Raw genomic sequence first — 141211 nt, 5'->3', positions numbered from 1 at the left:
AACCTCACTCTTAGAAAACCTTTGAAAGCACTGATAACCTGAAAATGGCTTTCATTGATGTTCATGGAGAATGAGAAAATCAGGTACAGTTCTTTTTCATAACGCCCAAACATTCCTGAGTCTTTTCCTCTAGGAGCAACGAAATTGGTTTAGCTTATTCACATCAGCAGAAAGTTTCATTAGGGAAGTTTAATAATTTTTAATAATGTCATGGCATAATATTATTAAACTGTATCTCACATATTAGAGTCTTTCAGTCAAAATACAATACAGTAAACTATTTCTTTTGTAAGTCTAATGACTAGTAACAAGGTTACTGATTACCTTTCCTACACAAAGGGAGACTTGTCTCTGTGAAGAACTGATTGTCTTCAGATGCTTGTTGGCAGCAGGCAACGTAGGGTGTTCAGGTATTCAGCAAGTATTCTTGTCCAAAAAAACCTCATGGCCTTGCTATGTTCTGGCCTCAGAATGAATCTGTACCTGTTCTGCAAAGTGGAAGGCTGGACTGGAGTTCTCAAACAACTTTACACGTGCAATTTGTCAAGGACAAAAGCCACCAATCCCTAAGAAGCTGATAAAGGAGTGGGAAGTTCATTCTATGGCTTTGTTTCTGTCTTATTTGCACCTGTTCTGTTTCTATCCAAAACTGTGCTGAGTCTTACAGATATTGCTGTCTTATACAGGGTATGAGGACTCTGGGGAGCCAGATTTGCTATGTTATGATCCCACAGATGGAAAAAATTCTGCCAATTTATTTAAATAAGAGGCATAATTCATTACATCTTTATTCTAGGAAACCAAACTTTGTGTGATAGTAAGTTTTCAAAAGCACTGAAATTATATTTCAGCTATTTTTTTATGTCACCAGTTGTGTAGACTTCCTATTTATTGTTTCTTTTGATACTATTGGGAAGGAACCAGTCTTTATCTCTTGGTTGTCCTGAATTTTGAGCTGCAGGGAGCCAGGGTGGTACCTTCTTAATTTGTATATACACATTCCAGTCCATGGGTCCATGTAACAGTCAGAACAATTACTAAAGGGAACAGAAGTGATTTCTGTCACATAGAATACAGTCTGACATTGCTGACTTAGTGTCTTTCAGAAGTGTTGTCTACAGAGTCTTTCCTGACCAGTGACTAGGATCCCTGCCTCTTTTGTAATGTTATCCTTGCTTCTCATATGCCAATACTGTGGGGATTTGGAGATGCAGAAATGTTATTTAGTCATGCACCACCAGACTAAACTCAAGTCACCATAAAGTGACCCAGCCCAGATCCATACAGCGGTGTCTAAATTTGTCATTTAACAGCAGGTGTTTGGACGTGGTAGGAGTAATAAGGGTATCTGACAATCTGGGCAGTTTTGGTAGGGTTTCCTTCTCCAGAGAGACTTCTCCTATCTTGTTGTATCTTCTGTGGGAATGAGCTCTGCATAAGCCTCAATGGAGTTAGTCTGGTTCCAAAGGGGAAATAGGAAAATGTTGCCTTTTATACATAGTCTAGCTCTTAATACACGTAAGAATACAGGAAGAATTTCTAAGTATTTCAAGAATCCATGAAGGAAAAGGAAGCAATCCAAGTTTATTTGCTGTCAGAATATCACCCAATAACAGAAAGTCTCTGTGCCTACATTTTCCTACCTCTGAGTCTCTAACCTGTAGAGAAGAGTAGTGATACAGCTTGAAACATCACCTTAGGAACAAGGTCTAACTGGAGATTAAACTGAGGATGTTATCAAGATGAAACTGAGCAGTAGATGGAGCCCTGCACAGCCTGAGCTGGGGGAGGGGCAGCCCTGCCCACGGCAGGGGTTGGGGCTGGGTGGCCTCTGAGGTCTCCTGCAACCCAAACCATTCAGTGATTCTGTAATTCCAGCTCCCAGTTTCCATCATCTCTGCTATTCAGGGATTTCCAGTAGTGGAAGTGTAACAGCAGAACTTCCTCTTTCTGTTTTGTGACTATAAGCTCTTGTCACATGTGCTCAGGGTTTCCAGGCTCCCTCTCCTGCAACCGTGGGACTGGGAGACTGGATTTGGCAGGGCATGCAGCAAAATTCCTGTCTGTATGCCAGCATCGATGGGAACAAGGGATATAGCTGTTATAGCTGCATAAGATAAAACTAACAAGCAAAAAAACAGCAACAAAGCTATTTCTGTGCCAGATGAATGTCACATTTATTTTGTACTTTAGATGTTCATTGTGCATTCTTATTAATAAGACTTTCTTGCCTCTGAGCCCTTGCAAATCCAAAGTTGGTCAGTAGGAGATAAAAGGAAATATCAGAAAGGGATATTCTTAGGCAAGTTCTACGAGATTATAGGAATTTTTCTCACTAGGAAAACAGACCATACATTTGGCAAATTACTAGTTTTTTTTTCCCTATGTTCAAAAGTTTTTATGAAAAATAATCAAAATAAGCCTGAAGACAAACAGCAAGAAGAGTACTCTTCTTTTCCAGTGGAGATAGTTCAGCTTTTGATTTTCAAATACTGTTAGCCATGAGAAAGCTATGGAAAAAACAGAGTCTGATGACTGTGTGCAGTGATTAATGTAATTGCCTGCAGAACTAGGCCCCAGATATGTCTCCTATTTTCATCTTGTGGGCACTGTTGGTTTAGGAAAGCTATCAGATGTGTGGGTTTCTCCTCCAGGTGTCTATTAGAACCATAAAATTATATAGGATGTAAAGGACCTCTGGAGGTCATTTAATCTAATGTCCTGTTCAAAATCAGGTACAGGCTAGATCTGGGTGCTGAAGGCTTAACGAGTCTAGCTGTGAGTATCTTCAAGGATGGAGGTCTCACAACCTTTAATGAAAGAACCTGTCCTAGATTCTGACTACAATTTTTGTTACAAGATTTTTTTTCTAACATCCAGTCATAATTCCTCTTCTTGCAAGCAGTTTCTTTTGTCCTTTGTCTTTTTCTCTATGAATCTTCAAGAAGTGATGAGTCTTGTTCTTCTACCCTCCCACTAGCCAATTGAAGATACGGTCTGTCCCCCTTCTACCTTTTTAGTCTCTCATCCCAACACTGAACAAACACAGTTCTGTCAACCTCTCCCACATGTTTCTGTAGACAATGGCATAAAAAATAAAGGGATTTTGGAAATGTGGTAGAAGGGAGAAAGGTCATTGATGGGCTGCCCAATATTAGATCAGAAATATCCTTAACAGATATTAACTTGTATCCTTGACACTAAAAATGTCAATATGTGTTGAGTGCAGGTTTAATTTTTCATTTGTTAAAAGTCTGTAGGAAAGAGAAGGGCTCTTCAGCCACAGTGCAGCCCAATGGAATACAGATTTTCATGTCTCCTGGTATGTGTTCATATCTTCCAGGCTCCCACAGTCACAGTGCTTTATGTATCAATGTTGCCCTGCAAGCAGATAGCTATTTTGATCTTCAGGCACAAATTGGAATATTTTTACCCTACATATTTTAAAATATTCCAAACAAATGATATTTATGTTTTGAATTATTCTCCCCACAGATATCAGTCTACATATTTAAAATCTAACCTCTTTTTTTTTTTTTTTTCCATTTCTCAATCTTCTAGATTCCTTTTCCCTCTATTTTGTTAGAGACTACAATCTTTTCTACTTGAATAGAACTTGCAGCACACTATTGACCCTTTCATCAAGTTATGGAAGAAGTCAATTGGGCAGTCTTTCTTGTACTCAACAAGAACATCCCTCTTGTGCTGGTCTATCGTGACATCCTGCCAGCATTGCTCCTCTCTGCTTATAGCCCTTCACTGAGTTCATTACTGCTCTAACCTGCCATTCCATGCAAAACAAACTGCAGTACATTTCACTCTTCAAATAAACTATTAACCTGTATTCTTAGAGAGGGAAACTTTTCGAGCTGTGTCCTACCATATAGATTGAGAATATCAGTAGAAATGAGCTCAAAGAAGTGTAAGGAAATATTACCAAGAAGTTAGGAATCAATGTTAAAGCATTACATGTCCTCTCCAGATTGATGCAGCTATATCCCACTTAAAATGTCAGTGCATATGCAGACACCATCTTCAGAGAACTTCTACTATATGCATACACGTATGTATAAAATTATGTTAATAAGATCAGCCATTTCTGTCTTTGCTCTGAATACTTTTGAGAAAGTGTAGGTGGTTTTCTGTAGTATGATGAATACCTTTTCAGATTAAGAGACTGTAAAAAGAGTAGATTCATCAAAGATGTGCCATCAAATGATATCCAGACAAAACAGTGAATGACTGCATTTCTTTGTGCATGGTTACTTCTTTTCCCTGTTTTTCAAGATACCTTGCTGTTTGTTTAAAAATCCCACTAGAAGAGTTTTTCTGTTAAACAGACAGGAACAGCCATACTGGATCGGACAGAAGATGCCTTAGGGTTAAGTCTTTATTGTCTTTTGAGATAAGCCTGAAAGCAACCTTACAGCCAGTGTGCTATGCCACATGGACTCACTCACGCTCAGCCACAGGCACATCAATCACACATCAGTCTTTCAGGGACATGCAGGCAAACTCCGAGCATGCCTCTGGGTCCTGCTCTGCTCACTCATTTAGAACAGGCTTTGGGATCTAAAGATGTGTAAAGCAGTTGGTATCCCATCTCTTATGCAGTTGGGGGTTAGATGCTTCAAAGGAAGATTCCTGGCTATACTAATGGTGAAGAATTTTGAAATCAATTAGAATCATAGAATCATTGAATTATTTAGGTTGAAGGAGACCTTTGGATGCCATCTAATCCAATCTGTTGCTCAGAGAGGGTCTAATTATATCATTTTGCTCAGGGAGGTTTCTAATTGAGTGTTCAACAACTCCAAGGCTGGAGATCCCAAAAGCTGTCTGAACACGTTCCAGTGTCTGACTATCCTTATAATGAGAATATTTTCCTTATATCTAATTGGAATTTCCTGTGTTCCAAACTCTGCCCATCCTTTTTTCCCCCTGCTGTTCTGCACATCTGTTAAGAATTTTGCTCAGCCTGGCTCCACCTGCTCTGAATCTTCTGTTCAGGTACCAACTTGGTTGTTCCTCCTAATCTAGTGTTGTCTGCAGACTTGCTGAGAATGCATATTGTCCTGCCATTGGGGTTAATAATGAGGACATTAAACAGTATGAACTTCAGTGTCAGCCCCTGAAGTGTGCTGTAGTTTCTGGCTGCCAGTTGGACTTTGCACCGCTGATCACAACATTTTGCTGTGTTGTTTTCGCAGGGACTGAACTGAGACTGACCAGCCTTTAAGTGACCTGGATCCTTACGCCTGCAATTCCTGAAGCTGGATGAAGACCTGCTGAAATGTTCTTGCCCTGAGGCTCCTGTGGTTAACCATTATTTTATTCTTTATACGTAAGAACTTACAAACCTCATAGATAGTGTATCTAGACTTCCATTAAATAAAAAATGCTGCAGATTTCTTGGCTCTAAGAGTAAATTGGGTTAGCAAATTCATGGGTCTGAAACTGTTCCTGTCGATTGTTGTTCCTGAATATGAGCCAGTACCAATTTTTAGAAGTTCTACTTCTCACTAACACATCTTTATTAGGTTCCTTCAGAATCCCTTGCAATCTTCTCTGATCTTGCCAAATGAAATAATTTTCAACCATCTGCAAAATTAATTGACTGACTCATTGTTCACATCTTTTTTTCTCAGTGATTGTACTCATACAAAACACATGGGGTTCTATCAGACGTTGGTCCTATCATGTTCCCTGAGATGTTTTAAAAGACTATTTTTATTTAAATTTTACAAGATTAACTTATACTGAAATAAAACTCTATGATCTGCGTTTCTTCAGTTCCCTACCTTTTCTTTTTTCCTTTCTTTTTTTTTTTAATAGCTGGAACAGTTGTTACCCTGCAAGTCTCCAGTGGAGCTGCTGATTTTAACCAGAGATTGAATATTTTGATAGCTGTTAAATCCCTTCTGTCTTCAGCATCTGCAGAGCTTTGGAGAGGTACCAGCTAGTCCTAGTGAGTTGTTGTTTGCCAGTTTGTGCCAGCCTCGTTTGCTGTACTTTTCATCTTCAGTCTCTGTTTGAGGCCCATCTTCATTACTTGAAATTACTGATCCTGGGTTGGTGAATGAATACTTTTGTTGTGACATGGTGGGAAGGGATTATTCAAAGAATTCTTTAAGTTTATTTGCATTTTTGTTGTCTTTTAGTTCGTGGTCGTCTTGGGCTTGGAGATAACTAATTCACTTCTGACTTCCTGCTTCTGTAATACCTAGAAAGTTTCATTGGGTTTGTTGTATCCCGTGCAGTTCTTCTCCAAATTCCTGCTTTGCTCTTCTGTCTTCTTTTCTGCACACTGTCACTAATGATTTTCCCTTTCCTGTTGACTTCTCTTCTCTTGGGTCAGATTTCTTTCTTCTCAGTGAGATTAAGTGCACGTCAGTAGATTTTTAACTTTTTTTACTTATCTAGCTAACTTCCTCAGCTACTGGCTTATATTTCATACTAGTCTTTCTTAAGTATGTATATATACATGAGATTCATTGTATCATTTTTCCCACAAAGTAAAACTTCTAAGATACTTCTGTTACTGCACAGAAAAATCCAGCTTTAAATAATGTTTTGTGGAAAACCCAGCTAATCATGAAATCTTTAGCTGTCAAGAAACGTGCTGCTCAGTCCAGTAAAGCTACTTCTGTTAATTCAGGATTCCGTTAATTAAGCATTCACTTCATCAATGGAGACCACAGTGGAAATGTCAGGAGATGAGGAAGTGGGAGATTTTCCAGCAAGAAACGTTTAAAGCAGTAACCCTGAAGTCAGCTTTAACAATAACCAGAGAACAAAAATTTCAGAGTGCTTGGCAATGGCCTTTAAGGTGAAGGATGAATACTGAGGGAGGAAGAAAGAAGCCACACTCATGTAAAAACAGGTTTTGGATTTATAGCTTGCTACAGGCTACTGAAGATGCTTATGTTCTTCAGTTTCTATAAATCTTTCTGTGTGAACTTGTTCATCCAGATGGAGACTCAGTAATGGTACTGATACTGCAACTGCAGAGTGGAGTTGTAGATTACTTTCTTAAAGATTACTTGTGAACTTTTGTTATAATTTCACAGAGATCCACATATATTCATGATTTTTAAGAGTGAAGAAACTTTTTATTTATAGCTAGAAGATAATACTTTCTCTGCACCAGCCCTCACGTACCAGATTTATTTCTCTAGCTTTGTTATTCTTGGCAGCAACTGAAACCCACAAGAACTTCCTCTTCATAATCTGCAGCTTTCACTACCCTGCAGCAGTTCTGAGTACTTAACAAGTACATTTCTAAACCAGACATAGAAAGGAGATGTATTTACGATAAAAAGAAATTGCCAAAGGAATTCTGAAAGCTAAGCAAGCTATCACTTTCTTTCTTTCCCCAGTTCCGTCACAGTATGATGAATCACAAATCAAGTTATCTTTTATTCTCTTGGAAAAGCTTCCAACCAAATCCGTGTTTAATGTCATAGGCAGTGTTTCAGCTGGGTTTTCTCAAGAGAGTAGCTCTATTTCATGAAACAATTAAATTCAAATTTGCTTGGTGGCCTAAAAGTCCTCAACTGGATTTCAAGCTTGTAAACACAGTGGGAAGAAAATGATTCCTGAGAAATGAGAACGGAGTCAAGCTGGGGATAAATACTCTAAATAGTGATCTCAGCCACAAATCCTGCTTCAGGAGCAGAGAGAATGCAGGCAAGGTGGTGATCCAGACTGACAAGACATGAAACTGCAGTACTGGTTTATTAAGTCTAGCACAAGCATGTTAATCAAAGTCAGTGAAAGAAAAAAGGAGTTGCTGGACTGAAGTGATAAAATCAGATACAAAATCTGATTTGCTAAAACAATCTGCAAGAGGCAAAATTTCATTGTAGGGAGCACGGTCACAAAAAGGTAGAGAGTGCTGTGCTCACTTACACTGAAGCAAAAAGCTGTGAGGGAGAAAATGAGTATCATATAGGAATAAACAGAAAGAGTATGTGCCAGCAGTAAGTCCTTTCATTCTGTTTGAACTCTAGGAAGCTGTGGGGACTGCACTGGGATCTGAATGCTAACTGCATTGCAACTGTTTTCAGGTTAAAGGTAAGGATCACCCCCAGACTGTCTGATTTTCCACTACATTCACATCAGTGCATATAAAAGCAGTTAAGCAAGATAAGAGCTATGCCTGAATCATAGAAACATATAATCGTTAAAAGGTTGGAAAAGACCACTAAGATCATCTGGTCCAACCATTCACCTACCACCAGTTAAACTGTTTTTGGATATTCTGTTTTAGGAAAGCCTCAGTCAATGTCTTGCTAGTTCATACTTGCCTTCTGCAACACTTTTTGAACAAACAGTTTAGTAATACATTCTGATGGGGGGACATAGCTCTGGTCTTTGGCACTATGTCTGACATTTTCCTTAACTTGCTAGCAGTACCTTACTCCCCTCCCATATACTTACTCTACCAGGCTTTCTCCCTGCTCTGATCCAAAGGATCACTGCATTTTCTGTTGTACGTGGCCCAAATCTTGGTCTTCAGCAAAGTACGTATTTCTGTGTAGATGTTCACTGTTCCAATTGGTCTTTTCCATGGAAGGGATGACTAGGTTCAACTGAAAACAGATTGTTGTAAAGTTTTTTTCCATGCCATATTTTGTCCCATGGAAAGGATGGAATAATGCTGCTCCACTGCCACACTTGTGCTGCTTTTGAGTTGTGTCAGGGAAGATATGCTGCCACAGAGAGACCCGGTGTGAAGGGCTCTTGCCAGTGCAGTGGCTGTTTCCTGAATGCAGTCCCTGTAAAGATGGGAAACAGATCTGACTGTCAATTCTTTTTCTGCTATTTTGTAACTGCTGGAACTTTTACTATTTGATGCAGATGCTCTTACTAAAACCTCTGTCAGTTGCCATCCTTAGGGAAGTGGTGATACTTGGCTGAGAGTAGAAAAGGGAAACCTCAGTTAGAGAAAGCGAGAAGCCTGGGGCAGGGAGCAGGGGGAGCACCCACCATAGATTTTCCTGCTGGAACCAGCTGGGAAAGGCTTCATGCACTTCTCTTTCTGCTCCCTCTTTGCTGAGTGGGAGGCAGAACACTTCTCCCCAGACATCCCCTGGTGCCTTCTGACGTGTCCTGTGCGGCACCTCTGAAGCACACAGCAGTCCCTGCAGATGAGAGAGCTTCCTTCCATGCTTTCCTGGGGACGTTCGAGCAGATTGCATTCTTCAGGATGGTTACTTTTTGTCCTAATTACCAAGAACAGCTTTACAAGGTTACTCAAACAGTGGTCTATGCAGAGGAAATTGTGTAACTTGTGACCTGATGGCACTGTGACTGACTCAAATGGGTTTTGAACGTTCAGATCTGGTGTTATTGGCTCTTGTTGTCCAGTACAGTTTCTTTTCAACATGGGCAGAGTGTTGAAATATTTCTTCAGTACACTGCATCTTCAACATCACACAGGCAAACAAGAGCCTCACAGCTCCTCCCTTCAAATTCGTGACAATTATTTAAATACCACAAGAAACATCACAAGAAGGATTGTATTTTTCTTTTTCTTTTTTTTTTAAATATATATATTTTTTCTCTGTTTACAGCCTTTAAATTTATGGCTATGGTGGATTGCCTCCAAGTGGCAGCTAAGTCCCCACTCAGTTTCTCACTCCCTACCTGCAGTACTTGGGAGAAGGAATTGGAAGAGCAAGAGTAAGAACAGATTATGGTTCAAGACAAAGACAATGTCTGTATCCCCAGCTTTTATGGTTGAGCATGACGTCATATGATATGGAATTTTGTTCAGCTGGAGTCAGCTGTCCCTCCCAGCTTCTTTTGCAGCCACAGCATCCTCACTGGCAGGGCAGTATGGGAAGCTGAAAGTCCATGACTTGGTGTATGCACTGCTCAGCAGCAATCAAAACACTGCTGTGCTATCAACATTATTTTCATCCCAAATTCAGAACACAGAACCACCCCAACTGCTATAATAACTCTGTGCTACCTGAGACCAGGACACCTCCCAACCCCTTCCCTTCTCTCCAGCCTACTTTCAGTGGGGCCAGAGAGGGAAAAAAAGACAAGGCCTATATACCGTGCAAGCACTGCTCAGCAACAGCTGGAACACCAGTTTGTTATCACCACTCTCTTGGTCACCAATCTAAAGTAAAGCCCCAAAGGAGCTATTAAAAATTCCAGCCTAGCTGGACTCAGTTCAATCTCTGCCCCTTTTTCCATGCCATTTACATCATGGTCAGTAATGCCCCACTATCTAATGCCTCTTTGTCAGCCACACCTCTCAACCTCACCTTCAGCACATCTACCCATTCCCTGTGTAACATCTGTAAAATGTACAGCAAATATCCACCAGGTTCATTCAGCTCTGCCTGTCCATGCCCACCCCTGGGCCTTCCCTTGCCCAAGCCCAGGCCCCCACACCATCCTGGGGCTGTGGTCCCTTTCCCAGCAAGACAACAGCAGGCTGGGCTTCGGCCCTTCACAGCCCTGCCATGTCAGCCCTTTGCCCAGCTGAGCCCACCTGTGGCCCAAACCCATCCCAGCTTGTGGGCCTGTCCCCCCCCAAGGAGACTCCACACCCAAGGTCTGCACCACTGTCCCTGACCGCCTTCCTGTGCTTGGGAACATAGGATGGGATCAGGTTGCCAGGACCTGCCCTGAACTCCCCATGGGGACCCCCAACACTCTTGTCTTACAGGGTGCCCCTGGCCCATCTTCCCATGCTGTGTCACTGAGTGGCAGAGAACTCTTCCATCCTCTTAAAAAAATTGTTGTTGTTTTCAGCTTTTGTTTGTTTCTTACTTTCTGCATCCAAGCTGTGTTTCTTGCCCAAGCGTGAACCTTAGAGATGAATCTTTCAAAACAACAGAACATAAAACCATACTTCACAGCAAAGTTGTGTTTGCACTTGTGAATGTGTTGACAAAAAGGCCAACTTTCAAGAAAGAAAGAAATTCAAGGGAACACAAGAGACACAGGAATAGAATGTAGGCAGAAATATGGCCTGCCTTACGTATGAATGGGAAAATACTTCTTCTAATGTAATATGTAAATAATTGTAGATGACGACCCCTAAGAAATATCTTACAAACAGTTGCTTTTTCCAACATCTTCTACTTTGTTTGGTTCAGGTTGTTGTTTTTTATTCAGTTTTTGTGTCTCCTGGGCTGGATCTTATTGCCTTCTCAGGGCTGAACAGTTGAAACCCATCATTAAAATATTCCTTCTGCTAGATCTTTGAGAGCGAGCACTCAACCTCTGCAAATCCCCATTAGTTCTGTATTTTAAGTTGCTGTGGAAGTTTGTTCTGCCGTGTCACATGCACAGTGTGCAAAGTGCAGTGTGAAGGGTCAGGCTGTGTCAGGTGGAATTCCCAGTCCGAACTGAACGTTGCTCAATTTTCCCACTGCCCAGAAGCATTTTGAGAAATGACCTTTCAGTCATGCCTTTAAGCAGGAATCTTCAGACTGTCCGACTTGATCCACCAGCCCTCACAACATGGGTATATGAAAGTTGGGGCCAGGACTTTATTCCAGACTACAGGATATTTTAGTACTGCTCATCAAAGCCCCTGGTTACTCTTACCAGTATAGTGCACACCATGTTCTTAGAGAACATACTTCTAAACAACTTAGCTGGCCTTTCAGCATGTTCTGCTTCTCACCTGAGTTAACCATTAAAGAAGGGTGAACAAAGGACATTATTTTCCTACTGATGGCAAACAATTCCAAAGAGAATGATACGGTAGAATTGACAAAGCAGCATGAAATAGAAAGAAGGAGAGCTCTGACACTGATGACTCAAAACCAGCAAATACTCCAAATTTCAAAGCCAGCGTAATTTGAAAACTGTGATGAAATCATAGGAGTATGTTTAGCAAAAAACACTGTGATTACCTCTTTCTTGACAGTCTGCTGCTTCATGGATACTTGATGGATATTATGTGCATTCATAGCAGTACATAGTTTGAGCAAATGAGTTTCAAAGTACAAAGCTAAATGTTTTCATAATTCAGTATTTTAGGATGAACATAGTGCAGGTGTGACCTAGAAAATCAGTTCTCTAGAAACATAGTCCATTTCTTTTGTTACATTTTGGCTTATTGAAGGATACAGGTAAGATTGCATGTTACAGTTGTCACTGGAGCACGCATTTTACATAAAACATCTATTTAAGTTTAAAAAATATTTTCCTTTTTCTTTTTTTTTCCAGTATTGAAAAGATATTATGCTGTTTTGTGGATTCTGGGCTATCATTTATTCACACTTTTATGTACCTCTGACTGCAATTCCTGCATATATCAATTCTCTCTTTAGCAGCTTCATCTGCAGGAAAAAAAAATTGCAGCACAAGAGTTGTCCTATCTGCAGATTTTGCTCCTTGCAAATTCTGAAAAACATTTCAATACAGTTTTCCTTGTGCGACATCTAATATTGATAAAAGCTGTGTTTTGTTCCCATTTCTAGATTATTTGCAGTATGAGGGAACCATCAGCTGCACTTCCTATCTCTTGTAATTTTTACTCCTTGATTGAAGTTGCTGTTACATGGCTTCTCCTGGAAGCTGTTGGCACTGTCTGTGGTCTCTACCAGCATCATGATTTGGAAGGTACGACATTTCTGGCTCAATGGAAAGAAAGTACATGTAGTAGATGTAGAAAGTCATGCTTCCATGTTCTGACAGCACTTGGTTACAGGACAGCAGCCCTTTGGCACTGTGCAGCTGGGTGTGATTTAGAAAGAAGTTTGCCGAGGCATCTCCAGACAGTGTGGGAAATTCAGTTCACCAAGGGCTTAGAAATGAAGGATGTATATTCCTGTGCCCTTTTTCTGTTGCTGTGCTTTTTCTTGGCAGTGTGAAAGTAGGAAACAGTAACGGAAGGAACAGAAACCTGCAGATGATGTTCTTGCAAACAAAGTACGCTCATGTTACTCTTGAGATTTTCACCTTGCAGATCGCTGAGTAGAATTCAGGTGCTTATGCATGAATGGCTACAACTGTTTTAGGTGCTTTGGGACACCTGAAACATTCAGAAGCCTGCAGATATGCCATGGATCCTACAGAAGATGTGTATCCTTTTGGAGAGAAAGTTACAGGCCAAGAGAAAAGCTGGGGAGGCTTAATTGGTGTTAGATGTCCTGTGCTTATTTGAAAGATTCCTGTCTACACTGCGTCTCAGGTGAGTGTCCTGTGTCTGAAAGGAGAGGGCAAAGAGTAGAGAAGGGAGGTTCACGTGGATGTATTGGTAGAAATGTTCTGTAGATTGTAGGTAAGTTGGCTCTTATCTTCACCATCACTGTTTGTTAAGAAAACTATTTTGCATTGTATAGCACTGTATGAGTGTGCCTTTCAGTGCATGGATTGTTCTTACCGTGTTTGCTCTGAGAACTTGCCCCTTGCTCTACAGCACTGGTGACGTGAAAGAGGGGAAGGTTGAGCTCATCACAGCACCAGTACTTTTTGTGAGAGCACTTATGTAGTGTATGTTAGCCTCCAGAACTGCTGGATGTTCTTTCCCCAGGTCAGGAGGTACTGCTTAAAATGGAGATTGCTTATGTTACCTGAAAGCAAGTAAACTGTGTTACAAATACTGATGAGATGATTTAATCTTCTTCATTCATACAAATACAATTAAACCACTTTTCTCCACTCTTCCCTCTAATCCTCACATTGACACAGAGTCAGTGGGACAGTTGTTATTCTGGGGTTTGCTATCTGATAGAACAAAAAAATAAAGGACTTATTCATTACAGAATGGTTTATGTTCAGTGAAGCTCTGACTACCTGTTCTCTTTAGCTGTACTGTATTCTCATGTCAGGAATGAGAAAATACAAACTTGTCCATTTCATTTCTCTTTTGGGAACAAAAAAAGTTGTAGCAATTTTTGTTTGGACACGTGCTAATTTTTCTTCCTGCCCTGGGACAGAATGGTTTGGAAATGGCTTTAACAGAGTGCTTTGGAAACTGTTCCCAGCTAATGAAAGCTATTAAGTAGCCAGATCTAGCTGAAGGAGGATGGCTTTGGTAACCTGTGTAGAGCAACATGCTGGTTTTGCTTTGCAGTATAATTAGTCTCTGGATGAGGCACCCTGCTTTTATTTTAAAAGTAAAATATACGTGTGGTTTATGAAAACCAAGCATCTGCCACAGAGACACTAAAATATGTACCCTAAAATATCTTCTGCTAATACACTGCTAAGTACATTAAACAAATTAACAACGATCCAAACGGACATTTTAACACTGAAATTATGGTTACCTGTCACTTAACTCATGTATCTTCCCATTAACTATACTTCTGATATACAAAAATATATCTTCCATGTTTCTGAATCATCTTTTCGTCTACTGACCACAAGACTTGCTTCACTCCCAGAATGAGCAGATCTCATACATTTTTCCTCTTAATTGTATAGGATTGATTCCTCTTTATCATTGCTCAGTGATGTCTACCCTAGAAAAACAGAAGACCAGTTTGTCACCTGTCAGATGCTGGCAGAATAAGAGACACTGATTGATGGAACGATGACTTGAATCTCCCCACATATGCCGAAACTGCCTTAAATATTCTTTTGGCCGTGGTATTTACAAGAAAAAATGCTGGAATATGGCAAAATGAATATGAAGGGCAGACTGACTTTTCTGCTGGTGGTTTTCGCTACACAAAAACTTAACTCCCAGGCGGTGACACCTTGTACTAATGAGAAGCACCGTTATCCAGGGTCTTTCCTAACAGCACATGAAGCTTACTTGAAGTTTCAGCTTTCTCTCCCCTACTAATTGAAACTAGAAAACACAACTAATGCATTTGATAATTAAACTGCCAAGTTACTTCATGGGAAACCGCTCACACCACTTCAGCTTGTGTTCAAATCAGCAACCGGCTGGAGAAACGTGGTGTCTTTTCATCATTCTGTTGTCAAAGGGCAAGCTTGGAAAACAAACTGAAACATGCATGCTGGCTTTCTGTCACTGAATAGGCGGTAGCCAAAAAGTGAATGCTGACACGGACTTAAAGATTGGAGATCCTGAAAGTGAGGGAGGCAAGTTTTCCTAAGATTTCATTAGAACTCTCCAAGAAGGTAAGGCAGGGCTGCACTTACAGGCACTGAAATTGTTGAGAACAGAAATCATTTCTGTTGAGAGTCAGAGTTGTAGTTCATGGGAGGAACTACTCTCAAAATCACCTCGTCTGAATGCAGTTTGATAGCTGGATAAGCTAATGGTGTGAATTAAGTTTCTGTCTGTACATTCCCTTTTATTTATTTGTTGATTTGTTTACTTTGCTTTTCAGGGAGGAAGAGGCAGTAGGACAAGACCAGCTGTTTTAACATCAGGCTGTGAAAAACAGCCACCAAATAATGCAGTAAATTATTCCTCTTGTCCAGTGAGCAGCACTATGGAACCACCTTCAGTGAGAAAATAGAGATTCGTAAATACAGAACATTTCACAAGGATTGTATTAAGAAATCTTTGGTAATAAATTTGTTTCAACTTCATTTAGAATAAAAAATGTGTGCATTTTTCATGCTTCATGTTGATGGTAAACTTGAGACACACACAAAATGAACATACTTCTACATGTATAATAAGCCATGGTGCAAATGAGAAATCTTTTTTAAAAGAAATAGGTTGTTTTTCACTGAGGGCATTCTGAGTCTTCATTCTGGAAAACTATGGCTCTCATTTCAGTACGATTTTAATTGCAAAGTCTCTTTCAGCAGAAAAACAATGAACTGCTGGACAGGTAGATGAAGGTACGTGATTAATGGAGTTGTTACCTGGAAAGGGAAATATTCGGCCACATTAGAAGCCTAGCCTGTTTCTGTTTGCATATTTGGCAGCCTTAAAAAAAAGGCATTAACCAGTACTGCTGTGTCAGTGGGGTTATGTCATATTGTGTGGGGACACCAGTGGTTCTTCCCTATATGATATTCTAAGGTTGAAAAGGAGAGGGAGAGAAAAAAAAAAGAAAATAAAAAGAAATCCAAATCAAAACCAAGTTGTTCATTGTTGCTGTTGTAGTGTTTCTTTCAGTGCATAAATTAAAACATAGTTTTATGATGCTTTAAGACATGCGACCTTTGTCTGTGAATAAAATGTATCAGAGAATCATAGAATCACAGAATAGCCTGGGTTGAAAGGAACAATGATCACACAGTTTCAACGCCCCTGCTGTGTGCAGGGCACCAAGCACTCAACCAGGCTGCCCAGAGCCACATCCAGCCTGGCCTCGAATACCTCCAGGGATGGGCATCCACAGCCTCCTTACTCTTCTCCAGTGTGAGAAATGCTATTGCTGGGCTACCTTGGAGTTTGTTCTGTGTCCTCACGATGTTCTAGTGAGGCCAAACATCTGCCAACCTGTCTAATTGAGCGTGGCTGACAGCTGCTTTTGCTTCTGGAAGTCTGTAAACCCACTGAATCTAACTAGGAGCACAGCGTAGTTGTGAGAGATGTGTGAACTTGCAGCCTAATTCCACCCTTAGCTGTGCAGCCCATCTGCCACTGCTGAGAGTGGCTTCTATTACTGTTGGTTCACATTTCGTGCTGTTGCCAAAATAATGCAAATTATTGTGTGAATATTTCCAGATTTGCTGCCAAGAGAAGCAGAGCTAGCAGATAAATACCTCTTTGGCATCTGAGTTGCCAAGAGATGTTGCTGAGTTTTGAACGAGCGTCAGCCACTCAGTGAGGAACCACCCACAGCTCCAACATGGACCAGATTCTCTCAGTGGTACTCATGTCTGACTGCACAACTGAGGAGCCTCCGAATTTAAGGCGTCTGCAGCAACTACATTTGAGTGTCTAAATGTAAGTGTCTGAATCTAGAGCTTCTGGTCTGAAAGACTGTTAAAATTAAAGCCTGCCACCAAGCACTGTCTGCCAACATATTATGACACATTTTGTCATACATGCTAGGGATGTGAGGAATTTAAGGGGGAAAAAGAGACGTGTAGATGTGTCCTAGTTTCATGAGAGACACATGCTCTTAGACTGCTGAGGTAAACTTTTACAGTTCATAACTCAACTAGTTTTTCAATTCTGAAGGCCATTCAGACTTTCAGACCCTTCAGTAAGGGTGATGGAGCACTGGAGCAGGTTGCCCAGAGAGGCTGTGGGGTCTCCTTCTCTGGAGACATTACTCAAACCCTGCCTGGATGCGTTCCTGAGTGACCTAATCTAGGAGTTCTGCTAAGGCAGGGGATTGCACTAGATGAGCTTCCCAGGTTCCTTCAGCTATAAATAGGAAGACTGCTAAAAAAGTACCCTTTTCACATCTCAGCCAGGATTCTCGCATTTATTTATTTTTAATAAATGATACAATCTTCTCTTTCTTCTCTTCTCTTCTCTTCTCTTCTCTTCTCTTCTCTTCTCTTCTCTTCTCTTCTCTTCTCTTCTCTTCTCTTCTCTTCTCTTCTCTTCTCTTCTCTTCTCTTCTCTTCTCTTCTTTCTCCTCTCTTCTCCTCTCTTCTCTTTCTTTCTCCTCTCTTCTCCTCTCTTCTCCTTTCCCCTCCTTCCCTTTTTCCTTCCCTTTTCCTTCCCTTTCTCCTTCCATTTTCCCTTCCCTTTTTCTTCTACTCCTCTCATTTTAATTTTTTTTTTCATTCCCTTTTTCCTTCCCTCTCTGTTTCCTCCTCATCCCCTCTCCTTTCCCTTTTCCCTCCTCTCCCTTCTCCTCCCCTTTTCTCTTTTCATTTTCTTTCCTCTCCTCTGCTCCCCTCCCCACTCCTCCCCTCCCCACTCCTCCCCTCCCTTCTCCTCCCTTCTCTTCTCCTCCCTTCTCTTCTCCTCCCTTCTCTTCTCCTCCCTTCTCTTCTCCTCCCTTCTCCTCCCTTCTCCTCCCTTCTCTTCTCCTCCCTTCTCTTCTCCTCCCTTCTCTTCTCCTCCCTTCTCTTCTCTTCTCTTCTCTTCTCTTCTCTTCTCTTCTCTTCTCTTCTCTTCTCTTCTCTTCTCTTCTCTTCTCTTCTCTTCTCTTCTCTTCTCTTCTCTTCTCTTCTCTTCTCCTCCTCTTTTTCTCTTCTCTCCTCCTTTCCCCTCCTTCCCTTTTTCCTCTCCTCTCCTCTCCTCTTCTCTTTTCTCTTCTCTCCTCCTTTCCCCTCCTTCTTTTTCCTTCCCTTTTTCCTTCCCTTTTCCTCTCCTCTCCTCTCCTCTCCTCTCCTCTCCTCTCCTCTCCTCTCCTCTCCTCTCCTCTCCTCTCCTCTCCTCTCCTCTCCTCTCCTCTCCTCTCCTCTCCTCTCCTCTCCTCTCCTCTCCTCTCCTCTCCTCTCCTCTCCATTTTAAATTTCTCTTTTTCATTCCCTTTTTCTTCCCCCCCCCTTTCCTCTCATTCCTCCTCATTCCCTCTCCTTCCCCTTTTCCCTCCTCTCCCTTCTACTCCCCTTCTCTCCTTCTTCTCTTTTTTTCTTTTTTCTCTTCTTTCATTTTCTCTTTTTCCTTTCGTTTCCTTTTCTTTTTCTTCCTTTTTCTTCTACTGGCTCCACCGTTGAAGGCAGAACTCTCTTATTCTCTTCCACGTCTCACTAGAAAATGGAGAGTCTCAAGTTGTGACTGAGTAATTTCCACCTCACACAGACTTTGAGAGGAAAAAAGAGAAGCTGCCTCCTCCCTGGATCCCTCTGGCAGAGGCAAGCTACAACAACAGCAAAGGCAGGAGTGCCAGTACCTGTCTGTGGGTCCAGGCGGCCGGGAGAAGTTGTTCATCACGGCCTCAGTGTGACAGCGGGTGAGGATGACCACCGCCTGGCACAGGAAGGGCACGAACGTGCTCTGCTGCGTAGATGACGCGCAGCTGCGCAGGATGTAGAGGATGGGTGGCACCTGGAAGAAGAAGGGGAGAAGGAATGACTTGCTGCATCCTGGACTCTGCAGGGCCTGACCATGGACATTCAGCGCGTGAGCAGTGCCTGCTCCCTTGACATGCTGCCAGCGCCTAAGCCTAAATTTCAAACCAGCCCCCTGTCCAAGCCCTGGCTCTGCGCTCAGGCTGTGCTGCTTTAGTACCAGAGGCAGACGGCACAGGGCATGGTGCAACAGCCAGAAACAAACTAAGACACGTGGAAGAAAGTCTCTTACGTTCCAACAGATGTCCTTCCCGTGCATCTGCAGAAAGGTGGTCACCCACTTCCCAGCAGCACGCACGCGCACTCCTGTGGCTTTCCGGATGGTCTCCTTGGTGGCCATCATGAAGTCGACGGTGCGTTCGACGGGGAAGTTTCTGCACACGATCTGCAGAGAGATGAGAAGCAGGAGAGATCCCATCACTGCTCTGCGCAGCTCTTCAGAGCACAAAGCAGGCTGGAGGGCATTCTTAGCTCAGTGGCTTGCCGGCCATTCACAACGCTCCTGCTGTCCGTACCCTGCTATTTACACGGAAGGCGGCTGAGCCTTCGCTCAGCTTCTGCACCCATGGTGTCTGCTGACATGCAAAGCCTACCTCCCAGCAGCCACAGTCACACATGCACGCAAGTGCACACACACACACACACACACATATCATGGAGTCAGCCCCTTGCACTGCGTGCCTGAAGGCCAGCCATAGCTCAGAGCCTCCTGCTGCTTGCTGAGAACAGCGGTCTCAGGGTGACAGCTCATTTTGGAAACGGTGTGAAAGGCTGGGAGCAGCACAGAGTCGTGCAGAAGCCTCCGCACAGAGATCCCACCACCCCTTTCTGGGTCCACTTACCATGGCCATTTTGGACGTGGTCTGGAGCTGAGAGACAGTGCTGCAGGCATGCAGTCCCTCAGACAGGCTCCCGATGTCTCCTGGCTCCATGACTCCGTTGGCTGCTTTGGCTGGAAAGAGCCCAGGGAGAAAAGGGAAGTCATGCTTCTGGAAATGGAACCGCTCTCCACGGGGCAGAGACAGAGGACAGGGTGGGGACGAGAAGAGAGCTGTGCACGGTGCCTCTCCCTCCTGTAAACAGGGCCCAGCCCGTGGGGCTCTGGCAGTGCTACGGAGGAGGGCAGAGGGCTGGTGCAACCTGCTCTGCTCACCTTGGATTCGGAGAAGGGAGCTCAGACAGGAGGCAGCCAACTGGCGGGATGCGGGCATGGGGTCGCACGTCAGAGGCGCCAGCAATCCCACCAGGGAGCCAAAGTGCTCGCAGGCATCTGCTCTCTGCAGGGGTGAGAGGCAGGAAGAAAGCTGTAGGCAGCCCCGGCTCTCCCTGGCTTCTCCGCCTGTGCCTTCCTCACGCCATGGCACAGCATGCACAGCTGGGCGGAGCTCGCCTTCCAGCTCAGGGGCTCTGGGGAGGGAGCAGGGGGCATGCGGTGGGGCTCTTTACTCACTCGAAGCTCTTCGCAAACAGCCAGCAGCTGGGAGCAGGTCTGCAGGGCCCTCTTGCGCTCCCACACGTTGTCTGAGACCATGGATTTCTGCAGGACCTGGGGTAGAGCATCTGTCTCACTGAGGACGTCTTTGCTTTCCCTCCTGCCGCCCCTCTCCCTGTCCCTCCTTCCCCAGCACTTTCCCCCAAGGCTGCCCTGTGGCTCCACGTGGCCTCCAGCCTCACTGAGCACCGGCACTGCTGCCCCCGCTCTCTGCAGTCATCCTGCCTGCCAACCCGGGAGCTTTTCCTCGGCTGTGGCCTGCCAGGGGCTGGCTCCTGCCTTTCCCCTGCAGGGCCCATCGCTCTGCCCATTTCTGAGCTCGCAGTGAGCTGGCACGTCAGCAGGAGATTGCTCCCCTCTGATCACCCTCTCAGTCCCCAGATCTGCCCCCACTACCGACAGGCACCATGCTTTCTCCCTTGCCCCACACGTACTCACATGCACTATGTTCTGAAAGAAGCCGCCGCTGGGCTCTGTCTGGAGCAGAACCGCCATGAGCCGGCCCAGAGCTTTCAGGGACGTTTGCTGAAGCTGAAAGCAGAAGAGGGCAGTGAGGTTTAGCATCACGGCTGCTGCCAGAGCATAGGCTGTGTGTGCTGAGGTCGGGTTTGACCGAGAGGTGGCCGGGAAAGTTACGGCAGGTTACCTGCAGGTACTGCGCTGCGTGCTGTGACTTCCTGATCTTCAGCATCATCTCTGCTGAAGGGTGCGTCACGATGTTCTTGCAGCACAGGACCAATATCTCCCGCATGTCCTTGCTTTCGAAACACGGCTTCAGCTTGCTGACAGGAGGAAGAAAGGAAGAGAAATCAGAAAGGGCCTTTAGCAGTGCTCTCCAGACTGGTTCAGACAGCATCTGACTTTCTCCTAATCGACAGCTACCAAGCCAATACCCCCAGCTCCTGCTGCTGAGCACTGTCTTCAGTTCCAGCAGCGCCCACCTCCTCCCCGGCAGCACTGAACCAGCTCCCTCTCTGAAGGGAAGGAGACCCCAACTCTCCTTTCTCTTCCCTGCCAGGGGACAGGAGCACCAGGGCCTTTCTCCCTGCCCAGAACCTCAGCTTTGCCGGGCACAACAGCCCAGTATTCACTCCTATAGATGCGGCTCCTCTTCCCCTACCCCCTGCAGGCCTTCAGGAGCTACCCAAAATGGGGACCTTACCTCAACTGCTCCAGGGCCAGGACCACCTTGAGGGGCACTGGGGAGACAGGGATGCCCGAATAATATTTCTTCAGCAGGTCCTGCAAGTCCCAGAGAGACACTGTCAAGGTGGGCAGGGGGCACACGAGAGCTGTTCTACCCAGCCCCGAGACAGGCACAACTGCCACACACCAGCCCCATCACTCCCATGTTTCCCATGGAAGCACTGCAGGATGCAGCAGCTCGACAGCTGGTGCACCTAGCCCGCTGCCCAGCAGCTGCCTCCAGCACCCAAAGTCCCCACCAGCTGGAGACGTGTGGCTGATGGAGACCTGTGTGCCCCCAGGGAAGTGGGCCGCGTGGCACAGCCCAGAACTCTGCAGGCAGCCCTGCCTCTAGGCACTCACCATCAGGATCTCCAGAAGCTTTCCCTTCAAGGAGGGGTTAAAGCATGCAGAATCACCCACGACTGCTTGGAAGGCAGAGCTGAAGTCGGTGATGCTCTGCACCAGCGCGAGGTTGTTCTGCAGGTCCTGAGGCCCAAGAGAGAAGAACATTCTTTGAACTGCGGGACGGGACAAGGGCTGCAAGGGGGACACGTGGGGGCAACGCTAAGGGAAGGGCTTGGGTCTTCATCTGGGCACAAACCATTCCCCAAGGGACCTTTGGAAAGGGAAGGCCCCTCTCAGCATCCCCCCATGTGGAGGGGCTGCAGCTGGGCGCTCAGACACCCTGGCACGCTTTGAGCTCTCACCCGGCAGCTGCAGCTGTAGAGCATCAGGATGTTGCCCACGATGTCTCCCTCCAGGTGGGCGAGCAGCTGTTCCTTGGAGGCACGCAGTGCCAAGCTGCCGTGGGCGAGCACGAGAGCGCTGCGTGTGGCCTGAGCTCTCGTGCTGTCCAGCTCCATCTGTGTGGGAAGAAATGCCTTGAGACACTCGCTCAACGGCCCCCAGTGCCCCGCGATGCACCTGGGCTCCAGGGCAGAAAATAAGGCAGAAGAATGCCAAGATGGAAACCCGTAACGCTTTACCTTCTTGCGCCTGGAAATCCTCGCGTTGCGGCCTTTGCACAGCCTGGACGCAAACGTGGTGAGCGTGGCCAGGACTGCTTGGAAGTTACTCTCAGCCGCGTGGCTCAGAAGAGAGACCATTCCCTGCACAAAAGAACAAGGGGCAGTTGGCACAGGCCTGAATCTACAGATCCTCTCCTGAGGAAAAGGGCAGCAGGGAGGAGATGGAAAGGCGCGGAGCAGGGCCAGGAGAAGCCCTCTGCCCCAGGGACGGAGCGGGGATGCTCGCAGGAGCTGGAGGAGAGCAGGGCTCACCTGGGCCTCACATGGGTCCTCCGCGTTTGCTTCCTCCAGGTGCTGCAGCAGCTTCTCCTGGACGTGGAGGACTCCCTTACAGGCTCCCAGCACTGTGCCCAGAGCCTTGTACAGGAAAGACTGCAGGGGAAGGGAAGGAAGAAGCTGAGATGTGGCAGCAGCTTAACCTGTTGGGGAAGGGCCAAGTGGGAAGGACCCACGCTCCCCGGGAGTCGCTGAGAGCAGCTGCAGGGCCGAGCTTTATCCATCCCTGGGCAGATTGCAGGGAAAGGCCCTCTGGGGGCACAGACTGGGGAATCAGCACCAGCATCCCGCGTGGGCAGAGCACCAGCCGCAGCCCCAGCCCCAGTTGGACACCTGCAGCTGCACCGCTGGGTGGAGCCGGGGGGAACTCACCTTTTCTGCAGAGCTGCTGGCAGAGCTGCTCAGCCACCGGCTCAGCTCACAGCTCAGGGCCTCGATCCAGCCCTCATCCCGTATGGTGTCCATTGATGCCCCGAGGAACTGTTGGAGAACAGGAGAAGACGATGTTCCCTTGCCCTTTGCCTCCTCCCTCACTCCCAATTGCTGCAGCCCTCTGGGGAGAGGTGTCTGGAAGAACAGTTCCTCTCCCAGCTCCCCCAGCATTCCCCCCATTAAAGTGCCTGCTGCTCTTCTCCTAAGACCCCCCTTGGGCTTGGGACAGAGCGGAAGAGGCAGCGCCTCAAAGGCTCCTCAGCAGCACTGGAGAGGCTGTTCCTGTCCCGTGGTGGCTCATATGGGAGCGGGGCTACTTGGGGCAGGCAAGCACTTCTCTGCACCCAGCAGTGCTGTACCTTCAGCAGACGGCACTCCCACCCTGCAGTGTCCAGGAAGCTCTCATCTTTCCCTGCACAGCAACAGGAAGAAAAAGACCCTTACTTGGGATCAAGGCACAGAAGAAGAGCTGCTGCAAACCTGGCTTGGCCTGGGCACTTGACACTGCCAAGCTGGGACCCGCACCCCCTCCACCATGACCTGTCCCTCCCCACAAACACTGTCCCCGCAGGAACACAGAACTAACTGAGGGGACGTGAAGGGCCCATCCGTGTCCTGGAAGGGGCAGATCCCCGCGGGGAAAGATCCCCGGGCCTCAGCGCTGTCTCCCTGGAATGGGAACAGCAGCAGAGCAAGCACTGGGCTGCAGGCAATGCTTCCCCTCTGCCACCCTGCAGAGAGAGCTGCATTTTCACTCTCCCCCTTCCCTGCCTCCGCCTCTCCCTCCCCACCAGCACTTTACCTTGGAGACACTGCAGCAGCAGGGGGATCTCAGCGGCCCACATGGCCCCCACAGCTCTGTGGAACCTGCTGTGGAGGTTTTGCATCAGCTGCAAGGCAGCGGCCTGGAGTTCGCTGCCTGCAACAGGGCTCCCTGCCACCACCTGAGCGAGAGCAAGGAGAAGCAGGGTCACTTCTGCAGCAAGAGCAGCGGCTTCCCCCCAGGATGGAAGAGCTTGGCTCTGCCCTGGTGGGCAAGGAGCAGCCAACAGCTCTGCCCGTGGCCGTGCTGCTTCCTCCCGGGGGCTGGTGGCACTGGGCTCTGGAGCATCTACTCACCAGCAGGCGCGCCAGCAGTGTCTGGGGAGTCAGTCGTGGGCCTGTGAGGAGAAAAAAGTGCTGAGTCAGACTCCAAGACGCTCCGTGCCCAGCCACGCGCAGCTCCGCTGTCCCTTCTGGGTGGTAGCACAGGTGAGCAGAGCTCACTGGCGGAGCTTCTGCTCCTACCTTGAAACATGGAGCTGAGGAAATGGGGATCCAGCTCCTCTACTCGCCGTCCTGTCAGATCCTCTCTCTCGGCCAGGGCTCGGACACAGCGCGAGACCGGGATCAGCATGCCGGTGTGCTGGGCTGGCACCACGAACAGCAGCAGCCGTGGCCACAGGAGCTGTCGGGAACGAGGCAGTTGAGCGTGTCAGCATTCCTGCCTCCGCTCAGAGACGAAGAGGACTCTGCGAATTTCCCTGAGCCTTGCGTGCTTCAGAGCACGCTGGAGGAGAGACCTGGGGCGGTGGGATGAGGAACAGGTGGTGCGAAGGCAAGGAGCAGCAGCAGGGCAGATGTGACTTACTTTGGACATCCCTGTCGCAGAGACGTCCAGAGACCCCAGGATGTCCATGCACAGCTCCTGCAGAGCTCCTTCCTCCTGGGCTTCCCGGGCAGAAAGGTCTCCAGCTGCCTGCACAACAACAGTGTTGAAACCCGGTTACCTCAGTTCTCAGGAGCCTCTCAGGAGGCTCAGGTGCGGCCCCAGCGGTGCTTCTGTGCCAGCCTCTGAGCAGCACAGGTCTTCCCAGAGAAGATGCTGCCCACTGTCCTTACCCTTCTTCCAGCGGTGCGGCTGAACTCAGTGAAGATGTGCCCCACCACATCCCAGGCTGAGCAGCTCCGGGTGTTCGAACTGAGCAGGTCCTTGATGAAGTGCAGAACTGCCGTCCTCACCTGCCAGGGGTCAATTGTGGGTGTGATTTTTCAGGTCAGAAGGCAAAGGGAAGCCACCTGCTCATCGGGGCAGCCCTTTGGGCACGAGCAGAGACAACAGGAGCAGAGGAGAAGCCTTGGCTCCTGAGGTGAGGGCCAGGCCGTAGCACCAGGCTGTGCACTTTCCAAGCACAGCACAGGGACCTGCCCACTCCACTCTGCCTGCTCTCCCACAGGAGCCATCGCGACCATGTGGTCAATGCCCCAGCACCTCTCTAGTCACCCCAGCCCTGCCCGTGTTGGCAGCAGCATCACCACCCCAAAAGAGCTTTCTTTTCCCAAAGCAGCTCACCCGGATCCTGAGGTCGCTGCACAGACACTGCACAGCCTCAACCACCTGGGGCAGCTTCTCCATCATCACGGGCTCTGCAAGAGATGCACAGAAGCATGAGCGGAGCCACAACCCCGATGGCAGAGGGGATCCCTGGAAGTCCCAGCCTGTGGTACTGACCATCAGAGCGAGCCAGAGCACCGAGCAGACCCAGTGCTGCCACGCGTCCAGCCTCCCAGTCCTCGCCCAGCTGTGACTGCAGAAACAGGACCATGTCCTCTGGGCAGATCCGGGCTGCAGGGAGGAAATCCCACGCTATGTTAGCAAGAAACTCAAGCCCATTCCTGAGGTTTGTGAGAGGGGTTTTGGCCAGGGCACCGCCAAGCATTGCCAAAGCTCCTCTCCTTACCCTGCAGCAGGATGCAGTGGGTCAGCTCCGCACGATCAGCCTCGCTGTGCTGCTTGGTGTTGTCATAGAGCTGTGGGAACAAAGTCCATATGAGAAAATCACATCAGCACTGAGGACGGAAAAGACACTGTGCTGCTGCTCTCGTCTCCCTGGGCACTCTCAGGAAGAGGACAGGCAGACAAAACCCAGCCTGCCTCACAGCATCCCCGGGGGGACAGGCACGGCTCTGGAACAGCCATGAGCATGCAGGAGCCAAGGCTCAGCTGCATTAGTCAGGGGCTCAGACCTTTGCAGTCCTCCTGAGACTTAGGCAAGAGGGAAACTGCTGTGGGCACAAGGATAGGCTCCCCTTACCTGGTAGAACACGGCACTCATGACGTCCAGAAACCTGTCCTTCTGGATGACAGACTCAATGCCCTCTAAGGCCTCCAGGAAGACAGTGAGGCTCTGCAAGAGACAAGGAGAGGAAGAAAGGGATGAAGCCACATCTAGCCACTTGGGAGTGGAAAAACTCTTTCCCAATTGTTTCTCTGCAGGGAGAAGCTCCTGCACAGGCTTTTTATCCCCCACCTCCCAGCAGCACCGAGAGTCTCTCTGCTCTCAAACAAGCTGTGTTTGGGCATCATTTGCAGGCATTTCCCACCCAGCAGCCCTCTTCTCCTCCAGTCAGATGCAACTGGATGTGGTTCCCCCCCGTTGCTAGCACAGAGCTCCTCAGGCTCTCAGGCACCCATTCCTCCTTTCTCCAAGGGCTCCCCACCTCCTCCCTGCACCCCCCGACCCCTCGTGGCACTTGCACTGGCCCCACGTCCACCCTGAGCCCTGCACAGCGTCTCACCTTGGCCACCCTGCAGGTGTCTTGGATCTCCTGACACGGGTGCACGAGCCAGAGGAGCTGCTCCCAGACGTGCTCTTGGTGCAGCTCCTCTTGCAGGAGAACATCCAGCATGGCAGCCACGGCCCCGAGGACGGCCTGTTTGTCCTGGAGAGGGATGGCAGAGGCCCGGCATCAAAGACCGAAGGTCTGCCCTTCCTACAGAGAAGGCTTTCTCTTTCCCTTCCCCTTCCCCAACCCCCACGCCCAGCAGGAGATGGGCTCGCTCTGGAGGGCAGGCAGGTTTTCCCCAGACCCTCATCCCCAGCTCATCCTGCCACAGTGCTGTGACATGCAGCTGCTCCCTGCCACAGAGCCACTTCGGGGCCCTTTGCAGAGCCAGCCCACTCCCTCCCATCACTGCTCAGCTGCCAGCCCACTGGGCACAGACAGAGCTGCCACATGGGTGCCCCCGCTGCCACCCTGGGCTGGGAGCGCAGCAAGGCTCACCTCCTCCTCCTGGCAGTCCTGCCAGTTCCTCAGCACAGAGAAGAGCAGTTCCTGAAGGTTCTCATAGATCTGCTCTTTCTCCATGGCAGGCCAGGGGCATTGGGATCCAGAGGACAAGTGAATCTTCACTCCTTCCAGCCACTGTTTCACAACTGAGAAAACAAAATTAAAGAAACATATATGAATAGTAATTGTTATTTTCTGTGTTTAAAGAGAGTGAGAGAAAAGGCAGCCTGTGAGAGCCTGCAGCAGGGCGAGGTGCAAGGGCTGTCCCAAGGCCCCCTGCTCTGGAGCCAGCACTCACCAGCACAAGCGAGGCGCAGGGTCCGGCCGCTCCTCACCTGGCCCACCACACTGCGCAGGCCAGCCAGCATCAGCCACGTGAAGGGGATGCACTGTGGAGCTGCAGAGAGGAAGGAGAGGTCCACAGTCAGAGCCCTGGCAGCAACAGAGGAGGGGGCGAAGCCCTGCATCCCCCAGAGAGGAAAGACCCCTTTCCCCAGTTGTCATAGGTGTAGGGTGGCTGAGAGCACTCTACCGTAGATGCCGAACAGTTTGCTGAGGGTGATGAGCACGAAATCCTTGGGTTTCTCCCCGATGGCCTTCAGCTGGCCCTGGAGCTCAGCCATCACCAAGCTGAAATGCATCCGGGCCAGAGCCACCAGGACGTTGCTGGCAGCCATCCTCATGTTGTCCCTGCCACCCTGAAAAGGAGTCACTGGTGACACACCGTCCAGGAGACTGCCTGAGACCCTGGGAAGGGCTGAGCCACCGCCGTCCACCAGCACAACACCAGCACGGGCAGCGGCTCCCTTTGCCTTTGGCTGTAACCCCTCACCTGGGCTGCCGTCAGGTCCCGGGACACCTCTGCCAGCAGCCGGTTCACCACTCCGCACGGCGGGCGGCTGTCGTCTTCCCACAGGGCGCCCTCCAGCTCGCGGTACACCTGTGCTCGATCACCCTGGGGACAGGGACCAGTCATGCTTTGCTTTGCCCTTGCTCTCGGGGAGCCGCCCACTGCCACCCATCACCGTGCCGGTGTGGTGCCGCGGCCCGGCACCCACAGGACCACGGCACTGCGCCACGGCAAGGATTCACGGCCGGACGTCCCCAGCTCACCTCCCGGTCTTGCAGGCGCTGTTGCAGCACAGTCACAGCAGAGACAGGGACAGGGCTCGGCACCCTGCTTCTCTCCCTGCGATGCGTACGTCTGGGCACGCAGCCCACACAGGCAAAGAGACCTGGAAGCAAAGAGCGGAGCAGCTGCCGCCGGTGTCGCTCGGAGCCAGGGCCGAGCATCCGGCCGGCTCTGGGAGGAACGCTCCTCCAGCCCCACGGTTGGCGGGGACGGGGGAGGGAGCTTTCCCCTTGCTGGGGTGCCGGGGAAACCACGGCGGGCAGCTGCGCTCAGCAGAGCGAGGACGGTGCTGCCGGCGCGGCCTGAACTGACTCTGGAGGCACACGTGCGCTCGGGCGGCGTCACGGCGTGCGGAGAGGTGGAGGGACTCACCTCGAAGGGCTCTCAGCCGCTCCATGACAGCAGGAAATCTCCAGGTAGACGCAACGCTCTCTCTGGTTCCGCTTCCTGCGGGTCCCACAAGCGGACTGAGCCACCGCTCCCACCGCTGCCACGAGGGCGCACGAGGTACCACTGTGACATCACAGCGCAGTGTCACCTCACAGGGAATGGCTGGGGACCAGGCAGCACGCAGGGCAGCCCTGCAGGCCCCCAAACGCAGCATGTTCTGTGATGCACTCGGCTCTGGGGTTCCGGTTCCATGCGGAATTCCAAGCAGGGAATGACCTCAGCTGAGGGAGAGCCCCTGCCAGGGAGCAGCTGCTGGGCACCGCTGCCCGGCACTGTCTCAGTGACTGGGGACTCCATGCCGGGAGGTCCCTCTGGATCGCATCCCTCCCTTCTACTCTGCCAGCTGTACCACCTCACTGGGTATCATCAGCAAATTTGCTGAGGGTACACTTGTGTCATGGAATCATAGAATCATGGAATGGCCTGGGTTGAAAAGGACCACAGTGATCACGTAGTTTTAACCCCCCTGCTGTGTGCAGTCACAACCAGCAGCCCAGGCTGCCCAGAGCCACATCCAGCCTGGCCTTGCATGCCTGCAGGGATGGGGCATCCACAGCCTCCTTGGGCAACCTGTTCCAGTGCCTCACCACCCTCCGTGTGTTGTTTCCACTGCCTGTGACATTGATGAAAATGCTGAAGAGCACCAGTCCCAGGATGGACCCTTAGGGGACACCACTCACGACTGGCCTCCACCCGGACTCAGAACCGGTGATAACAACCTCTGGCTGTGACCATCAGACCAATTATTTACCCACAGAATGATTCAGCCTTCAAATCCATCTCTCTCCACCTCAGAGATAAGGATGCAATGTGGGAACATGTCAAAAGCCTTCCACAAGTACAGGGAGATGACAGCAGTTGCCCAATGCCCACTGATGTCGTCACTCCAGGAAGGCTTCAAAATACATCAATAGAATTTCAAACTGTGCATTCAGCTGGTTTTACTGAAATGAAAATAAAGTGATAAATACATAGGAAAATAAAGAAAACACACCTCTTGAAAGTACTGCACATCTTATTGTACCAATATCAATAGGCTAGTTAGGAGTAGAGAGAATAACTTTAAAATAATGGAATTTGAATTGCTTAAGCATTTCTTCACTAAATGCTGGCTTAAATATTAAATCTCTGTCACTTACAGGTATTTGTATTGAGCTCAACCGTTTGGCTTTTTAAAGGAAAAAAAATCTGAGACATTACCATCTCAGTTTTTGTACTAATATGATTTGACAGCAGAGATTTATTAAGGATTTTCTATCTGAACAGCAGAATACTTGCATTTCTAATAAAACCTCCAGAAGAGAAATCACGCTTTGGTTCTGCTGATGTGTTCTTATCAGTTATTGCAGCTTTCAGGTAACTCTTAGTTTGCCCTTATCAAACTTTCTGTTTAGGGGAGTAACTCATGTGAGAAAGGAGGAAAGATGATACATGGAAAGTATTACACACACTAATCTCTATTGTAGAAAATGCTGGCATACAAAATAATCTCCTTTATTAAAAAGCGTACAGTTAAGAGTCCAGCCCACATGAAGATAGAAGCTTCACTTCTTTTGGTGTCTATCTGGAGCTCTGCTGCTACATTTCTAATAACATTAGAAACATGACAAACCTAGCTAGCAACACTAACCTTAGAGTCTAAACCATGAAAAAGAAAAGGGAAGGCAGCAATTTCACATTTCCACTGCTGTCACCGTCCCAGGAGGTGACTAGGCTGCATTATTTTCAACAGCTGAAGTCATCAGGGCCCAAACTGTGTAACTGTAAAGGAAGACCAGCGTGTTCTGACTCAGATTGCTTGATTATCTCTATGGCTGAAAGGAAAAACTGAAATCTTCCATTCAGTTCAGCAGTCAGCTCCTCCAGCTGACACAAGGCCAAATGTTCTATTGCACTCACTCATAAATAAAGCATGGGGCAGATCTGCTAGGTTTACAAATTGCTGGAGGAGATGGTGTCTGCAGATTGCCTTTCCTTTGCCCTCTTCTACTACATGTGAGAGGAATCCAAACTGAGTTATTCCTCTGCCTGGGGCATTTGGAACCCACACAGTCAGATCCGATACTAGGAGAAAAATTCTAAGAGTGGTGAGGTGCTGAACACCTCAATAGAAAGCAGAAAACTCTCCAAATCCTGTCCTTATTGCTTGTGTCCCACACTGAAGTTAGCTTTTCCCTTCCCACCAAGGGCCGCAGTCTTTGATTCCATCCATCTTCCCCCATCTTGCTCCCTTGCCCGTCACAGGAAAGCTCTACTTTCTAAAGTGCACACGATGCCTTGTTTACCTGCTGCCATGCTGCTCAGTGCCGTCTCTTCTCCTGCTCTGTGCTGGAATACATTCAGACACAGCCTGATTTTCCAAGAAATCAAGCTCACAGTTCTGTTCTGACCATTACTGGATTGTGGAAGGATGCTCCCAGCAATATGCCATTCAGCAGGTAGAGCTTGTTGCTGGGAGGATGGTAAGATTTGACTCAGAAAGAAGGCTGTCACTGCAGCCAAAACCTTGTCAGAAGAGAGACGTGAGCTTGTCATTTGTCCATTGCATTCCTTGCAGGTTTGATATAGCACATGAAGATTTCGGTACATCAGCAGTGAGCTTTCACCATTCTCATCTTCACTTGTGATTGCTTGGGTGATTTACCAAAGCACAAGGAGCCTTTATACTTCTTCTTCCTTTGTTTTCTTGTTGGAAAATCACTGTGAGACATTAAAAGCCAAAGTCCAGTGTCTTTGCTGCATACCAAGGCAGACAGAAATCCCATGCTGCCTGAAAAAGAATTAACACTGATTGTGGCCTTCTGTTCTGGGCAGATGAGAAGTGCTTGAAGAGATGCTTCAAATGGCCGTTTGTAGCTCATTCTCCAGTGCTGCAAGCTCTCTTGGTTTGGACTCTGGCTTGGAAAACAGCACTGGAGAGGAACTCAGCCCTCCTCATTGCTGCACAGCCTCAAGGCCCTTCTTCCCCTGATGGATTTCTGCCAAGGTTCAGCTGTGAGACACTCATTTTTAGCAGCTAAGTACAGAATTCTGCACTCTGGAGAACCATGACACAAACTTCTTTCATTTTATAATAGAGTGTGAATGTGAGTGTGTTGATCAAGCAACGTACCATAGAAGTGCTGTGACCTTTTAGTCATGTCAGCATGTTTTGGGAGCAAGAGGCAACGCAGTGTTGATGATCTCCACATCTTTCCGGCAGTGAAATTTATTTTTAATTCTCTGCAGGAAAAGGTTTGTGCCAAATGACAAAGGAAAGAACCCTTCCTGCAAAACGTCTGTTAGAAAGCAGCACGTTGTCAGCTGGAATCATGAGTTATTTCAGCCCTCACTGGGCTGATCTGGAGAAGGGCTGTGCCAAGGTATTTACAGATGTCTTCTGATGGGTTTGAAGCATTTCTGGCTTGCGGGGTAGGCATAATTCTGCAAAGCTGGTGGATTGCTTGATCAATCTGAAATACAAGAAAGATCAGTAGATGACCAAAAAAAAAAAAAAAAAAAAAAGCACCCAGATATATTGATAGCTGCATTACATACTACATGATTCCTTTCAGCTATATATATATATATTTTCTTTAAATAAGAAAGTGTAGAGCTGCCAGTTCCCTTATCCATCCTTTCTAGCTCCAGGTTAAATAAGAACTGTTATTCCTGTCACCTAGAAGATGCATTCTGGGAAGAATGGTTTTCAAACTATTTGTGTTTCTTTAAGACAGTCAGTTATGGGAAAAACAAACAAACAAACAAACACAACCATCAATCTCTACAATCTGAAAAATAAAAAATAAACATCTTAAAAGTATAACACATCACATACAGATGTTTAAGGAACAAAGAGCTGTCACGGAAAAGGAGGGAGCTGCTCTTTTACCTATCAAACCTTCCACATCTTTGAGTGTCTGCCAACAACCAGAATGTGTGGAGGCCCCTTCAGTAAATGGAGGGCAATGATGGCACTGCACTTACATTAATCCTTGATGAAATAGTACAGCACTGATAGAAACTTCCCAACAGTCTGTGCTGATCTGAAATGCTCTGGCAACTCTTTGCAAAAGGCACTTCATGCTGAGTATTTTTATGTCATTGCTTGCTTGCTGGTATCACCTGTGCTGAGCTAGCTGGACAAACCCAGATTGGCAGCTCCTCAGATGTGTTACCAGCTAATTTCTCACTGATCATTAGAAACAGAAAGTTAATTCTGCTGGGAATTTAGCCAGCTTTCTTGCTGTGTATTCATCCTTGGCATAACTAATTCTGTCTTAAACATGTTTTTGAAACACTCACACGTTTTACCAACAGATAAGTAGATAAGAGACCAAAATGCTGAATGTCACGCACACATTGCTCCAAAAGTAATGCCTGCTGTTGATTTCGATGGAAACTGCAGCTCTGCTGCCATCTGCTGGCACGACAACAAAACGTAATGGAGTATTTGTAGGAAGGTTCAGCCTCTGCTGCCGTACCACCAACAGTCACCTCTGATATCACGGGCATTCATCATTATCTGTCATCACAACACCTGAACGTACGGCCACTGACACAGATTGCTGACAAGGCCTACGATTAACCTGCAGCAATGAGGAAACCCATGAAGTCTACGTGGAAATGATAAAAGCTGACCAGGATAACTGCCAGCCAAGTTTCATGTTACAGATCGGTGCATCATTTCTGTATTTGGCAGGGTTGAGCAGTCGGCAGTTGGAAAACAAAGCACTGGATTTTGCAGTGTTAGTGAAAGAGTGAGATGTGAACAAATGAACCACTTGTCACGTACTGCCTTCTTCTGTAGCGACATTAAACTCTGCAGAAATACATTTTTCCTGTGTTTGCCTGTATTTGTGAGGAACCGGGGCAGAAAGAGAGCAGCGTCGGGCAGAGGGGATGAAAGATGGAACCCTGCTTTCTCGGGCTCTCCTGCTTGCAGGAGGCCGCCACCGCAACCGCGAAGAACGTCTGCTTTATCCGAGACGCCGTCCCAGAGCGTTATGTGGAGACTTCCCACACTGCGGCACGTCCTCCGGCATCACCGCGAAGTGCGGACGCCTCGACCGCCGAGGTTCGCCGCTTCGGAGCCGTTCCCGCCAGAAGCGCAGCGACGGCCCGCGAGGCGCGGCGCGGTTCCGGCCGCTTCCCTCACTCACGGCTCCCCGAGGCGACGGAGCGGCCGCGCGGCTCTCGGCCGGGCGGCTCTCGCGAGAGCGGCCGACGCGGCGGGGACGTCGCCGGGGCTCGCCTGGAAAAAGCCTCGGGGGCGGAGCGGAGGCGGCGGGGCGCGAGGATCGCCCGGGCCGCTTTAACGAGGAGAAGCCGCGAGCCGCTCGGACGCGGGACCGCGCGGCGAGGGCGGCCGTCGGCGCCGCCGGGCGAGCGGTGAGTGCGCGGCTCCCGTTGACGGCCCGGCGGCCGCAGCTCCGGAGGCGCCGAGTGGCCGCGGCCGCGCCCGGCGGAAGGCTGACGCCGCAGCTGCGGAGCCCCGGGTGCTGCTGGGCGCCGGCAGACCGGGCGGCTTGTGGAGATGGAAGCTGCGGGTTGTGTCGGCGAAAGCGCCTCAGCTGCCACACGCAGGCAGGGCTGCTGTTCCGTCGTTGCTGTGCTCGGCGGCCGCTGTGTGAAATGGCGGCGCTTCATGTGAACCTGGCTGCTGTCTCAGTTAGTCCAGGCTGTGTCTTCTGTGGGTGGTTCTGCTGGGAAAATGAGGTGCTAGAGATCCACCTCTGCAGTGTGAGTGTTCTCCTGCTCCCGCGTTGCTTCTCCTGCTCCCACATCCCTCTCTGCGCAGGGCTTTGGTGGTTTCTGTGAGGAGAAGCCTGGACGAAGAAGTGGCTGCAGGACGGTGCCCAGAGGCTGGTGCTCAGTGGCTCGACGTCTCGCTGGAGATCGGAGGCAAGTGGTGTCGCACGTTGCTGGGACTGATGTTCTTTTGTGTCAGTGAGATTGGCAGCGGGGTTGAGTGTTCCCTCAGCAGGTCTGTAGATGACACCGAGCTGTGGGCTGTGGTCAGCACACCGGAGGGATGGGGTGCCACCAAATGGACCTGGACGGGCTTGAGCACTCGGCCTGGGAGAGCCTCATGAGCCTCAGCAAATTCAAGTGCAAGGTCTTGCACCTCTCTACTTTGCGCTGGTGAGACCTTACCTGGAGTCCTGTGTCCAGATGTGGAGTCCTCAGTACAGGAGAGACGTAGACCCGTTGGATTGTATTGAGTGGAGGGCCATAAGAATTATCCAAGGGGTGAAGCACCTCTCCTATGAGGACAGGCTGAAAGAGCTGGGGCTGCTCAGCCTGGAGAAGAGAAGGCTCTGAGGTGATTGTGGCATTTCAGGATCTCAGTGGGAGCTACAGGAACAAAGGTGATAGACTCTTTATCAGGGTCTGTTGTGATAGGACCAGGGGAAATGGTTTCAAGCTTAAAAAGGATGGATTTAGGTTAGATATAAGGAAAAAGTTTTTTTACAGTAAGGGTGGTAAGGCAGTGGAACAGATCGCCCAGAGATGCGGTGGATGCTGTGTCCCTAGTGACTTTCAAGGCAGTGTGCTGGATTAAACCATGGGGAACCTGATGTAGATGTAAATGTCCCTGTTCACTGCAGAGGAGTTGGACTAGATGACTTCTAAAGGTCTGTTCCAACCCTAAGGATTCTATGATAAAAGACACTATACACTCTCTTGGCTTTGATTTCTGTCTCTTGCCACTTACTCTTCCTTTCCTCCTGTCACTAATACAAACATCTCATTTGCTTTTCTCTATTTTGTTTCCATGTAATCTATTCTAGTGTCTTTGGATGCCTTTCTTGCACTCAGTTTTTTTTTTTTCCTACACAGAGGAAACCCACCTGTGACCCCTCCCTCCCCCCACCCTTCTAACTTCTTTCCAGGCATTCCATTCCTAAACTTATTGGTATTCTGAACTCTCCTCTGATTTCATCATGGCAACAATCCATCCTCCATCCTTGACATCTCTCTAGAATTTCTCTCACTAAAGCCTTTGACTGCAGCTGAATCTCAGATCCACATCAGTATGCTTATCTTTTTCAAATGATCAGACACCTGCCTCACATTTAACCAGGCTTTGCTTCCTGAATTCCTGCCCTTCCTCAGGGACTGTATCCTCTCTGAGCTTCTCTCATTATTCTCCAACTTTTTTTTTTCAGTTTTGTTTTTGGGGGGGTGCGGTAGGAGCAAGACAATGCCTTTAACTTCCTATGGGTTTTGGATAAATTTTTTGTCTCTATCCACGCTGTCTGTGGATAACTTTGTCAGGAAACAAAGTCAGTTCCAAATTCTGAGACAGAGAAGCAGATTAAAACTTGGTTTTCTCTCTTTGGTGCTCTCTTCCAAACATTCAGCAATCCACTCTATTTAGCTGTGACTAGAGGAAAACTCATTTTCTCTAGGCCACCTGGCAGCTTTGTGTCCTGTTTGTTCAGTCCTTAGTCACTGAGGTTATGGCCTGTGACTAGAGTGCTGCAGCAGTGTGACAACCAGAATGACAAATAGCCACAGAGTTGAATTAGGTAGAAACAAGTCAGTTTTGAAACGAGTGTCACAGTACCTTGAAGAACACCTACATGAAGATTTACTGTCATTAAAAACTAAGTATTTGACTTGGTTGGTCAGCATTTACGTGCATGCTGCATGGCCGGAATTCAGTTGTCTGGAGGTTTGGGTCCTGTACTTTGCTACCCTAGTATCTCTGGTTCTGCTGGTACATCTCTTGTGCCTGGAGCTGGCTCTCCATCTAACTGAGGCATCATCTTTAACACTTAAAAAAACAAGCTCAAGGAAAAAAGGTTTTGGTGATGTGACATGAAAATAGACAGCACAAATATAGACCTGCAGTAACAGAAGATATACGTGCTAGGTGTTGAATATAATTTGGAAACCAAGCCACAGATGAGAGGTCTTACTTGATTTGGTTTATTTTTGCTAATCAGAAAGTCAGTAGATGTAAACCACAGATGCATCATAGGGATATTCAGTCAGGTGATGCAACATGTATCTAATTGTTTTTTCATAATTACAATGATTAATAGATATTAGCATGATAATGACTCTCTTCCTAGCTCAAAATATGTTATCACTAAATTTGAAAATGGCACACTAATAAATAGGGCTTTTAAAAGAGGTGTGTTGGTAAAACCTTGTTTTGTCTACTTGTTTTTCACTGTAATATCAATATATTGAAAACATCTGCACAGGGCCAAGTAATTGTGAGGGAATAAAACAGCATATGAGGTTATAATTACTATGTTAGGTAAAACAGAGCATTATCAGTCTTCATTGTTGTTGTTTTTTTTTCCCTTCCAGTTACTTGATAGTCCAGGAAACTTTTCACAGCTGAGCCATTGTGTTTTCTTCAGAAGTTAGAAAGAAGATTGGCAGATTGATGTCCGTATTCAGCTGTACAGCCAAGTACTGGAAGAACTGCACTATTTCATCCTGCTCTTCTGTGAGTTTCTATTATTTACCATGTAAGAACAACTTCTTTGTAATGTCTCCCTTGTAGAAAAATGACATGTTTATCTTCAGTGCCAGCCCTTGATTTCCAGTGCATGTTCAAAATAGTTAATGGGTAAAGGAATGCTGGCTGGTTTTATGCTAAGAAAAAAAGCCTCCACAAGTTCACAGTTAGTGAAGTACACTTTTTTTTTTTTTTTTTTTTGCCAGATGGTCTGCTGGTTTCTCACGTCTTCTTATGTAACGTGAGGGAACATTTTGTTGTTTGAATTGTTATAACTGCCTATTTTCTGTGTTCAAAGGAATAGATTCCCTTACATCTGGGGTATTTTTAACTGGATAATGTAACTCAGAGTGATAATATATAAAAACAGACTTCTGTGTTGGTTGTTTGAAAGAAAGTTGTTTCTTCATTAGAAATACTAGAAATGTAATAATTTGATTTGGTAGTTAGTTTTTCATCTGAATATTAAGTTCCGAGTAGAAAAGAAAATAGCACTAAGTTTAATTGCATGCTTTGAACAAGGTTTAATAACCTATACACTTTCTTAAATATCCCTCAGTAGTGTATGCTGTTATTGTCCTTGGAAGCACTGGATGTCCTTGTTTTAATGGTTCAAAGCATGTGAAAAATCTTTGTCTGGAAGAATATAACAACTGGGATTTTTTACTTGTACATGATAACACACTAAATTCTATCACTTTTAATTAATTTGATTAATTATAATTTAATAACTTAATAATTTAACTATATATAAAAATATATAGCCATAATTCACTGCTGCAGATCTGAATACAAAGATTGCTGGGGCAATGCTTTCAGGGCCAAAACTTCAGCTAGACTGTTGTGTCTTTTGAAGGAATTATGCAGATCCTTCCTATTTGAGGGTCTAGCTTTTGGCTGTCACCTTATGAAGTCACTGCTTTCCATGGACTTCCTGGCATTCGCCTTAATCAAGAGTTGGTGAGGGATAAAAGCCCCTGGCTGATCTCATATCTGCACTTCTTGCACAACCATTGTAGTAAGTATCATCCTTAATCTAACATTGTGAAATGGTTTAATTTATAATGATTAAAAAGGTGCAAAAACACGTCAACCTTCACATACCTTTGGAAGATCATAGAATCATATAATGGCTTAGATTGGAAAGGACCTTACAGGCCCCCCCAGCCCCAACCCCTGCCATGTGCAGGGCTGCCCCCCACCAGCTCAGCTGCCCAGGGCCCCATCCAGCCTGGCCTCGAGCGCCTCCAGGGATGGGGCACCACAGCTTCTCTGGGCAGCTGTGCCAGCGCCTCACCAACCTCTGGGTACAGCATTTCCTCCTAACATCTAACTTAAATTGCCCCCTTTTTAATTTAAAATCATTTCCCCCTGTCCTATTACTAGCAGACTGTGTAAAAACTTGTAAGCTCCCTTCAAGTACTGGGAGGCTGCAATAAGGCCTGCCCAGAGCCTTCTCTTCTCCAAACTACACAAGCCCAGCTCCCTCAGCCTTTCTTCACAGGAAATGTTCTCCAGTCCTCTCATCATCTCCAAGGCCACCTCTGGACCTGCTTCAGCAGCTCCACATCCTTACTGTACTGGGATGCAGTACTCCAGATGGGGCCTCACAAGGACAGAGTAGAGGGGAGCAATAGCTCGGGTTGGGTAAAACCCAGCATCCTGGCCGAGAAGCAAGGATGTGTAAGCAGTGTGCTTACATGTATTTCTGAAGCTGTAGTTTGATTTTTGTGGTGTATATATGTATGGGAAGAATGGCCTGAACCTCTGATTGATCACCTGAGGCGAGCAATGAGTCAGCCCTGGGAGCACAGGTGAAGGCAATTCAGCTGTGCTGCTGGAAGGAGTGGAGCCTGGCTGCACCTCTCCTAGACCCATTTAAGAGCTGACTACCAGTGGGGAAGGATCTTTTTCTGGAGATCCCTTCTTTGGGGTTTTACAGCAAGCCCAGGTAAGCGAAAGCACTCTTATCTATTCTTTCTTTGGTGTATGTAATAATCTGCTTAGCCAAACTCTCTTGTGTTTCGTAATTATAATGTCTGTGTATTCATTGATTATACAGTATAACTAAGGTTTTCTAGCATGTGTTCACTGCAGTTGGGAATTATCTAGGGCAAACACGAAAACCTGGCAAACTGTAGTATTGTGGAGTAAAGAGAAATCCTGCAGTAGAACAACTTGCAAGCAGAGGCATCTAAGCAGAGAACTAATTGCTTAATAGTATATTTTATCGTTTGTTTTCTTGAAAGCAAGAAGGCAAAATGGAAGTCAAGAAGTAAGAATGGACATCATGAAAACATCAGCAAGAATTTCTGTTCTAAAAGTAAGCTAGAGAAGGAGTCTGTAAATACTTACAATGCCACATTAATCATAAATTATTTTTCTTGAGTTCCTATATTCAAGTTTATTTAAATAAGAGGTTGACATAATCTCTGTTTATGCTTGTGTGTGCATAGCAGTATATTTGGAGATGCTCAGGTAGTAGAAAATGGTGGGCCAGTAACTCAGTCACTCTGTTATAGCAAGAAAGAATTTAAAACATCCCTATAATATTATAGAAATAGTTGCTAGTCAAAAATGGATTTTTTTGGTTCCCAGTCCTTACCAATACATTTCTCTGGTCTTGAGTCCACAGATGGGTCGCTCATTACAAGATGAAGAAAATCCAGCAGAACTGTGTGGAGCACTGAGGGCATAGCAAAATAATGGATCGTCAGTACCAGATGGATGTATGTATTTCTTAAAATTCCCGTATTTTTATGTATCAATATAGATGGCTCTACTTATCTTGTCCTAAGCACCCTTCAAATACTTTGATTCCAGCCTGTTCTGACTTCCTTGTCAGTACCAACTGGGGTACAAATCATCTCACTTGACATCAAACCTGTAACCGTTAGGTGTGAAGTTAAGCTGGCTGAAGATCAGATTTGGCTGCTGTGGACGTTCTAAGTGCATCTACAGAGGAAGCTTAATCTTTCCCATCCCAGATGGCTGTCTTGAAAGGGTATGGGTTGCTATCCTTAATCACTCCTTTCTCTTATATAGGGAATGTAAATAGTAACTTAAGATAATATGTCTAATTTTTGGATGGCTGATTCTAGAGAGCAGAAATTCTATTTTAAGGAGGCACGCAAATCCTTCCATGCGGTACTGTTCTTTCTGGGATGTGGTGTCTTATGTACTTTGAGGAAGATAACAATTTAACTGCTCTGTCCTGTACTCCTGGTGTATTTGTTTGGTGCTGGGGGTGTACTGGTCCATTAGGATCCTGGTATGAAAGGCACTCAGAGTCTGTAAGATACCATTTGACCTGCTGTTTATTAGATCGAATGCTATAAGGACAGAATAATAAATAACTCATGTCCCTTTAGATGCTAAGAACCCCAAGTTATGCAGCACCGAAGAAGCATCTGATCCATGCTCAACACTATGCAGACCCCTTATTTGAAAGGGTACTCCCATTTGGATAATTTCCCAACATGCCAGCTTTTTGCTGTACTTCTAGACAAAGGCAGGATAACCCATGTGGCATAATCACTGGTACTAAATGGGAGCTGGAGTTTTTGTGAAGGAAACTTAAAACTTGATTGCAGTACTGAATCAACAGGTGAGAATGATGTCTAGAGCAGAGATCCACGGCAGTTCTAGCCGTTTGGTTCTGTTCACTTGTAGCCTTTAATGTCAGGAAAGGAGTTGAGCACTGAGCTGTGTATGCTCTGTTTTGCTGAGAGTTGCAGCGTGACTTATTGAGTCAAACTGCCATCTCTTCCTGGAAGGCAGGTTCCATTTACGACTCTTTTGTGGCTCGCACACTCCAGATTATGCAGATGCACGTTTAAAGGTTGTGAATGACTGGCTCTGGGTCTTCTGAAATGCTCCTTTCCTACCTATCTACTTCAACAAGTAAATAGTTTTGTGTCAAGTTAAAGATCAGAGGGCATTATTCTACCTGATCGTATTTGTGGCTTGGAGACAATCACTATGGCAGATTTCCTGCTCTGAAGAGTACTGCTATGGCATTTAGCTAAGAAACAGAAATTCTGTTGAAAAGACAGACCTCTTCTGTTACTGAGGCTTACTGTGTGGAAGTGCTTTTTTGGGAGAGCAGTTTGAAGGAAATTGTCCTGAGAGCTTGAGACAATTCTAACTGTAGCTGTTTAGATCTGTTTCCAACCACCACAGAGCCGACAAGAAAGCTGCCCCAACTCCTCTGTAGAGGTCTTATGTGACTGATGATGGGGCAAGGCCAGGGCCTCCTTCTGTTACCTATCCTCCTGTCAAGGAAGAAGCATTGATGCAGTTGTGTTTTCCAGAAGAGGTGACAGGCCTTGGCAGTGTGACGTCTGCGATGCTAGCAAGGAAGTCAGGCTGGTCCTATGTAAAAGTGAGAAAAATCATCTGGATAGAAAATCATCTGGTAAATATTGCCTTCATAACCTGGGGCTCCCTTATTGCATCCGTGTGCAGAGGGACTGGGCTTTTTCTTGGTGATGGATTGACAAATTAATGAAGAAGATTCAGTATGGATCAGATAGATAGAATTGGAGCTGAAGGTCTCAGCAGCAGTATGAGATGCCTAAACAGTGTCATCCTATGAACTCAGAAGGCTCAGGGTGCATTACAGCCATACATGGATTCATGGAGTTCAGTAAAAGACTCACGGTAGGGGTTGCATGGTCAAGGCACCTGGCTTTTGATCTGAAATATGCTGCATTTAACACACGACTCAAACTGATGGTGTGGAGCCAGAGCAATGGAAATCTGTGTCCTAATATGCAATTAAGTCACATTATGGGCCTTGCAGACCAATTTAATGTCAAATTATTATTATTTGGAAGAGAATATCAGTGTACAGCATGGCAAACACAGATGAATGAAAGGATTTTCATTTGTAATTGGCTTGAAGCTAATTTCTTTTCTATTAGGATCTCCTCTACCAAGATTTAATAGTAGTCAGAGGGCTGAGGAGGCTTCCCATGCTCTTCAGTTGCAGTAGCATGTGCAGTGTCAATTAACTGGTCTGTAGGTGAAGTCTGTGCCCTTTATCTCAAATCCCTGGGCACTGCCTGCCTTTTAACTACATTTCTGGCTTTTCATCTGATGTTCCTCCCCTTGTTTACAGATTCTTGATTTTACCTTGGTAATCCAGTTTGGCTTGAAACTTTATTCTGGACTACGAGCTTTGATTTCTTCCTAGGTTAACAAGAAAGCAGGCATAGTTCTAGGTTTGCTCAAAGAAAGCTTAGCAGTGATTATGTGGGGACGTTTTAGAAGTCAAAGGTCTAGTTTCATTTGATTCTGTTTTCTGTATTGTTTACCATCTCTATCTTAATGTTTGGTGGCATAGCTGACTTCATCTCCCCAGCGTCACCAGTTCATTCGTAAGTTTGTTGCTTGGATGAATCTCAGCTGTATTCACTCCTCTCTGTGCCTTATTCTCAGATTTGGTCGTTTCCTCTTTTTTTTTTTTTTTTTTTCCCCAGGCATTTATTGAAGTGCAAACTTTTCCATGTAGTCCTCTTTTTCCTTTGGTGTCCAGACAGTACTACCTCCTCTTCATCCTGAGCTGATGAGATTTATTGCTACCCTGCTTCAATCTGATCAGGCAGTCAGGAACAGTCTTGCTGTTGATGGAATTGTTAAAACTTTCCCAACGGTGCTTTTTAAGAGTTTCCAGTCTCTTGAGTTTACTGTGGCAAGATCAAGGTTCTCAGAATTCTTGTATGCCTATTCATTATGAGTGATTTGTGACTGTTGTCTTTCATTTTTTGAGTTTTGTAGGACTTGTATCTAACCCGCTTACCCTATGGCATTCATTCAGATGTTGTGCAGGTCGGAGCAGAAGTCTGCATTTGTGCGTTTGAGATTTGCTGTAGTTTGAGTCTAGCTTTAATATATTGATTCACTGGATGAAGGACTGATTCAGCCTTGATGTGACTGTTAAACTGCAGTAGGTAGAGACCTTGACTACAGCTTGCCCAGCCTTGAACTTGGCCGTCATGATCACTTGGGCACTCCTCCTGGAAAGCTGCTGAGTATAAACTTAGCCTGAGAAGATGAATCTGTTAAATTATCTAACTTTTAACAGATGGACTTGCTTGAACGCAAAAGTCTCTGTTATTCTATGGAAAATGCCTTTCAGAATTGAGGAAGAATGTATGAAAAGGAAAAATATGCAAAATTTGCATTTTCTTTGGCTATGGGATACTCAGAACAACTTAACAGTTACGGTTGGCATGTAAGTAATGTGAGATGAGATGAAGTTTCTTTTTGAATCTGAAGTTTTCAAAACTTCAGAGATGACGTAGATGCTATTGCAAAATAGCATAGTGGTTACAAGTGACGTGCCTTTTTACCCATATAACAAGCAGAAAAGATTGTGTATTATTTAGAATAATTCAAATAGAATTAGAAAAAATCCTTTATGTAAGCAAGAATGAATTTGGTATTCCAAGCACTGTCATTCATGGGAACTTGTCAGTGCTCATGTATCATAGATATCTACTGGGATACTTACAAATACATGCACTTAGGTACAAGACCTAATATTTGCAAACTAATGAAGATCATTTAGTTCAGTCACTGAAACTAGCAAAAAATAATAACCTTAATAAAATAAAATAACCCCACAATTATCAACTGTTAGGATTCTGATAGGCTTTTGTAACAAGTCTTTGTCTCGGATACTAAAAATACCTTTGGAGAAGACAGATGGGGAGCTTTCTGACTGGTTTTGTGAGAACAGCCAAAATGTGCTCTGAAAAGGCATCTCCTCCTGTATGACCTGATGCACTGATGTGTGTCCAAGCTGCAGCTCATTTCACAAGTGTTGCTGGGCTTGTTAATGGTGCATTGAGAGAGCTTTTCCTTATCTGAAACCGCTCATTAATGACACAAAGGATTTAAATAACCTTAATTGGTTTCAAATACCTATATGCTGAACTCAATTACGTAAATTTGATTTCTCTTCATTCTTTGGAGATAATTTGATAGGAAAATCTTCAAGTTAGCTAAAATGATCCCATTCGCTCCTGCTAGTATAGGTATTGCTATCCACATTTCTTAAATAATCACAGATTTCTGTAAATTGCATAGTTAGTCAGGATAAGACAGCTGTTAAGTTCCCCAGACTGGCTCATATTGCATTGTATACATTACTGTTTTTGAAACATTGCATATACCTCTGCTGACAGCACTTTCATATCTTCAAGATTAACCTTCCATTGAGTACAGTGATACTATGGTTTTCTTACTGCTTCACCCCAGCCTATGCACATCTGATTGCTGTTGTGGGTTCTTCCTTGTTTAGGTTTGATTTCACACATCTTGACCTGTATTAAATTGTATAAAACCTTTTGCTTGGAGAGTAATAAATGACTTTACCCCGGAAAGAACAGAAATATTCCTTCCCTCCTTCCTTCCTCCCTCACTTACTGCTTTGGCTTATTATTGGCAATGCAAAACTCCTAGAGATCTTATTTCAAGTGTTTCACATATTCTCTACAATACTTGTCATTAATTTCTGTTACTGCTTTTTTGCCCACATTCTATTTATTATATGGAGCTGGCCTCAGTATGAACCTTGAGAGGTTACCATCCAGGAGCATTAAAGAGATTTAAATCCCTTAATGTTCAATGCATTAAAAACTATTTTATGATATGGCAATTAAAAATGACATGCTGTGGAAAGTAAGAGGATCCCACAGAGTATGTTACAGGTATGGCTCAGCAGAAAATGAGCAGTATGTCCAACTTCTCCCCTTGGCCTCTTCTTATCTCATAAAAACTGTAACTTTCAAAACATAAAGGAAGCAATACAGATCTCTACTGGGTTGAAGGATGATGTTTTGTTGCAGGATGGAAAGTTGCAAGTTATTAGAAAGAAATGACCATTGAAAGTGGTCAATTTATGGTGCAGGAAATCTAATTGCTGGAGCTGTGTGTGCACGTATGTTCTCACTTCATCACTGTTTCCAGATGATGGGGCTACAAACTCAGGCAGTAACCATCATTAGTCATCGTTATTCTCAAAGTTCAGATCTTCTTTCTGACTTCTTAGAGATCATTTGAGATGTTTGTAGCAATGGTCATGGCATTCTCTGTTTGGCTGCAGCTCTGACTAAATGGAATAGAATTATGAAGGAGAACATAGAAGCTGATATTCCCTGGGCAAACCTGCATGCCAAATGTACCTTTCGCAGAAAAAGATGTAATGGTTTAGAGCTCAGGAGAGCTGTAGCCACACGCTGCAGGCATATTTGATGAGCTTGCATTCCCCTTCTGTTGAATCAAAAATCTGGGCTAAGCAGGAACTTTGTAGGGAAAAGAAGATAGAACGTGTTCCTTTCCAGGCTCGCTTGGGAAATGTCAGGTCTTTCAAAGGCACCATTCAGCCACCGGCCTTTTTTGCCAAAAAGATAACAAGACAGCCAGCACTGCAGTACTGAGTATTCTCCATGTATTTACTCATAGCCTGAAATAGAGTATGGCAGTTGTCTTTAAGATCATCAATATACAGTTAAGAAGTGAGCAGCTGACAAAGGTAGGGGCATACCAGTGAGTCTTTCCATTATGAAAGATTTTCATGTAGACCTTAACTCTAAGTATTACAGATTGATCACAGTCACAAATCCCATCTTTCATCCCAAACCTATTAAGCTATTGCAAATTGACCTTATCTGAGCCCTCTTCTTTTTTCTTTTTTTAACTTAACTGCTTATTATGTATTCATTTTATGTATCTCTTATTTTTGCCTTGCCTCGAGCTGGAAGTCACTTTAAGAAAGCCATCTAAAAAACTCTCTGTATCTCTATTTAGTATGTAAGTAAATCTTGGTGTGAATTGTAGGGTATGTGTATCTTTGGTTCATCTCCTGTACTACATAGTGTGGCAGTATGGCTTTACTCTTTCCAAAACAGTATGCCTTCTCAGAAAGCACTTCACTGACAGCTGAAGCTGTTCCTGTGTTTTTCAAATGTAAGGGGGATAAGAAATGCCATGTGGAAGCAGCAGCTGTGCTGGCTGCATCTCCTCTGTTGTCTGGGGGAACATCTGATAAGGTGCCCATCTTGCACCTTATCTGTGACTCCAGTGGAATGTGTAGCAAGGCAGAAGCGAAAGACTTGAGCTTTGCAGCTGTGAAGAAAACCTACAAAATAAGACAGTTACTCACAGCTTGAAATAAAAGTGACAGGTGTGAATGATGAAGAAGTCCATGTGATATCTAACCTTCTTCCTCAAAGCAGAGATTTACTGTCAGACAGGCTGCTTCAGACACTGATCTCATATTATCACACATCTGGAGCAATGACAGCCTTTGCTTACTGCTTACAGGGAGACCTCTAGGGTAAATGCACACACAAGTGTACAAGGAGAGTTAGCAGTTGTCACTCTTCCCAAATGCACTGTGACATGGGATGTGTTCAAGGTAACAGACTTGCTGGAGGGGCAGATTTCCTTGCAGCTTTATAGGAAACCTGAGAGCTCAGTGCAGAACTCTACGATAAAACACCTTTAGTAAAATCTATTTGAGAGGTGAATCCTCCTGGTTTCCATGAAGTTTGGGACTCCCTAATAATGAAATTAAAATTCGCACGATTGGAAATCATGTTTGGTTCTTTTGATCCCATTGGACTTTAGTTTTAATATTTACCTTCCTGCCTATTGGGGTACTTGAGTAATTTTAATCTGCCACAATATTATGCAGCTCCTCTCTTTAACAGAGTGGTGTGGGTTGTTACCAACTTGGCTGAGGGAGCTGGCATTGTTCAATCTGCTGAAGAGGAAGCTCAGGGGAGATGTTATAGCTCTCTCTACCTACCTGAAGGGAAGTTGTAGCCAGCTGGTCTCGGCCTCTTCTCCCACGTAACTAGTGACACGACTAGAGGAAATGGCCTCGAGTTGCACCAGGGGAGCTTCAGGTTGGACATTAGGAAATAGTACTTCTCTGAAAGAGTGGGCAGGCACTGGAATGGGCTGCCCAGGGAGGTGGTGGAGTCACCGACCCAGGAGGCATTCAAGGAATGTTCAGATGTCGTGTTGAGGGACGTGGTTTAGTGAGAAATATTGGTGATGATCTTGCAGGTCTTTTCCGACCTCGGTGATTCTATGATAGCAGGAGAAATAGTTATTGCATATCCTTTTTTTTTTTTTCTATTCTTCGTCACTTTGTATTTGGGCTGCTGCTTGGGATCTGCTCAGGATCACAGATTATCTTAGATACTTTTGATCTATAATGATGAAAATAAGAATGCAGATGGGGTGTATTTTAATATTAGCTTTTGGGTGAATACCAAAGATGTAGAAAGGGATTAGAAATATTTTGATGGAGAGAGATAAAAAAAAATCTAGTGGAGATTGTAGTGATTGAATTGTCTTTCCTTCTTCATGTATTGAATTTGTTAATAGAGAAAGTGCTCTTTAAGATCAAACAAAGGTGACAAATTTTAATTAAATCATGTCTTTATGGATTTTTTTTCCTGTTCATATACAATCATCTAAAAATGTTGTAAAGAAGACTGCAACATTTCAGAGGAAGAGTGAGATTCAATTTCCAGTTGATTGCTTTCCTGAACATAGGTGTCCTCATGTCGGTGTGCACATGGAGCTAGGAACTTGGCTCAGTTCCCCACATGCAGGCACTGATGAAAGTTGAGGTGCTCTGGGGTGCTCCTTGTTTCCTGCTGCTGGCACAGACGAGTCTGGGTGTCTCTGAAGCTGCCTGTCACGTTCAGCAGTCCTGTATGTGCTGAACTGCAGCACAGTTCTGTGTACTTTTAAGGCCATGCTGTTGGATAAGGTGATGAGAGCACTTGACCAGTATAGGGCAGTGCAGGAACACGGGATTCAGTATTGTCTTGAGACTTTGGAGAGGAGAAATAAGATTCAGCTACAAACAGGTTCCGAACTGGGAAAGGGTCTTCCATCCCAGACAGATCCTGCTGATGAACTGCTCAGCATAGAGTTGCCTCCTGCTCCTCAGTGAGGAAACATCAACAAGAGCAAAGCTGAAAGCCTCGTGATCAGGGACTTTGCCTGAAAGAGAGTTAAATGTGGCTCTAATTCTTAGTCTGAAAACCATATCAACAATCTATTCAATTACTGTTTATAGTAGAAGTAGCTACACAGGCTCCCAGAATGCCTTCTATTTATGTGCAGTTTTTGTTTGTTTTCCCCTTGATCTCCAGATGGGTTCTTCATTTGTTCACATGAGAAAAAAATGAACAGAAGTAGAGAGGTGTGAATTGAGTGTGTGTGTATACTTATACATCTGTTCCTTGTGCTTTCCATGCTCTATAGGAACGTAGGTGACCTGGATGCAAACTCCATAAGGCTGTGGGGGAAACTTAAATATATTCCTACTCCCTGGGTGGCAATTAAGTATTTGTTATCTTACAGAAGGAGGCTGCGTTTGAACTGAGATGCCTGTCAATTTCTAATGACATTTCTGTAAGTCTTGTGGTGAAAGTGGTGAAGACAGATGAAAGGCAAGTAGGTTGGTTTATTAAATGATCATTCTTCACATTGAATAGCAATTTCATGCACTCTGAATCCAAGTATTAGAGCCTCTTGTTGTTTTGTAACTTGATCACAGCACAGTAACTCCTAAGCTAATTTCTTAAAGGCTCATCTGTAGTCTCAGCTGATTATGCTCCGACAGTGAAATGTTTGGGATGGAAAACAGCAGCAAATGTAGATCACTGATTTATTTTATTGCAGCCATTATGTCTACCCTTGGAGGCCTTATAAGCAAATTCTGTTTTCCATGTATTGAAGCTAGAGTAAACCTTTGCTCCAACAGTACTAAATGTAACTATCTGAAATGTTTGTAGTGTATCAGTAGTTAAGAGTGAGCACCCTATTCAGAGTCACTGAAGTCCAAGCCTTGCAGGTAGCTGTCAGAGCTGAAGACAAGTGGCTCTGTGGGCATGTTGCATAGCCACGGTCCCGCATGCATCCCTACTGGTGGACGGGCTGTCAAAGTGCCCTGTGGTTCCCTTTCAGCCTCTGCACTTTCCTTCTCAGGGAATCAGAGTAAGAGATCAAAGGCAGAGAGAAGGTGCACAGTGTTTTGCCCACCTGTATTTTCTGGAGAAGTGCCTTCAGATGTCTTGGCACAAGTTTTTCCCTAATGATTTCGTAGGGCTTTGCACATGGCTGCAGACTAGCACTGTTTGAACACACAACATAAAGGTAGTGTAGGTGCCCTGCTCACAAAGAAGCAAAATTGCTTCTGACAGATTCTTGGAGATACCGGGCAAAGTATTCACAGGTAGACCAGTAATCATAGCAAGAAAAATTGTGCTCCCCCAACTGGTAAAGGGGCTCTATGGCCACACAGCACTCCTTCCCAGGAAGCAGCCTAGCTCCAAGAGATACTCTCTTGTTGTGGTCTTATACTGACCAAAAATCATTCCACATCATAACATCACACTGTACTGGGAGTTAAAGGGTTAGTACTGCAGTTCAGTGGCTTGCCAGCATTTCTGGTTTCCTGGTCTCAGAAGAAAAGAGTGAGCTACAACTCTCAGAAGACTTCATTGTTCCATTTCCATTCGAACAAAAAGATAAAACTGGCGGAGTCTCAAGACTGCCTCTCTTTGCTCTCTGTGCTCCTGGCTGTCTCTCCTATAGCATTAGAGTAAGGAATGCAGTTTTGTAAACTCTCTCCTGTTTTATTTGAGTTATTAACTCCAAATCCCATCGTATTCTATTATCTCACATTGTGCCACTGTATTTTTTAAATGAAGTTTTTCCCTTAGTTCACTGCTGCTGGTTTTCTTGCTTCTTCCCCCACCCTTTTGTCTTCCCAGTCCATAGATCCCTTAGCTCCCTCTCACCAAACCTGGCCAAACTACGACAACTTCCTTCGGTGACTGGCCCTTACATGAGCCCAGGCTAACAGAAGGGGACTTATTTTCTGGAGAACATTTTTGTCCTTTTGTTTTTCTTCTACAACTGTGCAAGCTTTGGGTAGCAATGTCATGGTAGGGAAAGGAGAACGTGTGGACTTAGCAACAGGTAGGACATACTGCCACCTGCAGAGCCTGAGTTGACTTCAGACAGAGCACAGAGGGCACCTGAAGAATGGGGGATAGGGCATAATGGATATACCTCATCTTACTAGAGGATCATTAGATGAGGTAACTGGAGGTAAAAGGTAAAGGAGTTTACACTAGGCAGCAGGGATTTATCTGAGCATCAGCTTAGTAAGGGCTGTGCAGAATATCTCATCGTGCCAACCTAGCTTCTCCCCATCTCACTTTTGAGCACTGCACAGACTTTTTGACGTGCTGTACTTTCTGACGTGGTGGGACTCAATAGTCAGGAACCAGAGGAGATAGACCATACCCTCTCAGCCCACCTGGAGGGTTTGGTTTGGAAATGTCTTGGGCTGATGCAAGCGAACAAATCAGGAAATAATTTTTGCTGCTGTATTTTCAGTTAGTGAGCAGGTGTAGCTTGTGAGCTCTCAGGGCCAAATCAGAGAGTATTCAGGAAAAGCAGCATTACCTTTAGAGTGAGGGTGGAACCACTGATGTGATGAAGTTCTGAAGTGTGGTCCAAACTACTTAAGTAAACTCCAGATTGAATGAATATAGCTTCACATGAAAAATGAAGCTGTGTAAATGCTTACAACACGACAGTCTTGAAAAATACAGCTCTCTTGGTGTTAGATTCTTATATCCGATTAGGGAAAGAAGTTGTGTGATTCCTAATGATTTCATCTGGGAGCACCCAAAGGTACAAGAAGAGTAATTTCAGAGAATTTCAATTGGAATCACAGATTCTGGATGGGCACCTTGGGAGATTTTCTAGTCCACTGCTTGCTCAGGCAGGGTGTTGCTCGCAGACATGTCCAATTGGGCTTGAGCATCTCCAGAAATTCCATCACCTCTCTGGGCAATCTGTTCCAGTGTTTGACTTCTCCTGGAGTAAAACTGTTGTTTTTTTGTTTTGTTTTTCCTATTTATACAGACTTTCACAGGTATTCACTTTGTGTTCATCACTTGTTATCCTGTCACTGGGCAGAATCTGGCTCCCTCTTCTTCATTCCTTCCTATCAAGAATTTGTATCATCAACAAGATCCCCCTAAGCCTCTTCTTTTCCAGGCTGAACAGTCTCAGTTCTTTCAGCTTCTCTTCATGTCACATTATCCTCTTCCTTTGTTACTTTTGTGCCCCTTCACTGCACCTGCTGCAGTAGCTTCCTGTCTCATACCAGTAAGCCCAGAGCTCCAGATGTATCGCACCAGAACTGAGTACAGGAGAGGGAATTCCTCTGCTGACCTGCTGTCAATGCCTTGCCTAACGTGACTCTGGAGGTCGTTGACTTCCTCTGCTGTGAAGGCACAGTGTTGGCTTGTGGTCAGCTTTTTGTCCTGCAGAACACAGATTCCTCTCTGTAGTGCTTCTCCTCATCCTGTCATTATGTACTGGGGAGTCATTCCTTGTCAGACACAGGAGTTTGCATTTCTTCTTGTTGAATATCACATGATTATTTTCAGCCTAATACTGCAGCCAATCCAGCTCCCTTTGAATGGCAGCACACTCAACTAGTGCCTCAGCAGCAATGTTGTACCATCTACAAACTTGATGAGAGTGCACTTTGTCCAGACGGTCAGGTCATTAATGAAGATAGACAATGTTGGCCCTGATGTTGTCCCCTGGCATACTTGTTGTGGTTTCAAGATTTCTGCTATTGGTATTCCACATCATAGCATCAGGTAATGCACAGGGAGTTAAAGAGTTAAGGCTTCAGTTCCATGGACTGTTGATAGTTCCAGGTACATTTCACAGAAGAGAAAGGATGAACTGTATCTCCCAGAATACCTCACTGTTCCATTTCCATTTTCTGTTTAAAGGGAAAGAGAAAACTGGGAGTCATGAGACTTCTTTTTCTGCTTGGCTCTGCAGTGTATGCTCCCTAGCTGTCTCACCTTCAACATTAGAGTAAGGCCTTTGGTTTTGGACAATCTCTTGTTTATTTAATGTATTAGCTACAATTCCAATTGTATTGTGTTATATTGCATTCTCTCACACTGTGCTCTAATACTTAGTGAATTAATTTTCTCCCTTAGCTCGTTGCTGCTGTTTTGTTTTTAGACCCATCACAGGGTCCCCCTGTGCCATTTAGTCAAGCAACCAGGTCAAACCAGGCCAGAACTGTGACAGTGCTGTATCTGAATAACTGGGTAAAAGGCACGAGGTGCACTGAGTAGGACTTCTGCTCCACCATACGTTTTTGTTGAGTTTGTAATATAGAGCTGGTTTTATGGAAGTGGAGCTTAATTGTAACTTTCCTAAAATCAGAATGCTGTAATGTTGTAATTCCAAAGATGTTCACTAGATGTTTCCCATTTACGAGTATTTATAGCTGACCTACTGTTACTGAATCCTCACTAATGTTGTATTTACTTTTATTCTTTAAAAGATATAACTGTGAGGTGAGAAGATGAAAAATTCACTGTACTCTGCAGAGAAGAAAGACAGTTTTCTTTGTATGAATGGCAGAACAGCCCCATGGCAAGATTTGTAGGGTGAGTTAATACCTTTTTCTGGACTAACTGAAAAACCATAGAGATGACATGAAAGCTGCTTGCAGTTCCGAAATGGGGAATGTATGGAGAATAATTAGTATTGACCTCCAAAGGTAAATCCAGACTGAGAACAGTTGTAATGACTGCAACTGCACAATGTTGCTCAGTTAAGGAAAAATTAAATGTAACGCAGTGGAGAAGAGAAGAAAGAAATGAAGAGTTTGGCTCAGTGTATGTGATCTGAACTAAAAATTTCCATATATCACATGTGAGATGCTTCTGGCAAGTGAAAAAGCAGCATTGATTTTTACTCCTACAGACTAAAGCACCATGAATTTCTACCAAACACTGAAAGTATGCTTGCTTCATCACATTTTTTCCACTCTCTGTCAAGACTAGTGGGGTAAGAATCCTCCACAAGGGAAACACTGGGGCAAAAGTACTAAGAGAATCTGCTGGGAAAAGGTGAAAAGGAGTTGGGGGGTGTTGTCTGTAAGAGTGGATGTGATGATGCCCCAAATTGCAGGTGTATTTTGGATGTTGGCAGCAGTATTTTCTTTGCGTAACTCTGCTTCATGGTATGAGTGGTGAGAGGCAGTCAGAAAGCTCACCTGGCTGTCTGCTCAACAGGGATCACACTGAACCTCTATTTCAGTAGCGAAAAAATGGTGAATATATGATGTCTGACTGTCTGCTAGCAGTCAGTTTGGGTATGCAATTTTTGTGGGAAGAATGGTGGAACTGAGCAGACAGCTGGCCTTGTGGTTGTCCCTGAAAAGCAGCTTATGCTACCATGGCTTGGAATCACAGAATATGGAATCATAGAATGGCCCGGGTTGGAAGGGGCCTCAAGGATCATGAAGCTCCAACCCTCATGCCACAGGCAGGGCCACCATCCTCCAAATTTAGTACTAGACCAGGCTGCCCAGGGCCCCATCCAGCCTGGCCTTGAACACCTCCAGGGATGGGGCATCCACAGCCTGGAAGATCTTCCTGGAAGATCTGGGCATTCACTTAGGGACTACCTGAGTTCAGTAACTCCTCTGCTATCCATAGAAGCACATGGAAATTGTGAGTAAATGATACTACAGCACATCAACCAATATTAGTACTGCTGCTAATGCTGGTGGAGGTAAATGAATAGATGTAAGAAAAAATGGGAAGTTAGAAGACACAAAGTTCTCCTAAAACATTTGCTGAGAGTTTTACTCACGTAAGTGTTTCCATGTGTTAAAGTGGGACTGTTCATGCACATGAATACATCTTTGAAGGATTCACTCGTTAGCAACGTCATCTTTTTCACTTTAGAAGATTTTAATGTGACTGTTGTACTTTCTTGAAAAAACAAACAGATATTTTACTGTAGTATTCTTTTCTTCTACATCTTTTTAGTTGTTTTACATAAACTGCTTTACATATGTGATTTTTTTGAGACCTTTTACGCTTCTCTTACTGTATGATTGTCAATTTCTATAATGACTTTTAATATTGTAATACATTCTATTGGTTATATTGCAATGAGTCACAAATATGTCTCATGCTCAGTTTCCTCTCATTCCCTTTGATCACTCTGTATGACTGATTTCTCAGTACTGGTGTGCTGTCTTTCATGTTTCCTGTCTTTTCCTTTTGCAGAAATTGCTGACCCTGCACACAATCACCATTCATCCATACTCTGTTCTCATCAAAGTTAGTATAACCACAAGCTTTAGGCTTCTTTTTTTAGCTTTACTGTTTCTCACTTACCATAGATGAGCTGCATTTAAGCTACAGCCAACAGTACCTCCTTGCAGGTCCACGCACTGGAGATAACGGGGGTCCTTGCTGTGAAGAAAGGGGAATAGAGATGCAAGGGATTGATGGAGCTGAAAAGAAGTACAATAAGAGACTTTGGCAAACTTTTTTCACAGGACAATGATTGATCAGTTTGCTCTCTTCTATTTATGAATCATCTGGAAGTGGGCTTTGCCACAGTGTATGCTCAATCTGTGAGTTGCTTTTGAGTTAATTACTATGACTATCAGCCTTTCTGTTAGTTTGTAACGTGTAATAATCCAAATCACCTGTGTGATATCTCTTCCTTGGTTCAAAGATTCATTAATCCCACAAATGGCTTTCAATATAAATGTGAGTACATTGATATAACTTTCTGTTAACAAATCTATGTTCAGAGAATAGAAGTAGTCCTATCTTAATTTTTTTTCCGCTTACAAACTGCCATAGAGTGAGCTTTCAAATTTACATGAAAAGAACATGAACAATGTGTTGAAGGAGAATTTACAGACATACAGATATCATTGTGCAATATTTGCCCACGTTTAAAGTGTTTGTATAAGTATCAAACATGAGGAAGAATCAGAAACTCATTAACAGAATTTCATGTACATTTAATGTAAACACTATCTACTAAAGTCTCCAATTAGGAAAGCATAACATGGTTAATGTATGTGACTCAGCTGAATCCCAGTGTTAAACGTGCTGTGATTAAGTAATGGATGGCTTTGGGGAAATGAATTGATGGTCTCAGGCTTGTTCCTGCTGGACAGTTATCACTGTCATACAAATGAAATTGTTATCCTATTGCTTTACAAGCTAAGGAGAAGGATAATGAACAGAATAGATAAAGCAGCAGAACTATTCCTTGTCCTTAAAACATTTAAGTGGCATTTAATCATCTGGATGATGTGGTAGTAACTTATATTGCCACTGGCCTCGCTGAAATCTTTGTGGCAAAAAATATAACTTCCAAGGTCTCTAAATCTTTCTTATCAGTGACATCTCAGATGTAAATGTTCACGCAGGTTCCTACATCAGGTTGCTTTTTACTGTCGGAATTTTACACAGAAAGTTTTCTAAAAGCTTTACTACTTACTGGGAAATGAGTCCTCACGTGGAAGGAACCCAACCCTTGAAAACCAAAATGTTGGCTAAAATAAAGCAGAATAACAATATGCAGTAATGCAACATTAATTAAATAACTTTTCTCGGGGAAAAAGTTCATAAGGTATTTTTCATCAGCTCACAAATGTTCAAGAGGAGTCCATTCTGTTAAAAAGAGCTCAGATACTTCCAGTACTTAAAGCTGAAGATACATGTTATGAAGTATGAAATGTCAGGAGATGCCTTAAGGTACCGTCTACTCCATCAAAGCCTAGAAAGACAGGATCAACCACAGATGTATGTCATTCTTTACCACTGTCTAACTTGTTATTGAAACTCTCAGATGACATAGATCCTGTACTGTTGGTTCAACAAACATCTCATTGTTTAATTAGCTCTGTTTATTCTTCCTCATGTCTGCTAGGATTCTTCTGTACTTCAGTTTAAGCCATGTTTTGTCTTACTGTCAATGGATTTATGTAATCCATACGTAATATGTATGTATGATGCCATGGGCTTCTCCTGCCCTATTCCCTACAAGGCTTTCTCCTCTCTATCGTGTAAGCCAGTTGTGAAGATTGTCTTTAAATCCTAATGATTAATATTTTTCTTTTTCATCTTTATTATTTTGTCAGTCTTCAAGGAATTGAGAAAATGACAACATGGCATAGAACTGTGGCTTAAACTCTCTTCTAACAGCTGTCACTAAACCAGCCATCTGTACAGTATCTGTAAGGATTCCTAAATATTCGTTTTTCTCTGTTTTTTGTTTTAGAAAAGATGATGGCTGTACCACGAGACACAAAGGACCCGAGAAAAGATGAAACAAAGGTCACTCATCTCTGGGCCCTGCAAACAGTGCAAGGCAAGAAACTCTTACCATCCCGAAGGCCCGTTGTTGTGCACACCACTGATGAATCATCAAATATCCACTGTGGAACCCTGCAGATACCAGTAAGGTGTGCCAATTAACAGAGTAATGATGTAGATTGCTCTTACTCATAATAGGCCATTAATTTTCTGGTAACTCATAATACAAATAAGACAGTAGCTATCCAAGCATCCCAGTCACCTCCATTTCACATAGTAGTTTCCCTCCAATGATTTTCTTCCCAGTGGGAAACTGTCCTCATGGATTATTATAAAACCATTTTTCTTGTCTTTCATACGCCCTCTGCTTCCACTCATTTGTACAGTCTTCTTCCCAGATACTTCTACTGAGAATGTCAGTAGGAAAAATACAGCAACAATAAAGCCAATGAGATAAAGGGTGAAGAATAAAACTAGGAGATTTGAAGTTGGACAAAGGGTTGCTTTCTTCAGTTCCTCTTAAAAAAAAAAAGAAAGAAATATATAAAGCATTAGTGATAGGGTACCACTTTGCCACTTAATGCTTTCTCAAAAACATGCTATTGTTGCTAAGAATCGTATCGCCCCTGTGGGTTTTGGATCAGCTGTATCCTTGAGAAGTCTCCTAAAGTCTCTCTGCTCTGAAGCAGACACTCATGCAAAGAATAGGAGTGCTGGAGATGGAATACCACACGTGCTTCAGAGTTTACACACTGCATAGTGCTACAGGCAAAGAGGCATAAAGGAGGAAATAAGCAGAGCAAATGCAGAAGTTTCATGTGAGATTATCTTCTCCTCTTTTACCAGACCACCACTAGATTAATTCTGATGTCTTTTGCTGACAGGTTTACAAAATTACCTCATTAGTTCCTGTGAGTCTACATTCTTCCACTCAGTGAACAAATAAGCAAAGACAAAAGCAAAACCAAAAATCACAGCAGGCTGGAATTCCTACACTAAGTACAGGTCAGGCAACACAGCTATATGATAAAAGGAATTCACACAACAAATCTGATCCAAACCAAACCAAAAACATCTTGGTGAAGGCTTTTAGTTAGAGGTATCTGGTTCAGCTTGTTATTGGAGTAATATATTGATCAGCATTATTGTCACATTTTCCTGGACCCCATAGGCATTCTGCATTGCCACTAGTTGCTTCTGAAATATTTCCTATTTTTCTGTAATTTTCTATGTTTCTCTAATTTTCTTTCAGAATTGTGTTCCTACTAAAAAATCCAGTTTTATACAAGCACTGTTAAGTACTATATGTTAAAAATATAGGTACATAATATATTTAAAATTTAAAACAAAGGGTATAATTATACCCTTTTTCAAAGTGATAAAATAAACCCTTTTCATTGATAGGAATATTTGAATACTGTCTATTTATTGACTACTTACAAATCATCTTATTTCTAGATGAGCAAAACTATTTTTGGAACGTGATGTTGCATGTGTCCTTTTTAAAAGCTAGAAACTATACAATGCTTCATAAAGTCTTACATGTCTTACAGTCCATGCTTGCAGTATTTAGTTTTGAGGCATATGGTTTTTAAAGCTCATCTCCTTAATGCCATTTGTGTGCCAAGTTTACAGCTTGGCTTCCAGACTGGGATTCTCTTCTTTGTTCTAACAACTGTGAATGCCTAAAGCCCTAGCAAAGTGACTGAAGAATTTGTTTCCAATAGCTGCTCATATGGAAATTAGTGAGCTACTTTGACACTTGTGAAATACACGGATCACTTCTTAGAGCTTAAACGTGGCTTTTTTTTTTTTTTTGAGGAGTTGAAGTTGAATAAGATCAAGTGGGATAAAGATTAAAAAAGGCTGTGGACAGCTTAGAAAGTAGGTGGAAGGGAAATTTTCAGGACTCTACTAACAGTGCACAAATCACATAGGAATGACAGAGAACAGAGGCTCATGGAACAGAGGCTGAATAAATTACAGGAAATATCTCATAACTGAAATAAGATGCTTGTAGGTGGAAATTCCACACCTAAGTAGGTGAGCAGAGCATGAAAGCCATGCAACTGCCTGCCGCTCTTTATCCAGGTGATGCCAGTGACTATGGAGAGCAAGTGACCATGAGATGCTACTACCTCACAGTAATCTGATTGGAAAGGGGCTTCAGGAAGTCTCTGTCCCACCGTAGGACAAGCTTTGGGGTCAGACCAAGTTGCTCAGGGCTTTGTTCATTGGAGTATCTAAAGCCATCATAGCCATATCATTTGCATAGTGATGCCAACACACGTCAGGGCAACCTGCTCCACTTTTCCAGGATAATTAAGAGGCCTTACCATGAGCAGCTCCCTTCACTAGGTGCATTCCATCAAGTTCCTTGCGCTCACGTCCTATTCAAGTGCATCCTAACCTGATTGTCCTCTGCTCAGGATAGGTCTTTATTTGGCTTCTGACCTTCCCTCTTTTCTCAAGGGTCAGGAATTCCTAAAGACCAGTCTTACCAGGAAAGACTGAGGTAAGAAAGGCACTGAATACCTCATTCTTTTCAGTGTTCTGCAAAGGGTTCCTTCTTCATTCAGCATTGAGCCCTTATTTTCCCTAGTTTTCATATTCCTGCCTGTGTACCTGTAGAAGTCTTTCCTGTTGCCTTCTATGTTCCTCACCAGATTCACCTCCAGATGGACTTTGGTTGGAATAATGACTCTGTGTTTGTCCTGGGTCATCTGTTGCTACTTATGTTTGAGTTTAGTCAGGATATCTACACTTGATCTTTTGATCACCTGTGTCAGGATCATCAGTGCACTCCAGAAATCTGGATTGTTTCTGATTGTGCTGGACTGCGTTGTCTCTTTTGCATTTATTAGGCTGTGCAAACAAGAGGTTTCTTCCAGTTATCTAATAGGCTCTAATTATGTGAGGTATCCCACTGCATTCTGATGAAGTCATAGCCCTTTCCCTGCATACAGGCCTCCATTTCATGCTTTTGTTCCCATGACGTGGGCATTAGTGTAGAGCACTTCAGCGAGTCACAGAGATGTGCTGGTTTTCCAGAAAGAGTGTGAAAGCCTTCCCCACGTGCTGAGGAGACCTTTTCAGGAGACTGAGGCAAAACAGAAAACAGATGAATAATGTCAGATATTTGTAACTTCACTAGACCACTTTTGATTCAGAAAAGTTATATTACTAGGATGTACTTGTTATGTATTCAAATAACGTTACCTCTGCTCCTTAGAGCACGTTGTCCTGCAGGCAAAAAACAGCTCATGACTTAATTATAGAATCAGAGAATTGTTTGAGTTGGAAGAAACCTGCAGAGGACATCTTGTCCAACACTCCTGCAGTGATCTGGTGCTCAGTGCCCCATCCAGCCTGACTTTGAGTGTCTGCAGGGATGGGGCAGCCACCTCCTCTCTTGACAACATGTTCCAGTGACTCACTACTATTATTGTAAAATTCTTTTTCCTTATGTGCAATCTAAATCTCTCCTTTTAGTTTAAAACTCCCCCTGTCCTATCACAGCAGGTACTGCTAAAGAGTCTGTCCTCTTCTTTCTTATAGTCCTTGTTTAGATACTGATAAAAATGACAGTGCCATTATCAGTTTTGTCACGCTAATTATTCACCTAGATAATTTATCTCGACGTAAAATGAAAGATGAGTCAGACTGAGCATTATAGATCTTTCTGTGTTCCCTACCTGTCTCGTGTTAGCACTTTTACTCAGTGGAACAGCATGGAAATCAACCAAGAAAAGAATATTTTCTTTCTTTCCAGTATCTACAACTAAAAGATCAATCAATTTGTTTTGCTTATGTATATATAGACATATACACATATTCTTGGGATATCTGTTCCCAAATTAGATGATTGTTATTTGATGGATATCTTTGATTTTTATTTGGGTTGTTTCTTTTTTTTCCCCCCTGAAAGCATCAGTTGGTGAGCTCTTCTCTGTGAATTTTCCCTTCTTGTAGCAAGCTGGGGAGAATTTTCTTGCCCTTCTCAAAACTCACTGGCCCTCAACCTGTGGGCTGGAGTATCATCTGGTCTACTTGGGTTAGTATGCATTCTACTTTGCTGAGCATAAATGTTAGCATCTTTGATAAAGCAAGAGTGTGCCTGCCTGGAGGCAAATACTGATACAAATAGGGAAAAACCTCACTCTTAGAAAACCTTTGAAAGCACTGATAACCTGAAAATGGCTTTCATTGCTAGCTGAGAGCAACATATAAAAAAACATAGACTTGATGTTCATGGAGAATGAAAAAATCAGGTACAGTTCTTGTTCATAACACCCAAACATTCCTGAGTCTTTTCCTCTAGGAGCAACAAAATTGGTTTAGCTTATTCACATCAGCAGAAAGCTTCATTAGGTAAGTTTAATAATTTTTAATAATGTCATGGCATAATATTATTAAACTGTATCTCACGTATTAGAGTCTTTCAGTCAAAATACAATAAACTATTTCTTTTGTAAGTCTCATGACTAGTAACAAGGTTACTGATTACCTTTCCTACACAAAGGGAGACTTGTCTCTGTGAAGAACTGATGGTCTTCAGATGCTTGTTGGCAGCAGGCAACGTAGGGTGTTCAGGTATTCAGCAAGTATTCTTGTCCAAGAAAACCTCATGGCCTTGCTGTGTTCTGCCCTCAGAATGAATCTGTACCTGTTCTGCAAAGCGGAAGGCTGCACTGGAGTTCTCAAACAACTTTACACGTGCAATTTGTCAAGGACAAAAGCCACCAATCCCCAAGAAGCTGATAAAGGAGTGGGAAGTTCATTCTATGGCTTTGTCTCTGTCTGAATTGCACCTGTTCTGTTTATATCCAAAACTGTGCTGAATCTTACAGATATTGCTGTCTTATACAGGGTATGAGGACCCTGGGGAGCCAGATTTGCTATGTTATGATCCCACAGATGGAAAAAATTCTGTCAATTTATTTAAATAAGAGGCATAATTCACTACATCTTTATTCTAGGAAACCAAACATTGTGTAAGTTTTCAAAAGCACTAAAAATATATTTCAGCTATTTTTTATGTCACCAGTTGTGTAGGCTTCCTATTTATTGTTTCTTTTGATACTCTTGGGAAGGAACCAGTCTTTATCTCTTGGTTGTCCTGAACTTTGAGCTGCAGGGAGCCAGGGCAGTACCTTCTTAATTTGTATATACACATTGCAGTCCATGGGTCCATGTAACAGTCAGAACAATTACTAAAGGGAACAGAAGTGATTTCTGTCACACAGAATACAGTCTGACATTGCTGACTTAGTGTCTTTCAGAAGTGTTGTCTACAGAGTCTTTCCTGACCAGTGACTAGGATCCCTGCCTCTTTTGTAATGTTATCCTTGCTTCTTATATGCCAATACTGTGGGGATTTGGAGATGCAGAAATGTTCTTTAGTCATGCACCACCAGACTAAACTCAAGTCACCATGAAGTGACCCAGCCCAGATCCATAGGGTGGTATCTAAATTTGTCATTTAATAGCAGGTGTTTGGACGTGGTAGGAGTAATAAGGGTATCTGACAATCTGGGCAGTTTTGGTAGGGTTTCCTTCTCCAGAGAGACTTCTCCTATCTTTTTGTATCTTCTCTGGGAATGAGCTCTGCATAAGCCTCAATGGAGTTAGTCTGGTTCCAAAGGGGAAATAGAAAAATGTTGCCTTTTATCCATAGTCTAGCTCTTAATACATGTAAGAGTACAGGAAGAATTTCTAAGTATTTCAGGAATCCATGAAGGAAAAGGACAAGATTGGATGGGGCCCTGGGCAGCCTGGTCTAGCATTAGGTGGGATGGTTAGTGGCCCTGCATGTGGCAGGGGGGTTGGAGATTAATGATCCTTGAGGTCCCTTCCAACCCTGGCAATTCTGTGATTCTGTGAAAAGGAAGCAATCTAAATTTATCTGCTGTCAGAATATCAGCAAATAACAGAAAGTCCCTATGCCTACATTTTCCTACCTCTGAGTCTCTAACCTATAGAGAAGAGTAGAGATACGGCTTGAAACATCCCCTTAGGAACAAGGTCTAACTGGAGGTTGAACTGAGGATGTTATCAAGATGAAATGATTTCTTTTAGCATTGTGCTGAATTCAACCTGATAGCAGTGAGAGCCCTAGGCAGAAAATACCAATTTTATGATTGCTTGGTAGGCTTACGACACCTGAGTAAAATTTCTTAATTTGCTATTGCTAGTGTCATACACTGCTACAACTGAGCAAAAGTACTTTAGATGCTCATTGTGCATTCTTATTAATAAGACTTTCTTGCCTCTGAGCCCTTGCAAATCCAAAGTTGGTCAGTAGGAGATAAAAGGAAATATCAGAAAGGGATATTCTTAGGCAAGTTCTATGAGATTATAGGAATTTTTCTCACTAGGAAAACAGACCATACATTTGGTATATTACTAGTTTTTTCCCTATGTTCAAAAGTTTTTATGAAAAATAATCAAAATAAGCCTGAAGACAAACAGCAAGAAGAGTACTCTTCTTTTCCAGTGGAGATAGTTCAGCTTTTGATTTTCACTTTTCAAATACTGTTAGCCATGAGAAAGCTATGGAAAAAACAGAGTCTGATGACTACGTGCAGTGATTAATGTAATTGCCTGCAGGACTAGGCCCCAGATATGTCTCCTATTTTCATCTCGTGGGCACTGTTGGTTTAGGAAAGCTATCAGATGTGTGGGTTTCTCCTCCAGGTTTCTATTAGAACCACAAAATTATATAGGATGTAAAGGACTTCTGGAGGTCATTTAATGTCCTGTTCAAAATCAGGTACAGGCTAGATCTGGGTGCCGAAGGCTTAACCAGTCAAGCTCTGAATATCTTCAAGGATGGAGGTCTCACAACCTTTATGAAAGAACCTGTTCTGGATTTTGACTACAATGTTTGTTACAAGTTTTTTTTCTAATATCCAATCATAATTCCTCTTCTTGCAAGTAGTGTCTCTTGTCCTTTGTCTTTTTCTCTATGAATCTTCAAGAAGTGATGAGTCTTGTTCTGCTAGCCTCCCACTAGCCAGTTGAAGATATGGTCTGGCCCCCTTCCCATCCCAGCACTGAACAAACACAGTTCTGTCAACCTTTCCCACATGTTCTGTAGACAATGGCATAAAAAATAAAAGAAAGGGATTTGGGAAATATGCGGTAGGAGGGAGAAAGGTCATTGATGGGCTGCCCAATATTAGATCAGATATATCCTTAACATATATTAACTTGTATCCTTGACACTAAAAATGTCAATATGTGTTGAGTGCAGGTTTAATTTTTCATTTGTTAAAAGTCTGTAGGAAAGAGAAGGGCTCTTCAGCCACAGTGCAGCCCAATGGAATACAGATTTTCATGTCTCCTGGTATGTGTTCATAACTTCCAGGTTCCCACAATCACAGTGCTTTATGTATCAGTGTTGCACTGCAAGCAGATAGCTATTTTGATCTTATATTTTAAAATATTGCAAACAAATGATATTTCTGTTTTGAGTTATTCCCCCCAGAGACATCAGTCTACATATTTAAAATCTAACCTTTTTTTTTTTTTTTTCCATTTCTCAATCTTCTAGATTCCTTTTCCCTCTATTTCATTAGAGACTACAATCTTTTCTATATGAATAGAACTTGCAGCACACTATTGACTCTTTCATCAAGTTATGGAAGAAGTCAATTGGGCAGTCTTTCCTGTACTCAACAAGAACATCCCTCTGCACTGTGCTGGTCTATCGTGACATCCTGCCAGCATTGCTCCTCTCTGCTTACAGCCCTTCACTGAGTTCATTACTGCTCTAACCTGCCATTCCATGCAAAACAAACTGCAGTACATTTCACTCTTCAAATAAACTATTAACCTGTATTCTTAGAGAGGGAAACTTTTCGAGCTGTGTCCTACAATATAGATTGAGAATATCAGTAGAAATGAGCTCAAAGAAGTGTAAGGAAATATTACCAAGAAGTTAGGAATCAATGTTAAAGCATTACATGTCCTCTCCAGATTGATGCAGCTATATCCCACTTAAAATGTCAGTGCATATGCAGACACCATCTTCAAAGAACTCCTACTATATGCATACACGTATATATAAAATTATGTTAATAAGATCAGCCATTTCTGTCTTTGCTCTGAATACTTTTGAGAAAGTGTAGGTGGTTTTCTGTAGTATGATGAATATCTTTTCAGATTAAGAGACTGTAAAAAGAGAACATTCACCAAAGAAGGGCCATCAAATGATATCCAGACAAAACAGTGAATGACTGCATTTGATTCTGCATGGTTACTTCTTTTCCCTGTTTTTCAAGATACCTTGCTGTTTGTTTAAAAATCCCACCAGAAGAGTTTTTCTGTTAAACAGACAGGAACAGCCATACTGGATTGGACAGAAGATGCCTTAGGGTTTAGTCTTCATTGTCTTTTGAGGTAAGCCTTAAAGCAACCTTACAGCCAGTGTGCTATGCCACATGGACTCACTCACGCTCAGCCACAGGCACATCAATCACACATCAGTCTTTCAGGGACATGCAGGCAAACTCCGAGCATGCCTCTGGGTCCTGCTCTGCTCACTCATTTAGAACAGGCTTTGGGATCTAAAGATGTGTAAAGCAGTTGGTATCCCATCTCTTATGCATTTTGGTGTTAAATGCTTCAAAGGAGGATTCCTGGCTATACTAATGGTGAAGAATTTTGAAATCAATTAGAATCATTGAATTATTTAGGTTGAAGGAGACCTTTGGATGCCATCTAATCCAGTCTGTTGCTCAGAGAGGGTCTGATTATATCAGTTTGCTCAGGGAGGTTTCTAATTGAGTGTTCAACAACTCCAAGGCTGGAGATCCCAAAAGCTGCCTGAACACGTTCCAGTGTTTGACTATCCTTATAATGAAAATATTTTCCTTATATCTAATTGGAATTTCCTGTGTTCCAAACTCTGCCCACAGCCTTTTTTCCCCCTGCTGTTCTGCACATCTATTAAGAATTTTGCTCAGCCTGGCTCCACCTGCTCTGAATCTTCTGTTCAGGTACCAACTTGCTTGTTCCTCCTAATCTAGCGTTGTCTGCAGACTTGCTGAGAATGCATATTGTCCTGCCATTGGGGTTAATAATGAGGACATTAAACAGTATGAACTTCAGTGTCAGCCCCTGAAGGGTGCTGTAGTTTCTGGCTGCCAGTTGGACTTTGCACCGCTGATCACAACATTTTGCTATGTTGTTTTCGCAGGGACTGAACTGAGACTGACCAGCCTTTAAGTGACCTGGATCCTTACGCCTGCAATTCCTGAAGCTGGATGAAGACCTGCTGAAATGTTCTTGCCCTGAGGCTCCTGTGGTTAACAATTATTTTATTCTTTATACGTAAGAACTTACAAACCTCATAGATAGTGTATCTAGACTTCCATTAAATAAAAAATGCTGCAGATTTCTTGGCTCTAAGAGTAAATTGGGTTAGCAAATTCATGGGTCTGAAACTGTTCCTGTCGATTGTTGTTCCTGAATATGAGCCAGTACCAATTTTTAGAAGTTCTACTTCTCACTAACACAGCTTTATTAGGTTCCTTCAGAATCCCTTGCAATCTTCTCTGATCTTGCCAAATGAAATAATTTTCAACCATCTGCAAAATTAATTGACTGACTCACTGTTCACATTTTTTTTCTCAGTGATTGTACTCATACAAAACACATGGGGTTCTATCAGACGTTGGTCCTATCATGTTCCCTGAGATGTTTTAAAAGACTATTTTTATTTAAATTTTACAAGATTAACTTACATTGAAATAAAACTCTATGATCTGTGTTTCTCCAGTTCCCTACCTTTTCTTTTTTCCTTTCTTTTTTTTTAATAGCTGGAACAGTTGTTACCCTGTAGGTCTCCAGTGGAGCTGCTGATTTTAACCAGAGATTGAATATTTTGATAGCTGTTAAATCCTTTCTGTCTTCAGCATCTGCAGAGCTTTGGAGAGGTACCAGCTAGTCCTAGTGAGTTGTTGTTTGCCAGTTTGTGCCAGCCTCGTTTGCTGTACTTTTCATCTTCAGTCTCTGTTTGAGGCCCATCTTCATTACTTGAAATTACTGATCCTGGATTGGTGAATGAATACTTTTGCTGTGACATGGTGGGAAGGGATTATTCAAAGAATTCTTTAAGTTTATTTGCATTTTTGTTGTCTTTTAGTTCGTGGTCGTCTTGGGCTTGGAGATAACTAATTCACTTCTGACTTCCTGCTTCTGTAATACCTAGAAAGTTTCATTGGGTTTATTGTATCCCGTGCAGTTCTTCTCCAAATTCCTGCTTTGCTCTTCTGTCTTCTTTTCTGCACACTGTCACTAATGATTTTCCCTTTCCTGTTGACTTCTCTTCTCTTGGGTCAGATTTCTTTCTTCTCAGTGAGATTAAGTGCACGTCAGTAGATTTTTAACTTTTTTTACTTATCTAGCTAACTTCCTCAGCTACTGGCTTATATTTCATACTAGTCTTTCTTAAGTATGTATATATACATGAGATTCATTGTATCATTTTTCCCACAAAGTAAAACTTCTAAGATACTTCTCTTACTGCACAGAAAAATCCAGCTTTAAATAATGTGTTGTGGAAAACCCAGCTAATCATGAAATCTTTAGCTGTCAAGAAACGTGTTGCTCAGTCCAGTAAAGCTACTTCTGTTAATTAAGGATTCCATTAATTAAGCATTCACTTCGTCAATGGAGACCACAGTGGAAATGTCAGGAGATGAGGAAGTGGGAGATTTTCCAGCAAGAAACGTTTAAAGCAGTAACCCTGAAGTCAGCTTTAACAATAACCAGAGAACAAAAATTTCAGAGTGCTTGATAATGGCCTTTAAGGTGAAGGATGAATACTGAGGGAGGAAGAAAGAAGCCACACTCGTGTAAAAGCAGGTTTTGGATTTATAGATTGCTACAGGCTACTGAAGATGCTTATGTTCTTCAGTTTCTATAAATCTTTCTGTGTGAACTTGTTCATCCAGATGGAGACTCAGTAATAGTACTGATACTGCAACCTGCAGAGTGGAGTTGTAGATTACTTTCTTAAAGATTACTTGTGAACTTTTGTTATAATTTCACAGAGATCCACATATATTCATGATTTTTAAGAGTGAAGAAACTTTTATTTACAGCTAGAAGATAATACTTTCTCAGCACCAACCCTCACCTACCAGATTTCTTTCTCTAGCTTTGTTATTCTTGGCAGCAATTGAAACCCACAAGAACTTCCTCTTCATAATCTGCAGCTTTCACTACCCTGCAGCAGTTCTGAGTACTTAACAAGTACATTTCTAAACCAGACATAGAAAGGAGGTGTATTTACGATAAAAAGAAATTGCCAAAGGAATTCTGAAAGCTAAGCAAGCTATCACTTTCTTTCTTTCCCCAGTTCCATCACAGTATGATGAATCATAGATCAAGTTATCTTTTATTCTCTTGGAAAAGCTTCCAACCAAATCCTTGTTTAATGTCATAGGCAGTGTTTCAGCTGGGTTTTCTCAAGAGAGTAGCTCTATGTCATGAAACAATTAAATTTAAATTTGCTTGGTGACCTAAAAGTCCTCAACTGGATTTCAAGCTTATAAACACAGTGGGAATAAAATGATTCCTGAGAAATGAGAACGGAGTCAAGCTGGGGATAAATACTCTAAATAGTGATCTCAGCCACAAATCCTGTTTCAGGAGCAGAGAGAATGCAGGCAAGGTGGTGATCCAGACTGACAAGACATGAAACTGCAGTACTGGTTTATTAAGTCTAGCACAAGCATGTTAATCAAAGTCAGTGAAAGAAAAAAGGAGTTGCTGGACTGAAGTGATAAAATCAGAGACAAAATCTGATTTGCTAAAACAATCTGCAAGAGGCAAAATTTCATTGTAGGGAGCACGGTCACAAAAAGGTAGAGAGTGCTGTGCTCACTTACACTGAAGCAAAAAGCTGTGTAACAGTGAGGGAGAAAATCAGTATCATATAGGAATAAACAGAAAGAGTATGTGCCAGCAGTAAGTCCTTTCATTCTGTTTGAACTCTAGGAAGCTGTGGGGACTGCATTGGGATCTGAATGCTAACTGCATTGCAACTCTTCTCAGGTTCAAGGTAAGGATCGCCCCCAGACTGTCTGATTTTCCACTACATTCACATCAGTGCATATAAAAGCAGTTAAGCAAGATAAGAGCTATGCCTGAATCATAGAAACATAATCGTTAAAAGGTTGGAAAAGACCACTAAGATCATCTGATCCAACCATTCACCTACCACCAGTTAAACTGTTCTTGGATATTCTGTTTTAGGAGAGCCTCAGTCAATGTCTTGCTAGTTCATACTTGCCTTCTGCAACACTTTTTGAACAAACAGTTTAGTAATACATTCTGATGGGGGGACATAGCTCTGGTCTTTGGCACTATGTCTGACATTTTCCTTAACTTGCTAGCAATACCTTACTCCCCTCCCTTATACTTACTCTACCAAGCTTTCTCCCTGCTCTGATCCAAAGGATCACTGCATTTTCTGTTGTACGTGGCCCAAATCTTGGTCTTCAGCAAAATATGTATTTCTGTGTAGATGTTCACTGTTCCAATTGGTCTTTTCCATGGAAAGGATGACTAGGTTCAAGTGAAAACAGATTGTTGTAAAGTTTTTTTCTGTGCCATATTTTGGCCCGTGGAAAGGATGGAATAATGCTGCTCCACTGCCACACTTGTGCTGCTTTTGAGTTGTGTCAGGGAAGATATGCTGCCACAGTGAGACCCGGTGTGAAGGGCTCTTGCCAGTGCAGTGGCTGTTTCCTGAATGCAGTCCCTGTAAAGATGGGAAACAGATCTGACTGTGAATTCTTGTTCTACTATTTTGTAACTGCTGGAACTTTTACTATTTGATGCAGATGCTCTTACTAAAACCTCTGTCAGTTGCCATCCCTAGGGAAGTGCTGATACTTGGCTGAGAGTAGAAAAGGGAAACCTCAGTTAGAGAAAGCGAGAAGCCTGGGGCAGGGAGCAGGGGGAGCACCCACCATAGATTTTCCTGCTGGAACCAGCAGGGAAAGGCTTCATGCACTTCTCTTTCTGCTCCCTCTTTGCTGAGTGGGAGGCAGAACACTTCTCCCCAGACATCCGCTGGTGCCTTCTGACGTGTCCTGTGCGGCACCTCTGAAGCACACAGCAGTCCCTGCAGATGAGAGAGCTTCCTTCCATGCTTTCCTGGGGATGTTCGAGCAGATTGCATTCTTCAGGGTGGTTACTTTTTGTCCTAATTACCAAGAACAGCTTTACAAGGTTACTCAAACAGTGGTCTATCCAGAGGAAGTTGAGTAACTTGTGACCTGATGGCACTGTGACTGACTCAGATGGGTTTTGAACGTTCAGATCTGGTGTTATTGGCTTTTGTTGTCCAATACAGTTTCTTTTCAACATGGGCAGAGTGTTGAAATATTTCTTCAGTACACTGCATCTTTGACATCACACAGGCAAACAAGAGCCTCACAGCTCCTCCCTTCAAATTCATGACAATTATTTAAATACCACAAGAAACATCACAAGAAGGATTGTATTTTTCTTTTTTTTTTTTATTAATACATATATTTTTTCTCTGTTTACAGCCTTTAAATTTATGGCTATGGTGGATTGACTCCAAGTGGCAGCTAAGTCCCCACTCAGTTTCTCACTCCTTACCTGCAGTACTTGGGAGAAAAAATTGGAAGAGCAAGAGTAAGAACAGATTATGGTTCAAGACAAAGACAGTGTCTGTATCCCCAGCTTTTATGGTTGAGCATGACGTCATATGATACGGAATTTTGTTCAGCTGGAGTCAGCTGTCCCTCCCAGCTCCTTTTGCAGCCACAGCATCCTCACTGGCAGGGCAGTATGGGAAGCTGAAAGTCCATGACTTGGTGTATGCACTGCTCAGCAGCAATCAAAACACTGCTGTGCTATCAACATTATTTTCATCCCAAATTCAGAACACAGAACCACCCCAACTGCTATAATAACTCTGTGCTACCTGAGACCAGGACACCTCCCAACCCCTTCCCTTCTCTCCAGCCTACTTTCAGTGGGGCCAGAGAGGGAAAAAAAGACAAGGCCTATATACCGTGCAAGCACTGCTCAGCAACAGCTGGAACACCAGTTTGTTATCACCACTCTCTTGGTCACCAATCTAAAGTAAAGCCCCAAAGGAGCTATTAAAAATTCCAGCCTAGCTGGACTCAGTTCAATCTCTGCCCCTTTTTCCATGCCATTTACATCATGGTCAGTAATGCCCCACTATCTAATGCCTCTTTGTCAGCCACACCTCTCAACCTCACCTTCAGCACATCTACCCATTCCCTGTGTAACATCTGTAAAATGTACAGCAAATATCCACCAGGTTCATTCAGCTCTGCCTGTCCATGCCCACCCCTGGGCCTTCCCTTGCCCAAGCCCAGGCCCCCACACCATCCTGGGGCTGTGGTCCCTTTCCCAGCAAGACAGCAGCAGGCTGGGCTTCGGCCCTTCACAGCCCTGCCAGGTCAGCCCTTTGCCCAGCTGAGCCCACCTGTGGCCCAAACCCATCCCAGCTTGTGGGCCTGTCCCCCCCCAAGGAGACTCCACACCCAAGGTCTGCACCACTGTCCCTGACCGCCTTCCTGTGCTTGGGAACATAGGATGGGATCAGGTTGCCAGGGCCTGCCCTGAACTCCCCATGGGGACCCCCAACACTCTTGTCTTACAGGGTGCCCCTGGACCATCTTCCCATGCTGTGTCACTGAGTGGCAGAGAACTCTTCCATCCTTTTAAAAAAATTGTTGCTGTTTTCAGCTTTTGTTTGTTTCTTACTTTCTGCATCCAAGCTGTGTTTCTTGCCCAAGCGTGAACCTTAGAGATGAATCTTTCAAAACAACAGAACATAAAACCATACTTCACAGCAAAGTTGTGTTTACACTTGTGAATGTGTTGACAAAAAGGCCAACTTTCAAGAAAGAAAGAAATTCAAGGGAACACAAGAGACACAGGAATAGTCTGTAGGCAGAAATATGAGCTGCCTTACGTATGAATGGGAAAATACTTCTTCTAATATAATATGTAAATAATTATAGATGACGACCCCTAAGAAATATCTTAGAAACAGTTGCTTTTCCAACACCTTCTATTTTTTGGTTCAGGTTGTTGTTTTTTATTCAGTTTTTATGTCTCCTGGGCTGGATCTTATTGCCTTCTCTGGGCTGAACAGTTGAAACCTATCATTAAAATATTCCTTCTGCTAGATCTTTGAGAGCGAGCACTCAACCTCTGCAAATCCCCATTAGTTCTATATTTTAAGTTGCTGTGGAAGTTTGTTCTGCCGTGTCACATGCACAGTGTGCAAAGTGCAGTGTGAAGGGTCAGGCTGTGTCAGGTGGAATTCCCAGTCCGAACTGAACGTTGCTCAATTTTCCCACTGCCCAGAAGCATTTTGAGAAATGACCTTTCAGTCATGCCTTTAAGCAGGAATCTTCAGACTGTCCGACTTGATCCACCAGCCCTCACAACATGGGTATATGAAAGTTGGGGCCAGGACTTTATTCCAGACTACAGGATATTTCAGTACTGCTCATCAAAGCCCCTGGTTACTCTTACCAGTGTAGTGCACACCATGTTCTTAGAGAACATACTTCTAAACAACTTAGCTGGCCTTTCAGCATGTTCTGCTTCTCACCTGAGTTAACCATTAAAGAAGGCTGAACAAAGGACATTATTTTCCTACTGATGGCAAACAAATCCAAAGAGAATGGTACAACAGAATTGACAAAGCAGCATGAAATAGAAAGAAGGAGAGCTCTGACACTGATGACTCAAAGCCAGCAAATACTCCGAATTTCAAAGCCAGCGTAATTTGAAAACTGTGATGAAATCATAGGAGTATGTTTAGCAAAAAACACTGTGATTACCTCTTTCTTGACAGTCTGCTGCTTCATGGATACTTGATTGATATTATGTGCATTCATTGCAGTACATAGTTTGAGCAAATGAGTTTCAAAGTACAAAGCTAAATGTTTTCATAATTCAGTATTTTAGGATGAACATAGTGCAGGTGTGACCTAGAAAATCAGTTCTCTAGAAACATAGTCCATTTCTTTTGTTACATTTTGGCTTATTGAAGGATACAGGTAAGATTGCATGTTACAGTTGTCACTGGAGCACATATTTTACATAAAACGTCTATTTAAGTTTAAAAAACATTTTACTTTTTTTTTTTTTTTTTTTTCAATATTGAAAAGATATTATGCTGTTTTGTGGATTCTGGGCTATCATTTATTCACACTTTTATGTACCTCTGATTGCAATTCCTGCATATATCAATTCTCTCTTTAGCAGCTTCATCTGCAGGAAGAAAAATTGCAGCACAAGAGTTGTCCGATCTGCAGATTTTGCTCCTTGCAAATTCTGAAAAACATTTCAATACAGTTTTCCTTGTGCGACATCTAATACTGCTAAAAGCTGTGTTTTGTTCCCATTTCTAGATTATTTACAGTATGAGGGAACCATCAGCTGCGCTTCCTATCTCTTGTAATTTTTGCTCCTTGATTGAAGTTGCTGTTACATGGCTTCTCCTGGAAGCTGTTGGCACTGTCTGTGGTCTCTACCAGCATCATGATTTGGAAGGTACGACATTTCTGGCTCAATGGAAAGAAAGTACATGTAGTAGATGTAGAAAGTCATGCTTCCATGTTCTGACAGCACTTGGTTACAGGACGGCAGCCCTTTGGCACTGTGCAGCTGGCTGTGATTTAGAAAGAAGTTTGCCGAGGATCTCCAGACAGTGTGGGAAATTCAGTTCACAAAGGGCTTAGAAATGAAGGATGTATATTCCTGTGCCCTTTTTCTGTTGCTGTGCTTTTTCTTGGCAGTGTGAAAGTAGGAAACAGTAACGGAAGGAACAGAAACCTGCAGATGATGTTCTTGCAAACAAAGTACGCTCATGTTACTCTTGAGATTTTCTCCTTGCAGATCGCTGAGTAGAATTCAGGTGCTTATGCATGAATGGCTAGAACTATTTTAGATGCCTTGGGACACCTGAAACATTCAGAAGCCTGCAAACATGCCATGGATCCTACAGAAGATCTGTATCCTTGTGGAGAGAAAGTTACAGGCCAAGAGAAAAGCTGGGGAGGCTTAATTGGTGTTAGATGTCCTGTGCTTATTTGAAAGATTCCTGTCTACACTGCGTCTCAGGTGAGTGTCCTGTGTCTGAAAGGAGAGGGCAAAGAGTGGAGAAGGGAGGTTCACATGGATGTGTTGGTAGAAATGTTCCGTAGATTGTAGGTAAGTTGGCTCTTATCTTCACCATCACTGTTAGTAAGAAAACTATTTTGCATTGTGTAGCACTGTATGAGTGTGCCTTTCAGTGCATGGATTGTTCTTACCGTGTTTGCTCTGAGAACTTGCCCCTTGCTCTACAGCACTGGTGACGTGAAAGAGGGGAAGGTTGAGCTCATCACAGCACCAGTGCTTTTTGTGAGAGCACTTATATAGTGTATGTTAGCCTCCAGAACTGCTGGATGTTCTTTCCCCAGGTCAGGAGGTACTGCTTAAAATGGAGATTGCTTATGTTACCTGAAAGCAAGTAAACTGTGTTACAAATACTGATGAGATGATTTAATCTTCTTCATTCATACAAATACAATTAAGCCACTGTTCTCCACTCTTCCCTCTAATCCTCACATTGACACAGAGTCAGTGGGACAGTTGTTATTCTGGGGTTTGCTATCTGATAGAACAAAAAAATAAAGGACTTATTCATTACAGAATGGTTTATGGTCAGTGAAGCTCTGACTACCTGTTCTCTTTAGCTGTACTGTATTCTCATGTCAGGAATGAGAAAATAAAAACTTGTCCATTTCATTTCTCTTTTGGGAGCAAAAGAAGTTGTAGCAATTTTTGTTTGGACACGTGCTAATTTTTCTTCCTGATTTAGGACAGAATGGTTTGGAAATGGCTTTAACAGAGTGCTTTGGAAACTGTTCCCAGCTAATGAAAGCTATTAAGTAGCCAGATCTAGCTGAAGGAGGATGGCTTTGGTAACCTGTGTAGAGCAACATGCTGGTTTTGCTTTGCAGTATAATTAGTCCCTGGATGAGGCACCCTGCTTTTATTTTAAATGTAAAATATATGTGTGGTTTATGAAAACCAAGCATCTGCCACAGAGACACTAAAATACGTACCCTAAAATATCTGCTGCTAATACACTGCTAAGTACATTAAACAAATTAACAACGATCCAAACGGACATTTTAACACTGAAGTTATGGTTACCTGTCACTTAACTCATGTATCTTCTCATTAACTATACTTCTGATACACAAAAATATATCTTCCATGTTTCTGAATCATCTTTTCGTCTACTGACCACAAGACTTGCTTCACTCCCAGAATGATCAGATCTCATACATTTTTCTTCTCAATTCTTTTCTTCTTAATTTCTTCTTAATTTCCTCCTTAATTGTATAGGATTGATTCCTCTTTATCATTGCTCAGTGATGTCTACCCTAGAAAAACAGAAGACCAGTTTGTCACCTGTCAGATGCTGGCAGAATAAGAGACACTGATTGATGGAACGATGACTTCAATCTCCCCACATATGCTGAAACTGCCTTAAATATTCTTTTGGCCGTGGTATTTACAGGAAAAAATGCTGGAATGTGGCAATAAAGGAAATGAATATGAAGGGCAGACTGACTTTTCTGCTGGTGGTTTTCGCTACACAAAAACTTAACTCCCAGGCGGTGACACCTTGTACTAATGAGAAGCACCGTTATCCAGGGTCTTTCTTAACAGCACATGAAGCTTACTTGAAGTTTCAGCTTTCTCTCCCCTACTAATAGAAACTAGAAAACACAACTAATGCATTTGATAATTAAACTGCCAAGTTACTTCATGGGAAACCGCTCACACCACTTCAGCTTGTGTTCAAATCAGCAACCGGCTGGAGAAACGTGGTGTCTTTTCATCATTCTGTTGTCAAAGGGCAAGCTTGGAAAACAAACTGAAACATGCATGCTGGCTTTCTGTCACTGAATAGGCGGTAGCAAAAAGTGAATGCTGACATGGACTTAAAGATTGGAGATCCTGAAAGTGAGGGAGGCAAGTTTTCCTAAGATTTCATTAGAACTCTCCAATAAGGTAAGGCAGGGCTGCACTTACAGGCACTGAAATTGTTGAGAACAGAAATCATTTCTGTTGAGAGTCAGAGTTGTAGTTCATGGGAGGAACTACTCTCAAAATCACCTCGTCTGAATGCAGTTTGATAGCTGGATAAGCTAATGGTGTGAATTAAGTTTCTGTCTGTACATTCCCTTTTATTTATTTGTTGATTTGTTTACTTTGCTTTTCAGGGAGGAAGAGGCAGTAGGACAAGACCAGCTGTTTTAACATCAGGCTGTGAAAAACAGCCACCAAATAATGCAGTAAATTATTCCTCTTGTCCAGTGAGCAGCACTATGGAACCACCTTCAGTGAGAAAATAGAGATTCGTAAATACAGAACATTTCACAAGGATTGTATTAAGAAATCTTTGAAAATAATTTGTTTCAACTTCATTTAGAATAAAAAATGTGTGCATTTTTTATGCTGCATGTTGGTGGTAAACTTGAGACACACACAAAATGAACATACTTCTAGATGTATAATAAGCCATGGTGCAAATGAGAAATCTTTTTTAAAAGAAATAGGTTGTTTTTCACTGAGGGCATTCTGAGTCTTCATTCTGGAAAACTGTGGCTCTCATTTCAGTACGATTTTAATTGCAAAGTCTCTTTCAGCAGAAAAACAATGAACTGCTGGACAGGTAGATGAAGGTACGTGATTAATGGAGTTGTTACCTGGAAAGGGAAATATTCGGCCACATTAGAAGTCTAGCCTGTTTCTGTTTGCATATTTGGCAGCCTTAAAAAAAAGACATTAACCAGTACTGCTGTGTCAGTGGGGTTATGTCATATTGTGTGGGGACACCAGTGGTTCTTCCCTATATGATATTCTAAGGTTAAAAAGGAGAGAGAGAGAAAAAAAAAAAAAGAAAATAAAAAGAAATCAAAATCAAAACCAAGTTGTGCATTTTTGCTGTTGTAGTGTTTCTTTCAGTGCATAAATTAAAACATAGCTTTATTATGCTTTAAGACATGCGACCTTTGTCTGTGAATAAAATGTATCAGAGAATCATAGAATCACAGGATAGCCTGGGTTGAAAGGAACAATGATCACACAGTTTCAACGCCCCTGCTGTGTGCAGGGCACCAAGCACTCAACCAGGCTGCCCAGAGCCACATCCAGCCTGGCCTCGAATACCTCCAGGGATGGGCATCCACAGCCTCCTTACTCTTCTCCAGTGTGAGAAATGCTATTGCTGGGCTACCTTTGAGTTTGTTCTGTGTCCTCACGATGTTCTAGTGAGGCCAAACATCTGCCAACCTGTCTAATTGAGCGTGGCTGACAGCTGCTTTTGCTTCTGGAAGTCTGTAAACCCACTGAATCTAACTAGGAGCACAGCGTAGTTGTGAGAGATGTGTGAACTTGCAGCCTAATTCCACCCTTAGCTGTGCAGCCCATCTGCCACTGCTGAGAGTGGCTTCTATTACTGTTGGTTCACCTTTCATGCTGTTGCCAAAATAATGCAAATTATTGTGTGAATATTTCCAGATTTGCTGCCAAGATAAGCAGAGCTAGCAGATAAATACCTCTTTGGCATCTGAGTTGCCAAGAGACATTGCTGAGCTTTGAACGAGCGTCAGCCACTCAGTGAGGAACCACCCACAGCTCCAACATGGACCAGATTCTCTCAGTGGTACTCATGTCTGACTGCACAACTGAGGAGCCTCCAAATTTAAGGCGTCTGCAGCAACTACATTTGAGTGTCTAAATGTAAGTGTCTGAATCTAGAGCTGAGCTACACAGCTTCTGGTCTGAAAGACTGTTAAAATTAAAGCCTGCCACCAAGCACTATCTGCCAACATATTATGACACACTTTGTCATAGATGCTAGGGATGTGAGGAATTTAAGGGGGAAAAAGAGACGTGTAGATGTGTCCTAGTTTCATGAGAGACACATGCACTTAGACTGCTGAGGTAAACTTTTACAGTTCATACCTCAACTAGTTTTTCAATTCTGAAGGCCATTCAGACTTTCAGACCCTTCAGTAAGGGTGATGGAGCACTGGAGCAGGTTGCCCAGAGAGGCTGTGGGGTCTCCTTCTCTGGAGACATTACTCAAAACCTGCCTGGATGCGTTCCTGAGTGACCTAATCTAGGAGTTCTGCTAAGGCAGGGGATTGCACTCGATGAGCTTCCCAGGTTCCTGCAGCTATAAATAGGAAGACTGCTAAAAAAATACCCTTTTCACATCTCAGCCAGGATTCTTGCATTTATTTATTTTTAATAAATGATACAATTTTCTCTTCTCTTCTCTTCTCTTCTCTTCTCTTCTCTTCTCTTCTCTTCTCTTCTCTTCTCTTCTCTTCTCTTCTCTTCTCTTCTCTTCTCTTCTCTTCTCTTCTCTTCTCCTCTCTTCTCTTCTTTCTCCTCTCTTCTCCTCTCTTCTCCTCTCTTCTCCTCTCTTCTCTTTCTTTCTCCTCTCTTCTCCTCTCTTCTCCTTTCCCCTCCTTCCCTTTTTCCTTCCCTTTTCCTTTCCCTTTCTCCTTCCATTTTCCCTTCCCTTTTTCTTCTACTCCTCTCATTTTTAATTTCTTTTTCATTCCCTTTTTCCTTCCCTCTCTGTTTCCTCCTCATCCCCTCTCCTTTCCCTTTTCCCTCCTCTCCCTTCTCCTCCCCTTCTCTCTTTTCATTTTCTTTCCTCCCCTCCCCTCCCCTCCCCTCCCCTCCCCTCCCCTCTCCTCCCCTCTCCTCCCCTCTCTTCTTTCTCTTCTCTTCTCTTTCTTCTCTTCTCTTCTCTTCTCTTCTCTTCTCTTCTCTTCTCTTCTCTTCTCTTCTCTTCTCTTCTCTTCTCTTCTCTTCTCTTCTCTTCTCTTCTCTTCTCTTCTCTTCTCTTCTCTTCTCTTCTCTTCTCTTCTCTTCTCTTCTCTTCTCTTCTCCTCTCCTCTCCTCTCCTCTCCTCTCCTCTCCTCTCCTCTCCTCTCCTCTCCTCTCCTCTCCTCTCCTCTCCTCTCCTCTCCTCTCCTCTCCTCTCCTCTCCTCTCCTCTCCTCTCCTCTCCTCTCCTCTCCTCTCCTCTTCTCTTCTCTTCTCTTCTCTTTTCTCTTCTCTTTTTTTCTCTTCTCTCCTCCTTTCCCCTCCTTCCCTTTTTCCTTCCCTTTTTCCTCTCCTCTCCTCTCCTCTCCTCTCCTCTCCTCTCCTCTCCTCTCCTCTCCTCTCCTCTCCTCTCCTCTCCTCTCCTCTCCTCTCCTCTCCTCTCCTCTCCTCTCCTCTCCTCTCCTCTCCTCTCCTCTTCTCTTTTCTCTTCTCTCCTCCTTTCCCCTCCTTCTCTTTTTTCTTCCCTTTTTCCTTCCCTTTTTCCTTCCCTTTTTCCTTCCCTTTTTCCTCTCCTCTCCTCTCCTCTCCTCTCCTCTCCTCTCCTCTCCTCTCCTCTCCTCTCCTCTCCTCTCCTCTCCTCTCCTCTCCTCTCCTCTCTTCTCCTCTCCTCTCCTCATTTTAAATTTCTCTTTTTCATTCCCTTTTTCTTCCCTCCCCTTTCCTCTCATTCCTCCTCATTCCCTCTCCTTTCCCTTTTCCCTCCTCTCCCTTCTACTCCCCTTCTCTCCTTCTTCTCTTTTTTTCTTTTTTTCTCTTCTCTCCTTTCGTTTTCTCTTTTTCCTTTCGTTTTCTTTTCTTTTTCTTCCTTTTTCTTCTACTGGCTCCACCGTTGAAGGCAGAACTCTCTTATTCTCTTCCACGTCTCACTAGAAAATGGAGAGTCTCAAGTTGTGACTGAGTAATTTCCACCTCACACAGACTTTGAGAGGAAAAAAGAAAAGCTGCCTCCTCCCTGGATCCCTCTGGCAGAGGCAAGCTACAACTACAGCAAAGGCAGGAGTGCCAGTACCTGTCTGTGGGTCCAGGCGGCCGGGAGAAGTTGTTCATCACGGCCTCAGTGTGACAGCGGGTGAGGATGACCACCGCCTGGCACAGGAAGGGCACGAACGTGCTCTGCTGCGTAGATGACGCGCAGCTGCGCAGGATGTAGAGGATGGGTGGCACCTGGAAGAAGAAGGGGAGAAGGAATGACTTGCTGCATCCTGGACTCTGCAGGGCCTGACCACGGACATTCAGCGCGTGAGCAGTGCCTGCTCCCTTGACATGCTGCAACGCCTAAGCCTAAATTTCAAACCAGCCCCCCTGTCCAAGCCCTGGCTCTGCACTCAGGCTGTGCTGCTTTAGTACCAGAGGCAGACGGCACAGGGCATGGTGCAACAGCCAGAAACAAACCAAGACACGTGGAAGAAAGAAAGTCTCTTACGTTCCAACAGATGTCCTTCCCGTGCATCTGCAGAAAGGTGGTCACCCACTTCCCAGCAGCACGCACGCGCACTCCTGTGGCTTTCCGGATGGTCTCCTTGGTGGCCATCATGAAGTCGACGGTGCGTTCGACGGGGAAGTTTCTGCACACGATCTGCAGAGAGATGAGAAGCAGGAGAGATCCCATCACTGCTCTGCGCAGCTCTTCAGAGCACAAAGCAGTCTGGAGGGCATTCTTAGCTCAGTGGCTTGCCGGCCATTCACAACGCTCCTGCTGTCCGTACCCTGCTATTTACACGGAAGGCGGCTGAGCCTTCGCTCAGCTTCTGCACCCATGGTGTCTGCTGACATGCAAAGCCTACCTCCCAGCAGCCACAGTCACACATGCACACAAGTGCACACACACACACACACACACACACACACACACACACACATCATGGAGTCAGCCCCTTGCACTGCGTGCCTGAAGGCCAGCCATAGCTCAGAGCCTCCTGCTGCTTGCTGAGAACAGCGGTCTCAGGGTGACAGCTCATTTTGGAAACGGTGTGAAAGGCTGGGAGCAGCACAGAGTCGTGCAGAAGCCTCCGCACAGAGATCCCACCACCCCTTTCTGGGTCCACTTACCATGGCCATTTTGGACGTGGTCTGGAGCTGAGAGACAGTGCTGCAGGCATGCAGTCCCTCAGACAGGCTCCCGATGTCTCCTGGCTCCCTGTTGGCTGCTTTGGCTGGAAAGAGCCCAGGGAGAAAAGGGAAGTCATGCTTCTGGAAATGGAACCGCTCTCCACGGGGGAGAGACAGAGGACAGGGTGGGGACGAGAAGAGAGCTGTGCACGGTGCCTCTCCCTCCTGTAAACACGGCCCAGCCCGTGGGGCTCTGGCAGTGCCACAGAGGAGGGCAGAGGGCTGGTGCAACCTGCTCTGCTCACCTTGGATTCGGAGAAGGGAGCTCAGACACGTGGCAGCCAACTGGCGGGATGCGGGCATGGGGTCGCACGTCAGAGGCGCCAGCAATCCCACCAGGGAGCCAAAGTGCTCGCAGGCATCTGCTCTCTGCAGGGGTGAGAGGCAGGAAGAAAGCTGTAGGCAGCCCCAGCTCTCCCTGGCTTCTCCGCCTGTGCCTTCCTCACGCCGTGGCACAGCATGCACAGCTGGGCGGAGCTCGCCTTCCAGCTCAGGGGCTCTGGGGAGGGAGCAGGGGGCATGCGGTGGGGCTCTTTACTCACTCGAAGCTCTTCGCAAACAGCTAGCAGCTGGGAGCAGGTCTGCAGGGCCCTCTTGCGCTCCCACACGTTCTCTGAGACCATGCATTTCTGCAGGACCTGGGGTAGAGCATCTGTCTCACTGAGGAGTCTCTCCTTTCCCTTCCTGCCGCCCCTCTCCCTGTCCCTCCTTCCCCAGCACTTTCCCCCAAGGCTGCCCTGTGGCTCCACGTGGCCTCCAGCCTCACTGAGCACCGGCACTGCTGCCCCCGCTCTCTGCAGTCATCCTGCCTGCTAACCCGGGAGCTTTTCCTCGGCTGTGGCCTGCCAGGGGCTGGCTCCTGCCTTTCCCCTGCAGGGCCCACCGCTCTGCCCATTTCTGAGCTTGCAGTGAGCTGGCACATCAGCAGGAGATTGCTCCCCTCTGATCACCCTCTCAGTCCCCAGATCTGCCCCCACTACTTACAGGCACCATGCTTTCTCCCTTGCCCCACACATACTCACATGCACTATGTTCTGAAAGAAGCCGCCGCTGGGCTCTGTCTGGAGCAGAACCGCCATGAGCCGGCCCAGAGCTTTCAGGGACGTTTGCTGAAGCTGAAAGCAGAAGAGGGCAGTGAGGTTTAGCATCACGGCTGCTGCCAGAGCATAGGCTGTGTGTGCTGAGGTCGGGTTTGACCGAGAGGTGGCCGGGAAAGTTACGGCAGGTTACCTGCAGGTACTGCGCTGCGTGCTGTGACTTCCTGATCTTCAGCATCATCTCTGCTGAAGGGTGCGTCACGATGTTCTTGCAGCACAGGACCAACATCTCCCGCATGTCCTTGCTTTCAAAACAGGGCTTCAGCTTGCTGACAGGAGGAAGAAAGGAAGAGAAATCAGAAAGGGCCTTTAGCAGTGCTCTCCAGCCTGGTTCAGACAGCATCTGACTTTCTCCTAATCAACAGCTACTAAGCCAATACCCCCAGCTCCTGCTGCTGAGCACTGTCTTCAGTTCCAGCAGCGCCCACCTCCTCCCTGGCAGCAGTGAACCACCTCCCGCTCTGAAGGGAAGGAAACCCCATCTCTCCCTTCTCTTCCCTGCCAGGGGACAGGAGCACCAGGGCCTTTCTCCCTGCCCAGAACCTCAGCTCTGCTGGGCACAACAGCCCAGTCTTCACTCCTATAGATGCGGCTCCTTGCCCCCTACCCCCTCCAGACCTTCAGGAGCTACCCAAAATGGGGACCTTACCTCAACTGCTCCAGGGCCAGGACCACCTTGAGGGGCACTGGGGAGACAGGAATGCCTGAATAATATTTCTTCAGCAGGTCCTGCAAGTCCCAGAGAGACACTGTCAAGGTGGGCAGGGGGCACATGAGAGCTTTTCCACCCAGCCCCGAGACAGGCACAACTGTTACACACCAGCCCCATCACTCCCATGTTTCCCATGGAAGCACTGCAGGATGCAGCAGCTCGACAGCTGGTGCACCTAGCCCGCTGCCCAGCAGCTGCCTCCAGCACCCAAAGTCCCCACCAGCTGGAGACGTGTGGCTGATGGAGACCTGTGTGCCCCCAGGGAAGTGGGCCGCGTGGCACAGCCCAGAACTCTGCAGGCAGCCCTGCCTCTAGGCACTCACCATCAGGATCTCCAGAAGCTTTCCCTTCAAGGAGGGGTTAAAGGATGCAGAATCACCCACGACTGCTTGGAAGGCAGAGCTGAAGTCGGTGATGCTCTGCACCAGCGCGAGGTTATTCTGCAGGTCCTGAGGCCCAAGAGAGAAGAACATTCTTTGAACTGCGGGATGGGACAAGGGCTGCAAGGGGGACAGGGCAACGCTAAGGGAAGGGCTTGGGTCTTCATCTGGGCACAAACCATTCCCCGGGGGACCGTTGGAAAGGGAAGGCCCCTCTCAGCATCCCCCCTTGTGAAGGGGCTGCAGCTGGGCGCTCAGACACCCTGGCACGCTTTGAGCTCTCACCCGGCAGCTGCAGCTGTAGAGCATCAGGATGTTGCCCACGATGTCTCCCTCCAGGTGGGCGAGCAGCTGTTCCTTGGAGGCACGCAGTGCCAAGCTGCCGTGGGCGAGCACGAGAGCGCTGCGTGTGGCCTGAGCTCTCGTGCTGTCCAGCTCCATCTGTGTGGGAAGAAATGCCTTGAGACACTCGCTCAACGGCCCCCAGTGCCCCGCGATGCACCTGGGCTCCAGGGCAGAAAATAAGGCAGAAGAATGCCAAGATGGAAACCCGTAACGCTTTACCTTCTTGCGCCTGGAAATCCTCGCGTTGCGGCCTTTGCACAGCCTGGACGCAAACGTGGTGAGCGTGGCCAGGACTGCTTGGAAGTTACTCTCAGCCGCGTGGCTCAGAAGAGAGACCATTCCCTGCACAAAAGAACAAGGGGCAGTTGGCACAGGCCTGAATCTACAGATCCTCTCCTGAGGAAAAGGGCAGCAGGGAGGAGATGGAAAGGCGCGGAGCAGGGCCAGGAGAAGCCCTCTGCCCCAGGGACGGAGCGGGGATGCTCGCAGGAGCTGGAGGAGAGCAGGGCTCACCTGGGCCTCACATGGGTCCTCCGCGTTTGCTTCCTCCAGGTGCTGCAGCAGCTTCTCCTGGACGTGGAGGACTCCCTTACAGGCTCCCAGCACTGTGCCCAGAGCCTTGTACAGGAAAGACTGCAGGGGAAGGGAAGGAAGAAGCTGAGATGTGGCAGCAGCTTAACCTGTTGGGGAAGGGCCAGGTGGAAGGAGCCACGCTCCCCGGGAGTCACTGAGAGCAGCTGCAGGGTTGAGCTTTATCCATCCCTGGGCAGATTGCAGGGAAAGGCCCTCTGGGGGCACAGGCTGGGGAAGCAGCATCAGCATCCCGCGTGGGCAGAGCACCAGCCGCAGCCCCAGCCCCAGTTGGACACCTGCAGCTGCACCGCTGGGTGGAGCCGGGGGGAACTCACCTTTTCTGCAGAGCTGCTGGCAGAGCTGCTCAGCCACCGGCTCAGCTCACAGCTCAGGGCCTCGATCCAGCCCTCATCCCGTATGGTGTCCATTGACGCCCTGAGGAACTGTTGGAGAACAGGAGAAGACGATGTTCCCTTGCCCTTTGCCTCTTCCCTCACTCCCAATTGCTGCAGCCCTCTGGGGAGAGGTGTCTGGAAGAACAGTTCCTCTCCCAGCTCCCCCAGCATTCCCTCCCTTAAAGCCACCTGCCCCCCTTCTCCTAAGACCCCCCTTGGGCTTGGGACAGAGCGGAAGAGGCAGCGCCTCAAAGGCTCCTCAGCAGCACTGGAGAGGCTGTTCCTGTCCCGTGGTGGCTCATATGGGAGCGGGGCTACTTGGGGCAGGCAAGCACTTCTCTGCACCCAGCAGTGCTGTACCTTCAGCAGACGGCGCTCCCACCCTGCAGTGTCCAGGAAGCTCTCATCTTTCCCTGCACAGCAACAGGAAGAAAAAGACCCTTACTTGGGATCAAGGCACAGAAGAAGAGCTGCTGCAAACCTGGCTTGGCCTGGGCACTTGACACTGCCAAGCTGGGACCCGCACCCCCTCCACAAACTGACTTGTCCCTCCCCACAAACACTGTCCCCGCAGGAACACAGAACTAACTGAGGGGACGTGAAGGGCCCATCCGTGTCCTGGAAGGGGCAGATCCCCGCGGGGAAAGATCCCCGGGCCTCAGCGCTGTCTCCCTGGAATGGGAACAGCAGCAGAGCAAGCACTGGGCTGCAGGCAATGCTTCCCCTCTGCCACCCTGCAGAGAGAGCTGCATTTTCACTCCCGCCCTTCCCTGCCTCCGCCTCTCCCTCCCCACCAGCACTTTACCTTGGAGACACTGCAGCAGCAGGGGGATCTCAGCGGCCCACATGGCCCCCACAGCTCTGTGGAACCTGCTGTGGAGGTTTTGCATCAGCTGTAAGGCAGCGGCCTGGAGTTCGCTGCCTGCAACAGGGCTCCCTGCCACCACCTGAGCGAGAGCAAGGAGAAGCAGGGTCACTTCTGCAGCAAGAGCAGCGGCTTCCCCCCAGGATGGAAGCAGCGTGGCTCTGCCCTGGCGGGCAAGGAGCAGCCAACAGCTCTGCCCGTGGCCGTGCTGCTTCCTCCCGGGGGCTGGTGGCACTGGGCTCTGGAGCATCTACTCACCAGCAGGCGCGCCAGCAGTGTCTGGGGAGTCAGTCGTGGGCCTGTGAGGAGAAAAAAGTGCTGAGTCAGACTCCAAGACGCTCCGTGCCCAGCCACGCGCAGCTCCACTGTCCCTTCTGGGTGGTAGCACAGGTCAGCAGAGCTCACTGGCGGAGCTTCTGCTCCTACCTTGAAACATGGAGCTGAGGAAATGGGGATCCAGCTCCTCTACTCGCCGTCCTGTCAGATCCTCTCTCTCGGCCAGGGCTCGGACACAGCGCGAGACCGGGATCAGCATGCCGGTGTGCTGGGCTGGCACCACGAACAGCAGCAGCCGTGGCCACAGGAGCTGTCGGGAACGAGGCAGTTGAGCGTGTCAGCATTCCTGCCTCCGCTCAGAGACGAAGAGGACTCTGCGAATTTCCCTGAGCCTTGCGTGCTTCAGAGCACGCTGGAGGAGAGACCTGGGGTGGTGGGATGAGGAACAGGTGGTGCGAAGGCAAGGAGCAGCAGCAGGGCAGATGTGACTTACTTTGGACATCCCTGTCGCAGAGACGTCCAGAGACCCCAGGATGTCCATGCACAGCTCCTGCAGAGCTCCTTCTTCCTGGGCTTCCCGGGCAGAAAGGTCTCCAGCTGCCTGCACAACAACGGTGTTGAAACCCGGTTACCTCAGTTCTCAGGAGCCTCTCAGGAGGCTCAGGTGCGGCCCCAGCGGTGCTTCTGTGCCACCCTCTGAGCAGCACAGGTCTTCCCAAAGAAGATGCTGCCCACTGTCCTTACCCTTCTTCCAGCGGTGCGGCTGAACTCAGTGAAGATGTGCCCCACCACATCCCAGGCTGAGCAGCTCCGGGTGTTCGAACTGAGCAGGTCCTTGATGAAGTGCAGAACTGCCGTCCTCACCTGCCAGGGGTCAATTGTGGGTGTGATTTTTCTGGTCAGAAGGCAAAGGGAAGCCACCTGCTCATCGGGGCAGCCTTTGGGCACGAGCAGAGACAACAGGAGCAGAGGAGAAGCCTTGGCTCCTGAGGTGAGGGCCAGGCCGTAGCACCAGGCTGTGCACTTTCCAAGCACAGCACAGGGACCTGCCCGCTCCACTCTGCCTGCTCTCCCACAGGAGCCATCATGACCGTGTGGTCAATGCCCCAGCACCTCTCTAGTCACCCCAGCCCTGCCCGTGTTGGCAGCAGCATCACCACCCCAAAAGAGCTTTCTTTTCCCAAAGCAGCTCACCCGGATCCTGAGGTCGCTGCACAGACACTGCACAGCCTCAACCACCTGGGGCAGCTTCTCCATCATCACGGGCTCTGCAAGAGATGCACAGAAGCATGAGCGGAGCCACAACCCTGATGGCAGAGGGGATCCCTGGAAGTCCCAGCCTGTGGTACTGACCATCAGAGCGAGCCAGAGCACCGAGCAGACCCAGTGCTGCCACGCGTCCAGCCTCCCAGTCCTCGCCCAGCTGTGACTGCAGAAACAGGACCATTTCCTCTGGGCAGATCCGGGCTGCAGGGAGGAAATCCCACAGTATGTTAGCAAGAAACTCACGCCCATTCCTGAGGTTTGTGAGAGGGGTTTTGGCCAGGGCACCGCCAAGCATTGCCAAAGCTCCTCTCCTTACCCTGCAGCAGGATGCAGTGGCTGAGCTCCGCACGATCAGCCTCGCTGTGCTGCTTGGTGTTGTCATAGAGCTGTGGGAACAAAGTCCATATGAGAAAATCACATCAGCACTGAGGATGGAAAAGGCACTGTGCTGCTGCTCTCGTCTCCCTGGGCACTCTCAGGAAGAGGACAGGCAGACAAAACCCAGCCTGCCTCACAGCATCCCCGGGGGGACAGGCACGGCTCTGGAACAGCCTTGAGCATGCAGGAGCCAAGGCTCAGCTGCATTAGTCAGGGGCTCAGACCTTTGCAGTCCTCCTGAGACTTAGGCAAGAGGGAAACTGCTGTGGGCACAGGGATAGGCTCCCCTTACCTGGTAGAACACGGCACTCGTGATGTCCAGAAACCTGTCCTTCTGGATGACAGACTCAATGCCCTCTAAGGCCTCCAGGAAGACAGTGAGACTCTGCAAGAGACCAGGAGAGGAGGAAAGGGATGAAGCCACATCTAGCAACTTGGGAGTGGAGAAATTGTTTTCCAACTGTTTCTCCGCAGGGAGAAGCTCCTGCACAGGCATTCTTGTTTATCCCCCACCTCCCAGCAGCACCGAGAGTCTCTCTGCTCTCAGTCGAGCTGTGTTTGGGCATCATTTGCAGGCATTTCCCACCCAGCAGCCCTCTTCTCCCCCATCAGATGCAACTGGATGTGGTCCCCCCAGTTGCTAGCACAGAGCTCCTCAGGCTCTCAGGCACCCATTCCTCCTTTCTCCAAGGGCTCCCCACCTCCTCCCTGCACCCCCCGACCCCTCGTGGCACTTGCACTGGCCCCACGTCCACCCTGAGCCCTGCACAGCGTCTCACCTTGGCCACCCTGCAGGTGTCTTGGATCTCCTGACACGGGTGCACAAGCCAGAGGAGCTGCTCCCAGACGTGCTCTTGGTGCAGCTCCTCTTGCAGGAGAACATCCAGCATGGCAGCCACGGCCCCGAGGACGGCCTGTTTGTCCTGGAGAGGGATGGCAGAGGCCCGGCATCAAAGACCGAAGGTCTGCCCTTCCTACAGAGAAGGCTTTCTCTTTCCCTTCCCCTTCCCCAACCCCCACGCCCAGCAGGAGATGGGCTCGCTCTGGAGGGCAGGCAGGTTTTCCCCAGACCCTCATCCCCAGCTCTTCCTGCCACATGCTGTGACATGCAGCTGCTCCCTGCCACAGAGCCACTTCGGGGCCCTTTGCAGAGCCAGCCCACTCCCTCCCATCACTGCTCAGCTGCCAGCCCACTGGGCACAGACAGAGCTGCCACATGGGTGCCCCCGCTGCCACCCTGGGCTGGGGGCGCAGCAAGGCTCACCTCCTCCTCCTGGCAGTCCTGCCAGTTCCTCAGCACAGAGAAGAGCAGCTCCTGAAGGTTCTCATAGATCTGCTCTTTCTCCATGGCAGGCAAGGGGCATTGGGATCCAGAGGACAAGTTAGACTTCACTCCATCCAGCCACTGTTTCAAAACTGAAAAAAAACAAACAAACAAAAATAATGAATAATATATATATATATATTTTTTTAAAACAGAGTGAGAGAAAAGGCAGCCTGTGAGAGCCTGCAGCAGGGCGAGGTGCAAGGGCTGTCCCGAGGCCCCCTGCTCTGGAGCCAGCACTCACCAGCACAAGCGAGGCGCAGGGTCCGGCCGCTCCTCACCTGGCCCACCACACTGCGCAGGCCAGCCAGCATCAGCCACGTGAAGGGGATGCACTGTGGAGCTGCAGAGAGGAAGGAGAGGTCCACAGTCAGAGCCCTGGCAGCAACAGAGGAGGGGGCGAAGCCCTGCATCCCCCAGAGAGGAAAGACCCCTTTCCCCAGTTGTCATAGGTGTAGGGTGGCTGAGAGCACTCTACCGTAGATGCCGAACAGTTTGCTGAGGGTGATGAGCACGAAATCCTTGGGTCTCTCCCCGATGGCCTTCAGCTGGCCCTGGAGCTCAGCCATCACCAAGCTGAAATGCATCCGGGCCAGAGCCACCAGGACGTTGCTGGCAGCCATCCTCACGTTGTCCCTGACACCCTGAAAAGGAGTCACTGGTGACACACCGTCCAGGAGACTGCCTGAGAGCCTGGGAAGGGCTGAGCCACCGCCGTCCACCAGCACAACACCAGCACGGGCAGCGGCTCCCTTTGCCTTTGGCTGTAACCCCTCACCTGGGCTGCCGTCAGGTCCCGGGACACCTCTGCCAGCAGCCGGTTCACCACTCCGCACGGCGGGCGGCTGTCGTCTTCCCACAGGGCGCCCTCCAGCTCGCGGTACACCTGTGCTCGATCACCCTGGGGACAGGGACCAGTCATGCTTTGCTTTGCCCTTGCTCTCGGGGAGCCGCCCACTGCCACCCATCACCGTGCCGGTGTGGTGCCGCGGCCCGGCACCCACAGGACCACGGCACTGCGCCACGGCAAGGATTCACGGCCGGACGTCCCCAGCTCACCTCCCGGTCTTGCAGGCGCTGTTGCAGCACAGTCACAGCGGAGACAGGGACAGGGCTCGGCACCCTGCTTCTCTCCCTGCGACGCGTACGTCTGGGCACGCAGCCCACACAGGCAAAGAGACCTGGAAGCAAAGAGCGGAGCAGCTGCCGCCGGTGTCGCTCGGAGCCAGGGCCGAGCATCCGGCCGGCTCTGGGAGGAACGCTCCTCCAGCCCCACGGTTGGCGGGGACGGGGGAGGGAGCTTTCCCCTTGCTGGGGTGCCGGGGAAACCACGGCGGGCAGCTGCGCTCAGCAGAGCGAGGACGGTGCTGCCGGCGCGGCCTGAACTGACTCTGGAGGCACACGTGCGCTCGGGCGGCGTCACGGCGTGCGGAGAGGTGGAGGGACTCACCTCGAAGGGCTCTCAGCCGCTCCATGACAGCAGGAAATCTCCAGGTAGACGCAACGCTCTCTCTGGTTCCGCTTCCTGCGGGTCCCACAAGCGGACTGAGCCACCGCTCCCACCGCTGCCACGAGGGCGCACGAGGTACCACTGTGACATCACAGCGCAGTGTCACCTCACAGGGAATGGCTGGGGACCAGGCAGCACGCAGGGCAGCCCTGCAGGCCCCCAAACGCAGCATGTTCTGTGATGCACTCGGCTCTGGGGTTCCGGTTCCATGCGGAATTCCAAGCAGGGAATGACCTCAGCTGAGGGAGAGCCCCTGCCAGGGAGCAGCTGCTGGGCACCGCTGCTCGGCACTGTCTCAGTGACTGGGGACTCCATGCCGGGAGGTCCCTCTGGATCGCATCCCTCCCTTCTACTCTGCCAGCTGTACCACCTCACTGGGTATCATCAGCAAATTTGCTGAGGGTACACTTGTGTCATGGAATCATAGAATCATGGAATGGCCTGGGTTGAAAAGGACACCATGATCACGTAGTTTTAATCCCCCTGCTGTGTGCAGTCACAACCAGCAGCCCAGGCTGCCCAGAGCCACATCCAGCCTGGCCTTGCATGCCTGCAGGGATGGGGCATCCACAGCCTCCTTGGGCAACCTGTTCCAGTGCCTCACCACCCTCCGTGTGTTGTTTCCACTGCCTATGACATTGACGAAAATGCTGAAGAGCACCAGTCCCAGGATGGACCCTTAGGGGACACCACTCACGACTGGCCTCCACCCGGACTCAGAACCGGTGATAACAACCTCTGGCTGTGACCATCAGACCAATTATTTACCCACAGAATGATTCAGCCTTCAAATCCATCTCTCTCCAACTCAGAGAGAAGGACGCAATGTGGGAACATGTCAAAAGCCTTCCACAAGTACAGGGAGATGACAGCAGTTGCCCAATGCCCACTGATGTCGTCACTCCAGGAAGGCTTCAAAATACATCAGTAGAATTTCAAACTGTGCATTCAGCTGGTTTTATTGAAATGAAAATAAAGTGATAAATACATAGGAAAATAAAGAAAACACACCTCTTGAAAGTACTGCAAATCTTATTGTACCAATTTCAATAGGCTAGTTAGGAGTAGAGAGGATAACTTTAAAATAATGGAATTTGAATTGCTTAAGCATTTCTTCACTAAATGCTGGCTTAAATATTAAATCTCTGTCACTTACAGGTATTTGTATTGAGCTCAACCGTTTGGCTTTTTAAAGGAAAAAAAATCTGAGACATTACCATCTCAGTTTTTGTACTAATACGATTTGACAGCAGAGATTCATTAAGGAATTTCTATCTGAACAGCAGAATACTTGCATTTCTAATAAAACCTCCAGAAGAGAAATCACACTTTGGTTCTGCTGATGCGTTCTTATCAGTTATTGCAGCTTTCAAGTAACTCTTAGTTTGCCCTTATTGAACTTTCCTGTTTAGGGGAGCAACTCGTGAGAAAGGAGGTAAGATGATACATGGAAAGTATTACACACACTAATCTCTATTGTAGAAAATGCTGGCATACAAAATAATCTCCTTTATTGAAAAGCATACAGTTAAGAGTCCAGCCCACATGAAGATAGAAGCTTCACTTCTTTTGGTGTCTATCTGGAGCTCTGCTGCTACATTTCTAATAACATTAGAAACGTGACAAACCTAGCTAGCAACACTAACCTTAGAGTCTAAACCATGAAAAAGAAAAGGGAAGGCAGCAATTTCACATTTCTACTGCTGTCACCGTCCAAGGAGGTGACTAGGCTGCATTATTTTTAACAGCTGAAGTCATCAGGGCCCAAACTGTTTAACTGTAACTCTGAAAGTCACAATTAATACAGTACAAATACAAGTACTCTGCTATGCAGTGTGTCCTGACTCAGACTGAAATTAAAACATGATTGCTTATCTCTGTGGCTGAAAGGAAAAACTGAAATCTTCCATTGAGTGCAGCAGTCAGCTCCTCCAGCTGACACAAGGCCAAATGTTCTGTTTCACTCACTCATAAATAAAGCATGGGGCAGATCTGCTAGGTTTACAGATTGCTGGAGGAGATGGTGTCTGCAGATTGCCTTTCCTTTGCCCTCTTCTACTACATGTGAGAAGAATCCAAACTGAGTTCTTCCTCTGCCTGGGGCATTTGGAACCCACACAGTCAGATCCGATACTAGGAGAAAAATTCTAAGAGTGGTGAGGTGCTGAACACCTCAATAGAAAGCAGAAAACTGTCCAAATCCTGTCCTTATTTCTTGTGTCCCACACTGAAGTTAGCTTTTCCCTTCCCACGAACGGCTGCAGTCTTTGATTCTCTCCATCTTCCCCCATCTTGCTCCCTTGTCCGTCACAGGAAAGCTCTACTTTCTAAAGTGCACACGATGCCTTGTTTACCTGCTGCCATGCTGCTCAGTACCGTCTCTTCTCCTGCTCTGTGCTGGAATACATTCAGACACAGCCTGATTTTCCAAGAAATCAAGCTCACAGTTCTGTTCCGACCATTACTGGATTGTGGAAGGATGCTCCCAGCAATATGCCATTCAGCAGGTAGAGCTTGTTGCTGGGAGGATGGTAAGATTTGACTCAGAAAGAAGGCTGTCACTGCAGCCAAAACCTTGTCAGAAGAGAGACGTGAGCTTGTCATTTGTCCATTGCATTCCTTGCAGGTTTGATATAGCACATGAAGATTTCGGTACATCAGCAGTGAGCTTTCACCATTCTCATCTTCACTTGTGATTGCTTGGGTGATTTACATACCAGCAGCACAAGGAGCCTTTGTACTTCTTCTTCCTTTGTTTTCTTATTGGAAAACCACTGTGAGACAGGTAAAATGGTTTACAAGTGTCAGTGCAATATATTTGCTTCTAGTAATGCAGATGTATTGATGCCTTGTTTTTCATCTGGCGAATGTACTTTGTAAGTTATGTACTTCTTTGTAAGCAGTAAGCAAGTACTTTTAATTACTGATACAAATTATTTTACCTGGACTTGAGCAAGGCCTTTGACATGGTCCCCCACCACATCCTTCTCTCCAAAATGGAGGGATGTGGATTTGATGGGTGGACCACTCGATGGATAAGAAACTGGTTGAAAGGCCGCAGACAGAGGGTGGTCATCAATGGCTCCATGTCCAGGTGGAGGCTGGTAACGAGCGGCGTCCCCCAGGGGTCTGTCTTGGGACCGGTGCTCTTTAACATCTTTATCAATGACATCGATGACGGAATCGAGTGCACCCTCAGCAATTTGCTGACGACACCAAGCTGAGTGGTGTGGTCGACACGGTTGAAGGACGGGATGCCATTCAGAGGGACCTCGAGAGGCTAGAAAGGTGGGCCCGGGTGAACCTGATGAGGTTCAACACGGCAAAGTGCAGAGTTTTGCACTTGGGCCGGAGGAATCCCAGGCATCCCTACAGACTGGAAGGAGAGGTCCTTGAGAGCAGCCCTGTGGAGAAGGACCTGGGGGTCTTGGTAGACGAAAAACTGAACATGAGCCAGCAGTGTGCCCTTGCGGCTCGGAAGGCAAATGGGATCCTGGGCTCCATCAGCAGAGGGGTGGCCAGCAGGGACAGGGAGGTGATTGTTCCCCTCTACTCTGCTCTTGTGAGGCCCCATCTGGAGTACTGCGTCCAGGTCTGGAGCCCCCAGTACAAGAAAGACAGGGAGCTGTTGGAGAGGGTCCAGAGGAGCCACAAAGATGATCAGGGGACTGGAGCACCTCCCCTATGAGGACAGGCTGAGGGAGCTGGGCTTGTTCAGCCTGGAGAAAAGAAAGCTGTGGGGTGACCTCATTGCAGCCTTTCAGTACCTAAAGGGAACCTACAAACAGGAGGGGAATCAACTCTTTGAAAGGGTGAGTGACAGCAGGAAAAGGGGAAATGGTTTTAAGCTGAGGGAAGGGAGATTTAGGTTGGACGTCAGGGGGAAATTCTTTACAAAGAGAGTGGTGAGGTACTGGAACAGGATGCCCAGAGAGGCTGTGGATGCCCCGTCCCTGGAGGTGTTCAAGGCCAGATTGGATGGGGCCCTGGGCAGCCTGGTCTAGCATTAGGTGGAATGGTTGGTGGCCCTGCGTGTGGCAGGGGGGTTGGAGATTCATGACCCTTGAGGTCCCTTCCAACCCTGGCAATTCTGTGATTCTTTGATAAAATTCCTTACTACCTTCAGTTGTATAGCCAAAGCAGTGTTTGAGCTGGTAATGTATTCTTGAACAGCACTGCTGCCTTTAGCATTTGTATGTTTAGATATGAAAAGAGAACATGGTCATTATTTCACGATGAGAGAACCTTGATTTCACACAACAGAATTACAATACTGTAAAATGCCACTGTAAGAATGTGGCCTTTCTTCTTTCTTTTTTTTTTTTTCTTTTTTTTTTTTTTATTGCAATGGTGAGTGTATGATTTATTCAAGATAAACATTTTTTTGTAAGTCAATCTCTATACCTGTTTTGAAAAATATGTGTTTTTATTTCTCATTATTTAAAAATTGTCAGGCGTGAAGAATCAGGAGGTCACTCATGATACAAGATCAGTAAATATCTCACGTCAAGGTTAGAGAACATTCTCTGTGTACATTTTAACAGACGAGCTGCATCTGTACGTAACTGTAGCTACACACGATGAGCTTTTCTTGAAGGTAGGCAGGAAATTTGGTCTGCGCTGGAACAAAAATCCAGTCCTGTTCTGACTGCTATACTTTTCACTGAGATAAAAAAATGGCATCATTCTGCAGGATGAACTAGATATACGGAATTTGGCACTGCCCTTAAATTTTGTGTAGTGAACTGAGGGACATCAGAGCTTTACAGATTTCTACATATTCTCATGGAGAAATCTAGAGAGATCACAGGACGTAACACTGAGCTTCCAAATGAATAACAAAACACTGATGTTTTTCAGAAGACCAGAAGCTGTAGAGGACCAAGTAGCCTGGCTAGAAAAAGAGTGCACTGAATAACTGGCTGGATTAAATGAACTGCAGTGTATTTGCAGTGTTTATTCTGGAGTACTGCAGGACTTGCTGACTGATTTTTGGCATCCTATGAGGAGATATTGGAGCATTTACATTCTGATTAAATCTACTTCTTCTTTTTTTTTTTTTTTTTTCCCCCTCTTGTAATATTCCAGTAATGCTCTCTTATGGAGAATCTAGATGTGGAGAGAGTACGTACGAAAGCATATAAAACATTACTAAAAATTCACCTTCCATATCTCTTTTTAGTATTTAGTATAAAGTCTTTTCAGCTCCACATTTTTACTACTATGTATCTGTACACATGCAATCCCATCTGATTGCCAGCCCTGTGAACTAACGACTGGATGAGGCTAATGACAAAGTCTGTTTTTCCATAGTATAACATTTAGTCTCTGAGCTGATCTGGAGGAAAGGGATGGCTTTCTTTTCTGGTGTCTAGGACACACTGAAGTATGCAAACATTTAAACCCAGACAGTAAATCATCTCCTAGAGCTCCTTCTTTCCTATGTCATTTCAGGCATGACAGCAGTGAATCCTTGGCTTCCAGTTAAAATATTTATCATCCTGTTTCCACAGTTGGCAGAAGATCAGGCTTTATCAGCAGATGACAAGAGATGAACCTAATATTGTTCTCAGCTCTCTGAAAAAGCGTGTGAGATGACAAGGATTATTGGATGCATTTCTGGTGGCATCCCCTGTGTCTCAGCCTAACAGTTTCTCTTTGTTTTGTGTCAATCACAGCCAGACTAGAAAGATCTTTGACGACATAAATCAGAATACGAAACAGAAAATAGGATGTCTGCAAGTACATACAATGAATGAGATGTCCATTTCACTGACAAATGCAATAAATAGCACTGCTCTCAATACCAGCAGCTGAGGAGCACCACTTGCAATGGTCTCTACCTGGAAATTAAATTGTTACCTCAACTCTTTACTTGCGGCCACCCAACCAATACCTCATCCACTGAGTGACCAGTCTAGTCTCAGAAACATAAAACTCAACTGTTTAGAAGAGGAGACTGATAGAGGACGCACGATAATCCTTTCTCTCAGCTGACTGGCTGTGATGCTGCTCATGTTGCCTAGATGCTCTCAACCACCTTTGCTGACGATCCACACTGCTGGCTTGACGCAGATCAAGACAGCCTTCAGGGTGAGTACACAGAAGATTTCCAGTCGTGGGCTGGAATGTAAAATTGGATCTCCTTCTGACTATCCTTGGAGCTTTTCCTGCAGAGAAGACTGCTGAACAGGTAGACCAGCAGTTCCATGCTTCAGAACCTCTCTGAGAACTCCTTGCTGGTGGAGAACATCGGTGCCTGAATCACAACCTTTGTGCAGTAACAGAGCATGAAGGAGTGGGGGCATGTCTTTCAGAATATCCACATGGAGCTCACAATTTCTGGCAGGAATTCTGCTCAAGATTAAAAACACTTCCCTGCCTGTGTAGCCTTATCCATCTTCAGTGACACTGGCTGTTTGTATGAGTGAGTGTACGGAAGCAAAAGCAAAATGGCCATGTTTGTGAGAAATGAAATGGCTAACCTTCTTGGCAGTGCTCACTAAAACTAGCAGATGGTTAACCTTGCGGGCATCTAAACACCACTCCACTATTCACTCACTCCCCCTTCCCAAGGGGATGAAGGAGAGAACTGGAAACAAAATGGAACTTGTGGGCTGAGATATTCACTAAGACAAAAAAGGAAAGAGTCTTCCCTGGGGCTTTCTGCCAGAGGCTCCAAGTGGGGCCATTCACCCTGGCTGCAGTGCACAGCACGTTTTTTACATCTTGTCCTGCCCAGACGGTCCCGGTCCCAAGGGCTGCTGGATGCACATCCCCTTTTCAGTTTGTTCAGAAGCTGTTGCTGCTCAGGGCTCCATGTGAAATCATTCTCCTTTTGGGTCACTCGATAGAGAAGGTTTACAATCACACTAAGAAAGCTCGTGTTTCCTTTTTGCTGGTCGGTGAAGACATAGCAGTTATTTTGTTATCCACAGGAATCTGACAATGTACATCTTGCCGTTTTATTCCTGTGATCTCAATGTCCTGTCCATGCTTGATGTCCATGATGAAAACTGGCTTTTGGAGGGATTTGGATCCTTTTCTTCCCTTTCTCAGAAGCTTCTCCTGCTGTGTTGCCCACACGATGATGCCATCCATGTATTGCAGGTGTTCAGGAGCTCCCACTGTTGCAGCTCAGCCCGGATCAGCCCATGACAAATGGCAGGGCTGTGTTTCCACCCCTGGGGCAGTCGATTCCAGGCGCACTGGATGCGCCTCCAAGTAAAAGCAAACTGTGTCCTGCACTCTGCTGCCAGAGGGACTGAGAAAAATGGTTGTAATGCATTCTTGAACAGCATTGTTTCCTTTAACATTTATATGTTTAGATATGAAAACAGAATTTGGTCATTATTTCACGATGAGAGAATCTTATATGACAAAACAGAATTACAAAAATCTGACAATACTGTAAAATGCCAGCGTAAGAATGTGGCTCTGATTTTTTTTTCTTTTTTCTTTTTTCTTTTTTTTTTTTTAATGGTGAGTGTACCATTAATTCAAGACAAGAATTTTGTTTGTAAGTCGATCTCTATAACTGTTCTTGGCATCATTCTGTAGGATGAACTAGATACATGGAATTTGGCACTGGCTCCCCAGGGCAGTGGTTTGGCACTGAGCTGACAAAGGCCAAAGAGCATTTGCACAATGCTCTCAGACACAGGGCTTGACCCATAGGAGGTCCGGTGTGGAACCAGGAGGTGGAATACATGATCCTCGAGGTCCCTTCCAAATAAAGATATTCCATGATCCTCTAATACTTATATTCCCAAGTCCTGTACACAGTGCTCAGGTGCTTAATTGAAAGGTTCCATGAAACAGTGAGGTATCTATGTCCCTTTACCACTCAGTTATTCAATTTGCCACATGGATCTTTTATCCAGTCACATTAAAAAAACACTCAAAGTATTTCCTTCAGTCTGCCATTCTGATAGAGCTTTCTGGAGCAAATAAAGAGTTGCAACTCAGAATGTCCACACCTCCCTTCCTGCACCCTGCACACTTTTTTCATTGCACTGTGATTACGTACCATTCTATTGTCACCCTCATTCTGTCATTATCTAGGCAGTTTACTGCCATTAAATTTTCCAGCAACAGATGCCCACAAGTACAGCCAGCCTGGACTTATTTCCAATACTTACCTTTGTCCTGATGTCCTTGTAGGAGGTGGGACATTTCTCCATCTTAGCAGCAGAGGGCAGGAGGGGTCCAAGGTGAGGGCACGCTCTCCTCTATTTTTCTGGCACTCAAAGACAAGGGGAACAAGAAAACCAGATGTGTTTCCCTGCCCATGGCAAACACCAGCCTTTCCATCCTTACAGTCCTTCCTGCCATCAGCAGAGATATTTTGCTTTCTTGTGCCACTTCATCCCATTAGCATCTGGCATTCTAACAAAAAAGTACTTACAAGGAATTTTAATATTTTCATATTAAATGTCAGAATTAGAACCATTATGTTTGCCAAATATTTAAAACGTTCAACCCAGTGAGAAGTGAATTGATGTTGCATTTAGCATTCAGATAAGAACTTGTAAAGGAAGTAAAAAGTGCTGCTTTCATAAACTATAGTCTCATTGTCAAGCCTTGCACTGTCTCAGCAGATTATTACAGAATGTTCATTCAAGCAGGAATTCAGAGATGCGTCTGAATTGATAACAACAACGAATATTTAAGAAAGCTTGACTGCAGTCTGCTTGAGGATTCCAGTCTGAAGTGTGTTCCACCTGATGACAACTGGGAATGTCTTTCTCTCACCATTAGAACCATTGCACCTCTGACTAAACACATAGCTAATCACCACTGAAAACTAACTACATGTTGATTAACATTCAGAGAGATTGTGCAGGTGTCCTTTTAGGAACTGGCCTACAGTATGCTAAGAGGGATGGATGTGGGGACATTAGGATAACGTGCCCTCTGCCTGTTAAGACAGCCCCAGCAGAGCAGGTCAGCAGGCTGAAGAGCTGAGTGGGTCACCAGGGCTCAGAGACTTCACTCGGCCATCTGCAAGTTGAGGGACTTCAGCCCAAGCTGCCCTTTTCCATGCAGGCAAGGAGGCCAAGAGAAGGTGGATCGGCACGGTTCTGGTGCAGACAGGGGCTGCAGTGTGAGCAGGCCTACACAGACAAGGCTGTGCCCACACAGAGTGACAGCAGCTTTCGCTGTGAGCAGATTCCCAGGGGGCCTGAGCCATGGCAGTTCTTGATGGCAGCATGTTCCAATCAGCCCTGGAAGTCTTCTCTGGACGTCTGTCGCATTCTGGAATCCACACTGAGGACGCAGTCGCTGTGTCAGAGCAGCTGGCAGAGTCACGGGGAACCGTGACGTAGTTGGCCCAGGGAGCAACAACAAGGCCTGCACTGCTCAGCCAGCCCAGGCCAAAGGGGAGCACGAGAGAGAGCAGAGGAGAGAGGGGGGGAAAGAGGGCCAGGAAGGAAAGGCCTGTGCCTGAATGGACGTGTAGCAGCAGCTGCTGACAGCAAACTCGGTGATGGCAGGGGCACAGCAGAGCAGTGCAATGCTGGCAGCTTCCTGTGTCTTTCACACAGGCACTGCAGACATGGCCAGCACTGGGAGATCAGCAGAACTGCTGCACACCTCTGCCAGCCCAGGCCAGAGGAGTGCAGAACAGTGAGCTGCTGCTGAGGGGAGAGAGGATGGCCTGAGAGCTGACCTGAGAGGCAGGGCTGGCTGTGTTACAGCAGCCTCTGTGTCCTCCTCCTGTGTCTGTGAGGGCCAGAGGGCCAGAAGAGAACATGCCCAGACAACGAAGCCCTGCTGTCCTCTGCTGCTCAGCTGGAGAGATGTTCCGCCTTCCTGAAGGACGCTGATCCAAAGGGAAGGAATCAAAGGAAGTCCAGGCTGGCTGTCCTTGTGGGCATCAGCTGCTGGCAGCTGCCTCTGTGCTGCCATGGGCAGGGCACAGCACACACAGTGTTTGCAGTTCCCTGTGTGACACTGGCCCTGGTGACCTGACAGCCATAGGGAGACAAGAGAAAGAGCTGCCTCCCTCTGCCAGATGAGGCAAAGGTGAGAATCCCAGAATCACAGCATGGCCCGGGTTGGAAAGGAGCTCAAGGTTCATGAATCTCCAACCCTTGGCTCTCCAAGGGTGCACAGGGGGCTTTGTTCTCCCTGTGGTGCAGCTTCAGTGCCAACTCACAGCTGAGCTGGTTGGCACACTGTGACAGCCTGCCGCTCTGAAGCTCTTGGGGCAGTGCTCAGTTCTTTCTGAAGTACTCTGGAAAATGCTGCTTCTCCTTCAAGTCAATGTCTGTTTCCAGACAGACGTCTTTTTCTCCTCTGTACACACAAACAGTATCTTGTAACTCCCTGGCACAGTGCTCAGAAGTGATACTTCTGGAAGCACGTCAGAGAAAAGTGGCCTTGTCCCAGTGGACTTTCAGAGCAGATGAGAACAAGTCTTGGTTGCCGGCTTTCTTCTGCTTCTGGAACTGCACAGCCAGCTTGTGTGTTGTCATACTTTATGCCAAAGTGCCAAACTGAAGCAGTTTCTGCAACTTCTTTTTTTCATACTTGTCACTCTTTGCTATTTCTGAGACCTTAACTTAGTCATTTTTAATGTGCTCTCATCTAAACTCCTGTGTCCTCCAGTGTCAGTGTTGTATGAATCAGGACTGTGGGATTTCATCAGTGAAAGGATTCTGCTCTAATGACTGTCATTCTAAAGCTGATATTGTTTCTGCCGCATCAGGCTTGCATGAAGCTTCTTTGATCAACAGGGAAATCAGAAAAATTGCTTTTCCTATTGCAGTTTCCTTTTAACTAGTGATGAAAGCTGTCAGTTTATTTTTGGCACCAGAAATCCTGGGATGCAACCAGGTTAGATAAGAAGTGAAACTGAGTCAACAGTAAAGGAACATAGATGAGATAGCATCACACAGCTCTGGAAAAGAGGTTCCAGCTCTGTGTCTACCTACACCTTCAGGAGATGAAACGTACTGGCTTACTGAGGTGTCCTGGGTTGCAGGCTCTGTTAATCTCCATTTCTGGAAGAGCTGCTTGCAATAAATACCTTGTAAGGTGAATGAGCTTGATAGAAGTAGGGTGTGAAAGAGATGGATTTGCTGTTTCCCCGAAGGTGCAGGAGTATTGCTGTGCCTACAGTCAGTAAACAAGGCAGAAATCACTGTGTTCCTCAGAATGAAAAGCAAAAGAATAAAAATCTTTTTGGGAGTGACAGCACGCCTGAATGAAGCACAAATCTAAACATTTAAAATAAGGGCTAGTGTCAAAGGGACTTGCAGTATTTCTCGTGAAGAAATATTTGATGCTTCTTTAGGAAAGTCATCATAACAAAAGTGTACTGATGTCTTTGCTGAGGATTTCCTTGGTTCCAGCCTGAAGGTGAGCGCAGGCATGAGCAGGCAGTGCTGAGCTGCAGGTGAGTGCCTGTGTCCCACAGCAGGAAACCCGTGGATGTCTTCAGGGGTTTGAAATGGGCAGAGCTGTGAAACCTGTAGGCTTTCACTGAAATTGTCCTCTGCTTATTTTGTAATCTTAGTTTCACCAATGCTTTCCAATATTATTTTCGTATGAGTGCAGATACATGGGATAGGATTTAAAGTTTTTATGGTGCTGCTGTATAATTTTCTGTAGTCATCATAAGCCAATAAAAAAAATAAATGGTAATCAGGCAATCTATTAACAACCTGTGGCACGTGTCAAAACAATGAAATTCCTTGCAGGAAGACAATATTGCCATATAATAATGTGGCTATCCAAAACTGTTAATTATACTTGATGAGCTGGAGATAATCCTGAAATGCGGGACTTTGATCTTAGCCAAGAATAATAAAACTTATTATCATTCTTAAATTGGCAGCTGCTATAAAAAGCCTGTGTCTTATTTCCCTTTTGGTAACACTGGCTAAATCAGAGAAACTGATAAAAGAATTTCATGATTGCAGCTTAGGGATTCTTTCCCACTTGACCAGAAGTAATCTATGTCCAAAAATATCTGTAAATACTTTTTCTATTTTATTTGCCCAGATGTATTGATATTTGAGATGAATGGCAAAAACATTTTGCGTACATAGATAAGCAATGCAAATTTCCTGGATTGTTTTAGAGAAAAAAGCTCCGGTTATCTGATAGTTTCCATGCAGAAATAAGATTTACAGAAAAATTCTCATTATTATTATTCATGCTTGAATAAGTTCAAAAAAGAGATGTGGGGGATGTTGTTTCAATTCCAGGTGATTGTAGGAAGGACTGTCAGGTTGGAAAGGCTAGTGTCTGCCATGGGCAAAGAAACACTTCTGGTTTTCATGTTCCCTTTATCTTTGAATGCAAGAGGCCATGAGGAGAGAGTGCCCTAAACTTGGAACTTTTTTGACCATTGCAGCAGAGATGGAGAAGTGTTCAACCTTCTAGAAGGACTTCAGGACAAAGATATGTAATGAAAATAAGTCCAGGTTGGCTGTCCTTGTGGGCATCAGCTGCTGACATCTGCATTGCTGCTGCCATGAGCATGGCACAGCAGGTAAAAGATTGCTTTTCCTTGTGTGACACAGGAGCTCTTGACTTGAAAGCGAGAGGGATGCAATACAAAGAGCTGCAACCTCTGCCAGACATGGCAAGGTGAGTGGGATGTTGTTTCAGTTGCTGCTGATATCAGGAGGACTGTAAGGATGGAAAGGCCGGTGTTTGCCATGGGCAGGGAAACACATCTGGTTTTCATTTTCTCTTTGTGTGCCAGAAAAAGAGGAGAGTGTGCCCTCACGTTGGACCCATCCTGCCCTCTTCTGCTGAGATGGAGTAATGTTCCAGCTTGTAGAAGGACATCAGGACAAAGATATGGAATGAAAATAAGTCCAGGCTGGCTGTCCTTGTGGGCATCAGCTGCTGGCATCTGCATTGCTGCTGCCATGAGCATCGCAAAGCAGGTAAAAGATTGCTTTTCCTTGTGTGACACAGGAGCTCTTGACTTGAAAGCTAGAGGGATGCAATAGAAAGAGCTGCAACCTCTGCCAGACATGGCAAAGGTGAGAGGGATGTTGTTTCAATTAGTGCTGATGTCAGGAGGACTGTAAGGATGGAATGGCTGGTGTTTGCCATGGGCAGGGAAACACATCTGGTTTTCATCTTCTCTTTGTCTTTGTGTGCCAGAAAAAGAGGAGAGTGTGCCCTAACCTTGGACCCCTCCTGCCCTCTTCTGCTGAGATGGAGAAATGTTCCAGCTTCTAGAAGGACATCAGGACAAAGATATGTAATGAAAATAAGTCCAGGCTGGCTGTCCTTGTGTGCATCAGCTGCTGGCATCTGCATTGCTGCTGCCATGAGCATGGCACAGCAGGTAAAAGATTGCTTTTCCTTGTGTGACACAGGAGCTCTTGACTTGAAAGCTAGAGGAATGCAATACAAAGAGCTGCAACCTCTGCCAGACATGGCAAAGGTGAGTGGGATGTTGTTTCCATGAGTGCTGATGTCAGGAAGGACTGTGAGGATGGAAAGGCTGGTGTTTGCCTTGGGCAGGGAAACACATCTGGTTTTCATCTTCTCTTTGTTTTCCAGAAAAAGAGGAGAGTTTGCCTGCAACTTGGACCCCTCCTGCCCTTTGCTGCTCAGAGGGAGAAATGTCCAAGCTTCTAGAAGGACATCAGGACAAAGATATGTAATGAAAATAAGTCCAGGCTGGCTGTCCTTGTCTGCATCAGCTGCTGGCATCTGCATTGCTGCTGCCATGAGCATGGCACAGCAGGTAAAAGATTGCTTTTCCTTGTGTGACACAGAAGCTCTTAAGTTGACAGCTAGAGGGAAGCAATAGGAAGAGCTGCAACCTCTGGCAGACATGGCAAAGGTGAGTGGGATGTTGTTTCAATTAGTGCTGATGTCAGGAAGGACTGTAAGGATGGAAAGGCTGGTGTTTGCCATGGGCAGGGAAACACATCTGGTTTTCATTTTCTCTTTCTCTTTGAGTGCCAGATAAACAGGGGAGAGTGTGCCCTCACCTTGCAACTCTCCTGCCCTCTGCTGCTGAGAGGGAGAAATGTCCCAGCTTCTGGAAGGACATCAGGGCAAAGATATGTAATGAAAATAAGTGCAGGCTGGCTGTCCTTGTGGGCATCAGCTGCTGGCATCTGCATTGCTGCTGCCATGAGCATGGCACAGCAGGTAAAAGATTGCTTTTCCTTGTGTGACACAGGAGCTCTTGACTTGACAGCTAGAGGGATGTAATAGAACGAGCTGCAACCTTTCCCAGACATGGCAAACTTGAGTGGGATGTTGTTTCAATTAGTGCTGATGTCAGGAAGGACTGTAAGGATGGAAAGGCTGGTGTTTGCCATGGGCAGGGAAACACATCTGGTTTTCATTTTCTGTTTCTCTTTGAGTGCCAGATAAACAGGGTAGAGTGTGCCCTCACCTTGCAACTCTCCTGCCCTCTTCTACTCAGAGGGAGTAATGTTCCAGCTTCTAGAAGGACATCAGGACAAAGATATGTAATGAAAATAAGTCCAGGCTGGCTGTCCTTGTAAGCATCAGCTGCTCGCATCTGCATTGCTGCTGCCATGAGCATAGCAAAGCAGGTAAAAGATTGCTTTTCCTTGAGTGACACAGGTTCTGTTGACTTGAAAGCAAGAGGGATGCAATAGAAAGAGCTGCAACCTCTGCCAGACATGGCAAAGGTGAGAGGGATGTTGTTTCAATTAGTGCTGATGTCAGGAGGACTGTAAGGATAGAAAGGCTGGTGTTTGCCATGGGCAGGGAAACACATCTGGTTTTCATTTTCTCTTTCTCTTTGAGTGCCAGATAAACAGGGAAGTTTGTGCCCTCACCTTGGAACTCTCCTGCCCTCTGCTGCTCAGAGGGAGAAATGTCCCAGCTTCTAGAAGGACATCAGGACAAATATATGTAATGAAAATAAGTCAAGGCTGGCTGTCCTTGTGGGCATCAGCTGCTGGCATCTGCATTGCTGCTGCCATGAGCATGGCAAAGGAGGTAAAACATTGCTTTTCCTTGTGTGACAAAGATGCTATTCACTTGAAAGCTAGAGGGATGCAATAGAAAGAGCTGCAACCTCTGGCAGACATGGCAAAGGTGAGTGGGATTTTGTTTCAGTTGCTGCTGATGTCAGGAGGACTGTAAGGATGGAAAGGCTGGTGTTTGCCCTGGGCAGGGAAACACATCTGGTTTTCATCTTCTCTTTCTCTTTGAGTGCCAGATAAACAGGGGAGAGTGTGCCCTCACCTTGGAACTCTCCTGCCCTCTTCTGCTGAGATGGAGAAATGTTCCAGCTTCTAGAAAAACATCAGGACAAAGATATGTAATGACAATAAGTCCAGGCTGGCTGTCCTTGTGGGCATCAGATGCTGGCATCTGCATTGCTGCTGCCATGAGCATGGCACAGCAGGTAAAAGATTGCTTTTCCTTGTGTGACACAGAAGCTCTTGACTTGACAGCTAGAGGGAAGCAATGGAAAGAGCTGCAACCTCTGGCAGACATGGCAAAGGTGAGTGGGATGTTGTTTCAGTTGCTGCTGATGGCAGGAAGGACTGTAAGGATGGAAAGGCTGGTGTTTGCCATGGGCAGGGAAACACATCTGGTTTTCATCTTCTCTTTGTTTTCCAGAAAAAGAGGAGAGTGTACCTGCAACTTGGACCCCTCCTGCCCTTTTCTGCTGAGATGGTGAAATGTTCCACCTTCTAGAAGGACATCAGGACAAAGATATGTAATAAAAATAAGTCCAGGCTGGCTGTCCTTGTGGGCATCAGCTGCTGGCATCTGCATTGCTGCTGCCATGAGCATGGCACAGCAGGTAAAAGATTGCTTTTCCTTGTGTGACACAGGAGCTCTTGACTTGACAGCTAGAGGGATGTAATAGAAAGAGCTGCAACCTCTGGCAGACATGGCAAAGGTGAGTGGGATGTTGTTTCAATTAGTGCTCATGTCAGGAGGACTGTAAGGATGGAAAGGCTGGTGTTTGCCATGGGCAGGGAAACGCATCTGGTTTTCATCTTCTCTTTCTGTGCCAGAAAAAGAGAGTGTGCCCTAACCTTAGACCCCACCTGCCCTCTTCTGCTGAGATGGAGAAATGTTCCAGCTTGTTGACGGACATCAGGACAATGATATGTAATGAAAATAAGTGCAGGCTGGCTGTCCTTGTGGGCATCAGCTGCTGGCATCTGCATTGCTGCTGCCATGAGCATGGCACAGCAGGTAAAAGATTGCTTTTCCTTGTGTGACACAGGAGCTCTTGACTTGACAGCTAGAGGGATGCAATAGAAAGAGCTGCAACCTCTGGCAGACATGGCAAAGGTGAGTGGGATGTTGTTTCAATGAGTGCTGATGTCAGGAGGACTGTAAGGCTGGAAAGGCTGGTGTTTGCCATGGGCAGGGAAACACATCTGGTTTTAATTTTCTCTTTCTCTTTGAGTGCCAGATAAACAGGGGAGTTTGTGCCCTCACCTTGGAACTCTCCTGCCCTCTGCTGCTCAGAGGGAGAAATGTCCCAGCTTCTAGAAGGACATCAGGACAAAGATATGTAATGAAAATAAGTGCAGGCTGGCTGTCCTTGTCGCATCAGCTGCTGGCATCTGCATTGCTGCTGCCATGAGCATGGCAAAGGAGGTAAAAGATTGCTTTTCCTTGTGTGACACAGGAGCTCTTGACTTGAAAGCTAGAGGGATGCAATACAAAGAGCTGCAACCTCTGGCAGACATGGCAAAGGTGAGTGGGATGTTGCTTCAATTAGTGCTGATGTCAGGAGGACTGTAAGGATGGAATGGCTGGCGTTTGCCATGGGCATGGAAACACATCTGGTTTTCATCTTCTCTTTTTTTTCCAGAAAAAGAGGAGAGTGTGCCCTAACCTTAGACCCATCCTGCCCTCTTCTGCTGAGATGGAGAAATGTTCCAGCTTGTTGAAGGACATCAGGACAAAGATATGTAATGAAAATTAGTCCAGGCTGGCTTTCCTTGTGGGCATCAGCTGCTGGCATCTGCATTGCTGCTGCCATGAGCATGGCACAGCAGGTAAAAGATTGCTTTTCCTTGTGTGACACAGGAGCTCTTGACTTGACAGCTAGAGGGATGTAATAGAAAGAGCTGCAACCTCTGGCAGACATGGCAAAGCTGAGTGGGATGTTGTTTCAATGAGTGGTGATGTCAGGAGGACTGTAAGGATAGAAAGGCTGGTGTTTGCCATGGGCAGGGAAACACATCTGGTTTTCATCTTCTCTTTGTTTTCCAGAAAAAGAGGAGAGTTTCCCTGCAACTTGGACCCCTCCTGCCCTCTGCTGCTCATAGGGAGAAATGTCCCAGCTTCTAGAAGGACATCAGGACAAAGATATGTAATGAAAATAAGTCCAGGCTGGCTGTCCTTGTGGGCATCAGCTGCTGGCATCTGCATAGCTGCTGCCATGAGCATGGCAAAGGAGGTAAAAGATTGCTTTTCCTTGTTTGACTCTAGAACTCTTGACTTGACTGCTAGAGGGATGTAAAAGAAAGAGCTGCAACCTCTGCCAGACATGGCAAAGGTGAGTGGGATGTTGTTTCAGTTGCTGCTGATGGCAGGAAGGACTGTAAGGATGGAAAGGCTGGTGTTTGCCATGGGCAGGGAAACACATCTGGTTTTCATCTTCTCTTTGTTTTCCAGAAAAAGAGGAGAGTGTGCCTGCAACTCGGACCCCTCCTGCCCTTTGCTGCTCATAGGGAGAAATGTCCATGCTTCTAGAAGGACATCAGGACAAAGATATGTAATGAAAATAAGTGCAGGCTGGCTGTCCTTGTGGGCATCAGCTGCTGCAATCTGCATTGCTGCTGCCATGAGCATGGCACAGCAGGTAAAAGATTGCTTTTCCTTGTGTGACACAGGAGCTCTTGACTTGACAGCTAGAGGGATGTAATAGAAAGAGCTGCAACCTCTGGCAGACATGGCAAAGGTGAGTGGGATGTTGTTTCAATGAGTGCTGATGTCAGGAGGACTGTAAGGCTGGAAAGGCTGGTGTTTGCCATGGGCAGGGAAACACATCTGGTTTTAATTTTCTCTTTCTCTTTGAGTGCCAGATAAACAGGGGAGTTTGTGCCCTCACCTTGGAACTCTCCTGCCCTCTGCTGCTCAGAGGGAGAAATGTCCCAGCTTCTAGAAGGACATCAGGACAAAGATATGTAATGAAAATAAGTGCAGGCTGGCTGTCCTTGTGGGCATCAGCTGCTGGCATCTGCATTGCTGCTGCCATGAGCATGGCACAGCAGATAAAAGATTGCTTTTCCTTGTGTGACACAGGAGCTCTTGACTTGAAAGCTAGAGGGATGTAATAGAAAGAGCTGCAACCTCTGCCAGACATGGCAAATGTGAGTGGGATGTTGTGTCAGTTGCTGCTGATGTCAGGAAGGACTGTAAGAATGGAAAGGCTGGTGTTTGCCATGGGCAGGGAAACACATCTGGTTTTCATCTTCTCTTTGTTTTCCAGAAAAAGAGGAGAGTGTGCCTGCAACTTGGACCCCTCCTGCCCTTTGCTGCTCATAGGGAGGAATGTCCCAGCTTCTAGAAGGACATCAGGACAAAGATATGTAATGAAAATAAGTCCAGGCTGGCTGTCCTTGTGGGCATCAGCTGCTGGCATCTGCATTGCTGCTGCCATGAGCATGGCAACGCAGGTAAAAGATTGCTTTTCCTTGTTTGACTCTAGAACTCTTGACTTGACAGCTAGAGGGATGTAATAGAAAGAGCTGCAACCTCTGGCAGACATGGCAAAGGTTAGTGGGATGTTGTTTCAATGAGTGCTGATGTCAGGAAGGACTGTAAGGATGGAAAGGCTGGTGTTTGCCATGGGCAGGGAAACACATCTGCTTTTCATCTTCTCTTTCTGTGCCAGAAAAAGAGGAGAGTGTGCCTGCAACTTGGACCCCTCCTGCCCTCTGCTGCTCAGAGGGAGAAATGTCCAAGCTTCTAGAAGGACATCAGGACAAAGATATGTAATGAAAATAAGTGCAGGCTGGCTGTCCTTGTGGGCATCAGCTGCTGGCATCTGCATTGCTGCTGCCATGAGCATGGCAAAGGAGGTAAAAGATTGCTTTTCCTTGTGTGACACAGGATCTCTTGACTTGACAGCTAGAGGGATGTAATAGAAAGAGCTGCAACCTCTGGCAGACATGGCAAAGGTGAGGGGGATGTTGTTTCAATGAGTGCTGATGTCAGGAAGGACTGTAAGGATGGAAAGGCTGGTGTTTGCCATGGGCAGGGAAACACATCTGGTTTTCATCTTCTCTTTCTCTTTGAGTGCCAGATAAACAGGGGAGTTTGTGCCCTCACCTTGGAAATCTCCTACCCTCTTCTGCTGAGATGGAGAAATGTTCCAGCTTCTAGAAGGACATCAGGACAAAGATATGTAATGAAAATAAGTCCAGGATGGCTGTCCTTGTGGGCATCAGCTGCTGGCATCTGCCTTGCTGCTGCCATGAGCATGGCACAGCAGGTAAAAGATTGCTTTTCCTTGTGTGACACAGGAGCTCTTGACTTGACAGCTAGAGGGATGTAAAAGAAAGAGCTGCAACCTCTGCCAGACATGGCAAAGGTGAGTGGGATGTTGTTTCAGTTGCTGCTGATGGCAGGAAGGACTGTAAGGATGGAAAGGCTGGTGTTTGCCATGGGCAGGGAAACACATCTGGTTTTCATCTTCTCTTTGTTTTCCAGAAAAAGAGGAGAGTGTGCCTGCAATATGGACCCCTCCTGCCCTTTGCTGCTCAGAGGGAGAAATGTTCCAGCTCCTAGAAGGACATCAGGACAAAGATATGTAATGAAAATAAGTCCAGGCTGGCAGTCCTTGTGGGCATCAGCTGCTGGCATCTGCATTGCTGCTGCCATGAGCATGGCAAAGGAGGTAAAAGATTGCTTTTCCTTGTGTGACACAGGAGCTCCTGACTTGAAAGCTAGAGGTATGCAATACAAAGAGCTGCAACCTCTGCCAGACATGGCAAAGGTTAGTGGGATGTTGTGTCAGTTGCTGCTGATGTCAGGAAGGACTGTAAGAATGGAAAGGCTGGTGATTGCCATGGGCAGGGAAACACATCTGATATCATCTTCTCTTTGTTTTCCAGAAAAAGAGGAGAGTGTGCCTGCAACTTGGACACCTCCAGCCCTTTGCTGCTCATAGGGAGAAATGTCCCAGCTTCTAGAAGGACATCAGGACAAAGATATGTAATGAAAATAAGAGCAGGCTGGCTGTCCTTGTGGGCATCAGCTGCTGGCATCTGCATTGTTGCTGCCATGAGCATGGCAACGCAGGTAAAAGATTGCTTTTCCTTGTGTGACAGAGGAGCTCTTGACTTGACAGCTAGAGGGATGTAATAGAAAGAGCTGCAACCTCTGGCAGACATGGCAAAGGTGAGTGGGATGTTGTTTCAATGAGTGCTGATGTCAGGAGGACTGTAAGGATGGAAAGGCTGGTGTTTGCCATGGGCAGGGAAACACATCTGGTTTTCATCTTCTCTTTGTCTTTGTGTGCCAGAAAAAGAGGAGAGTGTGCCCTAACCTTGGACCCCTCCTGCCCTCTTCTGCTGAGATGGAGAAATGTTCCAGCTTCTAGAAGGACATCAGGAGAAAGATATGTAATGAAAATAAGTCCAGGCTGGCTGTCCTCGTGGGCATCAGCTGCTGGCATCTGCATTGCTTCTGCCATGAGCATGGCAACGCAGGTAAAAGATTGCTCTTCCTTGTGTGACACAGGAGCTCTTGACTTGACAGCTAGAGGGAAGCAATAGAAAGAGCTGCAACCTCTGCCAGACATGGCAAAGGTGAGTGGGATGTTGTTTCAATGAGTGCTGATGGCAGGAAGGACTGTAAGGATGGAAAGGCTGGTGTTTGCCGTGGGCAGGGAAACACATCTGGTTTTCATTTTCTCTTTCTCTTTGAGTGCCAGATAAACAGGGGAGAGTGTGCCCTCACCTTGCAACTCTCCTGCCCTCTGCTGCTGAGAGGGAGAAATGTCCCAGCTTCTGGAAGGACATCAGGACAAAGATATGTAATGAAAATAAGTGCAGGCTGGCTGTCCTTGTGGGCATCAGCTGCTGGCATCTGCATTGCTGCTGCCATGAGCATGGCACAGCAGGTAAAAGATTGCTTTTCCTTGTGTGATACAGGGACTCTTGACTTGACAGCTAGAGGGATGTAATAGAAAGAGCTGCAACCTCTGCCAGACATGGCAAAGGTGAGTGGGATGTTGTTTCAATGAGTGCTGATGTCAGGAAGGACTGTAAGGATGGAAAGGCTGGTGTTTGCCATGGGCAGGGAAACACATCTGGTTTTCATGTTCTCTTTCTCTTTGTGTGCCAGAAAAAGAGGAGAGTGTGGATGCAACTTGGACCCCTCCTGCCCTCTTCTGCTGAGATGGAGTAATGTTCCAGCTTCTAGAAGGACATCCGGACAAAGATATGTATTGAAAATAAGTCCAGGCTGGCTGTCCTTGTGTGCATCAGCTGCTGGCATCTGCATTGCTGCTGCCATGAGCATGGCACAGCAGGTAAAAGATTGCTTTTCTTTGTGTGACACAGGAGCTCTTGACTTGACAGCTAGAGGGATGCAATAGAAAGAGCTGCAACCTCTGCCAGACATGGCAAAGGTGAGTGGGATGTTGTGTCAGTTGCTGCTGATGGCAGGAAGGACTGTAAGGATGGAAAGGCTGGTGTTTGCCATGGGCAGGGAAACACATCTGGTTTTCATTTTGTCTTAATCTTTCAGTGCTAGATAAATAGAGGAGTGTGTGCCCTCACCCTGGACCCTTCCTGCCCTCTTCTGCTGAGATGGAGAAATGTTCCAGCTTCTAGAAGGACATCAGGACAAATTTATGTAGTGAAAATAAGTCCAGGCTGGCTGTCCTTGTGGGCATCAGCTGCTGGCATCTGCATTGGTGTTGCCATGAGCATGGCACAGCACGTAAGGGATTTCTTTTCCTTGTGGGACAGCTGTTAAGCCATTCTGATTCACCCTTTGCATCCACAGCATATAGTTTTTCCCACACTGCTGTTTCTATCCAGCAATGTGCATATGTGCAGTGCTACAGAGGTTGGTGGCCCTGCCTGTGGCAGGGAGTTGGAGATTCCTGATCCTTGAGGTCCCTTCCAACCCGGGCCATTCTGTGTGTGTGTTTGTGACTGGGTAAATACCAATTGTTGCTAGGTCAGCAGATATACTGCTAATTATTGAACATCTGACAGCTCCTTATCAACACTTGGCTACTATTTCTGGACACCTGCTCATCCCTGAATAGAGAGAAGTTTGGAAGGAGGACAGGGGGGAGTCTCTTGATGCCTGCCTGTTGCATCCCAACCTGCCCACAGAGTGAGTCAGTTCGGCCTTGTGTGGAGGCCCTGGCTTCTTTGGAGTCTGTGTTTCTTTTGCTGAGCTTCTCCTATCCAAACAGAATGGCCTTACAACATGCTTTCTGGTCCTTAATGCTATACCCATGCAGTTTGTAACTATTACAGTTCTGTAAGTGAGAATTGATCACATGATTGAACAACTGTATTTCTAAAATATGTTATGAAATAACTTCTTTTTACTAATACTAATACTAATAAAGTCTTTCTACTTTTTCAAACTGTTTCTAAGGGCAAATTACAAAACACATGGTGCTGTACTACTTCACAGCAATCCCACATTTGATAGCCAGTGCAGAATCAACATTCCATCCTACAGCATTAGCTAGTTCAGAGGTACCAGACGTGTATCTGGATGTGGCTGTTGTGCATAACTGGGGCTGAGGGATCAGAAATGACAGCTCCACTCTTGGAGACCACAGAACTAAAATGGAAAGATAAAATAGTTGCAGGGCAATTGTTCTCTGTGCCTGAAGCAGGGACCGATTTATGGGGGAGAGATTTAACAGTTAAATGAGGATTACAGCTGCATGTCTGTGAAACAGATATCAGGGGTCAATGAATGTGTTAACAGCTGTGATGAAGAAGAAATGAATCCAGAGGTGTGGGCAGGGGAAGGAAATCGGGGTGGACTCACAATTTTCCCTTACAAAGAACTGCCCAAGGAGGGAGTGGAGCTGTGAAACAGCAACAATATCCCATAGCCTTAGAAGGGAGAGTGGGTCTAAAAGCTGTAACACAGACACTGGTTAAGGATGTCTTCTGGAACCTTGTCTGTGGCCTTATAACACCCCAATCCTGTCGGCACGGAAGGCAGACGGCACGTATCGGCTGGTGCAAGATGTAAGGAAATGACTGAACCCGTTCTCAAAAGACAGCCTGTGGTTCCTAACCCCTATACCCTAATGAGTCAGATCCCACACGGACAGCAGTGGTTTGGTGTGAGAGACCTCAAAGATGCTTTCCGGACAGCCTCTGGACTCAGAGAGAAATGGCTGTGTTTGTATGAGGACACATTGTAATCCTATCGTGATTCATGATGATACTGTAGATACTGGAACTCGTGCTAATCCTTGTCTTTGCAGCATTTGAAGCAAGCAGCTGGTGCTGCTGTCATGCAGAAAGCTCCCTTCCAACCACTCAGCAAGCATTTGGATGAGACAGCTTCCTGCTGGGGAGCCCTCCGGCATCACTGCTGCCTCCTCCAGAACCATACCTGCAGATGCTTCAGAGCTCTTCAGCATGGACTTCCTTCCTCCCATCAGCAGCTGCTCCTGCACTGACCTTCATTCACACTGGGATACCATCTGCTTCCAGCAGGAGCTGACCTGCGAGACAGAGAAAGGAAACGTGGGATGAGCACTAATGCAGAAGCACAAGGCTGTGTCACCACCACGTCTTGCAGCCTTGGGAAGTCAGCTGCAACTGCAGCCTTGGTCAGAATTACAACGGGCACCGTAAATTAAGTGTGACCTCTGAAGTTGTTGCCATGATCAGAAATAGACGCTGAAATCGCTCACATAACTGTCGGTGGTTCCCTCCAAATTCTTTTGCTTTGGGGAACAGATGGACTCGGAATGGAAGGACACGAGAAAAATGACATCTGTTTGAGCTCAGCAGACTTGAGAGGTGGGCCTGGGTGAACCTCATGAGGTTCAGCACAGCCAAGTGCAAGGTTTGGCATTTGGGCCGGAGGAATCCCAGGCATTCTTTTGTCATCGTGGTGGTTTCCAATAGACCCCAACAATGAGACATCAGGTCGCCGTGTGGGCTCCTGGGTGACACTGCCATTTCCCAGCCATTGCAGCCTAGGGGCAAATAAAGTAAAATACTTCAGAAAGATCTCACACTGATTGCATATTTTACTGTTCTTTTACACAAAACAGAAGGGGAGGGCAGCAGATGCATGCAGCTGCATCAACACCCAGGCTGCTAAAGGAATGGAAAGACAGAAACATCAAATATCAATGCCTTATTCTAATGCAAGGAGGGAAGCTTTTTTCAATGTTACTTTTTATCATTTAAAATAAGCAGTTGGCACTCTTAAAGGAAAATCCCAGGCCCCAGGTTCTGGCAGTGTGGCAATCTGGCACGGACTCAGCTGTGAATGATCCAAACAGTCTGTTCCAGATTTTAACATCCCTTCTATGCATTCACAAGTTTTCTCTCTTGACTTCCCCTTACAGCCGTTAGATGCCAGCAAAACATCCCACAAACACTCCTTACCTCTGTGCACACAGGCACCCATCCAACCAGAGCCATCAGTCATTCCCAGCCATGCGCTCTTCCTCCAATCATGGTCAGCATCACACGGCCGTCACGCAGCTCACTTGACTCAGTTTTTCTCTTCTTTCTGGAGGTGTCCTTGCTTCTCAGCCTTACCTTCTCGTGATGTTTATCTCGCTCTGCAGCTCCTGCTCTGAATAGGCTTTCTTGGATTCCCGCATGACAGGCACAAAATGCAGCCACAGCCCCTGCCACCAAGGTCAGCTCTTCAGCACACATTACCTGAGGAGCACTTGGCAACTCCTGCAACCTGAGCAGTGCCAGGAAGACTGTTTCACTTCTGCTTCTCCTGGCTCAGAAATTCATTTTCCTACCTAGAAAATGGGAAAAGAAAAGAAAGAAAAAAAATCCTGACATAAAGCAGACACAATTGATACTATGGAATTCTGGAAGGCAAGGGATTTGCCCTCTATGATGAGAAGTTGACTGCAAAGAACTAAGAAGAGCCATGAGCAGGTTGTGAACTTGTGGGTAAAATCAGGAACTGCAGCAGTGCAGGGCTTCTGGAGGTGAGGGTCTGCTACAGCCGCCTGGAAAGAGAGCCTGTTGGTGGGAGCTGCTTCCTGCAGCCAGCAGAAGCATCGCACTCACTGACTCTCATCCTGATGGGGGATTCCAGTCAGTCTGGGAAATCAGCATGGCTGGCTGCAAGCAATCTGACAGACTCCTGGAGTGCAGTGAGAATCACTCTGTGGTGCAGGCATTGGGCACAGCAAGCAGAAGGGAAGCATTGCTGGACATGGTGCACACCAGGGGTTACGACAGGAGGCGGTCAGGGCTGCAGTGACCATGCCCTCCTTGAGTTGGTGATCTCAAGGAATGCGGGCCTGGCAGGAAGCAAAGGCAGGAGCCTGAACTTCAGGAGAGCCAGCTGCAGGCTGTTCCAGGAATTCTTGGACGAGATCCTCTGGACAACTGTTTGTAGGGGCAAAGGGATGGAAAAGAGATGGTCACTTTCTCAGAAAAAAACTTGCTCAGAGCTGAAGAGCTCTCCATCCCTGCCACATGAAATCAAGCAGAGGAGGTAGGAGACCTGTTTGCTTTTTGTTGGGAGGGTGGGAAGGAGCTTTGGGTTAGGGGCACATCCTGTGCCAGAGCATCCCGATGGCACGCGTGGGATCAGCATGTCTGTCAGAGAAGCGGGTGAGGTTGCAGGAGAGGAAGGGGAGGAGGTGCCAGCACGGCTCTGCACGATGCTCTGCCACACTGGGCAGCTTGATCATGGCTCAGCAGTGGGATCCGACGAGGAGAAGGGGAGAAGGAAATCAAGGATGGGAGGGAGCCACCAAACAGTCAGTGAGTGTCTGTGAATTCTTGCAGACCCAGAGATTCCCAGGTTGTTTCTGCTTTTGTAGCATTTGTGTGGTGCAGGGTGAGCAAAAGGTTCTGCTGCTTGATTCTTCTGCAGGAGCCGCCTAAAAGGGAAATGGCCACTGAGCTGCAGACGAAGCAGTACTGCCTGACGTTGGCCAGGGGGAGCTTCTCCTGCCGCAGTGTGCTGATGACAGGTCTGGAGATGATCTGCAGGGCCAGTTCGTAGATGGGAGCCAGGAAAGGACATGATGGGAGGAGGGAGGTGTTAAGCAACATCCAAGGCATCAAAATGCATCAGAAGGCCCTGAAAAGCATCACAAAGCCACAGCCAGGAAGCTTGGGAGTATCATGAGCAGCATCCAGGATGCGAGAGATTATTTGCTACCATGCCAAATGGTAGCAGAGCTCCCCCTGCAGACATCCCAAAGCCAGACAAAACAGGAACAAACCCGGAGCTGTGCTGCACAAACCCAACACCCACAGCATTGCAAGCTGAGGTGCCTTGCTGTGTGCTGCATTCATCCCAGTCTGTGTGAATGAAGACTCTGGAGGCAGTCAAGACATTGATTGAGCACAAGTGTGCTTTTATTATTATATAAAGGACAGGAGGGTGTGAGAGGTCCATGGTGAAGTAGGGACTCATCCTGTTTTGTCATGGAGAGAGTGGCTCAGAGCTCTCAGTGCTGCTGTCCGGTGCCTGGGACTGGAGGCCTGATTGAAAGTCCCCCTGCAAGAGGCTCTGCTCCTCCTCACTGACGCTGACCTGCTCCTGCATGGAGGTGCTGCTGTTGGGGCACTCACACAGTACCTGGGCTGGGCTGCACTGCAGAGACTCTGGGTGACAGACCACACTTGTGACTGTGGTGTCTGGGAGGCTCACATCACCAATTTCAGCAGAGCCAGGTGTAATGAGAGCTTGAACTTCGATGAGCTCCTTCTCTCCATCACTGTTGTCATGTGTAAGGCTGCTGTTGGAACTGCAGCGATTCGTGCTCCCTATGAGCTCTCTACTGATGGAAGCACAGAGAGCATCCTCGCTACTTGCCCTGGATCTTGTGGGTTGGCAAGGGCTCGATTCACCTAGAAAGGATACACAGGGGTTAGTGTCAAACTTTCACAAGCTGAATTACGACAGTAGTTCTTGATCAGGGGTGAACTGAAGATGCTAGGCAGGGGCTGGAATGCCAGAAGGAGATAGAAGTGCACTGCAAGCTTGAATTCGATGTTCCTGAAAAGCAGGGATTTGGAAGCTGCATTTGCACCCTTACCTGCCAGGACTACCACTGCTGTTTCTGAGGGCTGCCTGGCATTGCGCTGCAGTTGGCGTTTGCTCCCAGAGGATGGCTTTCTGAGCCTGAAGCAGCAACACCAACTGCTAGCTGGTGATTCCTCAGTTTTGCTGGGTGGATTTTGCCTGGAGAGAGAAAACAGCCAATGCTGTGAGTCGTGCGTGGTGCAGGGTGAGGGAAGAGCAGCACTGAGCTCATGGCAGCAATTGCTTGTTCCTAGCACTGCCTGGTTTCTGCAGAAAAACAGAAAAACCCACCCAAGCAATGATGCTAGGTGCTGGAAAAGAAAGTCCTCTTTACCTGTCAGATGGAAAGTCAACGACGGTGTGGAATTTGCCCTGCCCAGCTGCAGGGCTTTCTTCCACTTCAATGTCCCTGCTGCTCTCTGTCACAGGGGGAGAGCTGCTGTGGCCTCGCCTCTGTGCCTGTGCCTCCTCCAGGCTGAGCAGCTTTGTGGCAGCAGAAGAGACCCCCACAGACTTGGGCCCTGGGAGAGAATTGTGCCCTGTCAGGGAAAACCACAGGTAAGAGCGAGGATCAGAAAGCAGCAGCACAGCCACCACAGTTCTGGGGGAGGTGCTGTATTTTTCTCAGGCTTGCTTATCACAGCCACTGGAAGAAGAGGAGCCCAAAATAACCGTGTGGGCAGAGGTGTGTTTATGGCAAAGGACACGGTCATCATTAAGAGCAGCTTACTGTATCAAAATAGGCAAGGAAAATCCCAAGGAAATGGGGGCTGGGAACTGAGAAAGCTTCGCTGCCACACTTGCATCAAGCTTTTCCTGCATGCAAACATAATAATGACAGTTTCCTCCTTGTGAAATTTGGGCTTGGACATTCTCAGCATCCAGCAACAGGATGCCACACCCTAATGGAAGCCCAGAGGTCTGCTGTCCCCTTGATGGTAAAAGAGTATCTCAAAGGTCCCAGAGAAGGCCTGCATTTGATCAAGGTGTCAGGTCAAGATCAAGCTAATGGAGGAAGACACTCACCTGCTGCATCTGCAATGTCTGCTCTGGATTTGGAGCAGAAGAGGACGTCGGTGTGGTTGATGATGAATTCCACCACATCCGACTGTGTCTGCAGCTCCATGCAGGCAGCTCTTCCGCTGGCGCAGGCAGACTCGTTCTGCTGTGATCTGTAGAAAAGGCAGATTTTAGAAGTCATTTCTCCAAGACCGTTTCCCCGAGTCTGAATTGTTGCAGCCAAAAGCTGTCAGCTGAGGCTCTGGAGACTTCCGCAGTGGGCAATCAGTGATGCCACTGCAGAAATTCCCCTGGATGATCAAGGACACGTCAGTCCCATCTCAACAAGACTGCAGAAATTGTCACCTAGACATTGTGCCCGTGGGGTTGGAGAACAGCCCAGGCTCCTGCGCTTCTGTCAGCCACAGATTTTACAGGAGAAGAGCACATTTGATGGAGAAAAAAGAGGACAGTTTTTCTTAACTGGAGAACAGAGGAAGTGTTGAAACAGAAGCAGAAGCTTACCTTAAGAGGTTTGGAGCCCACACAATGGCTAGGTTCTTGGCATGCATGTTTGTGATGGTGGAGCTCCCAGCCAGACACGCCAAGTGTCTCATCAGGAACTCCAGTGTCCTGGAAAACAAGAGAGGCAAACGTTCAGCACCAACGAGCATGCCGTGCTGCAATTCAGAAAGCAAACCTCCATTCATGCTACTTCTTGTGATTGCTACTGTCACCGAAGATGAAGTAGATCCAACCTGACTGAGTGCCACGCTGCAGCACCAAGCCCCAGCACAGCACAGCCGCAGCCATCAGCTGCACCAAGCGTGCCCCGTGCCCAGGAACTGACCCCATAAAGTAAGCCCATGGAGCCTTCAACCCTTCAGCATACACAGGCATCGTGTTGCCGGCGTGAGACAGAGCCTGGAACCGCATCGTTGCCCTCTGCAATGCAGCAGGGCTGAGCTCAGCAGGCTGAGGGCAGCACTGACCTGTAGTGAGGAGCGGGCAGCTGCTGGATGACGTCCTGCATTCTGAGCAGCCGCTCCTCCTCTGTAGCGGCACCAACAGCATCCTGGAGTAGTGCAGAAAGGGAGCGAGACACCAATCAGGCTAGTACACCACTGCGAGTAAACCTCGTGGGGCTGACAGCAAAAGGGCCTCCGAGCTGGGGCACTGCTGCAGCCATCTGCCAAGAGGCCCAGGAAGAGGGAAACGAAAGACGTGGCCTTGTGCTTACCGAGAACTTGCCGTACAGCTGGTGGGTGAGCAGAGGGTTCGGGAGCTCCCTGAAGTACATCTTGCAGAGGGAGCTCACGCTGTGAATGTCCCGGACGGTGAGCTCAGGAATCTGCTCCGACTCAAATTCCTGCCTGGAGAGAGGGACGCAAACCCGGTTGAGCGAGAGGAAGGCAAGCCCAAAGCCACACCAGATGCACTCAGGCTGTGTCAGTCGCAGCACTCTTACCGCAGTCTCTGGATGTTGGACGCGACGCCGGACAGGCGGTATATCCCCTGCACCACGCCGTGCTGCTCAATGAACTCAGCGCAGCTCTGGAGGACCTGGGGGACTGAAGAACACGTGCCAGCCGTCAGTGGAGCTCCTGATTCAGTCGTGCTGCAGGCTGTGCTTCACATCCCATCCACTAAGCCCAGCCAGGCGTGGCTGAAGCAAATACAGATGTGCTTGTCTCTTAGGAGCATCCGCCTCACTTTATCCTTCAGCCATCAACTCCCATTACACGTGTCTCCACGGCTATCAGCCTGCCCCCTGCTAGATATGAGCTCCCTTTCATCTTCTTTAGATGCCCAGCAGAGGAAGATCTCAGGAATGGGCAGCTCCTTACCATCACGACCGGAGTGGAGAAGATGCTCTCCCAGGTCACCGCCAAACACCCTTTCCTTCTCCACCTCCCGCTCGGTCGGTTTCTTTGGGCGGGCCTTCACCAAGGAACGAAGGAAGGTGAGGATCTTGCTGCGTTTCTTGGGCACTGCACAACAAAAGGAAGAAACCAGGTCATTTCAGGTCTGGCTCCATTGGACGAGGCCGAGCACAGCACATTCTACAGAGCACGTCAGAACGGGAAGAACATTACCAACCAGTACATACAAAAAGGGATTTTCCCCATGCCTGGAGGAGCCCAAGGCCAGGTTGGATGGGGCCCTGGGCAGCCTGGTCTAGTCTCACATTAAATGTGGGGGCTGGGAGACCATCCTGAGGCGGGAGGGTTGGAGCATGATGATCCCTGAGGTCCCTTCCATCCCAAGCCATTCTATGAAGATTCTATAGTTTTGCCAAGTCCAATCATAAACACAGGAAGATTGGGCCAAATCTCTGCCCCATGGTGTGCATGAAGAATCATCAACCCAGAGGACAATGTGGGATAAATAAAGGAGGTATTAAACACGGAACCACCCCAAAAAAGACTCCCTTTTGCTTCCCGACACCATCAAATGTAACATCCGTACCTGGCCTTGGCACAGAATTGATGAGTGCCTCAGGAATGTTCTTATTAATGAGTTCCACACACTCCCCTGGGAAAAATCCAACCTGTAACAAGAAGAAAAGAGAGGCCAACTATTGCATGCAGCACTTCTCAGATCTGAACTGATAAACCAAAAGCCACATAACATTTCCCTCGGAATGTGCTTGCCTGACGTTCCATAAGACTATCCAGCAGAAAATGGCCATAGTTCACAGCATAAAGGTAACAATTTTTCAACATTAGCAGCCAAGGGCAAGGTCCTCTGACACCAACACAGGGAAACTGTTTATGTCCATTAGGCATCCTGTGCAGGCAGAGCAGCTCTAAGCTGAGATTCCTGCCTTTACTGAAGTTGCACTCTCCAGTCTGAAGCTTGTGCCTACCTGGAAGCCGAGCTTGCCTCTCCACCAGGGGGTCAGCTCCTTTGGTGGCATGTCGATGACACACACGATGTCTCCCACCTGCAAGAGATTGCAACGTCAATCCCAGCTTCAGCACGGCTGGGAGGAAAGCACAGCTCAAATGACTGCATTCTTCTGCACTGCCAAACATCGCCGAGCATGAGAGCACTTGCACCAGTGCAGCTCTGAAGGCATTTGCCATTGTAAAATTGAGCAACAAGGAACGCCTTGAACTGCTTACCTCAAAGGAGAGTTCATCCGCTGCCTGGGCAACGTATCTCTTAATAGCATGGGCAGCAGCAATAGCTGGAACATTCACAGGTGCCACCTCATGGTCCAGCAGGGGCTTCCCCTTGTTCTCAGTCTGAAACAGAGAGCACAGGCCACGGTGAGGAGCTGGGAACCAACAAGGAGGATTTCAAGGTGAGGAGCACATCTGCAGAGAAAGCTGCAGGAAATGCACTCGGTCCTTATCATGGGCACTTCAGAAGGAACTGCAAGTCTAATAACGGCTGTTTCTCTCCCAGGTGTGCAGCAGGCACACGCCAGGCAATGCTGCATCTCTCCTCACCCAGACTAATCAGCAATGGCACTGACGCAGACAGGTGGCCTTGTCCATTTTGCCCCCTCCTTTCCTGCGCTCTTTGTGCAGGAAGGCTGACTGTTTCAGATGCTAGGAGACCGTGAAGAGGGAAACCAAAGCTACGGCTGCAGTTACAAGGTGCAAACAGTGCCACTGCAAGCACCAAGCAGCTCTCTTGAGCAGTCCAACCAACAGCGAGGCCAAACAGAGCAGAGAATGATTGTTGTTTCTGCAGCCATTTCAAGGGAAAAGTCAGTAGAGGACAAACACCACAGCCGAGATGGCTCTGGTACTTTTATAAACTTGCCACGCTTGCACTGCTGTCTTGCCACAGAGGAGCTCTCTTGGAAAGCAGGAGAGCACATCTGCGGCTCACTCTGCTGGCTGCAGTCAGGGAACAAAGACCAATCAGAGCTTCATACTCTACCTCTGTCCATGCCAGGTCAGGCCCACAGCTGATCTCGCTGCACGCCACAGCCATCAGCGTAGGTGTGACAAGCTGGAACTGAAAAGAAACACACTTTTATCTTCTCTGTTCACATCTCTGCTGTGCTCCCTACAGCTGTCGGGCACACTCACACAGCCCAAGCACGCCTGCTGGTGTCCCTGGTGATGCTGTGCAGCTCTGCACAAGCTGGGGCTGGGACTCTTTGCCTAAGGGATTGGTTTCCTGTAGACCAGCTGGTCACAGCACCACAGACAGCATCCTTCTGAGGGCTGAGCTGCAGAGCACGTGGAGAAAACCCACACGTGACCAGCGTCCCATCAAAGCTGGATGAGGCTGTGTTACTAAACACGGGGCGTCACGGGCTGCTAAAGCATGTGGGGGGACAAACCATGGCAGGTACCTGGCAAGAGATCAGAACGAGGGAGACAAATCTCACGAATCCGCAGCCGTTCCTTGTCACTTTGCTCTGATCTTCCACGAGCAAAAGCTGCAGCAGGGAAGCAGGCAGAGGGTGGAGAGAGGAGAGAGAAAGAGCAGGTCAGTTTGCTTCCACGGTTTAGCAAAGACTACAAGGGAAAAACCAAAATCTGCCCTCCCTCAACTTAAAAACTTAAGTTTTCAACTTAAAACCATTTCCCCTTGTCCTGCTGTTATCTACCCTTTCAAAGAGTTGATTCCCCTCCTCTTTTTAGGCTCCCTTTAGGTACTGAAGGCTGCCATGAGGTCACCCCACAGCCTTCATTTCTCCAGGCTGAACAAGCCCAGCTCCCTCAGCCTGTCTTTGCAGGGGAGGTGCTCCTGTCCCCTGATCATCTCTGTGGCTCGCCTCTGGACCCTCTCCAACAGCTCCCTGTCTTTCTGGACACTGTACTGCAGCTGGGGCCTCACAAGAGCAGAGCAGGGGGGGACGATCACCTCCCTGTCCCTCATGGCCACCCCTCTGCTGATGGAGATAATGTGATCCTATGAGCTCCGCCAGCCAGCAGTTCTCAGCACTCACTGTCCCCCCGTCTCTCCCACACTGTCTCAGCTTACCTACAAGGTGCTGCACAGGACGGTGTGAAGACAAAGGGACGCAGTCGGTGCACAAGTGCAACAAGCGAGCTGCTCAGTCAGAGCTCCAGCGCTCCAATGAAGGGACGCAGCACGCACTGCTCCTCCCCTCATTCTAGCCCTTATGACATCACTGAGGGCCACCAGGCTGCTCCACCACCACGGACAGGCTGGGGAGGCAAGACCAGTCACAAGGGCAGAAGATTCCAACAGCCCAGCCCAACGTTCTGGAATCAGGGGCTGCTTGGAATTCTACCCCAGCCAAATCCTGGAGAAGCTGGCACGGGGTCGTCATGACCAAAGCGCAGGACCTGGCGCTTGCTCTTGTTGAGCCTCGCACAACTGGCCTCAGTGCATCCCTCTGGAGGGCCTTCCTGCCCTCAGCCAGATGGACGCTTCCTCCCAGCAGCGTACCTTGCAGTGCTGGGCCCATGTCAAATCCACACTAGAGTGGGTTTTGTTACATTCAAGGGCATGTTGCAGCACCCATCTATTTCACCTGGAAGGAAATAAAGGAGGAGATGGGAGAAACACAGAACTACTGCCAGACTGCTTTATCCCTTTCTCAGCCCAACTTCCCTTGCCTCATCCCCTACCCCAACTCCTGGATGATGCCCACGGGCTGATAGTTGGATCTCAAGTCCATAGGACTCCTTTCACAGGACTCCATCAAAAAGGCTGTCACACTTGCTCCGTACACTCACACTGACCCAGCAGTGGTATCACAGTCACTTAACACACACACAACAACCAAACCCCGAGCATGCACATCCCTTCCTGCGTGACTGCAGCCCACAGCTCCCCTTCACACCTCCGTGGATCTCTGGTGTTTTACACTGATGCAGCCTCGCTGCAGCTCCGTGGCTGTCACACAAGGCCTGCAGGACCTCTTTCTCTGCAAACCCCGTCTGCAGGCATTGGTTCACGGGGTTCACCTCCTGCCCTCCTAAGCAAAAACAAGCACTAAGAACAAGAGCAAAGCACGCTGGACTCGACCTGGCTGGATCCCCAACCCTCAGTCCTGTCAGATGGACCCTGGTGTGGAGACTCATCCCCAAAGCCTGGCTGGACATCAGCACAGGCATCCTTCTTCAAACGCCCCATCCAAGCAGCAAGGGATCAAAGCGTTGGCACAGCTGAAACAGAAATGCTGTGTGAGTTTCCTGTTAGCACTGAGCAGGAACAAATCTACCGCTGAGCAGCAGGATGTGAGACAAGCAGCAGAAGACACCCAACCTGCAGAACCAGCTCCTTTGCGGTCGGTCCAGATGTTTGTCTGCTCCCTTCCCTGGCCCAGGCAAAGCTTGTGAGCTGCTCCTCCTTTGTGCAGGGGGAAATGGTGCAGATGCCATGTGGTGGCTATGCACAGCATGCCTTGCACTTGCTTTTCCTCTCTCCATCTTCCATCTTCCATGAGCAAACAGCATCTCCAGCCTCCAGAGATCACTGAGTCCAACCCCTGCACAACAGTGAAAAAAAAGATATGATAAGGGGTACTTAAAGCACAGCATCTGTAATCAGATCAGACTCCTGCACTGTGAAGACTTCCATGAGTATTCCTGCAGAGTGCATCACTTAGTCTCTCTCTAGCCTTGTGTTCATGGTTTTCCTGTAAGAGCTTGTCTAAACACTGCCTGTAATCGTGGTTATGCTAGTAGCATTTGGATTTATTGATCCTTAGTGTGATTTCAATAACAAATGCAGATTTTTTTTTGTTAGGGACAGCTTTCAATTTCTCAACTGAAATTTCAATATTGCATTAGGTGTTGACAACCACGGGGCTGCAGTACAGAGAATTACAGGAAGATTAATTTCTCCATCTCCATGCTCCTAGACATTTATGATTACAGTGATGTAGTTATATACAAAGTTGCAAGATACCAAAGCTAGAATAACCTCTTGGTGCAGCAGGATGTCTGGAGCCCAAGTGCAGAGTCTCAGTGTTGCAAAGCCTTGAAGAGGTGCACCGTATGTGCTGGGGCTGATGACACAGACACTGGAGCAAGGCCAGTGTGATGTTAGAAACTTGACCAGCAGCTGATCTGTTGTCAGCCATTTCTGGACACAAACGGGATCTGGTCGACTTAGGACATGACCTTTGGGCTGGAGAGCAACTCCCCGAGGAATCACACAGCCACTGCAGACCGTTGGCAAGAACCCCATACCAAAACAGCTCATCTGCAATCAGTTTCTAATCTGTGCAGCAGTGATTGGAACAGGCGCACGCTCTCTGCAATTGCAGGAATGTTCACAAGTGGAATGTACATCACCTGTGTGCTCCAGCTCTTCTGTGTGCATGCTAGGAGCAGTGATCCCCCTGCACCCAGGGCTGCAATAAAGTCATGTTGGGTTTCTAACCTGCCAGCCAGCAGCCCAGGCTGCCCAGAGCCACATCCAGCCTGGCCTTGGATGCCTGCAGGGATGGGGCATCCACAGCCTCCTTGGGCAACCTGTTCCAGTGCCTCACCACCCTCTGGCTGAAAAACTTCCTCCTCACATCCAACCTAAACCTCAACACCCCCCGTCTCTGTTTAAAGCCATTCCCCACTTGTCCCATCACTGTCCACCCTCCAAAACAAAACACCTCGGCTGTTCAACACTGAAAGAGCAAAATAACCCACAGCTCTTACTTCCACTGTATGCATTTAATTCCAAACTTAAGGTCACAGGTTAATTACTCATGTGATCCTTCCTGACAGAAGAACTACTCGTACTGATGTGTAGGAGTAAGGAACAGTTTGAAAAGGTCATGGACATATCAGAACTTGCAGCATTAATCTTAATAGATGCCTACATTGCAAAGCATTTTGTAAAACACACGTTACAAGTACTGTGCATTGGATTACACTGTATCAAACTCTAAGTAACAATACAGGTTGCTTTTAAATCTACACTTACATGTTTTCTTCCAACTCCTTGATAAAATTCCTGACTGCCTTCAGTTTTACAGCCAAAGCAGTGTTTGAGCTGGTAATGTACTCTTGAACAGCACTGCTGCCTTTAACATTTGTATGTTTAGATCTGAAAAGAGAATTTGGTCAGTATTTCACGAAGAGAGAACCTTGATCTGACACAACAGAATTACAAAAATCTGACAATACTGTAAAATGCCAGCGTAAGAATGTGGCTTTGATTTAATTTTTTCTTTTTTTTTTAATTCTTTTTTCTTTTCTTTTTTTTTTTTAATGGTGAGTATACCATTAATTCAAGACAAGAATTTTGTTTGTAAGTCGATCTCTATAACTGTTCTTGGCATCATTCTGTAGGATGAACTAGATACATGGAATTTGGCACTGGCTCCCCAGGGCAGTGGTTTGGCACTGAGCTGACAAAGGCCAAAGAGCATTTGCACAATGCTCTCAGACACAGGGCTTGACCCATAGGAGGTCCGGTGTGGAACCAGGAGGTGGAATACATGATCCTCGAGGTCCCTTCCAAATACAGATATTCCATCATCCTCTAATACTTATATTCCCAAGTCCTGTACACAGTGCTCAGGTGCTTAATTGAAAGGTTCCATGAAACAGTGAGGTATCTATGTCCCTTTACCACTCAGTTATTCAATTTGCCACATGGATCTTTTATCCAGTCACATTAAAAAAACACTCAAAGTATTTCCTTCAGTCTGCCATTCTGATAGAGCTTTCTGGAGCAAATAAAGAGTTGCAACTCAGAATGTCCACACCTCCCTTCCTGCACCCTGCACACTTTTTTCATTGCACTGTGATTACGTACCATTCTATTGTCACCCTCATTCTGTCATTATCTAGGCAGTTTACTGCCATTAAATTTTCCAGCAACAGATGCCCACAAGTACAGCCAGCCTGGACTTATTTCCAATACTTACCTTTGTCCTGATGTCCTTGTAGGAGGTGGGACATTTCTCCATCTCAGCAGCAGAGGGCAGGAGGGGTCCAAGGTGAGGGCACGCTCTCCTCTATTTTTCTGGCACTCAAAGACAAGGGGAACAAGAAAACCAGATGTGTTTCCCTGCCCATGGCAAACACCAGCCTTTCCATCCTTACAGTCCTTCCTGCCATCAGCAGAGATATTTTGCTTTCTTGTGCCACTTCATCCCATTAGCATCTGGCATTCTAACAAAAAAGTACTTACAAGGAATTTTAATATTTTCATATTAAATGTCAGAATTAGAACCATTATGTTTGCCAAATATTTAAAACGTTCAACCCAGTGAGAAGTGAATTGATGTTGCATTTAGCATTCAGATAAGAACTTGTAAAGGAAGTAAAAAGTGCTGCTTTCATAAACTATAGTCTCATTGTCAAGCCTTGCACTGTCTCAGCAGATTATTACAGAATGTTCATTCAAGCAGGAATTCAGAGATGCGTCTGAATTGATAACAACAACGAATATTTAAGAAAGCTTGACTGCAGTCTGCTTGAGGATTCCAGTCTGAAGTGTGTTCCACCTGATGACAACTGGGAATGTCTTTCTCTCACCATTAGAACCATTGCACCTCTGACTAAACACATAGCTAATCACCACTGAAAACTAACTACATGTTGATTAACATTCAGAGAGATTGTGCAGGTGTCCTTTTAGGAACTGGCCTACAGTATGCTAAGAGGGATGGATGTGGGGACATTAGGATAACGTGCCCTCTGCCTTTTAAGACAGCCCCAGCAGAGCAGGTCAGCAGGCTGAAGAGCTGAGTGGGTCACCAGGGCTCAGAGACTTCACTCGGCCATCTGCAAGTTGAGGGACTTCAGCCCAAGCTGCCCTTTTCCATGCAGGCAAGGAGGCCAAGAGAAGGTGGATCGGCACGGTTCTGGTGCAGACAGGGGCTGCAGTGTGAGCAGGCCTACACAGACAAGGCTGTGCCCACACAGAGTGACAGCAGCTTTCGCTGTGAGCAGATTCCCAGGGGGCCTGAGCCATGGCAGTTCTTGATGGCAGCATGTTCCAATCAGCCCTGGAAGTCTTCTCTGGACGTCTGTCGCATTCTGGAATCCACACTGAGGACGCAGTCGCTGTGTCAGAGCAGCTGGCAGAGTCACGGGGAACCGTGACGTAGTTGGCCCAGGGAGCAACAACAAGGCCTGCACTGCTCAGCCAGCCCAGGCCAAAGGGGAGCACGAGAGAGAGCAGAGGAGAGAGGGGGGAAAGAGGGCCAGGAAGGAAAGGCCTGTGCCTGAATGGACGTGTAGCAGCAGCTGCTGACAGCAAACTCGGTGATGGCAGGGGCACAGCAGAGCAGTGCAATGCTGGCAGCTTCCTGTGTCTTTCACACAGGCACTGCAGACATGGCCAGCACTGGGAGATCAGCAGAACTGCTGCACACCTCTGCCAGCCCAGGCCAGAGGAGTGCAGAACAGTGAGCTGCTGCTGAGGGGAGAGAGGATGGCCTGAGAGCTGACCTGAGAGGCAGGGCTGGCTGTGTTACAGCAGCCTCTGTGTCCTCCTCCTGTGTCTGTGAGGGCCAGAGGGCCAGAAGAGAACATGCCCAGACAACGAAGCCCTGCTGTCCTCTGCTGCTCAGCTGGAGAGATGTTCCGCCTTCCTGAAGGACGCTGATCCAAAGGGAAGGAATCAAAGGAAGTCCAGGCTGGCTGCCATGAGCAAGGCAAAGCAGGTAAATGATTGCTTTTCCTTGTTTGACATAGGAGCTCTAGACTTGAAAGCTAGAGGGATGCAATAGAAAGAGCTGCAACCTCTGCCAGACATGGCAAAGGTGAGTGGGATGTTGTTTCCATTGCTGATGATTGCAGGAAGGACTGTAAGGATGGAAAGTCTGGTGTTTGCCATGGGCAGGGAAACACATATTGTTTTCATTTTCTCTTTCTCTTTGTGTCCAGAAAAAGAGCAGAGTGTGCCCTCACTTTGGACCCATCCTGCCCTCTTCTGCTTAGATGGAGAAATGTTCCAGCTTCTAGAAGGACATCAGTACAAATATATGCAATGAAAATAAGTGCAGGCTGGCTGTCCTTGTGGGCATCAGCTGCTGGCATCTGCATTGCTGCTGCCATGAGCATGGCACAGCAGGTAAAAGATTGCTTTTCCTTGTGTGACACAGGAGCTCTTGACTTGACAGCTAGAGGGATGCAATAGAAAGAGCTGCAACCTCTGCCAGACATGGCAAAGGTGAGTGGGATACTGTTTCCATTGCTGATGATTGCAGGAAGGACTGTAAGGATGGAAAGTCTGGTGTTTGCCATGGGCAGGGAAACACATCTGGTTTTCATTTTCCCTTTCTCTTTGAGTGCCAGATAAAGAGCAGAGTGTGCCCTCACCTTGGAACTCTCCTGCCCTCTGCTGCTCAGAGGGAGAAATGTCCCAGTTTCTAGAAGGACATCAGGACAAAGATATGTAATGAAAATAAGTCCAGGCTGGCTGTCCTTGTGGGCATCAGCTGCTGGCATCTGCATTGCTGCTGCCATGAGCATGGCACAGCAGGTAAAAGATTGCTTTTCCTTGTGTGACACAGGAGCTCTTGACTTGAAAGCTAGAGGGATGCAATAGAAAGAGCTGCAACCTCTGCCAGACATGGCAAAGGTGAGTGGGATGTTGTTTCAATTAGTGTTGATGTCAGGAAGGACTGTAAGGATGGAAAGTCTGGTGTTTGCCATGGGCAGGGAAACACATCTGGTTTTCATTTTCTCTTTCTCTTTGAGTGCCAGATAAAGAGGAGAGTGTGCCCTCACCTTGGACCCCTCCTGCCCTCTTCTGCTGAGATGGAGAAATGTTCCAGCTTCTAGAAGGACATCAGGACAAAGATATGTAATGAAAATAAGTCCAGGCTGGCTGTCCTTGTGGGCATCAGCTGCTGGCATCTGGACTTCTGCTGCCATGAGCATGGCACAGCAGGTAACAGATTGCTTTTCCTTGTGTGACACAGGAGCTCTTGACTTGACAGCTAGAGGGATGCAATAGAAAGAGCTGCAACCTCTGCCAGACATGGCAAAGGTGAGTGGGATGTTGTTTCAATTGCTGCTGATGTCAGGAAGGACTGTAAGGATGGAAAGGCAGGTGTTTGCCATGGGCAGGGAAACACATCTGGTTTTCATTTTCTCTTTCTCTTTGAGTGCCAGATAAAGAGCAGAGTGTGCCCTCACCTTGGACCCATCCTGCCCTCTGCTGCTGAGATGGTGAAATGTCCCAGCTTCTAGAAGGACATCAGGACAAGGATATGTGATGAAAATAAGTCCAGGCTGGCTGTCCTTGTGGGCATCAGCTGCTGGCATCTGCATTGCTTCTGCCATGAGCATGGCACAGCAGGTAAAAGATTGCTTTTCGTTGTGTGACACAGGAGCTCTTGACAGCTAGAGGGATGCAATAGAAAGAGCTGCAACCTCTGGCAGACATGGCAAAGGTGAGTGGGATGTTGTTTCCATTGCTGATGATTGCAGGAAGGACTGTAAGGATGGAAAGTCTGGTGTTTGCCATGGGCAGGGAAACACATCACGTTTTCATTTTCTCTTTCTATTTGAGTGCCAGATAAAGAGCAGAGTGTGCCCTCACCTTGGACCCCTCCTGCCCTCTTGTGCTGAGATGGAGAAATGTTACAGCTTCTAGAAGGACATCAGGACAAGGATATGTAATGAAAATAATCCAGGCTGGCTGTCCTTGTGGGCATCAGCTGCTGGCATCTGCATTGCTGCTGCCATGAGCATGGCACACGAGGTAAAAGATTGCTTTTCCTTGTGTGACAGAGGAGCTCTTGACTTGAAAGCTAGAGGGATGCAATAGAAAGAGCTGCAACCTCTGCCAGACATGGCAAAGGTGAGTGGGATGTTGTTTCAATTAGTGCTGATGTTTGGAAGGACTGTAAGGATGGAAAGGCTGGTGTTTGCCATGGGCAGGGAAACACATCTGGTTTTCATCTTCTTTTTGTCTTTGTTTTCCAGAAAAAGAGGAGAGTTTGCCTGCAACTTGGACCCCTCCTGCCCTCTTCTGCTCATAGGGAGAAATGTCCAAGCTTCCAGAAGGACATCAGGACAAAAATATGAAATGAAAATAAGTCCAGGCTGTCTGTCCTTGTGGTCATCAGCTGCTGGCATCTGCATTGCTGCTGCCATGAGCATGGCACAGCAGGTAAAAGATTGCTTTTCCTTGTGTGACAGAGCAGATCTTGAGTTGACAGCTAGAGGGATGTAATAGAAAGAGCTGCAACCTCTGCCAGACATGGCAGTGGTGAGTGGGATGTTGTTTCAACTAGTGCTGATGTCAGGAAGGACTGTAAGGATGGAAAGGCTGGTGTTTGCCATGGGCAGGGAAACACATCTGGTTTTCATCTTCTTTTTGTCTTTGTGTGCCAGAAAAAGAGGAGAGTTTGCCTGCAACTTGGACCCCTCCTGCCCTCTTCTGCTGAGATGGTGAAATGTTCCAGCTTCTAGAAGGACATCAGGAGAAAGATATGTAATGAAAATAAGTCCAGGCTGGCTGTCCTTGTGGGCATCAGCTGCTGGCATCTGCATTGCTACTGCCATGAGCATGGCACAGCAGGTAAAAGATTGCTTTTCCTTGTGTGACACAGGAGCTCTTGACTTGACAGCTAGAGGGATGTAACAGAAAGAGATGCAACCTCTGCCAGACATGGCAAAGGTGAGTGGGATGTTGTTTCAATTAGTGCTGATGTTAGGTAGGACTGTAAGGATGGAAAGGCTGGTGTTTGCCATGGGCAGGGAAACACATCTGGTTTTCATTTTCCCTTTCTCTTTGAGTGCCAGATAAACAGGGGAGAGTGTGCCCTCACCTTGGAACTCTCCTGCCCTCTGCTGCTCATAGGGAGAAATGTCCCAGCTTCTAGAAGGACATCAGGACAAAGATATGTAATGAAAATAAGTCCAGGCTGGCTGTCCTTGTGGGCATCAGCTGCTGGCATCTGCATTGCTGCTGCCATGAGCATGGCAAAGCAGGTAAAAGATTGCTTTTCCTTGTGTGACACAGGAGCTCTTGACTTGAAAGCTAGAGGGATGCAATAGAAAGAGGTGCAACCTCTGCCAGACATGGCAAAGGTGAGTGGGATGTTGTTTCAATTAGTGCTGATGTTTGGAAGGGCTGTAAGGATGGAAAGGCTGGTGTTTGCCATGGGCTGGGAAACACATCTGGTTTTCATCTTCTCTTTGTGTGCCAGAAAAAGAGGAGAGTGTGCCTGCAACTTGAACCCCTCCTGCCCTCTTCTGCTGAGATGGAGAAATGTTCCAGCTTGTAGAAGGACATCAGGAGAAAGATATGTAATGAAAATAAGTCCAGGCTGGCTGTCCTTGTGGGCATCAGCTGCTGGCATCTGCATTGCTGCTACCATGAGCATGGCACAACAGGTAAAAGATTGCTTTTCCTTGTGTGACACAGGAGCTCTTGACTTGAAAGCAAGAGGGATGCAATAGAAAGAGCTGCAACCTCTGCCAGACATGGCAAAGGTGAGTGGGATGTTGTTTCAATTAGTGCTGATGTCAGGAGGACTGTAAGGATGGAAAGGCTGGTGTTTGCCATGGGCAGGGAAACACATCTGGTTTTCATTTTCTCTTTCTCTTTGAGTGCGAGATAAACAGGGGAGAGTGTGCCCTCACCTTGGAACTCTCCTGCCCTCTTGTGCTGAGATGGAGAAATGTTCCAGCTTGTAGAAGGACATCAGGACAAAGATATGTAATGAAAATAAGTCCAGGCTGTCTGTCCTTGTGGTCATCAGCTGCTGGCATCTGCATTGCTGCTGCCATGAGCATGGCACAGCAGGTAATAGATTGCTTTTCCTTGTGTGACACAGGAGAACTTGACTTGAAAGCTAGAGGGATGCAATAGAAAGAGCTGCAACCTCTGCCAGACATGGCAAAGGTGAGTGGGATGTTGTTTCAATTAGTGCTGATGTTTGGAAGGACTGTAAGGATGGAAAGGCTGGTGTTTGCCATGGGCAGGGAAACACATCTGGTTTTCATCTTCTTTTTGTCTTTGTGTGCCAGAAAAAGAGGAGAGTTTGCATGCAACTTGGACCCCTCCTACCCTCTTCTGCTGAGATGGTGAAATGTTCCAGCTTCTAGAACGACATCAGGACAAAGATATGTAATGAAAATAAGTCCACGTTGGCTGTCCTTGTGGGCATCAGCTGCTGGCATCTGCATTGCTGCTGCCATGAGCATGGCAAAGCAGGTAAAAGATTGCTTTTCCTTGTGTGACAGAGGAGCTCTTGACTTGAAAGCTAGAGGGATGTAATAGAGCTGCAACCTCTGCCAAACATGGCAAAGGTGAGTGGGATGTTGTTTCAATTAGTGCTGATGTCAGGAAGGACTGTAAGGATGGAAAGGCTGGTGTTTGCCATGGGCTGGGAAACACATCTGGTTTTCATCTTCTCTTTGTGTGCCAGAAAAAGAGGAGAGTGTGCCTGCCACTTGAACCCCTCCTGCCCTCTTCTGCTGAGATGGAGAAATGTTCCAGCTTGTAGAAGGACATCAGGAGAAAGATATGTAATGAAAATAAGTCCAGGCTGTCTGTCCTTGTGGTCATCAACTGCTGGCATCTGCATTGCTGCTGCCATGAGCATGGCACAGCAGGTAAAAGATTGCTTTTCCTTGTGTGACACAGGAGCTCTTGACTTGACAGCTAGAGGGATGTAAAAGAAAGAGCTGCAACCTCTGCCAGACATGGCAAAGGTGAGTGGGATGTTGTTTCAGTTGCTGCTGATGGCAGGAAGGACTGTAAGGATGGAAAGGCTGGTGTTTGCCATGGGCAGGGAAACACATCTGGTTTTCATCTTCTCTTTGTTTTCCAGAAAAAGAGGAGAGTGTGCCTGCAATATGGACCCCTCCTGCCCTTTGCTGCTCAGAGGGAGAAATGTTCCAGCTCCTAGAAGGACATCAGGACAAAGATATGTAATGAAAATAAGTCCAGGCTGGCAGTCCTTGTGGGCATCAGCTGCTGGCATCTGCATTGCTGCTGCCATGAGCATGGCAAAGGAGGTAAAAGATTGCTTTTCCTTGTGTGACACAGGAGCTCCTGACTTGAAAGCTAGAGGTATGCAATACAAAGAGCTGCAACCTCTGCCAGACATGGCAAAGGTTAGTGGGATGTTGTGTCAGTTGCTGCTGATGTCAGGAAGGACTGTAAGAATGGAAAGGCTGGTGTTTGCCATGGGCAGGGAAACACATCTGATATCATCTTCTCTTTGTTTTCCAGAAAAAGAGGAGAGTGTGCCTGCAACTTGGACACCTCCAGCCCTTTGCTGCTCATAGGGAGAAATGTCCCAGCTTCTAGAAGGACATCAGGACAAAGATATGTAATGAAAATAAGAGCAGGCTGGCTGTCCTTGTGGGCATCAGCTGCTGGCATCTGCATTGTTGCTGCCATGAGCATGGCAACGCAGGTAAAAGATTGCTTTTCCTTGTGTGACAGAGGAGCTCTTGACTTGACAGCTAGAGGGATGTAATAGAAAGAGCTGCAACCTCTGGCAGACATGGCAAAGTTGAGTGGGATGTTGTTTCAATGAGTGCTGATGTCAGGAGGAATGTAAGGATGGAATGGCTGGTGTTTGCCATGGGCAGGGAAACACATCTGGTTTTCATCTTCTCTTTGTCTTTGTGTGCCAGAAAAAGAGGAGAGTGTGCCCTAACCTTGGACCCCTCCTGCCCTCTTCTGCTGAGATGGAGAAATGTTCCAGCTTCTAGAAGGACATCAGGAGAAAGATATGTAATGAAAATAAGTCCAGGCTGGCTGTCCTCGTGGGCATCAGCTGCTGGCATCTGCATTGCTTCTGCCATGAGCATGGCACAGCAGGTAAAAGATTGCTTTTCCTTGTGTGACACAGGAGCTCTTGACTTGACAGCTAGAGGGATGTAAAAGAAAGAGCTGCAACCTCTGGCAGACATGGCAAAGGTGAGTGGGATGTTGTTTCAGTTGCTGCTGATGGCAGGAAGGACTGTAAGCATGGAAAGGCTGGTGTTTGCCATGGGCAGGGAAACACAGCTGGTTTTCATCTTCTCTTTGTGTGCCAGAAAAAGAGGAGAGTGTGCCGGCAACTTGGACCTATCCTGCCCTTTTCTGCTGTGATGGTGAAATGTCCATGCTTCTAGAAGGACATCAGGACAAAGATATGTAATGAAAATAAGTCCAGGCTGGCTGTCCTTGTGGGCATCAGCTGCTGGCATCTGCATTGCTGCTGCCATGAGCATGGCAAAGGAGGTAAAAGATTGCTTATCCTTGTTTCACTCTAGAACTCTTGACTTGACAGCTAGAGGGATGTAATATAAAGAGCTGCAACCTCTGGCAGACATGGCAAAGGTGAGTGGGATGTTGTTTCAATTATTGCTGATGTCAGGAAGGACTGTAAGGATGGAAAGTCTGGTGTTTGCCATGGGCAGGGAAACACATCTGGTTTTCATCTTCTCTTTGTTTTCCAGAAAAAGAGGAGAGTGTGCCTGCAACTTGGACACCTCCAGCCCTTTGCTGCTCAGAGGGAGAAATGTCCAAGCTTCTAGAAGGACATCAGGACAAAGATATGTAATGAAAATAAGTCCAGGCTGGCTGTCCTTGGGGCATCAGCTCCTGGCATCTGCATTGCTGCTGCCATGAGCATGGCACAGCAGGTAAAAGATTGCTCTTCCTTGTGTGACACAGGAGCTCTTGACTTGAAAGCTAGAGGGAAGCAATAGAAAGAGCTGCAACCTCTGCCAGACATGGCAAAGGTGAGTGGGATGTTGTTTCAATGAGTGCTGATGGCAGGAAGGACTGTAAGGATGGAAAGGCTGGTGTTTGCCGTGGGCAGGGAAACACATCTGGTTTTCATTTTCTCTTTCTCTTTGAGTGCCAGATAAACAGGGGAGAGTGTGCCCTCACCTTGCAACTCTCCTGCCCTCTGCTGCTGAGAGGGAGAAATGTCCCAGCTTCTGGAAGGACATCAGGACAAAGATATGTAATGAAAATAAGTGCAGGCTGGCTGTCCTTGTGGGCATCAGCTGCTGGCATCTGCATTGCTGCTGCCATGAGCATGGCACAGCAGGTAAAAGATTGCTTTTCCTTGTGTGACAGAGGAGCTCTTGACTTGACAGCTAGAGGGATGTAATAGAAAGAGCTGCAACCTCTGCAGACATGGCAAAGGTGAGTGGGATGTTGTTTCAATGAGTGCTGATGTCAGGAGGACTGTAAGGATGGAAAGGCTGGTGTTTGCCATGGGCAGGGAAACACATCTGGTTTTCATCTTCTCTTTGTTTTCCAGAAAAAGAGGAGAGTGTGCCCTAACCTTAGACCCGTCCTGCACTTTGCTGCTCATAGGGAGAAATGTCCATGCTTCTAGAAGGACATCAGGACAATGATATGTAATGAAAATAAGTGCAGGCTGGCTGTCCTTGTGGGCATCAGCTGCTGGCATCTGCATTGCTGCTGCCATGAGCATGGCAAAGGAGGTAAAAGATTGCTTTTCCTTGTGTGACACAGGAGCTCTTGACTTGACAGCTAGAGGGATGCAATAGAAAGAGCTGCAACCTCTGCCAGACATGGCAAAGGTGAGTGGGATGTTGTTTCAGTTGCTGCTGATGGCAGGAAGGACTGTAAGGATGGAAAGGCTGGTGTTTGCCATGGGCAGGGAAACACATCTGGTTTTCATCTTCTCTTTGTTTTCCAGAAAAAGAAGAAAGTGTGCCTGACTTGGACCCCTCCTGCCCTCTGCTGCTCATAGGGATAAATGTCCAAGCTTCTAGAAGGACATCAGGACAAAGATATGTAATGAAAATAAGTCCAGGCTGGCTGTCCTTGTGGGCATCAGCTGCTGGCATCTGCATTGCTACTGCCATGAGCATGGCAAAGCAGGTAAAAGATTGCTTTTCCTTGTGTGACACAGGAGCTCTTGACTTGACAGCTAGAGGGATGCAATAGAAAGAGCTGCAACCTCTGGCAGACATGGCAAAGGTGAGTGGGATGTTGTTTCAGTTGCTGCTGATGTCAGGAAGGACTGTAAGTATGGAAAGGCTGGTGTTTGCCATGGGCAGGGAAACACGTCTGCTTTTCATCTTCTCTTTCTGTGCCAGAAAAAGAGGAGAGTGTGCCTGAAACTTGGACCCCTCCTGCCCTCTGCTGCTCATAGGGAGAAATGTCCATGCTTCTAGAAGGACATCAGGACAAAGATATGTAATGAAAATAAGTCCAGGCTGGCTGTCCTTGTGGGCATCAGCTGCTGGCATCTGCATTGCTGCTGCCATGAGCATGGCACAGCAGGTAAAAGATTGCTTTTCCTTGTGTGACACAGGAGCTCTTGACTTGAAAGCTAGAGGGATGCAATAGAAAGAGCTGCAACCTCTGCCAGACATGGCAAAGGTGAGTGGGATGTTGTTTCAATGAGTGCTGATGTCAGGAAGGACTGTAAGGATGGAAAGGCTGGTGTTTGCCATGGGCAGGGAAACACATCTGGTTTTCATGTTCTCTTTCTCTTTGTGTGCCAGAAAAAGAGGAGAGTGTGGATGCAACTTGGACCCCTCCTGCCCTCTTCTGCTGAGATGGAGTAATGTTCCAGCTTCTAGAAGGACATCCGGACAAAGATATGTATTGAAAATAAGTCCAGGCTGGCTGTCCTTGTGTGCATCAGCTGCTGGCATCTGCATTGCTGCTGCCATGAGCATGGCACAGCAGGTAAAAGATTGCTTTTCTTTGTGTGACACAGGAGCTCTTGACTTGACAGCTAGAGGGATGCAATAGAAAGAGCTGCAACCTCTGCCAGACATGGCAAAGGTGAGTGGGATGTTGTGTCAGTTGCTGCTGATGGCAGGAAGGACTGTAAGGATGGAAAGGCTGGTGTTTGCCATGGGCAGGGAAACACATCTGGTTTTCATTTTGTCTTAATCTTTCAGTGCTAGATAAATAGAGGAGTGTGTGCCCTCACCCTGGACCCTTCCTGCCCTCTTCTGCTGAGATGGAGAAATGTTCCAGCTTCTAGAAGGACATCAGGACAAATTTATGTAGTGAAAATAAGTCCAGGCTGGCTGTCCTTGTGGGCATCAGCTGCTGGCATCTGCATTGGTGTTGCCATGAGCATGGCACAGCACGTAAGGGATTTCTTTTCCTTGTGGGACAGCTGTTAAGCCATTCTGATTCACCCTTTGCATCCACAGCATATAGTTTTTCCCACACTGCTGTTTCTATCCAGCAATGTGCATATGTGCAGTGCTACAGAGGTTGGTGGCCCTGCCTGTGGCAGGGAGTTGGAGATTCCTGATCCTTGAGGTCCCTTCCAACCCGGGCCATTCTGTGTGTGTGTTTGTGACTGGGTAAATACCAATTGTTGCTAGGTCAGCAGATATACTGCTAATTATTGAACATCTGACAGCTCCTTATCAACACTTGGCTACTATTTCTGGACACCTGCTCATCCCTGAATAGAGAGAAGTTTGGAAGGAGGACAGGGGGGAGTCTCTTGATGCCTGCCTGTTGCATCCCAACCTGCCCACAGAGTGAGTCAGTTCGGCCTTGTGTGGAGGCCCTGGCTTCTTTGGAGTCTGTGTTTCTTTTGCTGAGCTTCTCCTATCCAAACAGAATGGCCTTACAACATGCTTTCTGGTCCTTAATGCTATACCCATGCAGTTTGTAACTATTACAGTTCTGTAAGTGAGAATTGATCACATGATTGAACAACTGTATTTCTAAAATATGTTATGAAATAACTTCTTTTTACTAATACTAATACTAATAAAGTCTTTCTACTTTTTCAAACTGTTTCTAAGGGCAAATTACAAAACACATGGTGCTGTACTACTTCACAGCAATCCCACATTTGATAGCCAGTGCAGAATCAACATTCCATCCTACAGCATTAGCTAGTTCAGAGGTACCAGACGTGTATCTGGATGTGGCTGTTGTGCATAACTGGGGCTGAGGGATCAGAAATGACAGCTCCACTCTTGGAGACCACAGAACTAAAATGGAAAGATAAAATAGTTGCAGGGCAATTGTTCTCTGTGCCTGAAGCAGGGACCGATTTATGGGGGAGAGATTTAACAGTTAAATGAGGATTACAGCTGCATGTCTGTGAAACAGATATCAGGGGTCAATGAATGTGTTAACAGCTGTGATGAAGAAGAAATGAATCCAGAGGTGTGGGCAGGGGAAGGAAATCGGGGTGGACTCACAATTTTCCCTTACAAAGAACTGCCCAAGGAGGGAGTGGAGCTGTGAAACAGCAACAATATCCCATAGCCTTAGAAGGGAGAGTGGGTCTAAAAGCTGTAACACAGACACTGGTTAAGGATGTCTTCTGGAACCTTGTCTGTGGCCTTATAACACCCCAATCCTGTCGGCACGGAAGGCAGACGGCACGTATCGGCTGGTGCAAGATGTAAGGAAATGACTGAACCCGTTCTCAAAAGACAGCCTGTGGTTCCTAACCCCTATACCCTAATGAGTCAGATCCCACACGGACAGCAGTGGTTTGGTGTGAGAGACCTCAAAGATGCTTTCCGGACAGCCTCTGGACTCAGAGAGAAATGGCTGTGTTTGTATGAGGACACATTGTAATCCTATCGTGATTCATGATGATACTGTAGATACTGGAACTCGTGCTAATCCTTGTCTTTGCAGCATTTGAAGCAAGCAGCTGGTGCTGCTGTCATGCAGAAAGCTCCCTTCCAACCACTCAGCAAGCATTTGGATGAGACAGCTTCCTGCTGGGGAGCCCTCCGGCATCACTGCTGCCTCCTCCAGAACCATACCTGCAGATGCTTCAGAGCTCTTCAGCATGGACTTCCTTCCTCCCATCAGCAGCTGCTCCTGCACTGACCTTCATTCACACTGGGATACCATCTGCTTCCAGCAGGAGCTGACCTGCGAGACAGAGAAAGGAAACGTGGGATGAGCACTAATGCAGAAGCACAAGGCTGTGTCACCACCACGTCTTGCAGCCTTGGGAAGTCAGCTGCAACTGCAGCCTTGGTCAGAATTACAACGGGCACCGTAAATTAAGTGTGACCTCTGAAGTTGTTGCCATGATCAGAAATAGACGCTGAAATCGCTCACATAACTGTCGGTGGTTCCCTCCAAATTCTTTTGCTTTGGGGAACAGATGGACTCGGAATGGAAGGACACGAGAAAAATGACATCTGTTTGAGCTCAGCAGACTTGAGAGGTGGGCCTGGGTGAACCTCATGAGGTTCAGCACAGCCAAGTGCAAGGTTTGGCATTTGGGCCGGAGGAATCCCAGGCATTCTTTTGTCATCGTGGTGGTTTCCAATAGACCCCAACAATGAGACATCAGGTCGCCGTGTGGGCTCCTGGGTGACACTGCCATTTCCCAGCCATTGCAGCCTAGGGGCAAATAAAGTAAAATACTTCAGAAAGATCTCACACTGATTGCATATTTTACTGTTCTTTTACACAAAACAGAAGGGGAGGGCAGCAGATGCATGCAGCTGCATCAACACCCAGGCTGCTAAAGGAATGGAAAGACAGAAACATCAAATATCAATGCCTTATTCTAATGCAAGGAGGGAAGCTTTTTTCAATGTTACTTTTTATCATTTAAAATAAGCAGTTGGCACTCTTAAAGGAAAATCCCAGGCCCCAGGTTCTGGCAGTGTGGCAATCTGGCACGGACTCAGCTGTGAATGATCCAAACAGTCTGTTCCAGATTTTAACATCCCTTCTATGCATTCACAAGTTTTCTCTCTTGACTTCCCCTTACAGCCGTTAGATGCCAGCAAAACATCCCACAAACACTCCTTACCTCTGTGCACACAGGCACCCATCCAACCAGAGCCATCAGTCATTCCCAGCCATGCGCTCTTCCTCCAATCATGGTCAGCATCACACGGCCGTCACGCAGCTCACTTGACTCAGTTTTTCTCTTCTTTCTGGAGGTGTCCTTGCTTCTCAGCCTTACCTTCTCGTGATGTTTATCTCGCTCTGCAGCTCCTGCTCTGAATAGGCTTTCTTGGATTCCCGCATGACAGGCACAAAATGCAGCCACAGCCCCTGCCACCAAGGTCAGCTCTTCAGCACACATTACCTGAGGAGCACTTGGCAACTCCTGCAACCTGAGCAGTGCCAGGAAGACTGTTTCACTTCTGCTTCTCCTGGCTCAGAAATTCATTTTCCTACCTAGAAAATGGGAAAAGAAAAGAAAGAAAAAAAATCCTGACATAAAGCAGACACAATTGATACTATGGAATTCTGGAAGGCAAGGGATTTGCCCCCTATGATGAGAAGTTGACTGCAAAGAACTAAGAAGAGCCATGAGCAGGTTGTGAACTTGTGGGTAAAATCAGGAACTGCAGCAGTGCAGGGCTTCTGGAGGTGAGGGTCTGCTACAGCCGCCTGGAAAGAGAGCCTGTTGGTGGGAGCTGCTTCCTGCAGCCAGCAGAAGCATCGCAC

The 141211-nt window shown here is 46.7% G+C and overlaps 5 protein-coding genes and 1 long non-coding RNA gene across 18 annotated transcripts; 1 reads left to right on the top strand and 5 right to left on the bottom strand.

Moving 5' to 3' along the window:
- Positions 1-18238: 18238 nt before the first annotated feature.
- Positions 18239-20368, bottom strand: LOC149912439 (maestro heat-like repeat-containing protein family member 2B). The gene is made up of 5 exons (XM_090132584.1): positions 20288-20368; positions 19991-20114; positions 19680-19789; positions 19070-19222; positions 18239-18814 (listed from the first exon to the last, which is right to left on the bottom strand). The coding sequence occupies exons 1-5, from the start codon at positions 20366-20368 to the stop codon at positions 18497-18499; spliced, it is 786 nt and encodes a 261-aa protein (XP_089988710.1). The 3' UTR covers positions 18239-18496.
- Positions 20369-33311: 12943 nt separating this feature from the next.
- LOC116241205 (uncharacterized) lies at positions 33312-91087 on the top strand. 13 transcript variants are annotated; one of them, XM_090131537.1, is made up of 12 exons: positions 33325-34255; positions 34665-34768; positions 37246-37334; positions 38203-39669; positions 39975-40075; positions 52780-52885; positions 54637-54873; positions 56541-56724; positions 65497-65577; positions 65778-65911; positions 68585-68648; positions 73027-73070. In XM_090131537.1, the coding sequence occupies exons 1-4, from the start codon at positions 33774-33776 to the stop codon at positions 38308-38310; spliced, it is 783 nt and encodes a 260-aa protein (XP_089987663.1). In that variant the 5' UTR covers positions 33325-33773; the 3' UTR covers positions 38311-39669; positions 39975-40075; positions 52780-52885; positions 54637-54873; positions 56541-56724; positions 65497-65577; positions 65778-65911; positions 68585-68648; positions 73027-73070. The 13 variants fall into 13 exon arrangements, 9 of the variants coding, with proteins under 9 accessions (XP_089987663.1, XP_089987660.1, XP_089987662.1 ...); XR_016461729.1 differs by lacking the exons at positions 34665-34768; positions 73027-73070 and adding an exon at positions 70147-71295 and having other exon boundaries at positions 33312-34255; positions 37193-37334; positions 65778-68648; XM_090131534.1 differs by lacking the exons at positions 68585-68648; positions 73027-73070 and having other exon boundaries at positions 65778-65975.
- LOC149912438 (maestro heat-like repeat-containing protein family member 2B) lies at positions 79369-81254 on the bottom strand. Its single transcript, XM_090130668.1, has 5 exons — positions 81174-81254; positions 80877-81000; positions 80572-80675; positions 79946-80098; positions 79369-79686 (listed from the first exon to the last, which is right to left on the bottom strand). The coding sequence occupies exons 1-5, from the start codon at positions 81252-81254 to the stop codon at positions 79369-79371; spliced, it is 780 nt and encodes a 259-aa protein (XP_089986794.1).
- LOC149912437 (uncharacterized) lies at positions 86503-86936 on the bottom strand. Its single transcript, XR_016462273.1, has 3 exons — positions 86857-86936; positions 86628-86741; positions 86503-86542 (listed from the first exon to the last, which is right to left on the bottom strand). It is a non-coding gene; the product is annotated as an uncharacterized LOC149912437 (long non-coding RNA).
- LOC149912436 (maestro heat-like repeat-containing protein family member 2B) lies at positions 87869-89164 on the bottom strand. The gene is made up of 5 exons (XM_090131076.1): positions 89021-89164; positions 88721-88886; positions 88487-88585; positions 88219-88334; positions 87869-87892 (listed from the first exon to the last, which is right to left on the bottom strand). The coding sequence occupies exons 1-5, from the start codon at positions 89162-89164 to the stop codon at positions 87869-87871; spliced, it is 549 nt and encodes a 182-aa protein (XP_089987202.1).
- A 25241-nt stretch (positions 91088-116328) lies between the features above and the next one.
- LOC149912435 (rho GTPase-activating protein 32-like) lies at positions 116329-121266 on the bottom strand. Its single transcript, XM_090131075.1, has 5 exons — positions 121263-121266; positions 121072-121226; positions 120813-120890; positions 120413-120494; positions 116329-116333 (listed from the first exon to the last, which is right to left on the bottom strand). The coding sequence occupies exons 1-5, from the start codon at positions 121264-121266 to the stop codon at positions 116329-116331; spliced, it is 324 nt and encodes a 107-aa protein (XP_089987201.1).
- Positions 121267-141211: the final 19945 nt, after the last annotated feature.

Source organism: Phasianus colchicus, chromosome Z (genome assembly GCF_987193195.1).
Source record: "Phasianus colchicus chromosome Z, bPhaCol1.hap1.1, whole genome shotgun sequence".
Lineage (NCBI taxonomy): Eukaryota > Metazoa > Chordata > Aves > Galliformes > Phasianidae > Phasianus > Phasianus colchicus.
The sequence above is the reverse complement of the archived record's forward strand: the minus strand, read 5'-3'. Positions and strand labels throughout refer to the sequence as shown.

Coding starts and splice junctions, on each gene's coding strand:
- LOC149912439 (XM_090132584.1), bottom strand. CDS start 20,368: ATGGTCTCAGACAACGTGTGGGAGCGCAAGAGGGCCCTGCAGACCTGC. Junction 19,790..19,990: donor CTCCCTTCTCCGAATCCAAG/GTGAGCAGAGCA, acceptor GGCTCTTTCCAG/CCAAAGCAGCCAACGGAGTC. Junction 19,223..19,679: donor CCACGTCCAAAATGGCCATG/GTAAGTGGACCC, acceptor ATCTCTCTGCAG/ATCGTGTGCAGAAACTTCCC.
- LOC116241205 (XM_090131540.1), top strand. CDS start 33,774: ATGGAACCCTGCTTTCTCGGGCTCTCCTGCTTGCAGGAGGCCGCCACC. Junction 34,769..37,245: donor CGTCTCGCTGGAGATCGGAG/GCAAGTGGTGTC, acceptor TGTTTTCTTCAG/AAGTTAGAAAGAAGATTGGC. Junction 37,335..38,202: donor CTATTTCATCCTGCTCTTCT/GTGAGTTTCTAT, acceptor TGTCTTTTGAAG/GAATTATGCAGATCCTTCCT.
- LOC149912438 (XM_090130668.1), bottom strand. CDS start 81,254: ATGGTCTCAGAGAACGTGTGGGAGCGCAAGAGGGCCCTGCAGACCTGC. Junction 80,099..80,571: donor CCACGTCCAAAATGGCCATG/GTAAGTGGACCC, acceptor ATCTCTCTGCAG/ATCGTGTGCAGAAACTTCCC. Junction 79,687..79,945: donor GGAAGGACATCTGTTGGAAC/GTAAGAGACTTT, acceptor TTCTTCTTCCAG/GTGCCACCCATCCTCTACAT.
- LOC149912436 (XM_090131076.1), bottom strand. CDS start 89,164: ATGACTGGTCCCTGTCCCCAGGGTGATCGAGCACAGGTGTACCGCGAG. Junction 88,887..89,020: donor GGGACCTGACGGCAGCCCAG/GTGAGGGGTTAC, acceptor ACTCCTTTTCAG/GGTGTCAGGGACAACGTGAG. Junction 88,586..88,720: donor CAAACTGTTCGGCATCTACG/GTAGAGTGCTCT, acceptor TCCTCTCTGCAG/CTCCACAGTGCATCCCCTTC.
- LOC149912435 (XM_090131075.1), bottom strand. Junction 120,891..121,071: donor CGGATGAACTCTCCTTTGAG/GTAAGCAGTTCA, acceptor AATCTCTTGCAG/GTGGGAGACATCGTGTGTGT. Junction 120,495..120,812: donor GAGGCAAGCTCGGCTTCCAG/GTAGGCACAAGC, acceptor TTCTTGTTACAG/GTTGGATTTTTCCCAGGGGA.